The following is a 121,896-nucleotide window of genomic DNA, read 5'->3' as shown; positions in this document are numbered from 1 at the left end:
AACAGTGCTCCTCTTACCTGGGTAAAGAAAGATCTTATGAAAAAAAAATCCAATTAAAACTGTTTATGATTCTTGATGATATGTATAGAAAGTTAGTTTGGCGTTCGTTGACCCCACATGATGACGTCGTCATGTTCCATGTTATCACCACAAGTTTAATTTAGAGCAATTATATCGAGGATCATGTGAAAATCGTTACTTTAGAGTTAGGATTTATGCCCTCCTGCCCCACCCCTCCCGGTCCTCTCCATGTCCTGCGTTGGATCAAATGCTGCTTCCTAGGCAACTTCTGTCAGGATGCTTTTGACACAAATGCTGCTTTCTAGGTAGCTTCCATCGGGATGCTTTTAGTTATTTTATTTTATTATCTGCATATAACGTGACATTGGAAACCGCCTTTAAAGCCCCATTTTTTAATAGTATAAAGTTAACTAAACGTTTTATTATGGTGTTCAGTATTCAGAGAGAGAGAGAGAGATAGATAGATGGAGTACATAACAAGGGAAACTGCAAACGTATTGTGCATTGGTGTGGCAATCTCGCCATATATTTAATGTGAATAGATACCGTTATAATTTAACTTGTAAATTTACTGGTAGGTGGTTCAACAACTTGTAGAGTTCGGTGTGAGACGTGTCAAAGGAATATACTGGTAAAACAACACATCCTAATAGCACATCCTAACACATTTCTGGCAGCAGAAAGATGTATTGTAATGCTTCCATGGGAGATCTATTATAGTAATTACAGGAGCCAGTGCTTACCACCAATTATGGAAAATAAGGAAATTTGTCTTTGTTGTTCTTTGCCAAGCGACATATTGAAATGTTTTATAATACAATATGCCTTCCTCCCCATCTTTCTTCCTCTATGGCTATCTTAAAATGTAACATCCTATAGATGCACAACCTTAACTTGGGCTGGATAATTTTTGTGCATACTGAAATCTCTGAAATACATCTTTGTGGACCTAAAATGATAATTGCACATAACTATGATGTTCTTGAAGTCTTGAAGTGGCGACAGGGCTATTTCCTGCGAAGTCGTGACAGAGCTCTTTTGCATGTGAAAAGTAAAGCCACGGTGATGATGCAGCGACTTCACCGTCAAGTCGAAGTAATTGGTCACAGCAGGCAAGACTTTTAGGAAAGGAACTGCAGCCACCAATTTTTATGACAATAGAAACAAGGTTTTGGTTTCATTGTTCACATTTTTCCCAGCAGGATCCGGTTGACAAAGCATATACTTAAGTACTGCAATTACTACAAGTTATCACTATAAATATCATTTATGATTACAGCATAGGCTACTGTATCATATGCAATACACAGGTTTCCTAGTCTTGTATAGATATTTAGAATGTGATCACGCAATGTAGCACGTTTAAGTAGACAGCTGTGGGCCTATCACATGCAACATATACACTCTGATATCTGCATCAGGTGAAAACTACAGTAAATCTCAATAGTGTATATTTGTATCATTCATTGTACTGTAAAATCAAACCTTGTGCAAACTTTATGCTGGTTTGTTATTGTGATGTAGTACCATAATTTATTGAGATATTGGTGTCAGCCTAAAAATAAATGGCTTTTAAAATTCAAATATTGTATTCATTCTGTTAAGCATTTGAAATATAGATCCAAATATGTCTAAATCATACTGAACATTGTTTCATCTTTTAAATATTTTAACTTTCTAGAAGGAAACTAGGAATAACAGCTTGGGTGAAGATGAGGAGGAGTGGGGGGGGGGGGCAGTTTAAGAGTAACATACTTTTCAATTCTACTTATGTTTAATGATTCAAATCATTATATTACTTTCAGGTTCCAACTAGGAACCTGTGTCCTGGGACAGTTCCATGACAGGTTATTTTCAACTGAGGCGAGAGGGATATGCAAATTTTGTATTTTTACTATATTGCTTTTAGTCTAAAGAATGTTTTAAAAGTGCCTTCAAGAACTGTAAATCACAAATAAATGTGGTTTGAGTTTTTTTAGAGCGACTTGTTGTGTTGCGTTTCTATATAGCTATATCATTTGAAGTTTTAGGTTAGCATTTCAGTAAACTGTATGGTGTAGGTCACTGCTGGTGTAGTTCATTGCTGGATTCAGAACCAGAAAGCTGTTTTTATTCAGGAGATAAATAAATAAAAAGCTTTTTTGGTTATGTTGCCATAAGCAAGCAATGAAATCTTAACTATAGGGCCTTTATATGTGTGTATGTGTGTAAGTGTGTCAGCAAGTAGTTTAATTGGACACTATATATCCAGAAGAACACATCATATTTAAGTCTTAATTGGTATATTCGTTATTAGTCATGGGTATAGTAGATGATAATAACTGCTTCTGGTGAAGGTTTTATTGTAAAACATTTGTAGCTGTTAGGTTTGTCTCATTTGGTATTAAATTAATGGTGATATTGTGCAAGTACATTTTACCCCAGCATTATCACATTGATTATTCAGGAGTGGTTTCACCATATAGAAATTAGTGAAGTAAAACTTGGGATATAGATATTAATAGGCTAGAAGCTAATGTAGCTAATTTTTAAAATGAAGAATGGAATGGATGGAATATATGTCATCCAACTTAATTATTATGTATCAATATTATGCATGCAATTATTAATATCATGCATCACTGTTGCACCAAGTGTTGTTAGAGGGTTACAGTATATTCATCACTTAGTGCAAAATTGAATGTCGCCATAATTTTCATATTTTTAATTATTTAAAAAAAATCTTTGGTATATGTAATTTGCACGGAGAACACCTCAAATTGTACCTGACTGTAGTCTTAACAATAGCCTATAGTTTGATAAAGTTACAACAAATTTTAATGTCAACTTTGAAAGTGCTGTTTTCATATTTTATATCCTATCCTATTCTGTAAATAACACCCCCACCTCCCCACTGTGTTAACTTATCAAATATATGTAACATTATTCTGATTCGCCAGGCAATGTGAAACGGTAATCAGTGCTCCCAAAGGGTCACACAAGTGTCACACTATATATATATATATATATATATATATATATATATATATATATATATATATATATATATATATATATATATATATATATATATATATATACCTTTAATTAAACAATAGAAACGCATTAAGTCTCGCGAAATGGATCTTAGGTGACTAGTTTGTCATAGACTGAGGACTAACCATACAAATTGAATTTGAAAGAATGTTAACACAGTGTATCGCCGTGTGTTTAAGCAGGAAAGCCTTGAACTATGTGAGAGCGCTTTGCATTGTACGGCAAAAATCCTGATCATTTGTTCTTCTTCATACATGCATTGTGCATTCAACTTTGAATTTGATTTTACAAGTATTTTTTTATCTCGAAAGAGTAGGTGTACTTTTCACCACAAAGAGACATGTTGCAAAAACTTTTCTTCCGCCTCTAATGACTCGAGCAAGTGGAGTGTTACATGCAACTTTTAATGTCTGGAAAGTGCCATTTCCGGCATCAGAGAGGCACATGGCATATTTCTTGCTTGTATTATTTAAATGCTACACTCAGATAGTGACTTAGTTGTCACTATAGCAGCTGAGCAGACGACACTAGTAAATAATTACATTCCTATGTAATTGCTTTCACAATCGCTTCCTGAGAATTACCTGTGAAACTGCAGTCCACTGCAACATTTTGACGATTTTGGCACTCAATTGCGGCACACGATATCATCATTTCGAGTGATTTATGTCAACTTTATCACTTAAATTGTCAAAGACGTATTGTTTGTATTATGCGCCGGTACTTTCTTGCCTTACAAGCAAAGCGCCACCAGTTGGATGAGTGCCTTCATTATATGCCGCATGACGTCATTCTCCATACTTCAACTTATATGGGCCTAACTCAGCTGGTGGTGACAGCATTAGCTTCTCGTTTCAGTTTAAGTCCAAGTGGAATGCATTTTTCCTAATTTCCCATATTCACATGAGTATGATACTATATTTTGTAAGTAAGCATCCCCTGCCCCGATTTGGTGCGTGTTACTCCATATTCATTCTCTAGTTACCTTATGATACCTGATCGTGAGTTCAATTTTGTGATTCAAATCACCAACGTACCAGTATGATCGCGGTCGTTCCATCCTATTGATTTAAATATACTTAATTTTGTATCGTATTTTTATAGTTAAGCTTCCGTAGGACGATGATAACCACCACCAACACACAACTAACAGCATTGATGAGAGCATCTACTTCAAACATTACTGCGAACGATCCGAAGACGTCGTATGATTTACCTATATAGGGTAAGACAAAACAGTTACGGAAAGTTTAAAATAAAGTCACAGTTAAAGCACCATTTTGAATTCAATAATGCACAATCTGACACTAGCTGGCTCCACTGCTAATACAAGAATGATAATGTACCAAAAGACACGAAATATTACTATAGCCCCCAATTTTGTTTTATGTAAGGTTACAAGACTAGCATGACCCCATAATGGTTAAAGTACCACACACTATAAGTTAAACACATTAGTATACCAATAAAGGCTAAGACACGACAGTTAAGCAATAAACAAAGTCGTCAAATTAATAAAAAGCCGTACTTAACCAAGTTTATTTAAATACACACAATGTATTTGCTATTTTTCTAGCACAGAACTGAATTCAGCGTTCAGAAAACGTTTGGAGTAACTTCGATTGTTTTTTTTTCAGAAAACGAAATCGACCAAACACTGAAAATCACATTAAATCATATTTAAATAATTAAAAATTGACAAACTATACACACAGATCTATCACAAACACGACTTTGAAAGAATTGTCTTACTATGAGTTAAGAAAAACGACGGAAGTTCTCCCTAAAACTAAGAAAAAAGGAAAGAGAAAGGTGATATTAAATACGTACCAGAGAGGATGCCCGCAAAAATAGAAAATATGCCACAACCAAAATGCAATAAACTGTATGCTCTCTGGAATGTTTTAGGTGAACTGAATTGAAGCACAAGTCCAGACGTTGTACCAGCTATGAGAGATATCAGGAGGCCACTCGAAAATCCGCAAAATATCAAAAATTTAAAGTTACTCCACAGCGAGAAGGACGCAAATACGAGCGCATTGAAACAATAATATAACGCAAATAAGGTCAAAGGTGAAATTATGTTCGTGACTTTAAACGAAGCAGCTGCAACGAATCTACCAAAAATACCGCCAATTCCTCCAAATGCTGAAATAATTACAGCATTAGTCTTGGTCATTCCGAGTTCTTGGTTGTACGGTATTAAAAATAAAGTCCAATTATCGCTTGGGAATCTTCTTGTATTAGCTGTGATGAAGAATAATGTGAAGGTAAGATCCAAGAACAATGACAAATGTTCCTTGAGAACAATGGCGAACAATCGGAAGTATTTCATCAAAGGTAGCATTCCATATTTTAAATTTGTGAAGTTATGAAGTTCCTCATCGAACGACTCGACCTCTTGACTTGGTTCTGATTTACCAACGGAATTGCTATGGTTTTCATACTGTTTTCCTTTTCCACCGATAAGAAGAAGACCACATGGTATCGTATTGCAAGTTAATGCACCATAAAGACAAAAGGCTCCATGAAGACCATAATTCTCTAGAAAAACCTCGACAATACCTGGTAGTAACACAATGCCAACATATCCCCCTAATGTTGCTAAAGGCATCAAGCTGGCGAAGTGATCTGGTGCCTGCTCACGTAAACAGAGAACAGCTGGTAGGAATAAGAAACCAAAGCCTACACCTTGATAGAAAGAAGACAGGATCGATCATCAATTATTCTTCGAAATTGAACGTTTTCTTGTGCGTGCCTTTTCTACATTAAGTATGATAGGAATGTTCAATGAATATCTGAATGTTTTATTAACAGGCTTGATAAATACATACTTCAAATAGTTATTGCACTGTTTCTTTAAAAAAAAAATTACCTGCTATAACAGAATAGCCCAGGAAATGAGAATTGTGATTTGCAAACAACCCTGAACAGATGAAACCGCCTCCGACAAGGCATCCTCCAAATATTCCCAATTGTCGGTATGAGAAATGCCTAGTAAAGGAGCTGATGATAGGAGCTAAATGAAAGCAAAAGTGAATAGCGTATTTGCACAATCTACATGAAGGTCTTGGTTAATTTAATAATAATGATACACTCGAATGTGTTAAATCTAAAGGAGCGCCCACACACCGAAAACAATATGTAAAATAATGTTATGTAAATCACGGGTTGTAAAAAAGAACATGGAATTATGTAAATATTACACATCATTCTGTAAAAGTTTTCATATGCATGCGATTGAGGGTTACACAAACTTTCTGTAAACATCTACTAAGTCATTTTACATGATAGCAAGTAACTTTTACCAAAGCGTCTCCTAACGTCATTTTCCAAGCCATATACCGTTTCGTACTCAGTGTGCGATTACGAGCTACAATGGCATGGAAAATGACGTTAGGAGACTGGGGTCTGGAAGAATTGATTGAAAAATTCGAAGGTACGTCTTGATATTATGTTAGTGAACGTGACCCAACTAAAATTTAGCTATATTATGGAAGTGATCTAGCTGTTATAATTCATAGCAATCTACACAATTGCATACAGTGGAAGTGAGCATTGCTTTAAGCATGTTTAACATGATGCATTGGTTGTAAAAGTAACCTACATTGTCTGATGAATGTTTAATGCAAGTTGCTGTTTTGACAAGGAATCACTATATGCAATCAGGCTTTCTAGTTTCGAACGTACTTGAAAAAGTTAGAATCACAACTGATTAAATTGCGGGCATTTTCTTTAGGAATGTCAATGTTTTGTGAGGGGTTCATATAAATAACTGCTTATGCTCCAAGGAGGTCTTAACACAACTTCATTATGATGGGATTTTCTTTTTTCTCTGTTGTTACTGAGGAAGCATCAACTTGGAATTCTATTTGCAAAAAAATTCAGAAAGACCTCAGCCATATGTGTTACTTCTTGGAGGAAGCAAAATACATCCCAAGCAGTCATTTGTGATCAACGAGAGACATGCCATACCCCAGAGGACATTTATAAAGCCATTAATGTTTGCTTCAAATCATTCTACGTGTTTAATTTGAATTATACCAAAGTTCATGTCTTAGTGCCTGGGAATTTGTCCAAAAAGTTGTCTACCAGTTGCCTGGTGGTGTGAAGTGCAACCAGATTCGAGATTTTCATGCTTACCGTGCAAAAAAACAAAAACAATAAAGTAACTGCAGTTTAGCAGTTGTCATATGTGAGGTAGTGCCCATTAGGCTACCAATTATTTACGTAATGTGCATGTACTCTCCAACATACTTTTGTTCTACTTGGCGTCCCATGTTCAGCGCTTGCGGTTTCGCTATGTTAGCCCTGTTCGTTCTCTCCTTATTCTGTTCATCACTAAATCACCTTGCTCTACGCCTCAGTGCTCGAGTCACCAGAGGGTTTCACTCTAATATCAGCCACCTGCCGAGAAGTATTAGCAGTGTGACAAATAGTACCTTGTATGATAATAAGTTATCAGATTTGTGTCGGCAAACCCAAAATTTGCTTGAGCGTGTCAAACGTTGTTAGACAACCTTGATTGTAGATAAACAGTTTTTTTGCTAGCAATAGTTTGCCAGAGTACTTTTAGTTGGTAGTGCGGATACGCATGTATATTTTTTTTGTAAAAGTTTTCTTTCGTATTAATCCATTTTATCGTATTTCAGATATCTCGTATACATTGGTCGTTTGAGGACAAACCTCCTTTAGCAGGGGAGAGTGTGAGGTAGTGCCCATTAGGCTACCGATTATTTACGTAATGTGCATGTACTCTCCAACATACTTTTGTTCTACTTGGCGTCCCATGTTCAGCGCTTGCGGTTTCGCTAAGTTAGCCCTGTTCGTTCTCTATTTATGCTGTTCATTACGAAATCACCTTGCTTTACGTTCAACGGCAGCTATATTGTATCTTACTATTTTGTTCTCATTACCGTCATTTATTGAGAGATGTAGTTCATCAGTCAACATGTTAGAGGTAAATACTATCTTAACTGTATTTGATACTTTTCGTCTCTAATTAAGTAGTTTTGAAAGCGAGATTAGGCAAACTTTTCGTAGACCCACAGTCGGGCCTCGTAAACACTCGCTGTTCAAAGTGTGCATATACTGTGCAACTTGTATTGTTCACCATATAGCATCATTGTGTAAGTTACTGCGTGGTATTTCGTATAAACCCCGCAGATAGGCTGGTCGTTTTCAACTTAAATACATTTATCATCGGGCTTGTATCATGTAGATTTTATGTTCATTTTGTGGAGCAGATCCTTAAGATTATTATTGAATAACGTTGTATGAGCATTATTGTTTTATTAACGGCAAAGGATAAGTTAAGTAAAAGTATTTAAGACTGGGCCCTTTGTTTCGTTACTGGCCCAATATTATGTAAATATTGTATATATCGCTGACACGATTTCAGGTTAGCGCCCTCTTTTAGTAATTAAGATGGCGGGGCCCATGTGCGTTACACCAATGTACCGTATGGAGTTGTTTAGGCCTGAAGTTGTTAACTGGTCTATTTGTGCTAGAAGTTTGACTTGTATTTTAGCTTGGATTGAGATTACTCTCGTGATTATTTTATATTCTTTTATCTTATGTTATTGTTTTCTTAACCTATTTGCCTGGTCTATATGCCAATAGCCTAGGGCTTAATTACTTACCTCCATGGGTTATATTATTATCTCATAAGGAAATGTGCTGGTTTAATTGTATGTTGGTTAAAGCCCACCTGTTTTCTGTAATTATCAAAGACTGTTTCACGATTACGACGAAGGTTACACTTGATGTGGTATAGAGATTGTTGGGCAGACGTGTCCTTGGATTTAAATATCCCTCTCTCATTGGTTAGTTGAGCGAAGCTATGTTAACCTGACGCAAAATGGTAGCAGTCTAATATATTGGTATTAGGTTTAACATAGGGTGTAGGCTTAAATGTCAGCCCTATTCAGTATAATTCTCTGCTATTTTTAGAGTTGCCTAATGGATATGTAAGAGTTCAGGTCATACAGTTACCATGCAGTTATTTTCATAAGATGTCTTGCCCATATATTTTCTTATTTTATATTTATTAGTTTTGTTCTTCCTTTTTATTTTGCAGTAGTTTACTCTTCTCCGGGAGTAGATATTATCCACCGCCCTCTTACCATGCTTAAACATAACCCCCAATAAAGTTGCCACCACGTACAGAGAAGTACGGAATCTATTTGATTTGTTTTGTTTGTTTTTCCTTACTCTCTGTCATTACACATAGACAGCACTCCACGTATTCTCATCTCACGAATCAGAATGTGTCTAAAGTTGTTGCCTATTTGGAATTGACTTTGGGAAGAGTTGTTTCTCTGTGTTTAATTTGGAATACCAAAGGCATGAGTCAACGACAAAGACAAAGTAACTGCAGTGTAGCAGTCATCATAGACAGCACTCCACGTTTTCTCATCCCACGGATCAGCATATATATAAAGTTGTTGCCTATTTGATATTGACTTTGGGAAGAGTTATTTCTTTGTGTTTTGCAGGCGCAAACAACACAGACCAAGTAATGGCACTGTAGCAATTGGAAATGTTGGTACTTTTTAGTTGACTTACTTCCACAAGAAAATACTTTCATAGTCTAAATTGTTCATTTTACATTTAATGGGATATAATATATGGAACTCTGGAATAAAAAGGTAGTAGGGTGTTTAATTGCTGAAAATCGCACATTCTGAATTGTTTGTGTTGTCATTGCTTTTTGCTCTCTCTTAAATGAACCTTTCTGCTGTGAGCGATTCAAACATGCATCCATAAATGTTTACCTATGTAATAATTAAGCTAAAACCTGTGTAAAATATTTACTGAACAGGTGCTATGTAATCTTTTCTGGCAAAATTTTACATACAGTATTGTATTTGCGTTACAACTTTACAAATCAGCAGTTAAGTAATTTTATTAATTTTATTTATTTTGAATGTTATAGTGTTCTTATTTGACATGAAAATTAAGTAAAATTTTACTTAATCTGTGTAAAACGTTTTCTGAGTGCATTTCGAAACAATCTTGGAGCGACTGTATATGGTATCTTTTTTTACCCGGTTTGAAAACTATACCGGAATGTTTTTGGTGTTGTCATTTCCAGTAAGTTGGCAAAGTTTTCCTATACAGTTACTTGTGAAACAAATTTCATTAGTGTAACAAGTTTATTAGAATACTAATTGCGCTGCTTGATGTTCTGTTTCACTACTGTGCATTTAATGTTTAATTAATGTTTTCGTAAATGCATCTGTTAAAAACAAATTGAGTGACTGCTTCACTCTCAACTGACATTCTTGGCTATAATCGAATGTATGTATGCGGGTGTATGTATGTATGTATGCGGAGTGTACGTATGTCTTGCCAATACAATAAATAAACGAACCTTCCAGCTTCCACCGGATTCGAACTCGGGCATATCGCTTGAAGTGTGGATACCTTAACCAACTAGGCTATGGACACGGATTGTCTGTCAAGATATTCGAAACTAGGCAGGTCGTTATTCCACCGCAGGCTCTTGCCTCCTCTTTCGAACAATGCTATTGTTGTGTGTGTGTGTTTATTTTTCTTTATGTGCGTATATTTTAACTCGCTTCACAGACGTTCTCAGCATAACCAGCAAAATGTTCTGAAATGGTTGGATTTAGAGACGCCATGAAGTCAATTTAGTTTGCAAGGAAAATTAATGTATAACGAATCAATTTACCCACCGTTTAAGTATACATACACTATAGCTCATTTTGAATCTTATCAAACACGAATGTGCGATATTACCTACATTAATAATGATTCAGTCTCATTAACGGCAACATAAATATATAGAGCCTACCACATCCTTTTTGTCTTGAAAACCAACCGACAGACATACGACAACAGTTATAGTAATGAAATGAAATCACCAATGAAATGGATAACAAAACTTGATGAAATCACAAATAAAAAACTGCTAGATAATCTATGTACACTGCACTGATTGAGTTAATTAGATCAAACAAGGTAGACTTAATTCAATATATTAATGCGACAGTTACTTACCTATCAAATGTGATACTGCGTTGGGAACAACAAATATCAGTCCTGCCATGGTCCCGCTTAATCCGTTTATTGTTTTCATACTTTCGAAAAAGATCCCACATACCTTCATACTGCCATTGGTCATCATATTAATAAATAACAAAGCACAGAAAGCTGCAGTCCAGCTTGGAAGCTTAGGTAATTTCATTATACAGAGGACTTAGTGCAGTGTCTTCATATGTAGACTGAAATGTTGTAATCAATGTACATCCCTATGTAGTCCTTAAATGCATAGCCAGCTCTTGACTCTATATCACAGAAAACAGAAGAATAAAATACATATTAAACACAAGAAGAAAAAACAAAATCCATTGTACGACCGGTTTTATTTTCCCCAGACTCTTTCTATCGGACGAAAGTAATTTATGAGACCGCATGTATACACATGTAGCCGACTGATATGGACACGCGTGCGACTGGTTTTTTTCTCCCCTGACTAGTTCTATCAGGCAAAGGTAAATTATGAGACTGCATGTATACAGATGTACCCGAATGGTAATGGACACTCGTATGACTCGCATATATGCCTTTTACGTCCAATTCCTACCCAGTTTGATGAGTCATAACAGCATGACAACAGTAGTGGAGTGGGTTGTTATATTAGTGTAAAAGTCACTAATATATTGTTATGTACAGTACACTTGTAAACTTCAAAAATACCGAAAACAACCGTGAGGAATTGATAAAATTGATATGAATGGCTAAGCATTGGAAATGGATTATAGTTCAAAACTAGGGTTCAATTAAAATTGTTATACGATAATACTTGCTTATATAATGCATACTGGTATAACGAAAACTGTTATATGAATACTGTTAAATAATGTTTATACTGTTATAAAATGATGATATATTGTTATATAACAATGTTATATCTGAGATCAGAGAAGGAACAGCGATACGACTTTATCTACATGGTGGCAACAGTTAACTGTTTAAAATAATGTAATAATAATAACATCACGCAAAATTTTCAACCTACCCGTGCTTCAACAGAATAGTAAATTATTTTGAATTTTCCTTGCTGGTATTAAATTGTCTGCAAGCGAACGTTTCATTCAAGTGTTTCCATAGATTCGTTACTGTCCAATAATTCTAACAATTTATACACATGCCTAAGTATTCTAACGGTCTTAAGACTACCACAAAAGTCCCACAATTTACTTTCAATCTAAGATGATTATCCACTTTTAATCACTTAAGTTACTGGTTCAGTATGGGGCAAATATGCTCTTACACCAAACTGCTATAATCTAGTTATAAGAGCAACGTTTCTTTCTGCAAATTAAATTTTGCGACGAATTTATTCGATAAAAATAACTACTTTGGATGATAATAACAAAATTGGAGCGAATTGCATACATTTCCAACCATTTGCACGATGGGGAGGGGTGCCCATTACAATCGATCCGGCCTAGTTGAACGTTAAAACCACGTCAAAACGTTCGCAATTTGCTCGTTCTGGGTACACTTCCACCTGTCCGAAAGAAACAAGAAACTTTAGCTGGTCAGATAATTACATTTTTTTACAAGAGCACAAGTTTAGTTGAAGCCCTGTGTGCCTTATTTAACCACACTGAAATTGGCATGTTAAATTAGGCTTGACTATGTATGAAAATTTCAAGCAGAAAAGGAAAAGCATTACGACTGGAATCATAATCGGTACAATAACAGCATCTAGTTATTAATGAATCATTTGTACCTAAAAATAACTTAATTGATTTATCATCAGTGTCTTAAATTGAGATTCTTCTAAGATCTGCTAATCTGATCATTTTCATACTTTACTGTGGACTGCATTGCAATAAACTTGAAGTTAATAAAAATGTTACCTAGTAAACGTATTGGCTGATAACTCTTAATCTTCAGGCACTGATTAACCAACAGGGCATTACATACTTCTACCCCAAACATGGACACAAACAAATAACAAACTAACAAATATCCTTAGCCAAAGCTTAAATGTATATTTGTACTGTTGTATGTAGGCCTATAGTAAGACATAGCATAGCATAGCACCTAAAAATAACTTAATTGATTTATCATCAGTGTCTTAAATTGAGATTCTTCTAAGATCTGCTAATCTGATCATTTTCATACTTCACTGTGGACTGCATTGCAATAAACTTGAAGTTAATAAAAATGTTACCTAGTAAACGTATTGGCTGATAACTCTTAATCTTCAGGCACTGATTAACCAACAGGGCATTACATACTTCTACCCCAAACATGGACACAAACAAATAACAAACTAACAAATATCCTTAGCCAAAGCTTAAATGTATATTTGTACTGTTGTATGTAGGCCTATAGTAAGACATAGCATAAACACATCACACAGTCTACTGTATATCAACACAATGCAGATATGTCCTACGATGAAGAATAAACTTAATCTTAGGAATGGATTGGAAGAGGTTGATAGAGATCTATAGGGTGTTCCGAAAGTTTGTTCCGCCCTAGAGCCCATCTTCCCTTCAGCATCTCAGTCATACTACAAAAGCCCCCTCAATTTCAAACCATCTGTGATACTTGGTACGAATTACCTACGGAACACACACTGTAACGAACTCAGTGAGTAATTAACTTTTCTTGTACGGACACATAATGCACACGTAGTGAATTGAATAGGTACACAAACCTCAATACATAACAATATTGCGCCTAAGGAAAACAACAGTGGCTTGGAAAAGGAGAGGGAACTTGCTAGGGAATAGCGGAAGAAAGGGAAAACAAATAGAGAAACTGACTCTACTACATCTTTACATATATATGTAGCCTATATAAAACAATAACAATTACCATATGCATGGTGCTTAGTGTCGGTTTAAACATCTTTTTAAAAAGAAATGGGGAGAGGGCGGAACGAACAGTACTGTTTAATTAAGAGGCTCGAAACTATTAGGGATGAAGAAAAGATGAAGAAATAGAAGTTAAAGAGCTAGAGCCTAATAAATGGCAGACAGGGATGGGAAACTTATAGGGAGAAAATTAAGAGAAGATATCGCATATGATAGATGAGCAATTAAGGGCCTTTATAAAAGTATGATAGTGTGTGAAATAGTTTGAAATAATGAGAAATTTTTGACAAGAAAGTAGGGATTGAAAGTGTGGGAAAGGTGAATTGGGAGAATTAAAGTGGAAGAGATTACAATAGTTGAGGGGCTTTAAATGAAAAATCCGTCTTCACTTATGATTTTCACGTACGTGTGATCATGATTCTACTTATAATGGAATGAATCATTAATTTACATGGTATGAATGTATACTAATATTAACGTTTTATTTGTGCATATGAACTCAAATATAACCTGAAAGACAAGTCTCAATCTGTCCGTGATCAATACAAAATGCTGTGAATGTTTTAAGAACTGTTGATACCAACACGAGCTCGTGGGACTTACGTTCATTGAAGTTCAATGTTGAACCACAGAGACGCCGAAAACGAGACCGCAAAGAGATGGGGACAATAAGCTGTAAATATAAACAGGTAACGACCCAGAGGATTGAGGAAACCGAATGCCAATGGTTCAGAGCTTTGGTCATCGAAGAAAGTAAACCAAATTGCTATTGCGTGTGCGCAACAATATTTGGTGGTAGGTATCATTTAGTGATTCAACATTAGTGAAGCATACCAGGTTTTTTTTGCAATGAAAATGTTCTTTTTCACAGCTGTGAAAACTATCATGATGAAAGCATGCCCACATAAAAACAGGCTAAATCACTAATATATACTACCCACATGGAGAGACCAAAAAATTGAATTTCTCGTAAAGTAATAATCAGCAGTTGTGGGACTTGATTGCTTAAAATGAGTCTTGTAAATTATAGTTCAATAAAACATACCTTTGCTTTTTTTTATATTATGAAAGATCCTAAAGTAAAAAGAAAAAAAAAGTTAGCACTTTACGGATTTGCATATCTCCAAAATATGGTTACAACACTATGTTAGTCACTCCGTAGTATTCCTACTTGAGTTAAAGGTTTCGGCCATATTGATATTTATTGTAACATATTTTATACTTATGTATTTTAATAATTGGAAACTGATTGGGGTTTTTTTCAATGAAAATGTTCTTTTTCACAGCTGTGAAAACTATCATGATGAAAGCATGCCCACATTAAAACAGGCTCAATCACTAATAAATACTACCCACATGGAGAGACCAAAAATTTGAATTTCTCGTAAAGTAACAATCAGCAGTTGTGGGACTTGATTGCTTAAAATGAGTCTTGTAAATTATAGTTCAATAAAACATACCTTTGCTTTTTGTTGGTATTATGAAATATCCTAAATGCTTAAAATGAGTCTTGTAAATTATAGTTCAATAAAACATACCTTTGCTTTTTGTTGGTATTATGAAATATCCTAAAGTAAAAAGAAAAAAAAAGTAAGCACTTCACGGATTTGCATATCTCCAAAAATGTGGGTACAACACTCTTTTAGTCTTTCCGTAGTATTCCTACTTGAGTGTAAAGTTTTCGGCCATATTGATATTTATTGTTACATATGTTATACTTATGTATCTTAATAATTGGAAACTGATTGGGAAATTTTAGACAATGGAAAATACAAGAAATCTTATGGTTAGACAGGGATTCGGACCAGTGACCATCAGATTACGACCCCAGCTCTTTACCAACTGGACTATCCAGCACTTAGTTGGTGGCAATCCTTGTATAGCAATTCCTTTGCTGCAAAAAAAAACTATTTTATAATGTACTAACACTATAACCCGCCAAAAGTTAGTAGCAATGTTTACAGGGGAGTTTTGGTATTCGTTAATTAATTTAAAATGAAATCGTTGCCAAAAGTGGGTATTAATAAATATACTGTTTTAGTAATTAAGCATGTTTTATGCTCTATTTGGTATAGTGCGCTTACGCATATAACATTATATACGTTGCTTTCAGCTTTATTTCATTGCAATGTAACTAATATTATGATTATATAATGGGACATCCAGTAAGGAATATCGTATGATGGATGTCACAAGTTTTATAGCAAATACTGGACATTTCATAACTTCATTACTAAAAGCGGAACTAATCAATTTGTATCACAAATATCGAATGTGAATTTTAAACTTTTTTGAAGCTTTCCAAGGAATAGTCTTCTCCTTTCCATATATTTTTTTGCCTGGAGACATGAGGATTAAGAATTTAATACTAATAAAATATTTTGACAATACTTATGTTAGGCATTGCAGAATATTCTGAACTGTGGAAATACAAAAAGTCTTCTTTTTCCCCCTTTTTTCCCCTTTTTTTTCCCCTTATTTCCCCCTTTTTCTTACAATTGTTTACAAATATACCAAAACGACGTAGCAGGCTTGTTAATGATGTGAATTAAGATAAAAAGTTTAATGTATTAACAAATGAAGTTTAATGAGTAAGTAAATGCATGTAATATAAGCTTTACATTGTTTAAGCAAAAATCACACGTGAAAATAACTAATTGCTTGACAAACATTTCAATACTTGGAAATGGAAGTCTGCTAGTCAAACTAATGTCTGTTGTGAGATTTAGTTCAAAAACACATAAAAAAGTCACGTGATAAACATTTTGCATAAGGTTTAATTGTTCGAAAGCGAGATTAATGTCGTTGGGAGGAGTTTACTTTGTTACTAAGTTGCTCAATTACTTTGTCTCAACAGGAGTTTTTTTCTTCTTATTTAATCTGCCATAACAGATTATTTAATATATCTTAACAGATCATCTAATCTATCGTACGGTTACATATCATTAATCTATCGAAACATAGTATTGATTCTGTCGTAATTATTATGTATATTTATATAGATACACACACACACTCACACACACACATTTATATATATATATATATATATATATGTATATATATATATACATAAATATATATATATATTATATGTATATATATATATATATAAATATATATATATATATTATATGTATATATATATATATATATATAAATATATATATATATTATATGTATATATATATATATGTATATAAATATATATATATATATAAATATATATATATATATTATATGTTTATATATATATATATATATATATATATAGATATATATACATATATATATACATATATATATATATATATATATATATATATATATATAAATATATATATATATATATATATATATATATATATATATATATATATATATATATATATATATATATATATAAATATATATATATATATATATCGTTGTTTTAAATCAACGGCTCTTTGTTAGGACCATCAACAATTCCGAAGTGAATTTGAAGGAGCCGTTGAAATCGTTGCTTTAATTCAACGGTTCAAATCTCCTTCTGCACCAGCTATCGCAACTGGCACTGGCTCCAATTGGTATGGTTGCAAACCAAATGCTTCTTGTTCATCTTCGTAAATTTTGCTTTCACTGCCATCAGAACTCGACGAAGAGCAAGACAGGCGCAAATCTATATCCTCCAAATTTTTGTCGGAACCTTGAGACATTTCAGACCAATTTTGTGCTTAATTATCCAATTGATTACAACATGATGAAAACGCATTAACACAGAGTGCAACAGATCGTGCACAATGATATCAGCGTAGCGTCGTTCATGCAATGACGTCATGAGGCTTATCGCTGCAAACTTTGTTTTTCTCAATTTCGGGTTCAGATTGCGGCACAGTTCGTTATTTCATTTGCTACTTACTACACGAAACTAACGATTTTACCAGAAAAAAAGTTATTAATTTGTCTATCAAATTGTCCGAATATTTCATTACAATGATATCTTTAGGATCTGTAGGAGGAAAGTAATTTGTCTCGTTAGGTAATTATATATTTGATCGTGATCAGATCACGGTTTCGAAAAGAGGAATCTAAAATCGTTCGAAGAATCTCCTGTTTTCTCAACGCAAGATGGAGAACGGATCTATTAGTAATAACGGTTCACTTCCCCGACTGCATAGAGTAGTTACTCATAAATTACCAATGATCTTTACCAAATAAAGAGCGGTATTTCACTAAGCCATAATCATGCAACTGTTATTTAAATCAAACCATGGAAAGAAATATTTAGTAGGAACAAACTGCCATCAAGATCGAAGAAAGATCAAATGTATCTTTTTGTGAGCTAGTTTGAATCTACGAATTTTAACAAGTTAATATATAACTGTTTTCATATAGATCTGTTATAAACTGGATTAATATATTCAGATAGTCAGAAAGCCAAACAATTTACTGAAGACGATAAATACCTATTTTGCCAATAACGTTTATTTTCCTTTGGGAGCCGTGATTATACTTACGTACTGTGACATGGATATCCTACTTCGGTGCTAGGTATTCACACACACACACATGTCCTCACCCACATACCGCTATGAAACCTGTTTCGTAATTCTGATTACTTGTTTACAGGATCGGTGTTATTTACCTCAGCAGATCTAGCCGTGTCTCTTTAACAGCATGTGGTCAGTACGTTCACACGTACTTTGCATATCCCGATTATATCGTTCCACTTTGCTATTTGTTTGAGGTGATCAAGTGAGCTCTTTCAATTATGTTCAATTCAATAGCTCTGTAAGTAGTTCAAACATTCATTTGAAGTAAATTGTTCACTGTTGTTACTGCCCCTCCCCACCCAGTGGACTCCCCCTACTGTCGCTAACGCCTCCCCGACCCCGTGTCTCAGTCATTACCTCCGACAGACGATTCCGGCAGTCTGTTGGACAGTAACCCTGCCACGGGAATGTCCTGGTTTGGAGAGGTCGGGACGTCTACTCCGAAAATGTCTGCTTCAAGTGATTCCGTGGAAGAATTCGGGAATAAAATCCGCATAAAATGGTTGGATTCATCGTTATAGTCAAATGTAAGGGTCTTCCTTCACTTTCATGGCTCAGTTTATGTCAATAGTCACCCTTAGTCAATGTGAACTGCATGAGAAAGTCTCAAAAACAAAAACAAACGCATTTTTCAATATTATAAGTGTTTATAATGTCGATTATGTTTGCCTTCAGGAAGCCCACGTCACTGAAGAAGAGATACGAATTTAGTGGTAGTAGCATACGTGCTTCCTTTGGCACAGTATCATCTTGTGGTACGGTCATACCGATTTCTCAACGTCTAAGCGGCCGTGTCATAATGGTTGAGACTGATCATTAGGATCGCTTGGTCTGCGTACTGTTAAAATACCCTCGTTTACGCATCTAATCGACTTTCTGCGAAGAAGGACTTTTCGAGACTCTGTCATCCATTGTGCCTGCACTTTGTGTCCTGGGACGGATATTTTAATTGTGTAGCTGACACTATATTTGATAGGCTTAGTTTCTCTCATTTTTCAAGTTGCCATACTGGTTATCCTCAATTGAATAATTTGATATCAACGTTTGGTAGACCTGTGGGTCATCAACTCACTTCAGTAAGACCAAATGCCCTGTGGAAAGGGGTCTGTAGAACCTTAATTGACAAGTCCTAGGAGAAACAGAGTTTCGCCGGGATTTGAGGTAAAAAAATTTCAGGTTAAAAGGGATGGTGTACACTTAAGCGGATTGAAGGGGGAATGTCTAGTTGCGCATCAAACGCTATGCTGCGGAGTACTGTGTAGCCAGAGCTCGTCGTGGGAGAGAGTTTTCAAAACCCGGCGCAAATGTCAAACGTGGGGTTCCCTCCGCTAATGCCGCTACAAAGACATACATTAATAAAAAGTACCACGGCGCTCGCACGCACAAGAGCCCGCACGGAAACGGTAGAGGCAGAGGAACAACCATCACTTTCTTTTTGCAAACAGCTCAGAGGTCAGCTCCTGACAGACATGTTTCGGCTGTCTGTAACACAAATGGGGACACAGAACGTGGTTAGGTAGGCATTGTCTCTATATACAGAGATTTCTTCGTTTCACGGGATAAATTTGACATTAGTGTCCAAGAAAGACTATTGAATTACATATCTACATCTGTTCCCTCGGATATCAAAGCTCAACTCGAAGCTAACTTTACAACATCCGAAATTTGGAGGGCGTTGACAATAAATGGAGAACGGCAAATCTCCCGGATCGGATGGATTACCGAGGGACTTTTACCGTCCTTTAGTAGACAATCGGACCGAACGTTAATATCGTCTTTGACAGCAACTTTGAAAGCCAAGTTCTCTCCGACAGTCAAATGCTGGATACGATCACTCTTCTGCTAAAGTCTGAGATCGCTTTGATCCATGTAACAAACGGCATATAACCATATTGAATGTGGATTACAAGTTGCTGCAATCGTTTAGCACTCGCAATGTTACATTGTGTAAGTGATATCCAGATTTGTGCCGTCAGAGGGCAATGTATCCAGCAAAATTTGTGGTTGATGCGTGATTTGACTGTTTTTGTCATAGAACTCAATTTGCCATGTGCGTTGATCTCTCTTGACCAACAAAAGGCCTTAAACATAGTGAATCGTAACTATTGAATGTAATTTTTCGAAACGTTCGGATTACATCCAAATTTCGTACTTGGATTTCTATTCTGTATTCAAAAATGTCAAGATTCGTTATTGTCAACGGGCACTGATCGGCTTCCTTTCCTGAGGATAGGGGTCTCCTTCAAGGATGCCCTTTATTCCCACAGCGTTATGTTTTATTTAGTGAGACAATGTCATACATGTTTCATGAAGATGGGCGTTTCGTTCGTTTTGTTTTTGCCGGGTGGTAAGAGCTTCAAATACGTTCAATGCGCAGATAATGTGACATGTATAGTTTCAAGTCTGCCCTGTTTCAAGGTCTTGTGTGAAATCATGTTGGTGTTTCTTAAGCTACTGTGGAGAAGTTGAATCCTCTGAAGGCAAGGAGCCTTAGTCTTGGTAGCTGGAGATTCAATACTTAACCTTTTCATGCGTCATGGTCGGAACATAATATCAATGGTATTTGGTTTGGCTGTGATGCGATGTTCACATGGTGATGTCAAGTGGAAAGAAAATTTTTAGAGCGCAGATTTGAAACATTTTCCAAGCGTTGGTTGTTACTTTAATTCTTGGTAAGATGATGGTCATAACCCGTATCTTGGCACCTGTTCTGTGGTACGCGGGGACGTTGTAGCCATCCCTCGCATCGTTTTAACTCGACTTGATAGAGTAATGTATAATTGTTTTAGTCTGGTAAAACAGAACTTGTGGGTTTAACATCAGACTTTCGGTAATGGGGATTTGGTTTTGTTTATTTGCCTAGTAAACTTACTTTTTTGTTAGTTGTTACATGGTGGAGAGAGTTAATAAGCAAAGTAAATATCGAGAAGAACAACAACTTTGGCTTCCATCATTTATTTGTAGGGTCTGGCAAAGAACGCTGTGAATTGGAGCCAACGACTCAAAAATTTAGTATACATTTATATATTATTCATTAGGTCCTAATGCTTCAAGGCTTAGACAGATATGATTAAAAGTAGAACTTGAAAATGTATAGCTAATGTTATAGCAATAACGAACTGACATGAGAACAAACAGTTGTAAGGGTGAAGTTATAGCTATAGTTATAGAGCTATAGCTATAGAGTTTGAGTCACTCGAAGATTAATATATGTCGTCTATTTACAGAGTTGTTGACAATTGACAATTAATAATCACGGACGTTAAATATGAAATCTAAGAGACTGACTTCGGTCAGCTTGCGGCTTTGATAAGCCTATGATTGCTTCTTCGCGAGTTCCTGCTTGCAGGATGATCTAAAATGCATACATACATACTTACATACATACTCATATGAGCACAAAAAGTGAAATAATAGGGTGAAGTTACCTTACAGCAAATTTTCTTCATCTTTTTTTCTTTTCTTTTTTCATGTATGAAAAAACACTTTTGATACCAAACCCCTGCCATAACTGGTTCTGACTGGCAAATGCTTACTATGCCTCTATTACATGGATAGTATGTGAAAACTTAATATGACAAAAAGTAATCAACATTCATAGTAGTACGTTCATCTACTTGAATTTAAAAGCCACTAGAAGTTTAAATTTGGTAAAAATACATATTTTTCCCAAACGTAGGTAGGTCTACACTCTTAAAAAGTTGGATAAAAATATGGACCAACTTTTAAAAAACACTGGGTACATATGTAACCGCTCAAAAATTGGGCAAAATTTGCCCAACAGCAGTTGGGTAATGCATTTACCACGTAGTTGGGTAAATTATTTACCCATTATTGGTTAATCAATATAGTTAGTTGGGCAATTTGTGGCCCAAGATTAGTTAATGAATACAATTGTATTGGAGTGTTTTTACTCAGTGTTTGTTGATTGTTACAATTAGTTGGGCAATTTGATACCCAATATTGGTGAATGAATCTAATTATATTGGAGTGCTTTCACTTACGTACTCTACTTGAACTTAAAAGCCACTAGGAGTTTAAATTTTATAAAAATACATATTTTTTGCCAAAAGTACGTAGATCTAGAAGATACCAAAAGATACCAAAACTGTCAATTATAACTCATAACGCAAAGCATTCCACAGCGCGAAATGTGATAGAATTAAGTTTGGTGTCCAAGCAGCTTGCTTCGGTATTTAGAATAACCAATTTTATGAGTTATCACTCTTTCAAACAAGCTGAAATGGGATGGTACCTTTCCTTGTATTCTTCACATTTTAAGCCCTTAATGAGGTGGCGGTTGCCGGGTAAACTACAATCGTTATACTGTTAAATGTGAAACTTTCAATAATCTTTTGAAGCTACCCTCTTTGTTTCAACAAACACTAACAAACACTAATTAAAATATTCCCTATCTTCCCGTTTTCTTAATGTAATGCTTCAGGATTGTGTGTACACCTATGTTTCCACGTACAGTTTATTCTAAACAAAGTACGCTACAGACAGTAACAGCGAGCTCTCATATTATCATACCACTTAAAAGAAAACGGTTTGATCACAAATTTAAATACATAGTACCAGGTAAATATCGTGTTTTTTAATTGATGAGAATGGAATTTTGGCTAATATCCATGTTGATGAGAAGCACACTAATTGCAATTAATTTGATTGATATAAAAGTTAATGGCTTAACTGACTTAACTACTGACAGGTTTTTCATCGATCTGTACGAAGGATGTAGGTGAGAACAGCTCATCACAAATGAGCAAAAGGTCTTGAACTGGCAGTCGTGGTAAAAAAGTGTATGCGAAACATGCATTTATTACGTAAATGAATAATTATATCATAAACAGAAGAACCTCTTGTTTAGTCCTCATCAAAAACGTCGAAACTCGGTGAATTTTGAAGAAGAAATCGTGCAAGTCTATTCTGAAATACAGTTATTAATATGTATTGCATTTAGAATAGGAAAAGTTCGTTTGTAGACGTGGACCTATAAACATAGATAAGTAAGTAACCACTGGTGTATGCTTCCTTGATCCATTTTAGCAATTTTTTCTCTTTTTTCCCCCTGTTCGTGGTAACTTTCACGTTAAACTATATATCAGTGGTTTTATACCAATGATCCTATACATCAACAAACCTAAGCCATCATGCATATCTACAAATGGCGTTTCAATTGAATATACACGCATTTTAAGTAAACGAATCACATTGAAAGAATGTAATACCCTTAATAATATAATATATCTTCGCATAAGAGGTGCAATGTCGGGGAGGGGAGGGGGGGGGGCTTAGAGAAGGAGACCACCGGAGATGTAGAGTCACGAGCCCAAAGGAGGATACACACTGCACATTGCGTTCAAAATATCATGTTCGATATTATCAAGAAGATATTGGAACCGAATCTTATTGCAGTAATACGGTTATGCTAAGAAATAAAATGTACTATATAAAAACAAACTAGCCTAGTGAATGTTCCTTCCCTTCAAATTCATCGTTACGTCGCTAATTCAATGTAATTCGAATAACATATATACTCTCGAGACAAAATACAGGTTTGTAATCCCCCATACTGTAGTAAAATAAATGAAGGAATTTGAAGTATGATTCAGGTTAGGTAGAGGTTGTGGTGCTGAAAGTAGCAAGCGTCTTGGGGCACAGGGGATCATCGTGTTTTACAATTTTGTTTTCCCTCTAAACGTTTTACCGTTTAGATTTAAGTTTCCTTTTGATTCTAGATAAATGGATGAACGCCATTGTAATAGTTGTTAGTATGGACGCGGATCGGAAATATTACACATTTAACTCATAATGCCAATTGAGGAATTACAGAAATATAAGTTCACGGTTTTTCCCAATTCTAAAAGCGCATGTTCATCCCAAGTGGTGCAAATCGCTACGACAATTGGATGTATACATATAACAAATGTATAGAAAAATGTTAACAGCTAATCACTTCTGACCCTGACTATTTACACCAACGTTTATTTTCCAAGCCAATCAGAGAACAGTTTTGTAAAAATACACTGCTTACACTGCCACGTCTGACCGCCAACACTGAAAATTAAAGTAGCTTCAGATTTGATTAACATTTTTCAAACCTGGCTAACTTCGCAAATTCCCATTTCGTGGACAATTGTGACGTTTCAAATACTAAACAGCAAAAAATGACCTTCACCAATAAGGTTTACCTGGCTTTCATCGTCTCTACCGGAAACCGCTATAGGAACTATTTCGGTTGACACCCAATATGACTTCAAGAGAATAATCTGCAAGCTCTTTTAATTAAAAAAAGATACTATAAAAAATACAGTTTTTATGGAGCAGATAACAAGGTATCAGGATTTTAGATAATAAAGATTACCGTTCCAATGAACAAAATTGACATTTTCACAATTTATGAAACACATTACTATTGATTGTCAAAATATTCGATGTTTTTTGTTTGTTTTTGAGCGATGTTAGCTTTCTTCAATTCCTTTTCATGAGTATTATTAGTACAACAATGACACCACTGATAAACGAGAACAGAGCGCTGACACGGAACAATGCTTGAAAAGATCCAGTAAGATCATAGATGCCTCCTGTAATAATATAAATGAGAATAGTTATATCAGAAAGTAATACAGGTGATGCACAAACGTTTCATACATCTGCTGCCAATTCAACAGCGAATCATTTTCAATTTGCTTTATTCAACATAGCGAGGTACCGACTGATTTGAATAAATTGTTCACCCGCCGTTCATGTTGGCGCATTCTTCGATCAAAAGCCTTGGCCCTTCACCAACCATTGAGTAAATACAAGTTTTACGGACGTGATAAGGCGTTCCATGTATATGCACTATGTCTATGGAACGCCCCGCCCCCGGCACTTCGTCTTTTACTCACGTTTTTTTTTCAAATCCCAGCTTGAAACTCATGTTTTATAATGTACTTTAATGACTGATCTTGTGATTATTTGTCTTAACCGTGTTTAACTTAGTTTATTTAATTTATTGATTGACTTTGTTTGGCCGATGCTTTTGACTACTTTATTCATTTTTTACTCTTATATATCTTATATCTTTACTTCTTAAGGGATATATTTATACTGTTAATACTTACTATTATTATTCTTTGAATATATAATATTTGTGTAAAATTTGTAAAAGCATATTGTCTCTTTTTGTGGTGCATATTTTTTAGGATCATGAATTGGTTGTAATTGGAGTAACATGATAACATGAATTTTCCAAACTTGTTACAAAAAGTTGTTAACTAGTATGAAATCTTCCATTTAACTAACTAAAGCCTCTCGTATGATAAATGAATAATATATTTTCATTAATATTTCAATTTCAGATGGTTTTATCTCCCTATACTACAGAGTCCTCAACATACCTCGCAGAATAGATTTCTAAGCGATAGAGTGCATACACAATGTTTGCATAATGTTACGAACGTCATAAAAACATACCCAGAAACTACATCAGCAATCACATCTAACAACTTCGAATACTTTTTAATCTGTATACAGCTCTACACAGCGATATCACATCATATTTTGAAGATCTGACTCACCAGTTAAATACCCACTTAACAGAGAGAACACTCCACATCCGAAATCAATAACTGCAAACGCTCTAACGAAGTCCTTATGTCCAAATAGCTCCAGAAGAAGACCAGAGATCATGCCAGCGTGAGCTGAAATAAAAAAGACCGCTCAAGAATGCACATGCGCTGAGATATAATATGTTTCCGACTCGTTCGAATGCTGCAAATACTAAAGCGATCATAAAGTAATATAAAGCAAACATTGTTAATAGTGGTAGGGAACATTTTTCACTAAAGGAAACAGCTGCAACAAGCCTGCCAATGATGCCTCCCATACCGCCGACAGACCCTACTATCACCGCGCTCGTCTTGTCAAGACCTATCTCTTGGCTGTAGGGAATCAGAAATAATATCCAAGATTCCGAGATGAATTTGCGCATGTTTGATATAATGAAAAACAGTATCTCTTGAGTGCGTATAGCGTATCTGTAAAGATAGTGAATACCCGACCAGTATAACTCTGAACCTGAAGTAATGTCTGTTTCAATCCTCCTTTGTGTTCCAATCCTGGTTCTGTTGTAGTAGCCATAGTTAAAACAGATTGTTCTTTATGGATTACACTGTTAACTGTCGATTTATGTGGAACATGTTCATTCTCTACTTTGTCACTTAATAAAAGTCCGCTTGGAATAATGTTCCATAGCATTACACCAAACAAACAAAAGGCTGCGTGAAGTCCGTAATTTCTTAGAAATAGCTCTACTATGCCTGGACAGGTGACGATCCCTGCATATGTTCCAATGGCTGCAATTGGCATTAAACTGGCAAAGTTACTGGAATTACGTTTGAGATCGATAACAGTTGGCAAATAAATGAAACCAAATCAAACACCTAAAAAGGGAGACAAAAATAAATTAATATTGATAATTATCTTCATAAAAGTGTTTTTCTTTGTTATTATTTAATTGCTCTTCTTCTTCTTTCTTATCATGAGAAGGCAACTATTAGGGAGGGCGTTGTGGTCAAGTGGTTAAGGCAGTGGACTTGTGATCTAAGGATTACAGGTTCGATTATTATTATTATTATTATTATTATTATTATTATTATTATTATTATTATTATTATTATTATTATTATTATTATTATTATTATTATTATTATTATTATTATTATTATTATTATTATTATTATTATTATTATTATTATTATTATTATTATTATTATTATTATTATTATTATTATTATTATTATTATTATTATTATTATTATTATTATTATTATTATTATTATTATTATTATTATTATTATTATTATTATTATTATTATTATTATTATTATTATTATTATTATTATTATTATTATTATTATTACTATTTCTATTATTATTATTATTATTGTCTTGTTGTTGTTGTATTGTTGTTGTTGCTGTTTTTGTCTTTGATAGTTTGTCTGTGTGTTTTGCTTTAGTTTGTTTTGTGTTTGGTTTTTCTTTAGTCCTTAAAATGCATGACATCATCTCTGTTTGTACCTTTAATGCTCGTGGTTTAAATGATTTAAAAAATAGGCGTAAGGTGTTTACTTGGCTACATAACCAAAAGTTCTCTATTTCTTTAATTCAAGAAACACATTGCATTGACGCTTCTACAAGTTTTTGGAGTAATGAATGGGGTGGAAAGGCCTTTTTTTCTTGTGGATCTGTAAGAAGCGCTGGGTGTGCTATACTGTTTAATCCTTCCCTTAGCCTAGCAGTTGTTAAGCATTTGTCAGATTGCAACGGCCGCTACATTATTATTGATATTGTTATTAATGACACAGTTTATACTATTGTTAATGTTTATGCCCCCAATAGGGACGATCCGTCTTTTTTTAGCAACATATATAGGTGTCTAGCGTCCAATTTTACTTGCATAAACATTATATGGGGTGGTGATTTTAACTTAGTTCTGGACCTAGATCTCGACAAGACAGGGGGCACAAAAAGAACAAATTTTAGAGCGAGAGAGATAATCTTTGAATGCATACAGGGACTTAATTTAGTTGATGTATTTAGGGAGAGGAACCCAAAGAAGTACCTTTTCACATGGTTTTCCAATATTATTGATGGCCTTAGTTGTAGGTTAGATTTTTTTCTGGTGTCAACCAACTTGCTAGCTTTGTGTAACGACTGTTATACTTGATCGACCATTCAGTCTGATCATAATGCGGTAATTTTTAAGATGCGTGCTTCGACTTTTAAGAGAGGCGGGGGATTTTGGAAATTATACACTTCCCTATTGAAAGAAGCAGATTTCGTAGAAGGAATTCGTAAGTTAGTTTCTGGTGCCTTGGCAGAATGGGATTTAGATGCAACTAATCCACAGCATTTTTGGGAATATTTAAAGTTCCTCATTCGTTCCTGGTCCATGAAATATTCTAAAGAAAAGTCTCGTCTTGTGAGGGAGAGGGAAAAAACGTTACAAAAATGTATTGTTTCATTAGAAACTGAATACAATTTCAACCCCACTCCGTCCCTTAAACTACAAATTTCAAACGCTAAGCACAGCCTTGACGACATTTACGAGGGCAAAATTGATGGTATTATTATTCGCTCTAGAGCGAGATGGGTTGAACAAGGTGAACGGAATACTCAATACTTTCTAAATTTAGAGAAGCGAAACAGTGAGCGCAAGTCAATTAAAATTCTAGTTGATGACAATGGGACTGAGTTTACCGATCTCCACGCAATTCTAAACGTTGAGAGAATTTTTTACGAAAATTTATATGCTACTTGTAATGATGCTTGCTTGGATAATACTTTTACTGAGTCGCTTCATATTACGGGTTTGAACGACGATTCAAGAAATAATTGTGAAGGTGCCTTAACTGAAGAGGAATGTTGGAATGCACTTAAGAGTATGGCTTCTGGTAAGGTGCCTGGCAGCGATGGTCTGCCAGCTGAATTTTATAGATTTTTTTGGCCAGAAATTAAGTCTTTCGTTGTTATGTCGCTGAACTCGGGATATCTGATAAGTAAACTTTCTTCGGAGCAAGGCAGAGCTGTTATTACTTTACTTCCTAAAGATGGTAAAGACATTAAGAAAATTAGTAATTGGAGGCCAATCTCACTTTTAAATGTAGACTACAAAATTGCTGCTTCTTGTATTTCTGCAAGACTCAAAGAGGTCTTGCCGCATGTTATCCATCATGATCAAACCGGCTTCCTTAAAAACCGATATATAGGAGAAAATATTCGACTGATCCTAGATGTTATACAGTATGCACAGGATAAAAATGTGCCAGGTTACATTCTCTTCGTTGACTTTGAAAAAGCCTTCGACAGTGTTAATTGGAAGTTTTTGTACCATACACTTCAACTTTTCAATTTTGGGGATGGCATTATTCGTTGGGTTAAGACCTTTTATGCAAATTGTACGGCTTGCGTTTTGAATAACGGGGTTTCCTCTGGCTTTTTTCCTGTTAAAAGGGGGATGCGCCAAGGTTGCCCCTTAAGCCCATACCTTTTTGTGTTGTGTGCAGAAATTTTGGCTTTGAAATTACGAGCTGACCGTATGTATGTCGGTTTTCCAGTAGGCAATGTTAACATTAAAGTGTCTATGTATGCTGATGACACAACTATTTTTCTGGACAATATCGATCGTTCTTTACAGAGAGTTGTTGAGATACTAACAGAGTTTAAACAAGCTTCTGGTCTGAAGATCAACTTCGAAAAGTCTAACATTCTTCCTATCGGCGATAATAATGACAATGGTAATGGTCAGAGTGCTTATAATATTCCCTTTACAGATGGTCCTATTAAGGTTCTTGGTATTACACTTACGAATAATAGAAGTGACCTCTTTCCCTTAAACTATTTGCCAAAACTTTCACGTTTGAAAAGTGTCCTAAATATGTGGTCTCCTCGTGATCTGACTCCCTATGGTAAAATTGTTATCATAAAGAGTTTTGCTCTGTCACAACTTGTTTTCCCCTTCTCTGTTCTGCCTAACCCTCCAGAATCATTTCTAAAGGAACTAAATAGTTTACTGTTTAACTTTATTTGGAGAGGAAAGGGCGACAAAATAAAGAGGAAAATTTTAATGCAGCCACAGGAAGAAGGCGGCTTGAATATGATTAACGTGCATGATTTCATGAAAAGTATGAAAATTACTTGGATTAAAAGATATACAGATCATAATTTTGGCCATTGGAAAATCCTTTTCGACTATTTTTTGAAAAACGTTGGTAAGGATTTTCTTTTTAGCTGTAATTTCAAGGGAAATGATATTTTTAAGAAGGTTAAACACGAGTTTCTTCGCAACTGCTGTTGTGCTTGGAGCGATCTCACCTTTGAAACCCCGGTGGCGAATTACGGTGATCAGATTATCTGGAACAACAGTTTTATCAAGATTAATAATGAAGTAGTTTGGTACAGGAAGTGTTTTAATTCAAATGTGCTTTATGTCCGGGATTTTTATGACATGTCTGGCAGGCCTCTATCGTATACTGCGTTTATTGCTAAATTTAATTGTCCAAGCTTCCCCTTTACTAAGCTGAATGGGATTATACATTCTATCCCACGTACGTGGGTACCATCCAGATACTCATTACAGCTGCCGAAGCAACCATGTAGTCAGCAGGTTATGTTAGCGCAACTATATGGTACTACTAAGATTTGTCAATATGCTTATAATAAATTCAACAGCCGTTGTATTGAGCAACCACGTGGTTGTTTAAAATGGGACAATGATTTTAAAGGCACCACTTTAAACTGGAGTGAAATTTTTGGTTCTTGTAGCAAGATTAGAGATACTAAATTAAGAAGCTTCCAGTACAAGTTTATCCATCGTATCATTACTACAAATAGTTTTCTTAGTAAAATTAAAATTATTGACGACCCAAGTTGCAGTTTTTGTGGCGAGTCTACTGAAACTTTAGACCACCTTTACTGGCGCTGTAGCGCAGTTGGAGATATTTGGAACAAAATATATCTTGAAATCTTTAATTCAAAAGTTGAAGTTGAGTACGAACACGTGTGTTTTGGTTATGATTACGAGAACAAAATGAAATGGTATAGCCTGACAATGTTTTATGCCAAATATTATATTTACCTTTGCAGAATTAACAAAAGCGTTCCAAGTTATGATATTTTCAAGCATAAGCTTTCATTTTTCTTGAGTGTTGAAATGTATATACTTATCAATAACAAAAAGCACAAAGAAATTAAACTGCTAAGAGATTCTTTGCATTATTGATAAAGGAAATGTCCTTTTGGTGTCATGAAGCGAACTTTTTCTTTCTTTTCAACTTAATATGTTGTGCAGAAGAGATGGATGCAAATAAAAATTTCAAAAAAAAAAAAAAAATTATTATTATTATTATTATTATTATTATTATTATTATTATTATTATTATTATTATTATTATTATTATTATTATTATTATTATTATTATTATTATTATTATTATTATTATTATTATTATTATTATTATTATTATTATTATTATTATTATTATTATTATTATTATTATTATTATTATTATTATTATTATTATTATTATTATTATTATTATTATTATTATTATTATTATTATTATTATTGTTATTATTGTTATTGTTATTATTATTATTATTATTGTTATTATTATTATTATTATAATTATTATTATTATTATTATTATTATTAACTCAACATAAGGACAACGTCACTTTAATGAAGACGTGAATCATTCTTTTGCATAACACGTGTATGGTTTGTACTGATTAGGCAATCGGATACGTGCAGGCTGCCAAAATAGTTGTTCTTTCAGTTATTTTAGTATAATAGTATAGTACTGTGTTGATGGTGTTGTCCGTAAATATTAGTAGGGTATACGAAAGCACAAAATCTGTGAAATCTTATTAACTCGTCCCCAAAACTAAAACTACCTAATATAAACCTATAGTACGGACATATGTTATCATTCATAGTATTTAAGGACAATGAACACAAATAGCGTGCCTTCCTTAAACTGACCGTAGTCTCAACTTAGATTTCTGACTACGTTCCTGAATGATGTATCATGCTGGAATAAATATTACCATTTATATTGTAACGACTCCCCAAATAATTCTAACCAATATGGAACGGTAATAAGACGGAAAATTATTGTATGTTATTTGCATGCGATGTAAAAACCGATGCATGTCTATATATTATGCACATTAACATGTGGAACGTGCGCGTAGCGCGCGAAAAAATTGGGTTATATTTTTCGGGCAAGTCGTTACACCTCCCCCCCCCCCCCCCAATTAAATTGGGCTCCTACGCATATGACGGTAGTTCTATTAAGTATTTTTCTTTTTTAGTATTCAAAATCATACGAAGTTTTGTTTCTAAAAGTGGCAAGGAAAACATAGTAATTATGACAGATTAAAGGTCAATTTTGACCGAAATTTGCACAATCACAGGAATAAATGAATAGGCCTAGATAAACTAGAGTGCGACGGTCGGAAATTCCGACTGTTGCACTCCAATTTTCCAATTATCGTCAGTTTTACCAAGTTTGGGGGTAAGACACCCCCACACCCCCTCTAGCGAATTGCCTGCGTGTACCCAGTGTTCTCACTGTGGAGTAAACTCCGGTATCACTCAACAACAAGGTAACATGGGATGCGCTGCCACGAAATATGCTCCCTATTTCATTTCCCCAATATTAAGGAACGGGCACCGTCTTTGAAACACCATCTACAACTAAACAACAACTATGTACAAGCTTTGGCTCTATAGCTATGAAGTGCTTTCTCTTATGTTATTGACGGAGCGCACTAGTTTTCTACTGGAATCGCCTGAAGATGCGGCGTCTGTAATCCAAGGAACCAACGAACTTCTCTGCTAACTCCTCAGGCTTCAACTGGGCTAGCCGTTCGCGGTGAATATGGCACAACATCACAAGGTTCAGCCTCTGTTGAGTCATGGTGCTCCGCAGCCATGTCTTCAAACGCCTCAAAGCACTAAAAAAGTCTCTCTCTTCCGTCGAACAGGCGGAGGAGAAAAGGAGCAACCGCAAGAGAGCTTCGACTTCACCAAACATAGCCCGTACCGCTGGATTCATCGACTTGAATATTTGTCTACACCCTTCAACCACGACGACTGGAACTGGCCTCGAAAGAAAGACTAAACTTAAGATTGTCGGAGAGCTCAGGGTACCAACTCACGAGATCTCCTTTCAGCAACATTGAGTGATATTCGATAATATGAATCATGAGATGTGTAAGCCCTAACCAAATAGACACTACTCTTTTTCCAAATGAGTGGGGGGAACATTTGATATTGTTTTCCCCACCCATCGAAATGTGGGGGGACGTGTCCCCCGTCCCCCACCCCCTGGATTGACGCCCATACTAACTATGCTATTGGATGGTTTACCCTGTTCGCTAGCTTCAAGTAAGTTCAAGATATATATATATATATATATATATATATACATATATTGTCTCTATGGTAAACAATTAAAAAACTCAATACTAATCTACGGAAACTTAAAAGTGCCATCAACATAGGAAAAACTTAGCCCCATAAGTTGACATTTTGCAGTAAATTGTTTAGACAACAAGATAAAATCTTATCAAAAATCAGAGAAATGATTACTCAGTTGCTTTAACTGAGCAAATGAACAATTTTCTGCAAAATGTTTAATTGACAACTTATCATATCTCGTCCATTGGACATTTTTCTGCAAAATGTTTAATTGACAACCTATCTATCTCGTCAATTGGACATTTTGCTGCAAAATGTTCAATTGTTCACTTCATTCCATCAGAGCAATTGAACAAATTTCTGCAAAATGTTCAATTGACAACTTATCGTATCTCTTCAGTTCAACATTTTGCTGCAAAATGTTCAATTGTTCACTTCATTCCAACTGAGAAATTGAATTATTTTCTGCAAAATCTTTAATTGACAATTTATCGTATTTCGTCAACTCAACTTTTTTCTGCAATTTTTTTAATTGTTCACTTCATTTCCAATTGCTCAGTTGAAATAAAGTGAACAATTGAACATATTTTCATGTGAGTGATAAACAGCCCCCCCCCCCCCAAGAAAATAATATTAAGCGCGTAAGGAAAAAGCTGTGCATTGTTTTGGTAATTCACTCTGTCGTCGAATATAATTTCAGAGATTCAAGGCATCAGTCGGAATTTTCTGGCTTCAAAGCCCATCCAGTTGGAATTCCAGCCCCTACACCCCCCCTCCCCCACCCAATCATCAGGCCTTAGCTACGTCCCTGGATACAAGAATAGCCTCTTCACCCTGTAGATGACATCACGTGTTTGGTTCCTGATAGCTAGCGGATGGCTTTAACTGGAGCTGATGTGGCCGGTTTTCTGATGTTGACCTCTTAGTACTTAACTGATTTTTCTGCTGTGATACACCAGCCAAAAGAGCTGATAAAGAAATCTCTTAAATTTGGTTTGTTTCGCCGACTGCACTCTTAAAATTGTTGGGCAAATTATTGCCCAACCTGGGCAATTATTTACACAACCGTTTGGTCCGTATGCCTCCTGGTTGATATTGTGCAAAAAAGTGCCCAACTAAGTTGGTTAATGATTTTGCCCAGCAAACGGTTAAATAAATACCCAACACCTTTGCCCAACACCTTTGCCCAACGCCTTTACCCAACAATGTTGGTCAGCGATTTGCCCAATGGTTGTGTAAAACCGTTTACCAATGGATTTTTTTTTTACCCAATGGTTCTTGCCCTACAGCTAGTTAAAAATAATAGTGGTTGGTTAACTAATACAATACCAACATTGGATTGTAACGTTTTTCATACAACTGGGTTTATTTAATAGGTTATAAAGCTTAAACAGAGAATGATAAAGAACAAACAAGTATACATGTTTTTCATACTTTTATTTTTTCTGGTCTTAGTCGACTTCAGATTGTTCCTCCATTATGAATTCTCACAGCATTCAGTGCTTGACTTCTATTTACCTAGTTAAATGATCTGTGACTTCCATCCAAAGCAATAATTTCATAAACTCACAATGGGGATAAACACCTATCAACAATATTACAGCTGAAAATATTAGCTATCCATATTTTGCCATTGTTTACTATATTCAATTCTTGAAATGTGTTGACCACAGAAGACCTCCTGTATGTTGGCATCAACTACACAAGGTACAGGTGCAACACACAATCATGTACAGCTTAATGTTGGTCTCTTTAAAGCAACTCTGGTCTTAATAAGTGAATATAATATCACTGATAATTTCCAACATATAGTCAATTGAAGCTACCATTTTATGTTTTAAACAAGGACACACAAACCGAAAAATATTGATACACAATTGTATCTGCAATTGCTTTAACAAGGAGCCAAGGCATATTTAGCTAACGTTTTGATTGTGCTTAGATGATTGATGAACTGTAAAATTTAAACATCTTTTCAAACAAAAGCCAAATGGTTACACATCCCACATTGATTCTACATACTAGAAATAAAAGCAGCTTCAAGATCACAATTATAAGTGATCATAGGGCACTGCTGGCACCTGATCTGTTAAACACACAAAATTAAATGTTTGTTTGATATACCAACCCTGCCTCAACCTTTCACAACTGTATACAATAACAAATCTAAAAAAAAATTAAAGATTTTTTGTAAGTACAGTTTGCCAAGGCAAACAGTTACTATTTCCCTTTAATATGTAAATATATATGAAACTAAAGCAACCTTAAAATGTAAACATGTCAGGTACATGTCAGGTTAATACCGAGAAACCATTTGAAAAGTTTGTTGCAAGACACTTTGACCCTTAAACACTTCTGTTTGCTACGAAAGCTCCAAAGGCACTCAGTAACGACTTTTGATAAAACCAAGTTCATATACCTCAGCAGGGAAAAACTCCCAAACCCCCTTACATTGAGTTTGGAAGTTTATGTCCAACACATAATGACTTTAAAACAAATAGTCTACTGCCGTTAGGAGTGAGGACTGTATTATTGGATGTCTCTCAATTATCACAAAAAAATGCTGAGGGGAACCTTTGCTCTCTCCTAAGCACGGAATGAATGGCTGCGGTCGCTCATCCTTCGATATTGTCTTGCAGTAGTCCTCTAACACTTGTCACCGACTGCAAATTAAAGAAAATAAACTCCTCGAGTTGCAAATAAAATGTAACAAAAACAGGTGGATAGACAGAGTTTTAAGACTTCTGCACAATGCTATGATACTGTGGACCAGTATAATTAAAAGAAAAAAACAGGTCAGGAAAGTCAACATAGTTATCTTGACAAGGTTTTAAAAGTGTAACGTCCACCCCACTAATGTCAAATGACCTTTCCCTTGCACTATCAAGTACCGGATCACTTCATTATTATGACCAGGGTTTACATACCGACGATGAAATTTATTGAACCTTCCCCCATTTCATCACTAGTGTAATTAAAAAAAATTGCCCTGGTGGCTTCTAATGACCTCTGACCTCTACTATAATCAATGGGATTCATGGACTCATGTTGGCAAACCTATATGCATCACATATGAGATTCATCTAACTTTCACTCTTTAAGTTAACATGTTTACAAGGTTTTAAGTGTTTGGCCCTTGTTAACCTCAAATGACCTTTGACCACTAACACAATAAGTAGCATTCTTCTGCTCACTATAAACAACAACACACCAAGTTTATGAGGTTAAACAAACTTTCAGCTGAGCTGGTATGAACCAAAAGGTGTACCACCAAAAGAATACCAAAAAAAATATATAATTAATGATTTTGCTTACTGGCTGATCGTCTATGAATGCTTGAAGGCAACTAGTCACCGTAGTAGATCCGCTTTTCTTTGCCCGTCCTCGAAAAAGCAATGGCAACAGAAAGAAAGCTAAGTTCTTCTTTTCATCTGTAAAAGAGATTAAGGCAAGAAATGAGAATGCTTGCAGGTATAAACGACAAAAACATTGATAAGGCACACTATAGTCTGACCATATAAAACTTCAAGGACTGAGGATAAAATTCAAGGGATTTACACCGCCCTAAATGTGCTCCACAACTTTATGCTCATACACATTAATAACAGCAACATGAAAGTTAATATGGCATGTGTACTCATAGGGGACCTACACATTTGTATTAGAAGACTTAATTACCTACCCTACACACTAATTTCAAGCCAAATTTTATAAGATTTTGAAGGAAAAAAATGAAAAAGCCCATAGTATGTGCTAACCTTTCATTGACACAGTCGTACTAAAATCTGAATACAATTGTCCAAAGATTTTTGGAAAAATCAACTTCTAGACGTTTTAACATGTTTAATCTTCCTGCTCATAAAACACATTGAGAAGAGTACACAACACAACAAGCTAATTTCTTTCCCTCAGCATTGGAAAAGTATACACATAAGGAATCCATCTCATTGGCCATTTTCAAGTTTGTGCTTATCGACAGTAGAATTAATCAAAATATTATATTCAATTGAGCATTAATGAGTAAACAAGGCTAATAATGAGGTTTTCAGTCATTACTCCTGCTGACAAAAAAACATTTCACTTGTTGAGAAATCAACAGGAATTATTCAAACCCTATGTGGAACCTACAAACAACACCGATACATGTCCAAGTGGCTGTCATTGAGTTAATATTATAACAGGGCTGGGTCTCACTTCAACCACACACAAACCCGAACGCGACTACAAATAAAATAGTAGCCAATTAATCATATTGAGTGCAATGTTTGGAGAAAGTTTGCAGCAAGGTTCAGAAGTCACCATTTGACATTAACCAGCTGATTTGGTCCTTTCAGATCAGTTGATTTTGATAGATTTTTAAAAAGTAACAAACCACCAAAAACATATTTTGAAGGTTAATCCAAATATTGACCCATCTTTACAGACATACTGGAAAGAGAAACTATATTGTCATAGCATAAGCTTTGAATGAAGCTAGCTATGAATTCACAGGCCATGACTACACAATAAATTTGGCTTACCATCAGTCAGTGCATCCAACGTCTTCTCTAAATGCAAAAAGTTCGGCCAGTTTGGGATGATCGCCTGTATAGCACAAAATGTCCATTGTCAAATATCCCACTCTGTTGTATAATTTGTTGGCAGTTAGTTTTTGTAATAATTCGAAGTCCTGTTCTACCTGTAGGAAAGAGAAAAATATGCAAACAGCATTATAGGCCTATAACATTACTAGCGCTGATGTTCTATGCTATACTAATATTATTATAGCCTAGAACTCATTAAATGCCAGGCCTAACTTAGGCTATTTTGAAGTTTGAAAAACCCTCGAAGTTCGGACACCCCTAACGAATGCATAATTTCACCATGGCACATATACAATATGAACAATTTGACGAAACCTATGAAGCGACCTTTTTTTCTAACGAGAATGTTTCTTCTGCCATCGATAGTATCATTTTAAAAGAAGTGCGAACAGATACAATTCTGGAGCATTTTAGTGCTAAAGTGTTCGAACTTCGAAGGGTACATTATTATACTACTGTATGTACGTACTACTACTAGCATTAACAGCGTACGTGTAAGTCTAACATTAGGCCTAAGTTATGACAGGCTAGGTCTAACGTTAAGCTAATTAGGGTTCATGTGGTCATTTGCCGTGTAAAACTTAAAAGAAAAAAAGGGAGTACTATTTATGATTTACAACGAAAATGTGCTACAATGAAACCTTGTCTAGCCAAGATATACGCTAGAGAGACCTGGTGCATACGCATAGCTTACCGTAAGTTGACAAGGATCTGCATTACACAGGCGTTCGCAACGTTAACACAATGTGAGTAACTTAGGCCTAGTTACACACTTGCGGGCGCGCCTGTGGCGCCTGTCAATCGCTTCACTACAAGCTAGCCTAACGTAATACAACTATGCTGGAAATATAATTAGTATTATTAGCCTTTACGTATGCCTGGTATAGCCTACATGTAGCACAGAGAGAACGAACGATCATTCGATACCACTGATATATAGAGATCGCAGTGTTCGATGCACACACCAAGCAGAGGATTGTTTTTCTTTACGCTCACCTTCAAATGTAGCACATAACTCTAGCATTTCCCACCTCTTGAGTACTGCGCTAACAAATTCGCCAGCCATTGTGTAAGTTATAACACGTTCACAATATACGATCTACTCATGATGCATGCACATCGCGCAGAGATCCAGTATAGTAATGGCGCAAAAATGCTGGTTTTTGCACAACATTGGGCATATCAAGCTTGTTTGCCCAACAGAAAGTAACAATAAACTACATCTTAATTTTTTCACAACAAAGTTTACCCATATTAGTTGTGTAATTTCTTTTACTCAGTTGTTGGTTAATATTTACTCATATTGGGCAATGCTTTGTTTGCTCAACCAGTTTTGCCCAACAGTTTTTAGAGTGTGTGTGTGTGTTTGTTTGTTTTTGGTGTTGTTCTTAGCGAAAGGCTAACAGCTATTCCTTTAGGCCACTATCGGTGACCGTACTTTGTTTCATCTTTTTTTTTGGAAAATATATGGAACCACCAGCTTGATAAGAACTTGTGAACTTGCACCAGAATTACTGTAATGTTGTTTATGAAGTTGATGATATGCTAACCTTGGTCCCGCCGAAAACAGATGTAAGAGCAGATAGACACGACATCAATCACAGCCGGCGATTTTTTTGCAAGGACGAATAATAAAAGTAATGATAACGATAATAATTTATTCGATTTTGCTTCAGCGGCTCCCCTTCGTCACATGCTACGAATTAAAGTATAAAGGTGCGGGTGATGCAGTTTTTTGTTTATGCCAATCATAAACTAGAACGGACTGTTCTTGTATGCATGGAAGCCCTCTAAAGTACCGGGCACTGATCTGAAACGCAACGGAATTTGCTTGGACTGAAATCTGGTATCGTTGTAGTGCACATACGACATAAAATTGTGTCAGGTTAAAGTACTTCCATAAGAATCGAGCATCGTTTCCCAAAGCACTGCATATATAGCTTATTACAGTATTTTGCGGATCTATATCAGTTTGCTGATGCCAAATGTTTCTGAAAGACTAGCCAGAAAGTTGTCAGATTGAATCATATTTAACCTCTAAAAATAATATTAGACCACAATATTATTATTATTATTATTATTATTATTATTATTATTATTTATTATTTATTGAATTTCATATAGCGCAACCCCAACAAAGTTTTAGGTTGCGCTTTACAGCAAATACAAAGAAAGAATAAACCATTCATAAGAAAATAAGATCTCAAATGGCGTAGAAAAATATACTTTATGAATGTACAAAAATATAGTGCACATATCAGTCAATTGAAATGCAGACACCCGTCCGGATTTTAATTTTCCTCTTGTTAGTTAAAGGATTGAAATGTCTGTTAGATTCACTGCAAAAATGTTAAGTTCTTCTTCTACTTGAGCGTATAAAAGGCCGTCACTTTTACGACTAACATATAGTAAACGGTAGAAACTTAATCATACATTTTACATTTAGACCAATTTTGACAAAAAGTCAACTATCTTTAATTTTATGAGATGGACAACCCCCGCAAAGCTGTAAAAATCCGAGAACAAAATCACCGTTTGTACAGATCGAATCAATTTCAAATATGTCAAAGAGCTTAGTCAAAACTTCTGTTTGTACTTTGTTCGAAGCTTGTCTAAAGGAAAAGAAATACCGGCCGCGTAAGAAGCATTTTGCTATTAATTATTGTGGTGACGAAAATCAATCTGAAAATTGGTATTTGCACACTATTTTGCCAGAAAACATCAACATTTTAATCTTTTCAAAGGGAAAGGAACGTTTCACATTCATAATAAAGTTTTACTGTGGTTGTATATTTTTATTCAAGTTTTTCTTCGTTTCTCCCCCCCCCCCCACCCAGCATTGAACGGTTAAATCAGTCTCAGTGTTTGTTGGTGATGTGAATAATTAAAGTCAGTGAAACTTAGCAGCTGTATGTACTTGTACTACATTGAAATAATTATATATATATATATATATATATATATATATATATATATATATATATATATATATATATATATATATATATATATGTATATATATATATATATATATATATATATATATATATATATATATATATATATATACTTCTTTGCTAAGAGAGGACAGACTTTAGTTGCGTGCGCAACAGGAGGGATGGGCCCCATGCCACTCACCTCCGATCGTTGGTCGGGGAAAAATCTTCAATGTGCCATCCCACCCCTTCCCCACCTTTGAAACTGTACACATCACTGACGAAATTAGTGTTAAATTAAGGACTGGGGTGAATGTTGAGTGTTACAAGCTTCACAGAGAATGTTTAATATTGTATGCAGTAATGTTCCTCTACTAACTAGGTGGGTCATATTTCCATACACTGTAGTTTAGCCTACTCAATGTCCTGACAATCTTCTTTGTTTAACTTATTTGGTAAATTTTCTAAGCAAGTTGAAGTACTCAGTTTACAAAAAATTCAGTTACATACTTTTAAGAGGTGACGTATCAATGTATTCCAACGGTTTAATGAAATGACGCGAAGTAATTGAACTATTAAATGCCCTCTGCTCAACATATTTCGATTCCAAATTGTCATAGTTTTGTGTTTTAAACAAGTACAACATGTTTCACATTTCTTCACATTCACGGCAATAAGTAGTGAAATTTTAATGACTTTACTTAGCCTTCTTCTTAGACGTTCTAGTTAAAGTTTATATCAATTGTTAATATCATAAGTAAGGATATTAATGATACAAGAATTACTTAAGCCCGGGTATCCGTTGTTTTCCTATGTCCTGTGAAAGTTTACAGGGGGGATATATTGCTTTCTTCCCTGGGAGTAATGGGGGGAGGTGGAATAAGTAACATTTGTTACGATAATACTCTAACAAAGTAACGCTGTAACTTCTGATCAAGACTGGAACCAACTTTTATAGATAACTAGTTATAACAATCAGTGGCGTAGGAAGGTACTTTTGAGTGGGGCGCTGAAGACTGATGGCCGGCCTGGGGGAGGGGTCTAATGGGAGGGGGTGTCCCCCTCCCCTTTGGAATTTTTTTGCATTTCCAGGTGGCCTCAGATGCAATTTGGTGCAATATAGCACACTTCAACACCCAATCCATTTTGTAAATAATTTTGCATTTTCACCTGGCCTTATAGATGTAATTTGGTGCTCCAAATGAGATTTTTTTCTCATTTGGAAATGAAAAAGGGGTTTTCTGACTCGCGGAGCGGGGGGGGGGGGGCGGAATGATACTTCCGCCCCCCATATTTTTCACTGTGGGGGGGGGCTGGCGCCCCCAGCCCCCCGGTTCCTACGCCCTTGATAACAATCATCATCGGTCAATATTTTACCATGAGCGCTACATGACATTATGGTACATCATTATGTATTTCTAAACAGTGCTAATGCGTTTGGAAATTTTTTCACAGTGTACAAATGGCAAATATATGAGCAAATTATTGTACAGAATGGCTGTCATATGTTTAACTAAAAAGGGAACAAGTTGGTTTAACTAATCAGTGCATACGTACCATTCGTTCATCAATTTATTTTTATTAGTTACTTACAATGAAATAGTGCTTTCTGTAGGACGGAATAAATTACATAAAAGCAAAGTTCCTTTGAATTATTTTTTATTACAGTACACATTTGCCAGCATATTTCAAAGTCAGGATGTGGGCCTACTGTAACAGACACTGATTAATCATTCGTCCAATGGGTCAAATCACCGAACTGTTTTCAACGATTAATACTATATACAACTTGTATACCTTACTCAGACACTCATATCATTTTGGAGTATAACATGGCAGTTTATTCTGCTAATCTTGTTTTTATTTAGAACCCCGAACTGTTAAATATTAACAATGTCACCATAGTCCAGAAACGTGCGTTAATAGAAACCAAAGAATTTGACAATGCTCAATAAGCTTCCATAATCAGCACAAGCAATTGAACTATTATTAGCATTTGTTAAAATATTACGAATTTTAATACTTAACGAATAAACATCATTTTGCCTCGGATATCTTATTCCTTTTAATGCATCGTCCTAATCAGTTACACATTAGTACTTACTCATTGCAAAAATTATGTGCAGCACGTCCGTCTCCTAATTTTATTAAACATTACGTGAGTACATATAATAATAACTTACCTTAGAACAGCATGTTCTGTTCATATAGATATCCGGCCCATATTCAAATTCAATGATTCATGCCAATAGTGATCATGCTTTAGCTGATACACTCCATATAGAGTTTGTATCAATCCGCCCGCGTATTCTCCTTGCTCCGAAAAGCAACATGAGAACATTTGCATACACTGTGACGTCATAGTAAGTGCAGAATGGAACATTGCATTGTGAAATAGAAGGCCAAGATTGCATCATTAGCCATTAAGGTGTACATAATCTTGGTCTACACGATATGCCACCAGTTGTTTTCTGTTACAGATTTTTTTCAAAGATTACTTAACCTCTCCGTCAGCATGTGTGCCTATACTGTAGCAGAAACTTACTGGATTAATAATTCATCCAAGATATCAAAGCTCCGAACAGTTTTTAAGTCAACGCTTAACACTATACAACTTCATATACCTTACTCAGACACTGTTAATAACTATAAAGCATAAAATAACGTTTTATTTTATTGAAATGTTTTCGTAAGTTTGGCGCCGTTAGTATTTTCTCATTACATAAGGGAGCTGATTACATCCAGCTAAAATTAAAGCTTAACTATCCGTTGTAACTGCAGTTGTTCTGCCAGGTTCATCTATCCCTATGTAAGAAACGTCTCATTTACTTGAATCACAGTAGATCCATCATATTTCGATTCGTCATAAAGTACTCCTGAAAAAGAACAATTGTTTTTTTTATTTTTTTGAGAGGGTCTTATTTTCCTATTTTGAAAAGATTCTTGTTACAATCAATGCTGCTTTAGTCGTTACAAATATGATCCATTTTAAATATGAATTAATAACCCCCAAAAACCTAGCTGGTTGTGAAATGGACATGGTGATAATGTCGTCTCAGCCCTGGTAATATGGGCGAGACTGTCTTCGGTTTCTATCTTCAACTTGACTGTGTGAATATCAGATTGTGACACATTTGTGAATAACTCCATCTTCCTCGAATGAGAGCCAGGAGTTACTGACGAAGGTTTAATAACATAACATTAAAATATTTTACAAGTTTACAAGTGCAAGACTATTCAGCTTAAATTACTTGTAGAAAAATGATTGATGAAGGAGTTTTTCCTTCTACTTACCTGCAATACATGCAGTCATAAAACACGCTACGGAACCAGCAATTAAGGCCCTGATTGCAACAGATGCAAAGTCACTTGCTCTAGATGGCGCCATTGCTGAAAGGGCTCCAATTTGTACGCCGATGGCACTGATGTTTGAAAATCCACACAATGCATATGTTGCGATTATTTCTGACCGAATCTAAAAATAAGGAAAAAAAATAGAGCAAAGAGGCCAGGTAAACATCGTTTTCTCATTTGCCTTTTAGTCTTTTTCAATTGCACATGAAACAGTATAAGGTCTTCTTTGAGGGCAGGCCGTTTGTTACTGAGATGAGACATCCATAATGCCCATTCCAACACCAACCTTCATCCCTTCCCCTGCATTCGAAAGTGGTTATTTCTTGTCATGTCTGTCTCGAGGAATGTGCAGGAGAAGGTACCAATACATTTGTTTCTTTAACTTCCATTTCTTAAATTGGCAATTTGTTTATTATTTATTATGTGTTAAGGAAAGAGAGGCTATTGATCAGTACATAAGGGCATTGAGCAACCTTTAGGTTGGATTCTGCGCTATATAAGACTAATTATTATTATTATTTTTATTACCTTTGACTTTATTTTTGTTTTGTTTCTACATCTTTAATAGTGTAAGGTTAAAAAAACCCACATTTTGTATTAAATATTATGTCCATTAAACGATTTAATGTCCAACAATTCCAAATAATGATTTACTTTCAATTTAAACTGTTGTCCCCGTTTGTATAGTTTTGACTTTCCTGGTGCGAATTGTGTGAAGTATAGTAATAAATAATATTGAGATTTATTTTCTTTTTATGTATCAAGAAGTCATTGACAAAGAGTGGAACTTAGGATATTTTAAATTACTTGTTAAATTAGCCTTGAAACCAGATCCACGTACAAAATATAACAAAATTTGGAACATTCATATCTTCGAAGAAAATGCTACGATGATGTAGTTTTCGCCTAAAGATTCAGGAGGTTTCAGCATTTTTGCTAAGCAAGGAACTTCAGCGACCAGACAATCATTTAAGCAAGCGTAAAGTTATTGAATGTTATAACTTTGTGTGAAATACAGCTCTCCCATTAAGGTTTTTATCGAATTTTATCATAACTCCTATGCATACACTTTGTGTAACACACAACATTCTGAATCTACGTAAACAAAGTTTCATTTCAGCATTATTTCTCCCTTTATGGTTTACAAAGATACATAAGCAGAACATACCGTTAAGTACTCGCCAGTTTCTAACTCTCTGTTTTTTATATATTCCGATAGTTTTTGGTAGGCTACGAATTCGTTCAAGAAGGTCTTCAGCCCGACGAGCTCGGCAACAATTCGACAATCTTTAGGTTCGACACCCATCAGAAAGGCAACAGGAATGAAAATATAGGAACAGATGAGCTGAAAATCGAAATAAATCAACATTAATCATCGATATATAAAATATGTCAATCAATTTCGATAAGAAGAAAGAACTGTAACATTGAATGAATAAGTGTGGCAGAGTCAGTGACAAATGAGACCAACGACAACTTTTTCAATGTTTATAGTCTAGGTAGGCCTTCTCAACAATTCTTACATTAAATCATTGCTAACTCGTCACACCCGCATATTGAAGTGAGCACAATTCAAACAGTCGCCCTCCGTGTAATACAGTGCGCCACATGAACCTTTTCCCATGTGGAACTTCCCATCGGGTGCAGCCCTTTACGAGGAACTCTAAGCTCTTGGTCTCTAATCGATTGATTACAAATAAATAAGCACTGTTGGTACTGGTGATTAAGCGTGATTAATATACATATACATCTCCCCTTACCCTTCCCCTCTCCTTCACATCATCCACTCCTTCCCACCTTCCTCTCCCACGCCATCTATTTGTTATCGTTGAGGCTGTGTCATAGTTTTGTTTAAACACGAAACACAAAGAATAACGTTTCGCCAAGAGCTATTGTTTCATTACACTTTTTTGAACAAATATCTATAATTTGTAATGAACATAAGAATGCATGTTTGCGTAAGATTCCTAAGACCTCGTACGGCGTGGACGTTGTTTATTACTTATAATGTCTCAGGAGGTGATGTAATCTTACTTCAAATGAGAGCTCATCCGATCCAAGAAGGCCACCTATGTATCTGATAATGCCATTCAACAATGCCAGTAGTGAGAGGAAGGCAATTAAATTACCAGCAATGTTCAGAACCAGCGGGATTGATATTTTAGCTCCATGCGATGCCGCTTCGATCACATTTCGTTGTTCACTGTTTGAATAAAGAGTAAATTATGTTGAAAAGTGTGAACATTTGACTATTCACATGTATTTCAAAATACAATGGGTTTGAAAAGTTGCAGTATACTTGTTTTGGTGTCCTGTTAATTGCAAAGTAATTTGTACTACAAATTGCAATAAGGAATTAACTTTTCGGAAAGTTTTGATGACATTTTATCAGTCCTAAAGCCCAGTGCTGGTTACGTCAGAGGTTGAACATACCCTTTTGGAAGTTCGATTTTGTCGATATCAACGTGTTTCGAGATTTCCGTCTCTGGGTAGAATAATTTTGAGATTGCGAGAGCAGCTGGAGCGGACATGACGCAAGCTGATATAAGATGAGATGCACTTATTCCGAATGAGATGTAAACACCGACAATCGCTCCGGCTATGGTTGCAAACCCGCCTGTCATTACAGCGTGGATTTCAGACTTCGTCATATCTTTAAGCATTGGTCGAATTAATAGCGGCGCCTCTGTCTAAAGATAGAAAGAGATGAAAACGATATGACCACCGAGTCAGAGCTGAGGTGCGTACAATACTATACTATTAATGAAATTACTATGAACTTTTGGACACAAACATATCGAAAATTCAACGTAATATTTGTTTTCAAAATAATGAAAATATCTAATACTATTCTATAGGAGTTATTCAATCTTCAAATATAATTAGCAGATAACGAATTTTCATAATCAAATATTTGTTCTTAATTTGAGTAATAAATGGTCCATTTAAACCTTCGACTTTAAGGAAGAATAGGGATTAAAAGCAAAATTACTCAGAATTTAAGTAAGAGTATTAGAAATACAAAGCATGACAGTACGTATCAATTAATGCGTTTAAATATGTTAATTACCTGCCCAACAAATATGTTTCCTGCTGCGTTTAATGATTCTGAGGCTGACGTTTGCATTGTCTTCTGCATTAACCATGCTATTTTCTTGATAAATAATTGCATGATTCCCCAATGATATAGGATTGATATGAAGGAACTGAAATAAATCAGAATCGGTAGTACCTGCAGGTATAAAAGAAAGATAGGATCTCTGATTTTTTTACGTTAAATATGCGTAGTCGTCACGTAGGCTGGTTGCAGCGATCCGAACGGTTATTTTTTGACGCCACGAATGTGACGTCACTTGGCAATGTTATGGAGGAACACCGTGACGAGCATCTGCAACGTTCGACAGTATGCAGCCAGCAGCAGATTAACATGATTGTGTCGAAATAGTAATTTTGACATTCATGTAGTAATTTTAGCGTAAGCTGTTTTACAGGTGAAAGTTAGAGATCAAACATAATGGGTCATCTCTCTCAAAGGAATCAAGATAGCGAAATCTCAGGAAGGAACTCTTTGGCAGCTTATTTTTTAGACTAGACCTTTTTAATGACGCAGTTGATTCGACATAAAACAGCAAACAGTTAGACCGTAGAGCACAGGTAAATTCAAGAGTAGTCGAGAGTTCAGCGATAAGAACTTCGGCCTCACGGTATTCTCAACATCATACTTTACCAACCATCTTCTTGTTTGCCACCTTAATTCATGTCTGTCGTATATTCTGGTAAAAAGTTCATGTTTTAGCATACATAAATTGGAGAGTTCTAACCGACACTGCCTAAATCACAAGTTGGTTTTTCGGATCTTAACTAAGGCTAGGTCTAATTTGCCTTTGCTAGTCAATGTTTAGCTCATCTATAATACAGCCTGACCTTCTTAGATCACAGGGCTCCCTGGTGAGTCAATGTATTAATCACCATGTTTTAACTGCTATGCCTTTAACCTGACCTATAACATGCTCGGCTTTATACGTTTTGTTACATAATGGCTAATTCATAGGGTGTCATATCATATTTTATCCTTTTTGTTGTTTAATAGTACCTGAGTACAGTATAGATTTGTTTAGAGAGTACAATATTTGAATCTAACTTAAGCTACAGTAGGTCTGTCCCTCCCACAAACACACATACTTTCCAATAAGAATGTGAAAGGTTGCATAGTATTTCATAATTCTAATATCATCTATAAACCTGTTGCATGGTGTAGTAATCTTCCAACTTTTCGGTGTTTGGTATTTGCTATTATGTAGGCCAACTGCAGTGTATACTAGCCGGAAGATTTTGAAAGGACTTTCCTTCCTTTATTATAGCAACGTTTTTACTGAACTTAGTTGAAATGTTTTGCTCTTTTCCTAAAATATTTGCTGATAGGCTATAATCTCAGTGTACATTCGACTTTAAGTAATCTGATGTTATGTTATATAAATCAGAATCACAATCACCTGCAGGGTGTAGATAAGTGGTTCTCAAACTTTTTTTCAGACGACTGCCCCCTTCAACCATCTTGAACTATCCCAATGCCCCCTCCCCTACCCCCGCGCCCCTCGACCTACAGTTCATAGTCGGCCGCTGAAACGAGCAATCAGACTGTCCAAAGTTATGCATTTAGGAATTAAAAAAATAACCTACATTCCCTACAAGATGATGAATTTTCTCTCAACAATAAGTATTTTTTTTAAGGGGTTCCCAGTCCCTCTGGAAGCCTTATTGTGCCCTAAATCGCTGCAATGTTGTTTCGTAATCGTCGGGGACCCTAAAATCAGTGCCCCGTACCATTCAGCGCCCCCTGAGACTTCCCAACGCCCCAGGAGGGCGGCAGGGACCACTATGAGAACCAATGGTGTAGATGAATCATATGGTCCCTGAAAGTGTTATATTATTAATAATCTCTTAATATGTGATGTTAACTATACTACATTTTCTCTAAAGTGTGAGTGGGGTATTGTACATCCTTACCTTTCTGCATGTATTGAATGTCAGCTGCTTGTTTCTCTGTGTGATCTGAAGATGACTTTCTATAACTAAGGTGTTATAAAACAAAAAAATAAGGTGTCTTAAAATGTCTATGATTTTACTTCAAGGTCTCCTGGGAAATGGAAAGCAATGGCGCTCTGAAAGATTTTGAAATGTTTGATATGAAATTTCATAAGACAGTAGTAACGATCTGTACTTACTTTAAAGGCAAAGAAATGGTCCAAATACTGCGGATCTCCAAAAAGAAACTTGGCACCTGCTTCTGAGAAGTCTAGGAAGGTTTGTGTAAGATCTCCAAGCCAGCGGAAGATATTGTAGCCTATTTCAGTCCGTAGTATGATTAACCCAAATACAAACTGTAAGGCAACCCCCCAAAGGACTGGTCTCCATTTTACCTGTTTATAACATGAAAATGTATAATTTTATCTTGAAGCTCACGTATAACAGTTTTTTTGAAGAACAAAATATGTGTAAATTAAGTCGGCCTGACGTTTCGATCCTAGCAGGATCGTCTCCAGAGGCTGAAAAACAAGTCTAGAAGGTACAAAATAGAAGCACAGAATACAGATATGTTAATGAGCAGGGTGAACACAAAAGAGATTGAAGAAAGAGGATTATTAGACAAAAGGCGGAGAGAAATTATAAATCAACAGGGGGAATAGGAGAAAGGAAGAGGGACAAAGATGAGATTAAGGGAAGAGGGTAGGTAATAAACTGCAGAAGGACAAAAAAGAAAAGTGTGGAGAAAAATGGTTAAGGAGAAGAGGGGGTGATATAGAGGGAACAAGGAGAGATGGGGTGGGGGCAAAAGAAAGGTAAGTCATGTCCTTCTTATCGAGCCCATGAGGTTGAATGGTGCGAAGGCGTTGCATGCACATACTCTCTCTGCTGATTCGCACTAGGTAAGGACGGCTATAGATTCAGTCCCCTGTGAAGACATATCATTAATGCTATGGTTGGGAAGGTTAACGTGTTCTCCAACCGTAGATTCAGTCTTCATGGTGTTGAATGTTGATATGTAAATATACAACCGCTTCTTGGGGGTGGTTTTGGTTTCACCAACATACTGGATGCCGCAAACCTTACAAGAGATCAGACAGATCATGGAGGTAAAAACACTCCATGGACGGATGACATTAGACGCTGTGCAAGTAATGTGAACCTTAGTCTTGTGTGTGATTTGCATGCTGTGGCTGGTGATGGAATTGGATTCAACAATGTGGTAGCTGCAGACGATGCATCTCGAAGTACGATCACATTTGAAAGTACCATGCTGAATGGCTGTAGGGTTAGACGTTACAGGTAGAACAGCAGCACGCACAAGAATGTCCCGTTGGTTGATTGGACGTCTGTAGGCAATGATGAGGGGGGGGGGGGGGCATTTGCATCGATAAAAAATATGTCAGAGATAAATTTAAATTTGGTCACTGTGCAAAAGAATTTTATGTCGACATTTGTGTTTTAATGTGTATTTTAATTCATAATTTTTAACAAAACAAGTAAACATTTATCGAATTGTTAATAATTGAGCTTTGTAACACAAGCCGTCAGCATTGGTATCAACGTACATTTAGAATATCAAAACAAGATGGGATTCATGTAACAGCTACTTGGACAAATAAGAACCTATAATTGGATCTTGGGCAATTGAAAGGCTGCTGTAGGGAAAACTGTCTTATAAAATATAACACACTTTCTATAAGACGCTATGTTCATTCATAACAAATATACAATATGCATTTAAATATAATAATACAACAAAATGTAATGAACAAAATTTATTTCTAAGACCACAAGTGTAGGAAAAACCCGCAATTTACAAGTTGGATGACTTCGAATTCAACATTTTAACTCAAATTTTGGAATCTTAGCAATTTAGAAAGTCATTTCAGATGGGAAAACCGTAGATTGCTCTTGGATGAAAAACCCACCTTACCATGATCCGGCCAGGTATCGAACCCGGACCCTCCCGATTGCTTATGAACTACACGAGATTAGTGATTTTAATCTTGATTTTGAAATTTGGGAATGAGTTGTTCTTTTATCTCCCACTTATTTGTATGAACTACATAATATACGAACTACTTAACTCTGAACTTCTTCGTTATTGAATTTATATGACTCTCCAATCAGTAAATTGTAGCAATAACAACAATTTTGATTTCAACCACTATCGTTGAAAGAGGAAAACTGGCGTAACTCTCTTTTATTTTACATGGTCATTTTTATATATTACAGTTCGTTCGCATATCTAACTTTATTTGTAAGAATATTTCTGTACTCTGCTAATGTATTACTCACCTTTTTCGGATGCTTGGAAAAGATAAACATAATGAACATAAACCCAATGAGACCAGCTCCAGAACTGAGCTGATATAAGTTATGTCGACAGAGGTAGACTGCGATGCCAAAGACGATCGCAGCAAAGATGAGGAAAAGAAACCTGTATGACGAATGGTTTAGAAAATAGAAAAAAAATGTGTCTGCTACGAACAATCCTAAAAATTTATCTGTTTGTATTACTCACGCACCTTCCATAAACACAGCTCGATTATAATATCAAACGGGATTACAGGTGCAATACCACAAGAGCACATCTCGTACTCAGTTTTATAAGTTTTGTAGAAAATTTGATTACTGAATAGCTAAAAATAACGTGTTGAAATGCAAGTAATGAAAAGTGTACACTATCACTATTTTATCATTTGCGTTGAGATTTGCATAGCATTTGAGATAGCACTTTGCAAACATGACCGTTTTAAATTAGTGGCTGTGATGTACTGCGTGTGATAAAGAAACTTCATGAACCCGTGCCCGCTTCGTATGTTGGCACTAATACTTCTACCGATATATATTGCGTTGCCCTTTCGATAGTTCCGCTAATGTAATTGACTATACATTTACATATATCATAAATTGACATATTTGAATGCTAGAAAACGACGTATGTTAAAATTATTATGATAAAGATTACCATTTGAATTTGCTGTCGAGGTCATAGAAAATGTAAGATGGTTTTTCCAAGATATTTTTCCAGATAGCTTCACCGAATTTGTCTTTAAGGATGTAATATACTGCAACAGAGAAGACAAGTCCAGTTAACACTAACATCACCGATGCGTCTTCAAGGTTCCTTACAGCTGCGTACAATAGACCAATCAGATAAAGTAAAGCTAAAATTGCTAGCAGAAAAGAGAGGAGTAACTTTCTTCTTCGTTGAACTCGTGCACGATACACAGCTGTCCATTCGTCAAACATCTAGAAATGAACAGAAAGAGAAATATTTGATTATGAGTTTACATACTATGTGTAATATCATTAGATTAAATTGATCGAGACGCTTATTCTCGTAATGGTTTAGGAACCATATTTACCCACAAAACTGAAGTTTAGGATAAATAGTAAATATGTATGATTCTGGTTAATATATGTGATAGTAACTCATGACTAGATAATGTAGGCTTAAGAACGATATCTTTGCCGCTTTCAACCTTGTAACTCTTCGTCATTCCGTCCAAGAAATGATGTAATATTCAAACGTAAGTGGGTATACCCAATGACCTAGGATTAAGTACGATAACTCTTCACTTTCAGTTGAGGTGATCAGTCTGTGTGGATCTGGCCAATATTAGATACCCTTCCTTCCAAATAATACATTTGTGGTTGCTTTAATAATTATCGTTGCATTGAATGAGAACGTTAACAAATACATACAACTCCTATTTATCAGAGATGTTTAATGCATTCCATTCATATTGCTAAGTTTACAAAGCTTATATTTTGTTTCAAATATCTTAGTGCTACAGCTAAAGTAATTTGGTAAATTGTGCTTCCAGGTACCCGGTCATTCTATGTTAGTTCAGTGAACCAAATTGCCACAAGTTACCTTGAAAGATATATAGGCGATCCCATAGTCAGTGTTTTAAATGTAATTTAAATTTAACTGGTTAAGCTGATTAACCTACATATACAAAACGATCATCAGGTTTTGAAAAAGTAGCTGAATTTGGATGACTGGGTGTATTTATGTCCATAATTTCGAGAGAAAAGTCCACCTGACCTAACCATCTTTTGTAAATTCAAAAAGTTGCAAGGATACAACTAGGGCACACAAACAAATCACTTCCTGTCTGTTATTCCTGTTATTCCTGGTTCGTTCTTAATTGGTTAGCTCCCATGGCAACCTTAAAGAACTTTAAACAGTCAAGCGTGAAGTGAAGTAAGTAAATTATTTCTGGTACGATTGAAATGACTTCCAACTACAAACATTGGAATTAGTTGTAATAACTCCTAACAGCAAAACGACTTAACATCGCTGCCTCTGTTTGTTTTCCTTTATGGGAAGATCAATCATTTCAAATTCTTCTACCACACTGCCTGAAGAAAAGTAAGAAAATTGCCAATACAAGTTGACGGATTGCTGAGCTACATGAGAGCAGGGAGTTGTTATGGAAACAACTCCCTGATGAGAGAGCTTACTCACTGGGACGAGGGTTGTATCAGTCCACCTTTGGGACTCAGACATGGAGTACTCGGGTTATCTTGATTTTGTTCGCGTACTCGGATTGTTCATGTGAAGAACTTGGGGGGGGGGTGACCATGCTAGTCCATCAATATTTTGTTATATTCTCTCCAAGATGCAGATATTTATCTATTAGTAAAATAATGGATTAGGACCATGAATGCCCTATACTCGAGTTACAACTCGTGTAAATTAACTTCTTAGTACCGGGAACATTGTAAAAACGGAGTTTAGTATTGTTAGAACATGAATGTATTGTGAACAAGTAGCTAATTATAAGAACATGAATGTATTGTGACAAGTAGCTAATGTAAAAACATGAATGTATTGTGGACAAGTAGCTGATGTAAGAACATGAATCTATTGGGACAAGTACCTAATGTAAGAAAATGAATGTATTGTGGACAAGTAGCTAATGTAAGAACGTGAATCTATTTTGGACAAGTAACTAATGTAAAATTAATGTAATTGTAAAAATATTAATGTATTGTGGACAACTTACAAGTAGCTAATTGCAAGATAACCGTTTTGTGGACAAGTAGCAAATAGTCAGAACATGAATGTACTGTGGATAAGTCACTAATTGTAAGTAAATAAATGTATTGTGGACAAGTAGCTAATTGTAAGAAAATGAATGTACTGTGGACCAGTAGCTAATTGTAACTACATGAATGTATTGTGGACAAGTAGCTTATTCTAATTACATGAATGTACTGTGGATATGTAGCTAATTGTAAGTACATTGATGTATCGTGGACGAACAGCTAACTGTAAGAACATAAACGTATTGTGGACAAGTAGCAAATTGTCATAACATGAATGTGCTGTGAATAAGTAGCTGATTGCAAGTACATTAATGAACTGTGGACGAGTTGCTAATTGTAAGTACATGAATGCACTATGGACAAGTAGCTTATTGTAAGAACATGAATGTACTGTGCACAAGTAGCTAATTGTAATTACATGAATCTACTGTAGACAAGTAGCTAATTGTACTTACATGAATCTACTGTGGACAAGTAGCTAATTTTAATTACATGAATGTACTGTGGGCGAGTAGCTAATTGTAATTACATGAATGCATTGCGGACAAGTAACTAATTGTAAGAACATGAATGTATCGTGGACCAGTAGCTAATTGTAAGAACATGAATGTACTGTGCACAAGTGACTAATTGTAATTACATGAATGTACTGTGGACAAGTAACTAATTGTAAGAACATGAATGTATTGTGGACAAGGAGCTTATTGTAAGAACATTAATGTTTTGTGGACAACTAGCAAATTGTCAGAACATGAATGTACTGTGGATAAGTAACTGATTGTAAGTGCATAAATGTAATGTGGACAAGTCGCTTATTGTAATAACATGAATGAACTGTGGATCAGTAGCTAATTTTAATTACATGAATGTACTGTGGACCTGTATAGCTAATTGTAAGAACATGAATGTACTTTGGACCAGTATAGCTAATTGTAAGAACATGAATACATTGTGGACAAGTAGCTAATTGTAATTACATGAATGTATTGTGCACAAGTAGCTAATTGTAATTACATGAATGTACTGTGCACAAGTAGCTAATTGTAATTACATGAATGTACTGTGGACAATTCTAATTACATGAATTTACTTTGGACCAGTATAGCTAATTGTAAGAACATGAATGTATTGTGGACGAGTAGCTACTTTTAAGTACATGAATGTATTTTGGACAAGCAGCTAAATGTAATTACATGAATGTATTGTGGACAAGCATCTACTTGAGTGACTTGCCTGTTGATTATAGATTGATTTTGAAGCGGTACTTCGTTCACTATAATATGTGTTATGTAACACCTACACAAGGTATTAAACTTGTCTCCGGTATCCAAATCTTGAAAATTGAAATTCTGATTCAAAGTACCTGCACTACATAGTTTACATATTTATTGGCATTTAGACTCACATTCCAAATAATGGACACGATATCCTGAGATTCATCATCTTCGACAGGAAGCTCCTTCTCATTTTGAACGATGACATTCAAGTTTTGTAATTCCTCTTCGTCTTTGGCGTCATGTTTACTGGAGCAGCGCTTCTTACCGATATCGTCAGTAAATACTGCACCAAAGATATCCTCATTCGTGTCTTTGTATCCCGGTCGTTCCATCTATTAAAGGGAATAAAACATTGCAATAACAGCTGATCTTACGAGTATATAGTGAACAGTTCTCTATGGCGCAACCGGCGAAATTGGCTGCCAAATCGATGGGGGAAAAGCCAAATACGAATTTGCTGTTAGTTTATGACAATTGACTCTGTAGATCGATATGATCGAGTGTAGATCAATGTGAATTGTGTGGGTTCTCAATTCGTTGCAATTGGAGTCTCTTAGCTGAATATTTGAGAGTGAGACGTGTTAAGAACAAGAGCAGCAGCTATGTAGAAGCGCAGCTAAGATTCTTTTTGAGAAATTGTTTTGATTGATCTTATTTCTGAGCAGATTATTAATTTGTTTGTGCGAAAATATAAGACATAGAGGGTTAGCGGTGTGATTTCCGTCCCTACCGTCTTCTTTGTATTCCCTTGCCTACATGTTCCTTCTTAGCAGACATAATTTGTTACAATGTAAAAAGTTGTATTCCTTCAATGTGGAAACACTGTCATGAACGTACGTTATTAACAAGGTAAAACTATGCCTCATTGCAAAAACAATGAACCAACAGCATACGCACGTAAACGTTAAATAAAACAGTATTAATTAAAGGGGCTTAAGAAGCTTCCAAATGGTGGGTGGCACAACATCAGAGGGGTAGTTTCTCATTTCATAACCACCACTCGTTATGCTATAAATCGATACACGCCGGCCATATCACATGATGTGTTAGTATGCTATCAATACTATTATGGTGCACGTGAATAATTTAAATAAAATATCAAAATTAACAAAGGCTTAAGATATCTAAAAGACAGTTCTTCATCAAAGGGGCACATTTTATTTGCAAGTAGAGCACATTTGCTATTTTGGAACAAAGTGGGGGCGCGTGCCCCCACGCCCCGGCTCCTACCCCTGGCTAAATCTAATTAAATGTTGTGGATACCATGTTTGAATTGTGCTGACCCAGCATTGCTCACGAAAATTGCACCCATAAAATAGTAGAACGAGCTGCAACTTGGTTATACCATCGACATACCACAGAGAAACGTTAAAGAGCAGAAATCGGAATATTCAACAACTGTTTAACATTCTCACATGTCGTATTCCACACACAAACTGTGGAAAATTCAAATTGCAAATCTGCCAAGTATGGTGCTTTAGCAGATATTGATTGTTGATAATGATTGCCATGTCTTTGAAGTCATGTAGCGCGATAATGACATTACATTCATACGTGTACACTTCCCGAATTAAAGGCATTGAAGACTCGCCCCAAACCGCCTGCGGCCATCTGAAAAAGTTAACTTTCCGTTGCTTGCAAGTGACGTTTTGTTCGTGTCACATTAGACGTTTGTTTTTGCGCGAGTCTTCACACCCTTTAAATCAAGTATGGCCATCACTAAATCAAATTATAAGTCCGGCAGATATTTATTGGTTCGTTTTCATGTGACCATTGGTGGTCCTTACGCAGTTTGGTAATTTCATTTTTATCGTAAGTTCATTTCATTAGCAGGTATGCCGCCAGTAACATGTTCAGAGAGCGTTCTAGGGCAAGGAGGAGGAGGAGGGGGACTAAAAAAGTACCGACATTTTCTACACTGACAAAAGTTAGCATCATCAGATAATATTACAGAAGAAGAGTGAGAAATATTGGCTAAATTAAACAACGCAATATACTAAATGCTAATTAACAGGTACGATGGTTCATTTCTACAAATAGCAAATGTCAAATGTGTTGAACACATCGAAATTCGTCCACCGATTCACACAGAGATTATAGTAACTACTGTAAATCTTAGTTTTGTACCACAGTAAACAAAAACCTGGATCGTGCAGATAAATCTGATGAACTTATCAGTAGCATAGACTATTAGGATTGCAGTCAGAACTTAGGACATGTGTAATCCCAGCAAATCCTGTCTGAAAGTATATTTGGGATTACACATTTACTCAGCACGACCCAGTATTCACTGTGGTACAAAACTTTACGATTTACCAAATAGTTACTGTGTTCTCTTGGTGTATGAGGTGAATCCGTACAGTTCAGTAAACAAAACTAAAATTATTCTGGTGAAGACCCTAGACATCACACATTTTTCTACCCCTCCCCCAACCCACACTTTTAAGAATCTTCTTGTGTCACTGTTTACTCATTGAGAAGAGAGACTGTCTGCACATTAATTAAAGCTAATTAAAAATATAACAAAACATTTTCAAAAGTTTTAACTTAACTTCTCTGAAAGAACTAAGAAGGTCAATGTCTATGCATGGAACACTACCAAGCAATGGACTACCATTGTTTATACTGTATGGGAGCTAAGCGTTATGATATACTGCAATTACTTAAATATAAGAAAGTTTGAATCTTCGAATACCTGGTTTGATATATAAATTCTCTCCACAAGAAATAACTTTCAGAAACAACCGAAACGCAAAAGATACTTTATCGCCAAACTCCAAAACTTTCTGTTGAAAAGAGCCGCTTGTGACAACTGCAAAAGATTGATTGGAATAGGAGTTACTATATGGTGTGCCTCCTGGAATCGATTTGTGAAGAGCAGCTATTATGGTTCTCCGAACCATAAGTCAATTGCGCTGTTGCAATAGCAAATGTACCTTAATCCGTTGTAGGTTAAAACACCATCATTCTGACCCTGTAGTGTAGTCACTGAGTAGGACAGAAACGTCATACATCTGTTCTGCCAATCAATCTGAATGATTAGTATAGCTCTCAGATTTTTGTAATATTAACTGTAAAACGATTGATATACCGATATATACTGGCTGGTTCAAAGTTCAAAAAAAAAAAAAAACGTGTTCACGTTAAATTTGGTGCAATGAATCAAATGTTTCCGCTGTTCAAATCATAACCGTCGTTTCAAATGACGCATACATTTACATAATCCTCTTAGAGACCAGGCGGGTGACACTGATATACTTGCCAAATCAACAATGAATGTTTGTACTGGGTTCATGATTGAGGCTGAAAATTTGTGCATGGCATGTACTCACATAGTCTTCCATTTTGAGGAGTTTTAAGTATTTACAATCACTCGGAAGCAAATGAAGGAATTTAATTTCGACAAACCATGTTAACTTTCACGGTAGCCTACTTTGCACTGTACACTACATTTACTGGACAAGTCAAGCACGAAGTAGTAAAACTAACTGAATGATTCCTATATAGAGTCTCGCCATATAAAGCGGGAGGCCCGGGTCCGAATTCCGGTGGAGGGTGGATATTTCAACTCACTAAAATTTTATTATATATTTCTTTATTTGCCTTTGTTACCGGTTTCGAACCTCTGGATATATATTTAGCGTCCATAGATTAGTTGGTTAGGGTGTCCGCATATAACCCCTGTTGGAGATTGGAAATTTGTTCACCGTTATGTATTTGCCAACTCGATGAATATATATATATATATATATATATATATATATATATATATATATATATATATCTATATCTATATCTATATATATATATACATATATATATATATATGTATATATATATTTATATTTATATTTATATATTTATATCTATATATATAATTGAAAACGTATGAGTTGGAAAATCCAGAACAGTGAAAAGCTTCCAGCCTCCACCGGGATTTGAATTTATGTGTGAGTCCCACTCGTTTCTGAAGCTTCCTATTTCTTTCGTGCGAACCTACCAGGAAGAAAAACTTCTTCATACGTTAATGGGTATTACAAAACATTGTAAACGTAAGGCAAAATAAGGCGTTAAAAAATCCAGCCTTTTATTTCACTTCATTGTAGAGCTGCGGGATCGATTGATTTTAAGGAACAAGGTATAGGGGAGGTTACGCGTTGACAAGATCAATAATAAAAGTCAATTTTTATTGTCTGACTCCATGATATCCACTTTTCTAAGAATAATCGGTTTGATCGAGAGAAAGGCAGCATATTCATTGTACACATAAAGTAGTCAGCCAATACTATGACAAACAAGAATATGTGGTATCAAACTAACAGTATGGGCAAATGGATTTATATCGATAGTCCCTCCTGCCGTGGGCAGTACTTTGCCGTATACATGACGTAGTTGTTTACCTCCTCTTGCATGGTTGGCCGTGATGGACACAAATTCACTCGAGTTCATATCAGCTTATATTTTACTTTAACAATGTGCAAACAAAATAAATGCACAAAAAAAATGTAAATAAAGAGGTAAAATGTTGACGTAGTATTACTGTGGCACGTCGCTTGCATAATTTCTCAGTGTTTTATGGCTACAATAACAGGAAAGCGTTATATAGCTTTAGCATTCACCTTAAATTTTCTTTCACTGCTCGTTCTGTAAAATAACATTAGTTTATGGACGTAAAAATACTTCAATAGTTCAACCGTAAATTAATATACAGTCACCATTTGTCGCAGAATAACAGAGAAAATACAATTTTAATTTCAGAAATATAATTAAAAAATTAACTGTCCTTGAGGGTGGGTATAATAACTCGATAAGCATTATTAAACCTTGGTGTGAATATACAGTTACATTTTATTACCGTTTCGTATCAATTTGTGTACATCGAGACACTGATCAATTTGCATTTGCATAGTGAAGGTGTTATCCATTTTTTGTTTTTGCTGTATCTTGACTCTTTTATTGGTTGAATTAAACTGTTAACTAACGATGATGACAAAACCATATTAATTTTTTATTAAACAGGTCTGTCAGTTTTTTTTATTAATGATCCTAAGTGAAGGTAAACCAATACAATCCAAATATTAGTGTCCACTGCAAAGTCTCAATAAACGTTTATAATATGTCACCTGTACAAGCGGTCTATTGCAGCTGGAAGTAACCGAATGGAAGCAGATACACATATCAAAGTCTCAATGTAGTGATATACATTGTAATGGTGAATAACAAGCCAGTTTCAACCAAGCTGTGCTGCTGAAGAACGTAAATATCAAAATAACAGGTGGCCATTGGTTTGAGGTGAAAGGTTAGCAAGGATCAGATAGTTATTTTATATTTCGCCTTAATATTAAAAAAAAAGACTGAAAACGGGGGTAAAATTGTATCAGTTTGCAAATACTGGAGATAATGAGTGTAAGGTAGCAGCTTCCATACAGCGAAAGAAAGTTATATAGCGTGCAACATGGACAGTATCTCATACAGGGCAAATTGTGTATGGTTATAACTATGGTGTAAGAAGTAGGAGCTGTTGATGGTGGCGCTCGTCTCGTTTCTCTGGAGACAAGGAAACACAGCTCGGGAGGTCACTGATATACATCATGGACAAATGACAGTCTCTAAAGCTACTCAACAATAGCTAGACGTATTGTCCAGAAAATAGACTATAAAGTTAAATAAATATAAGCGCAGGGCAACATCAAGAATTTTGACGAAACGTAGATACTGTCAAAATTGAACAAGTCTTACAGTGTGCAATAAGTGCATGCGGGACGGAATGGTGTTTACTATAGAAACGTTCCGATGCCATCTAATAGTTACAATAAAATAAATAATATGTTTAACTACATTTTATTTTCTTCCCATTAAAGTAGCATAAGTAGTGGTTTATTGAACAACTTTGAGATCACTATTACATTTTAAAGAAGAAAAGTCCAACGTTGCTCTCCTGTTAATTAAAAAATAGCAACTGGGAAAGCAAACAAAACTTAATTTACCTATCCAGTAAATTATTCTTCTTTACCTCTGTGGATCAATGTAAAATTTTGTTTCAAAACCTGCAAACGACATACACTATAGGTCGAGATGTTTTTCATATTTCGCTTGCAAATTTTCGAAATGAATAGCTACCTTTTTAGCAAAAAAATGTTTCAAACACTAAAGTTATGTTAATTTAACATTTGATAACTTTCTGTCAAATGTTGAATTATTCAAATTACAATTTAGCAACTAAATAAAGGGGTTATCATGCCCAAAAATGTACGTAATTGATCAATTTGTCAAAATGTAAAGATATGAATTGAACAATTACATATACTTTTGAAAAGATATAGTAATGTCTTAATAGAGGGCAATATTCACAAGTTTGAGTAAGCTAAACGTCATTAGACGCCGCTAAGACTAGTTAATAAAATAATAATAGCGCCACAGAATTCGAAGAAGCAAGATCCATTCCGTGCAAACATCATCCCAGTCTCAGTGGCAGTACCGGAGAGTACAAGGAAACACCTTGGGGAGACTCTTTGGCGAAACCAACCGCAACTTTGAGAAGCGAGCATCACATGCAAATGTAGGGGATGGGAGACGCGTCCTCCACCCACCCACCACAACCCAACCCACCCAACCCCTACCCCACCCCCTACCTTAAACCATTCCACCATTTTTAATAGGTATGTTATTTGATTTTGAGTCCGACTTGACTTTTTGCGTCGAACTGAACATTCTGAGTTTGGCAAACAGTTACAAATCCAAGCTTCATCAGATTCAGGGTTCTGTTATAAGCACAATCTTCTTGTTTGTTTTTTTTAAGAAAGCAAACATTATTTAGAAGTACTCGTATGAGAAAAAAAGTCGTACTTGGTACTCGGCTTCTTAAATGTTGTACTCGGTCACTGGTACTCGGATTCTAGAAAGCAGCACTTGGAACATGGTACTTGTTACTTGTTACCAAAGTACTCGGAAGTATTTGGTACTGGGAAAAAGAATTTGACTTCAACACTGCTGGGAAGTACACTTGCATTGCTGGTTTCATGAAAAGTAACAGGAGTTTTGTATTTCATAAACTTCTAGTTTCTTCATAGAATGCTATACTAACACATGTTAAAATCAATATTTATGGTATGACAGTATTCATCAATTTTGCATTAAAACATTATGGTTGCTTTATGTTCTGATATCTTTGCCTTTCATTTACACATTTGACACTGCAGGTGGTTTTCATTTCAATTGCATTGAATAATAATGCTACTTCCGCATAAAACAAATGACCAGAATTTATCATATCAAAGATCACTGGAATACGGCAAATGCGACTTCAGATTTTAAGGTTGCGATCATTTTCACTTTGTGACCTGTAGGAGCCGGGGGCTCTGGGGGCACGTGCCCTTATCCCTTTTTCCAAAGTAGCAAATGCGTCCTACTGGCAAATAAAATGTGCCCCTTTGAGGAAGAACTGTCTTTTGGATATCTTTAGCCAGTTTATTCGGTTTAATATTTGATTTTAATTATTTAGTTTTAGTCTGTACAAGTTGTTTTAAAATGGTATACCATATGTTTTTGTAGAATGGTTAACAATACACTATTTCAATCAATAGTATTGATAGCATACTAACACATCATAAAAATGTAAGTGATATGGCCGGTGTGTATCGGCTTATGTCATAACGAGTGGTGGTTGTGGAATGAGAAAGTGCCCCTCTGATGCTGTGCCCCCCCCCGCCCCCACTTTTTGGAAGCCTCCTACCCCCTGCTGTCAGGTATCATACCAGAATGATTAACATGATGATGGGCAGCTGTTCGAAAGTGGTTACCGTAAAAAAAAAAAAATTAAATGACCTAGGTCAATGATTGGTTTGGCATATTTCCAGTCACTACGTCATGTTTTCTTTATGCCTTTATGTGAAAGAGCGTAATTTAAAGTGAAAATATGGAGGATTGAAGCTGACATAAAGCATTTCAGAAAATTCTCTAATTATGTATGTATATTACTTCGAGTGAGCAGACGGAAGGATCAGGTTCAGTATGCTAAACTTGCTCCTCTTCTAGTTACGAATCTAAACTTCATGACAGACCAGACCCTCAGCTATTATGTGATGGTTGAAAACTTCTATCTGTGCTTTATCGGGCGTTGAAAGAGACGAATTCAGTCTGCAAGCCCATGCATGAACTCGTAATTATGGTACGACACTTTCAGGTTGTCGGGTGAACCAATCAAATTGCTTATAGCATTCCCGGAAATCATATATCAAGTTTTTATTCAAAGTTGGGTTTATAGCTTGCCTGGTTTATGTTCCGAGATTCAGGAATTATTTACGCTTAGAGTTCCTACTGAAATGTATTCTCACTCATGTAACACTCTGTAGAGCAGCTGTTTACAGCTGCCCAAATTAAAACATTTAAAGCACAAAACATATTTAGATCACAATGTCTGTGAACAAATGCACTACCTGACTAATGACAACATGTGAAACGATACTAACTTATTACCAGCTTGTATTAACAGTATTACTAGGAATAAATTACGATTAATAGGTATAATTATTCCATATTTATTTTGTTGCTTAGTATAAATTGCGACAGGTGGTGTTAAAGTTGAAACAACGATTGAAATAATGTGTAACCATTGTAAGATATTTAAAACTGAAACCTAAATTTTTGAAAACTAAAAAAACAAAATTGAACGAGTTCCAAAGTTCTAGGTTAGATAGTTCTAGGTTCTAGGTTAGATAGAAAGTGAAGTTTACTTGTGAGATTCCATGGAAAACTGTGTTGCGTTAGTGTGGGTGGGGTGGGCTGCTTTCTTTCTGTCAATGTTATTGTATCTTGTAGATAATTGGATTGATTCAATCCTCCATGGCGGCAAGGCGGCAAGAACATATATCATATACATTCTCTTGACCTGCAAGGAATCCACAAGTTGGTCGTTTGCTTCTCAATGTTTGCCACATTCTTCCACAATTTGCAAAGACCATCAAATGTTACAGGTTTCATGTTCCTGCAATAATACTTTAGGTCATCAAAGACGTTCGTGTGATTTTCGAGTTACAGTTGCCAAATGAAAGTATGATGACAAATAGGAATAAGTAACAACGATTGACAATTGGATAATTAGTAGTTTTTTGTGTTTTTTTTAATCATGTCATTCATTGCTGTAATCAAACATCAAAAACATGCTTACATAAGAAGTGGTGATATTTATCAAACAAAAGTTAATAGAAAATGTTAGACACTTGACAAACAGAACGAATCGTCTCCTCACGTTCAGTAATTTAACAAATTAGTTATGGTATTTACCTATCAAAACTACTAGGCTGAACGTTAAAAATGTATAGTGTATAGAATATTGTGTTCATGGTGTACTGCGTTTTTCCGTTATTAATTCGACTGGAACATAAGAATTAATAACGGAAAAACAACCGGAAACTTGTAGAGCTCTTTGCGTATTTTTATTTTCATGTTATTTCGTTCGATGGATTAAAATGAATTTATCGAATAACTATTAGATCTCTCAGATCTGTACTATTAAATCAGCTCTTTGGCCACTCTTCTTTCAAACAGCGTCAAGGCCATTAGAACTTGGGCTTTCTCTTACTGGTAACAATTACTGTTGTTGTTATTGGATTGGTGTTGCGTTCTAGAGAGGGCTTACCAACATCCGAAGGACTTATTAATTCTAGTAATAATGTGAATCGACCCCTTCCATCGATACGAAGAACCATAAACATTGTAAACAAATCGGAATTTTTCAGCAGTAGTTACGACCCAACGCAATATACGACAACTATCACAGTGCATGAAGAATTTGCGTCTGCTGAGTACGATAAGAACTTAACACAGATTCCTGAATATTTAGAAATAAAATAATAGACACACACAAGTGGGTAGGGGTTTTAATTTGGATTCATGGTTGCTTGGTTTCAAGATTAACTCCACGAGTACAACTGTTACAGATATCTTGGGTTGATTTTTTTAAATTGATACTAATTATAATGATACTATTCAGAGGATACTAATTAACTTCAGATATCATATATATTTGTATATGCTGTAGTTAAAGGCGCAGAACAAATCACAAGAAAGCAAAAAACGTCACATATTAATATAAGCAATAATTAAAAGATGTTACAATTCCATTACTGGAAGGCTAATTAGAGCTGAACATAGCTGTTGTGTCAGTGGTCCCACTCTGTTTTATATCCTTGTTAGAATATCCACTTTAGAGTAAAAACGAATGTCACCTGTTTCCTAGGTGTTCAGAGAATTACAAAGCAATAACCTCAGTGGTCACCGGGAGGCGATTTTTTTTCCCAAACAGGTTTGCAATTACGGAGTTTTCCGCCAATCAGATTGCTCGTGACGTAAGCATCAATAATGGGCATCGCTTCGAAGTTCGAAGACATGCACTGAGTTACACACTGACACTTAATTAAGTCTAGTTACGGGGTTTCCTATCAAACGCCCTAATTTTACATTTAATGCTTGAATCACATGTTGACCTTACTTATGATACATACGCTACATTATATTGGGTTTGTGTTTACGTTATTCAAGATTTGTGAGCCGTTCTACTGCAATCGGAATTCGTTTCGTGGAATGGGTAGGCCTACACTAAAAACAACTTCACGAGTCTTGAATGAATATACGCAAACAGTTTAGTGTATAGTCAAGGCTTAACATTTGACGCACCTCCGTAATTGACGCACCTTCAATTATGACTAGCAACGATACAGCAGGCCACCTAAACTTTTTGCAGTCAAGCAGAATTACATTTTCATGAGTTTGAATCCATTACAGCTATTTGCCGACCAAATTGTGGTATTTTTTAAGCTTATAACACCCTCCCCCCAGTTTTGCACGTTTTTTGGGCATTTGGAAATCTTACATCCTAAAAATAACCAACATTACCTCAGAGGCGTATCCAGGGGGGGGGGGCGCAACAGGCGCGCCCCCCTATTGGCCGTCACCAAAAAAAAAAAGTTTAGCAAAAAAAAAAATTGATGGCGACCTTTATGTGAGATGTCGGTGATCGCTCAACCCCCCCCCCCCCCTTCCCGTATGCTTTATTTTTTGTTTGCCAAAAAAAAAGGTTCTGGCGAAGTTCGGCGGCATAATAGTTTTAGAAACACAGATGGTAATTGTGTTTGTATTATCGCGTAGCGCAGGGCGTGTATAAGGCCTCTGGGCTGCCTCAGGGAAGCCCATAATAGCTCCGTGCATAACACGTGAGGTTACTCTATCTAGGCAAAAATTTTGACTTGTCCATTCACGAAATTTATTTCTGCTGACCTTTTATGCCTCAAATTTTTTGTGTACAATTTTTCTTGACCTCGATTTTCAAATTACTAATCATACTTTGCTAACACGATAAGACGTATAGTATTATAGTATTTAATTTTTAGGCAACGACCGCTCGCGTCAAAACCCCTTTTTTTGCAAACAACACTGAACACAAGATTTTAAATATCTTGCAGATAAAAGCATTCATTATGCCTATGTTATAAATATTTAAGTCATACTTAAACAATTTTTGTACATTTTTTCCAGATAATAGTTAAATACGTTAAATTATTTTTTGATAATTGACATTAAAAGAATACCTATAATGTCACAGATTTTTTTTATCAGAATGTGGCTAAACCTTAACTGCAGCGGTTTATTACTCAATGCCCCCATCTTTGTAGGGAAAGAAATCAGTCAGTCACCTTTATGCACGATGCGCTGGTGAGTGTTTCCGTTCCGGTTCGAAGTTTCAACCGTTTATCAAGCCACGTTTATTCGACTGTTTAATTTTACGTTCAACAAAGATGATGGTGAACATTTGAAAAATGAGCAAGCAGAAGTCAAGACGAAGCTTCGCAGTACCATGTTAGAAGACCGCCTCAATGCCTTCAACTTCAACTTCATGTTGTAAATCATTGATAAACTAAAGTAAAATTCATAAATTTCTTAAAGGCTTTGATGGTGAAACTTGGCAATCACCAGATTTCCCAGTCGGTCACAAGTTTTACAAACACTAAGTGACATGCCAGCCATACTAAATTGTGCATTTTGTGTCCATTTTTACTGGAAATGTTGCTTATTATTAAGGTCGAAAAATGGATCATATATGGCACCATTTTGCATTTCAGCCCTTCTTCGAAAGCAAAAATTGTCCACCCCTCCCCTTAGACCCATCCCCCAGGACGGCGATCATTCATGCCTGACGCCCCCCTATTGGAAAATCCTGGATACGCCCCTGTTACCTCAATATGATAAGACTACTCTCTGGGACCTGACCTGTCTGCGCTTAGAGGCTCAGAACATAGCAAACAACATCTAAATCAATGGATGTATACTAAGGCCTGGAATACAGTTAGCTAATCCACGAATGTGTCAATTTAGGGGTATGAAAGAACTTGACACGGCAGACATTTTGTGGTCAAACTCTGCTCAATTGTACTTTGCATAAGCACAGAACCTTAAATATTTTGGGATCATAACATTTCTGAGGAACTACACATATGAAAAACACATAGAGTTGAATGATTTGGATTTTTCCTTGATATACATCTTTGATCAAATCCTTAATTAAATGCGTCAATTATGAGCCCACCATGCTACAGTATATTTTTCCGTCACTGCACTGTGTACACAGTCATAATACATATAGGCCACCAGCGCACGTGTGATGTACCCTGTACGAACATTTCACTGTGCATTGTTATCGACTAAATGCCTTCACAGAAAACTTCGATCAAAGAAGATGATCATAACACACTAGTGTGCTCAATGTGTCTAAACCAATTCCAAACACAACTACAACGAAACGCTTCGGGCAATTTTGAACGGGTATATCTTCGTTGCAACGAATGGATGCAGACATTTTGGTTATCTGGAAGTGAAAGTTTCTATCGTGATGACGTAACTTTTCCGACCAATCATGAGCGCCTATTTACACGCAATTGCAAACCTGTTTGGGAAAAAAATCGCCACCGGGAGTTATGTAATATATTACCTTGCTGACTAAGGTTAATCATTGTATGCGTGTGTGTAGACTTCAGTCTCAATGCAACGATACATGACTACTTGATAGGGAGTAAAAAGATAAACAAAGAATACAATAAAAAATTTCAAAGAAACTCCTTACCAACTAAAGAGAATGTATAAGAGCATGTGTAAAAGTAAGTGGGCCCGACGTTTTGATCCTAGCAGGATCTTCTTCAGAGGCATTATTCAGCCTCTGAAGAAGATCCTGCTAGGATCAAAACGTCTGGCCTACTTATTGTTTACACATCGGAGGAATCCAGTTAAAGGGGAACCAAACTCAATCATTACTTTACATTATAATGTGTAGATGCTTCAGTGGAACTCTTGAACTGTTTTGGGGAAATTCTGCTTCAAAAGTCATGACAGATGGTTGCCATGTCTTTTACCTATTTACTTGTTCATTTCACACTTTCATGGTAAAATTAAACAACAGCGTTACTGACATCAATGCTAGGCACTAGCTATAAGTAAACACTTCAGAATTGTAGTAGTAATGTATGCAGATACCACCCTTAACTGAAGAAATAACTTCATAAAGTCAGATGCTACAAATCGTAAGCATTTAAGCACCTGTGACTCTATAACGTCGTGTTTCAACTTTCAGTTTTCAGTCTAAGAAACGTAGAGATATTATACTTAGCTAATTGAGGCCAATTCTTCATCATATCTTCATAACATATACGCAGGTTGTGTCCTAACTTACAAAATGCAACGTTATTGAAAGATATGTATCTGTATTTATATATATATATGATTATTCATGCAGGGTAAAAGTAAGTGGGTCTGACGTTTGATCCTAGCAGGATCTAAGAAGATCCTGCTAGGATCAAAACGTCAGGCCCACTTACTTTCACACATTCTCTTACACAGACTCTTTAGTGGATAAGCAGTTTACTGACAGTTTTTGTTTGATTTTGATTTTTCATGCTGTTAGTAATATCGGGAACAAAATCGAATATTTGAAGACGGAAAATCACCATTACAATTCAAATCTTATAAGCAAAGAGGGATAATTTTCACAAATTGAAACTAACTTTAAACGTACTAACCATTATACTAACCGATAATAGATCACCATTATATGCACATTCAAGCTTTCAATGTCTCATTAAAATCAATCAGTTAACGAGTGTGTCTATTGATGTATTAATTAGTAATCCTTTCACAACTTTTTTGGTCATTTCCCTTCTATTGACGGAATCCGATAACATAACATAACACCCGTCCGTTGATTATCGCAAAACTATGTTTGTAATCCAAACTTTATTGCTTGCGAAAGCCGAACGTAATGTTCTCATGTGATTATATAAAAGACACCACAAGGTCACGCCGCTTGCTTGGATGTGTTAAGTAAATACAAGTTGTCGATTTTTTACAGTTAAAAGCTTTTAACAAGAGCTGGCATATGATCAGTTAAATGTTATGTGCTAATTTGATTTTTCATTGGTATAATTTCAGTGTTGTGCTGGAAGACAGTAATGTATAAACTGAACCAGTTCTATATCCTCTGATGTTAAAAAGATGCGAGGTGATTTGCGTTAATAATTGCAACTCCAGAATCATAGCGATCAAAAGAACAACATGCCAAGTATAATGAATTCATCTGTATAAATTAAGGACATCTTCACGACATAAAGATGCAAGTTATCAGCTACGGACAACTGTTTCGAATTACTATAAGGTCGTTTCCTTTTAGAGGGATGAACTATCGACAGGAAAAGTTAACGCTGAAAATAAAAAGATTTATTATTTACCATATCAATGTGATTTTATTTTAGACAATTTCACAAAGCAATTTTATCTAGCAACCTGATACACTCAGAAAACGTTTTACACAGTTTAAGTAAAATGTTACTTAATTTTCATGTGAATTAAGAACACTAAAACATTTAAGTAAAAATTACTTAACTGCTTGTTTTGTAAAGTTTTATATGATGAGTATGTAACGCAAGTACAACATTGTTATGTAAATTTTCCAGAATATTTTTCATAGCACCCATTCAGTGAATATTTTACACATGTTTTAAGTTAATTATGATCTAGTAATTAGGTAAAAAATATTTGGATGCAAGTTTGAATCCCTCACAGCAGAAAGGTACATTTAAAAGAGAGCAAAAAGCAATGACAACACAAATAATTTAGAATGTGCGATGAATTGAACCTTTTCTTTCAACATATTTCAACACAGAACAAAAAAACTTTCTACAATAACAAAAACATAAACAAAACGTAATATCTTTAAAAGATGCATGCCTATGAAAATTTAAGTGATTTACTTTTGTACTTTCTGAGAAAGTGCATGTTCAAAAAGCATTTGGTTAAGTTTAAGACTTTTGACCGCACTCCCTCAACATGTAGAGGTAGAAGATGTGTGAAAGCTCCAACGTAATCAACTGTCTGGTTGCAAAATTTGACAACAATACAACTTTACCTGCAGCATTAGCAGAAATTTCTTCACATAAAATGATCTGTTCATATTTAGTTAATTTCCAATTAACACAAAAATCAACCATATGATGTTGATAACGTTAAAATGTGATCTGACCTCCAGAAGCCAAACACGACCTTGCAAAATGATGCCATTTATCACACTTAAACATACATGACCATGAAACACTCATTGAATGGGAAATATCAGCAATCGTTCTTCTTTATCCTTTCAAACTACACAAATTCCCACCATACCTGACACGGAAAAGAGAAGTTACCCAAATAATGTTGACAATTCCACCAATAACGACAATGATTTGGTGACATAAATCCCCTTTTGAAATTCATCTATGTATATTAAACATTCTAGAAACTTCGTTCGCATCTACACGAAAGTACACAAGAATTTTGTTTTTAATTTTGTCACTCGTCACTTGTCTGTGCTGGGACAATATAAAACCAATAAAACGTGCCGTCGTTGCGTAAATGGTCCTTGGTTCAATAGTGTGTACATTGCATAACACGGGTAACGTTTTATGTACTCTTTTATAGCAATCAATATTGTTTGAGTTCTATTGTATCATATTGAATATCCACTTCTTGGAAGAAAGTTAATTACAAAGTCAACACTTAATTCTTTCTACATATAACCAAAAAAACGTCACGGCGTTCAGCTTGCAAAATACGTTTTCACTGTGTTGTGACATCGAATACTGTTTTACATACTAGGTTGAACTTACAAACGTCTTTAAGGTATCTCTAAGATTCGAGAATCATGGATGACTGTCGAGGTAAACGCAAGATTTGTGTTTAATGGTTTTTTGTTAAGTTATGTTAATGCAATTATTTATGATAATATCTTAATTAATTTGGTTTATCTGGTTTCCACCATCAAATGTAATCATTTACCGATGCTGGGGCCGGTGCTGGGGCCGATTGGATATAGGCGGCGGCAATCAGAAGGTTCCTGATTAGATCCCGGCCGGGTCATAGTAGGTTGGGTTTTTCATCCAAGTGCAATCTACGGTTTCCCATCTGAAATGACTTTCTTAATTGAAAATATTCCAAATTTGAGATCAAATGTTGAATTGGAAGCCACCGAACGTGTAAGTTGTAATCCATAAGTTCTTGCGGGTTTCTCCCACAAGTGTGGTCGTTTAAGCGTCGTAAAAATAACTGATACTGATTTACATAACTATGGGGGCGGGGGCGGCATCGTTTTAAGGCCTGCTCTATTCACGTGCATGGAAACAGTGACTAGTGTGAGGTAGACCATTCTCTTGGTCAAGCTCTTCGAATCTTCAAGTAAACCGCTTCCCCGAGCACAGACTATTTCTATGGACTTTCTGTAAAGTCTATTGTGTTTATTAATTATTCGACTATAGAGTATATACCTTCTCACAGCACTCTCCAATTCGTGTATATACTCTAACCCTGCACGGCATATTACTGTCATCATAGTAAAACCCAGCTTGTCATAATTATGAACGTCGTATTAACCAATCCATGCAAATGCATTAATCATACACAACAAGATCGAAGACGAAACTGCGGCTGCTTAGTATAAAACAGCTTTGGAGAGAGAGAGAGTTGGATGCATGTGTGTGTGTATGTGTGTGATTGGGGGGGGGGGGGGTGGGTGAGCATTTTCAATGATGTTTGCTGGCTTACAAGGTTATACTTACTCAAAAGTTCAAATATATTACATATTTCTTCTCGACAGTGGACAGCTGTTAATTACTCATGCCTTACTAGGCTCCAAACATTATATATAAATGTTAATGTTTTAGTTATACACAAAATGCTACCACGCCCCCCCCCCCCCGTGCACCTCCCCCGGAACACTACCGACAAATGAAAATACTGTAAGGAGTTGAAATACGTACACTTTTGTTATTAGGAACCTAAAGAGAGTTGAACATATCCGTAATACATTCGTCTATCTTGATTTTTGTTCAACTTTATTATATTCCTCGCAAAGATTATTACACTCTCGCAATAAAAGTATTTACAGTGTACAAGAGAGCAATCATTAAATAAATGATAAGACGATATCGGTTTGTAGCACCATACAATAGTCTCATCCTTCGGCTATCAGGGATTATTGTAATGTCCAGATCCAATTTATAACGGTTTATTAATTTAGTTGAGAAAAGAATGAAGCTTAGTCTCATGACGACTTTGGAAGGATGAAACCACCGCAGGCTGATTTTCTCCTAAAAACTTGATGAAATTGTTTGTTAATGGAATCAATAGGTCTTAAATCTGCACATCTCGCATTCCCACCCCAACAGAAAATGCAATCCAACCACACATCCCAAACCTAACCTCGTAAGACTCACAGGTTTAGTGAAACAGAAGCACGCGGGAAAATGGCAGAGGGGGAGATATCTCAGGGCAGTGTTGTGCAACACATAGTCATGAATCGAGTAACTCAAGCTTAAAAGTGAAATGGCTCAAAACAGTGTGTGAATTGTTTCCCTACAGAGATAAGGCGGTGACGCGAGACAATGGCTGCACTCGAGTCAGGGATGTCGTGACTAAATATAGAAAAAGTGACGTGTTTTCAACTCTGGTGTTTGGAAATGGGGATGGGGTGGGACTTGGCGGCACAACGTCATTTTGCGCAACAACAAAGCATAGGATCCCACTCACTATCTTACAAAGGTGAGACTTGTGTGGCAGGGACTTTCTCGTGATTATACGGATATTTCTGTTATATTCCTAATGAATGTCTTCCAAGTTAAAAGTTAGAGACTGAGCGTTACATTAGCTAGTAGTGTGATGATATGGTGAATGTTCAGAATAACTTCAACAATATTTAAAACTATGTAATGTGGTTATCATGTGTCTTGGTGTTCTCATTGTTTGTCTCCTAGTTCCACCAAGTCATGAATTATTTAGAGTTAACTTCCAAAATCAACAGCAATAGAGTTGTCATGAAATGATCATATGCTCTTGGTAGTTTTAAGTCTGTGTGTCCTTTGCTTCTTGCATCAGTTTAACTATGCCTAACGAAAATATCATCAATTTAAAGCAAACATATTTACATTTACTTTTTATTAATATTTGCATAATAAAAGGCAGATGAAGCCAAAAAACATTCCATATGATTACAGACCTTCCTTGTTAATCGTCGCCAAACTTTCCTAGCTTGTTGATCAGGTCCAGCTACAATATGAAACATTATTTCTCTAACGCATTATAAAGGGAGTTTCACTGGATAACTTGTTTAAACATGTCAAAGTAACAAATAGATTAACTTTTATCGAACTTGAGAAAAGGTATATATATATATATATATATATATATATATATATATATATATATATATATATATATATATAAACTTATCGACCATACCGGTCTCGAATCTTCTCATGCCAGACCAAGTTCGCTTTTAGAATCGCTTCCATGGTATATGGTTAGACCCTTGAGCCACACAGCACCTTACCATCCAGCCCATGCACTCTACATTAAACCTCTATTTGAATTGAGTGAACCGGGGAAATGGATGCCATCCGCCGCATTAAGAATGGTGTATGATATGTTATGACGTCATAGCTTACGTAGCAGATACGAAGGGCAATTCTGGCCAATAATAATGGGCGATTCTTCTCCACTGATGGTAGGCTTCCAATTACGTCTCATATTTGAGTAAGACATTGTCCTTCATAAATAATAGTTACTACATTAAAACGCAAACTATGGCAGAATCGTTTATCTCTTGAGTACAATCATGCAAAGGATTCACAATCGTCATCAAGAACGCCTTTGTTTTTTTGGAATTCCAGAATGACAAGAATAGCAATGAGCAAGAAAACAACAGTGAACAAAATCAATATAAGCCTGTCCATCACCAAAGCCACCGTACGAGCCTGCATGTTTTTCTGTGAAGAGATAAAGATGAAATAGACAAGCTTATATCCTAAATCGTTTTTAATTTGTTTGGTTACTTTCAATTAAACGATGTAAGGTTGTGGCAAATGTTACGTTACCATTCTTTACAACAGACGCAATATTTCAAACAGTTGAAGGAATTATTATGAACTTTGATAGATAATTGCTTTTTGCTTCGCAACTTGTCCGTGTGACGAGTAAAACTTCCTAGATATTCAATGTGAATTGTGCTAACATTAATATTTCAGTATTTTGGGAAATTTACTTTTACGATAACAATTAAAATGAATAAATTTTCGAGTTTGCAGCAGGAATTGTCAGGATCTGGTTTATCGACAATACTGATTTTGATTAAGTTATCATAAATAGCTAACAACAGCAGTCAATCCTTGCAAGGCCTTTCTCATTCCCTACTTAACAGTGTGAGAAGTCACGTCAAACAAATATGACTAAACCCAAGATATTGCAACCTTCACTTACAACTGGGTATGCTTAGAGGTCATAAGTATCGCCCTCAAGTATGCGAGAAAGCCGGATGATGGCCACCTATGTGTAAATTACATTGCAAGCATGATCATGACACTCTAAAAACAGTTATGCACACAACGACACAGTAAACCGTCTATTTTTAACATTCTAGGAATGTCTCGGTATACAATTAGAGGTTCAGAACCTTAATGAAAGTATGATGTTAACTCTTTGCAATTTCAACAGAGTAAAAATCTGGTGTCATTACTATTGACTTTTAATTTTACACTTCGACTCTCCTGTAGAGATTTAGTGTCCATAGAAACTCCGTGGAACCTGGTACAATACGACGGAACCATAGAGACACCACAGAAGTCGACAAATTGAATAGAAGAATCCAAATTACTTTTGGAACTTCTGCAAATAATGTACAAAGTAAGAACCTTCAAACATTGAGTGTTTCTATAATTTCAAAGTACCTAATAGGTTCAATTCATGTTAATGAGAATTGCATAAGAAGGTAATCATGTGGACACCGTATACTTTCAGATCCACACTTGGTCTGTTATCATTGGCATTGATCCGCGTAATAAATCGATTCCCTTTTTCACTATTAAACGAGGACTAAATGCAATCACAGAAGTTTAGGACACCTTCTCACGTCTATATGGCAACACATATTAGCACATTCACTATAAGAAATTTAAATCATTGCACATTTCTTAGAATTGTGGGAGGGGCGGATGTATTCTATCCTAAAAACCAGTTTGGTTTGCTTCTCCTTCGTCAACTACATACCTTATCCACGCTCTTTAATTCCTTCTGTGGTATATTATCCAGCATCTGTTCAATCTGATTTCTTTTAACTTTCGTTACTTTCTTTACATCTGAATCACCAACATTCGACTCTTCATCGGAATTTGTCTCCGTAGATGGTTGAACTTCAATTTCATTTACAGTCTCCTCTCTAAGTCTGTCTCCGTAAGGCGTGACAAAGAGCATCACAGGCAAAGTCTCTAAGAATGCTTTTCTAAGCCAATGCCTCTTCATCGACGAGAATGGGCTATCGCCGTATGCGATGTTGATATTGAACAACGAGAATGGCACCGCCAAACAGGCCATGATGAAATTTGCTACCAATTGGTCACTCAGAAGGGGGGTATTCTTGCTAGCAGCTGGCAGTGTCTCAGAAACGAGAAGTTGGAAAACCGTTAAACCTAGGACCATTGATACTCCCAGCGATATGCGTTCCCCGCTATCAGGTGGCGCCAAGAAGGTCGCAAACGCCAGGGCGCACAATAGGGTTGACGGTATGATAAGCGTTTGGATGTAATAAGATGGATCTCTTTTCAGAAAAATACAGAAAGATACCTTCGTGTGGTTACTCACAAGTCTGTTTTCTACATAATCAGGTACATCATAATATGTTGCATTGGTGGCGGTTACTTTAAGCAAATCCCATTGGTTGCTTTCCAGGTGTGAAACAAACAGATTACTATCAGCGTATAAAGTTATGTGCTCCTCGATTTGATTCTCGGGCATAAAAGAGAATCGGCACACTTGAGAGTCGAAAGGGAAATAGACAACACTGGCAAAAAGAAAGCAAAACGGTTAAAATGTACATGGATCTTGAAGCAAAACCAGATTGATGATAGACACTGCAAAATATTAAAGGGTCAACCTTGACTTAGGTCAAAATTGTGTTCGTGTGATATCTTGTAGCACTTTGTCATGTTTTCACTTGGATATTGTTATTTAACATTTTTTTATTTTTGATAGTGACTTATTCATTGTATAAACCAATAATATGACCAAGTGTTACATGTAACGCACTGTTACTAGCTAAAGGCTATTGGTTTGGAAATATTTTTTGAGGACAGCAATGGTTGACGGTTACTTTCACGAGAGTATATATGAGTCAATTTGCAATATTAGTTTGTTATGTGAAAATCGTTGCAGTGCTTTTGCACAGTTCATGGCTGACTTTCACATCGCGTTTTACTCAATATTACCTATTTCGAGAAGACAGCAATTCCCACGTGGCTGTAACAGCTTAACACACTGGTCTTACTCTAGCATGATATAAATTCATTAATTATATCATAGGGGGTCTTTAAAGTAACAAATATTCAGGAAATCTTGTCGGATTTCCTAATTCTATCACAAGGAAAATCAACTTACTTAACGGGACATTTCGTCGATTGGATAAGTGCACCTCCGAGCTGCATTGTCCCTGAAGATGTCACCAAGATCTTGGACCGAGGTGATGATAGGATACCTTGATTATTTGTTTCCAACCTATACGAAATCACAAGAAACATGCAAGCTAACTGTGACTGTTCCTCAAAAGTAACGAAAATAACAAAAGTCTCACATCATTAAATTAAAGATAAATGTATGGATTAACCACACGTTTAGTTAATACATTAGTGAACATATATGTTTCTTAATCTTTAGATATCCTTACGTAATCCCATGAGGTAAAAAGGCGCAAAAGAATTTAACAAGCGTATACTCACGAGTTGGTTAGGTATAAAATTGGCGTCCAAACGTCGTCACCACTTACAAGAATAAGGTCAGTTCCACCAAAATCTTCAGGGTCCCAGGTAAACCGCTCGTCTCTCCATCTCTATAAGACAGATGTAGTAAATTCAACCCCGGCAAAGATGAGTTATATTACAAAAATCCAGAGAGAAACAATAGAATATTGTTCTCAAAATTAGTTGGTCCTTTAAAAACATGAAGAACTATAAACTGAATAAATATCATGACATAGGCTACTGGGAATAAAAACAACACCTCATTTTAATGGTCATGAATATTCTTGGAGTTGTTATCTAAGGCATATCTAGTGAGCTGTATAGTTCCGGGCAAAACCAAATGTGCAAAAGTGAGCCATAAATGTAAGAAACATTATAAATTATCACAACGCTTATAACGAAATATTTGAGAAAAAATGAGTAATATATAAGTAAGTACTGAAATAGACGGGAATGATAAATATGTCTCAAAAACAATTAAAAAATAAGGAAAGAAATACACCGAAACACTATTCTTGACACCGTATGAAAATACTCACCAGGGAAAGCCACGAGGTTGTTGATATTGATTCTTCTCGCTCGTTCTGTAACGTAAAATATTCAACAAACCGTAATTTCCATAAACCAGAAAGTTTTATATTTGCTATAAATCTTAGTCGTACTCCCCATCCGTACATCACTATACATTAAATTTACATTTCAGTGCATCTCCCGTTACATTTTCATTGTATACGCGTCTCGATACATTAAATTTACATTGTATTGCAACTCAATACATTAAATTTACATTGCAAAGCATCTCTATACATTCAATTTACATTGCAGTGCAGTCCATCTCCATAATATATTTTGATGTAGTGTTAACTCTTTTGTAAATCTCACAATCGCCAGAACCAACGAAGCTTCTCCCAAGACAATAAACGATTCCAACGCTGTAAAAGTTAAAATCATTATACGCAAACATTTACCTGTTTCTATGTTACGAAGTCTACCCTAAGTTATAACAATTCTTTCTTCCGTCATTATTTTAACATTAAAGTCGAATTAACCGATTATTTAGCTGTTTCTAACCTTTTTTGTGAAATGTTACTTATTATAGGATGGTGTAATTAGATTTCTTAGGATTGTTTAATCTCTCCTTTGTTCATTAAGGACAAAATACCTGTCTGATACTTTTTCCTTGAAACGCACATACACAATCGAAAATGAAGATAAATGATTTGTGAGTATACTCACAAGCTCCAGCAAAGCGTAAAACTGCATCGACATCCCAACTTCAACTGACCTCGATGAGTCTAATACCGGACGGTCTCTTGACGAATAATTCGCTTGGTTGAATAGAAAGTTCCGAATTTGACCTTCTGAACTCAGTGGAAATCTTCCGTTTGTCGCTAAATGAATAATGCGTCGAATTTATTAATTATCTTTTAAACAATAACATGAAAGCTTAAGCAAGATGGACTTAAGGAATGAGAGCAAAACATTGTGTGTTTTTTCTCTTTCTTCAGAAGTCACTTCTACCGTGTAAGGGTTCTAGATGAAAGTAATTACTTGTTACCATAACATTATTCAGTGAACACATCAAACGCGTTTTCCCACAAATCACATCCCAATCATAGCTGTATTTATTGAAATGGTGCGCATATTGGTGGACAAATATCCATTTGACGCTGTTGAAGCAATTGGTTATTTACGACTTAAGTTTAAAGAACTAAAATTAGCTGCCTGCATGCGTTTTCAAGGTAAAACATTTCGTCACGATAAACCTCTTAATATAAACTATGCTGTTAATCCGTCTTTATTTTCTTAACAGATATTAAATTAATGATTAATACTGACTACTTTTCAATTATTTCTGAATAAAAAACAAAAAAAAATGTAGATTAGAGTTAGTAAATATTCTTGATATTTAGCAGATAATTCTTTGAAAAGTCGGAACAAACCCTTCTGCGTACAGTCTATCGTTCCTAACTTGGTTCGATCTTTTGGCAAGAGAAAAAGGGTCCCAAAAACCTGTTGTTTTGCACTGTACATTAAACAGGTGATTTCAATTAGTGAGTGCACACTATGGCTATCATACGCTACAGTTAATCATGTAAAAAGTTCAGCATTCACATTTTTGATACTATTATTGCACCATAAAATAGTAGATTATTAATTCAGTTTCTAATGTAACATTTGGTTTTCCTTAAATAAATTATATGGATGTGCATCACGTATATTATCCATTTAGGTTGCTTACATATTTAAATTGTGACAAGATTTACCTTCGTTAACACTGATGATAGGCTACATGACATTCGAAATAGATCTGTTCTGTGGTTTTCTAGAAATTATGATTAAACATTAATTTCAAAATGTAAAAGGAAAATATAACTATTACTAATATTATCTGACAGTCTAACCAGTTTCACAGAATAGTATGTGATCACGTAATAAATTTAGATATGCTATTAAAAATACCGAACTGAGATACATGTCAGTAAAATTAGTTTTGTTTTTATCTTGCAAGTTCATTCAAAAAGTATAAGGATTAAGATCATTTCAGCCATGATAGCTTCTAAATCCTAGGAATGATATATTCAACACATAAACGTTTATTATAAAATGAAAAATTACCTGATACCACAGACACAAGTATGCAGATAGTTAGAATGTCCATTTTAAGGTAAAAGTTATGTCTCCTTATCCTACAGTATTCAGAGAATGACAAAGCAATGTCCATTTGGCTGTTACCGAGAGTGATGTAAGTAAAACCTTGTTCACAGAATCAATCGATAAGGAAATGTTTGCAGACTTTCAGTATCAAAGCAACGACGTCATGACTAATTGCAAGAGATCAAATTAAATGAAGATTTACTACCTGGAAACCAGTTCAAGGGTGAAGAAGAAACCGGATCATTAATTAACTTGTGATATTATTTGCCATTAGATGCTGAAGATGAACACCTCTTGCACTGTTTTGGGACCGAAACATGCTGTTTCAAATTTCATTAAAGAAAGTTTCATTTTTTTTTCTTTTCTTAAACCTTCCTTTCTTCGTTTCAGACTTTGACAGTACAATTAAAGACACCAATGGTATGCACTAGCTAATGTTACAAACTTCAATATTGAGGCGGTACCGTACTAAAAATTAGTTATCATATGTGGTTAAAACGTCCAGAAATACCTTGCTGCTTCTTATATGGATCAATATGTACATATTTCAACAACTTTAATGTGAGATTTTAATGTATTCTACTGTGCGTGCCATTGTCATATTATTTCAGCTTAAAAATGCCAATTGTAGAATGTTATTGGTGCACAGAAATTTTTCGTTGAGTAAATTGTTCTGTGCTCCTCGTATGTACATTGTTTATTACAGGTAAACGTTTTATTTACTCCTTTGTTGGTTATCAATACTTTTTTATGCTACTGTATCCGATCGAGCACTTTCTCAAACATCCACTACTTGAAGATGGGATGGAGTTAATTGCAAAGTCAACACTCAATTCTTTCTTCGTGTAACCATGGAGTTATTACCGGTAATAGCTCCATGGTGTAACCAAATGAAACGTTTAAGGCAATGAGCTTTGGTGTGGCATCGAACAAAGATTAGAACACTGTGTTCTTGGGGGGTTCTTCCCCAAACATGTTCAGAAGGGATCATGAATATTAAATAATCTGAAGACATCAATGAATATAATGGTAAACGTAAACTTGGAGTTTAGGGTTCTTGTTCTAAGTTATTGTAATTATTTATGACAGCATTTTGATCGATTTGAATTAATTTTGTTTCTGAAATTCGATCAATTACCAATGGAATGAAAGTCGTGGTAATTCCTGGTCTTTATCAAAGGTTTACCTCAGTCATTCCTGCGTATGTAAAGAAATTGGGTTTTCTTGATGGTGGACCCTCCTCTGCAATGGAACATCCCTCGTTTCACTGACATTCCCAATTGACCTTTGCCCTGAACACAGAATATTATTGACCGACGATTCGTTATGCTAAGTAAATGTGTTTGATGTAGATTTCTAGGTACAGATACTGGTGGTGAAGTAAATAAACGAACATTAGTTCCCAAATTTACAAAATCCATCCGATATCCTTCACTCACATCCTCTTAATGAACCAGTTGGGTAAAATCCTATTTTATTTGTTTGTTCATTTCGAGCCCCAATATTCATAGCATTATGTAACAATGCTGATTTTGTAATTACATGTAGTAATTGAATACCTTCAACGGATAACTAGTATACAAATTCTATTTATGGTTATCATAACTTTAGAAAATAACATCAATTGACCGGAATGTGTTTATTAGAGGACGCTATCTTTATGAAAAATTCGTTTGGTTCAATAGAAAAGTCACGATTTTGTCTCTCGGAATTCCAAGGAAATCCAAAGGTCCAAACTTGTTTTGGGAAGTATGTAAAGAAACTTTTTTTCTTCACAATTTCTATATTTCGTTTGATTCCTACAGTTAACACTTTCCAACTGAAAATGTATTATTGGATAAATGTTTCATCGTGCCATATCTCTTTTCTGATATTCCTTTCGTATTCTTCGACTTAAATAGAAACCATGAATCACTAAACTGTCATTGCACCACTGTTAGTTGGGATATGATACATTCCAATCTTCATAGTCTTTCTCTCAAAAATTTCAAATGTATTTTAATTGCCTCGAACTTCAAATCCGCCACTGAAAGTAAACGTAAAGACATCGATTGGATCTTTCGTATTAAGTCTCACATCACCGGCCTCAATAAAGACTTGGGACCCCTTAACAACTATCGGTTCTCCAAACATGTGTAATCCGTTCTTTGCTCCTTTATCCGCTTCCTGAATAGTCATGGTTCATTTGGTATTAATTCTATCAATGCAACTTACACTTATCTAGCGTCATACTTTCATTGTGTTACATTTTGTACTTTTCATTCGACTGCCAAGTATTGCTGACGAAGGTCCCAGGGAGGCCGAAAATTCCAATATATTTTCTAAAACTTACTCCTTATTTGGCAATGATGAGTCACATCTTATTTCTCTGGTTTTCTCTATTAATATTTTCTTTTGGAGTAAACACGTCGATTTTCTTTATAAAATATATATATATATATATATATATATATATATATATATATATATATATATATTTATGCGTGTGTGTTTTTCGTTCTGATCAAATTCTCTTAACAAATTATGTAGAAGAGACCTTATTCCAGTGAACTATTCTATGATTGCTTTGTTACTGATAGATATGGACATCTTTGTTTGTACAGCTGTAATGTCTGTTTCCAAAGACACTCTATGTATTATTGTTTCGAAATGAAGTGTACACGATTTTCATAGAAGACGAATTTAATAAATGGAGGGAAAACGTCAGTTTACCTTTTCCTAACATTTAGCACGCTTTTTGAGATCATAATAACACATCTCCCTATTTACACTGTCAACATATCATGAACTTAAATATCCTGAGGGTTGTACCTTTCTTTACTGTTAAAATAATGTCAGATGCTGGTTACGTGGTAGATTAAAGGTACATGTCGAAAGCACAAGTTAGTTACGTTGCTTTTATATTCACAAACAGATACGTTACGTTTCTTGAACTTTGCAGCTAACGAAATTTTCAGTTAGTTTTATTTTATATGGAGTACCTTTGTTTTGTTTCGTAACAAAGTAATGATGAATCATATATGCCCAATTCAGTTTATAATTTGAATAAAAACCTGATACTTAGTAGGTGCTGCAGCAATATGCACTACTTTGTTAGATAAATTTTAAATAACAATGTTAACAACTGATGGAATATGCCTCAAACTTGAACATTCGGCCGTCAACCTGACAACAGCATTTAGCTGGTAAGGGCTAAAAGTTAACCTAAATAGCCTTATTAAGTGCTCCCTTGTTATATATTGCTGAACAAATAATGGACAAGTTTACCAGGAAGAAAACGTTAAAGTGATTTGAACGATCGATACACATGAGAATGGTTCCAATTTTTTGCTAAATGGAGGGGGTCGTCCGAAACGGAAAAAAAAAAACGTTTGTACAAGCAATCCTCAAATTAACGTAGATACGGTTCCCAGAATTCTTCGGCAAAGCTTTAACCTTTGCAGGTTCAGTGCGTTAGTAATTTTCGCAGATTTATGCAAGAAACCACGCCTATTATTAAAGTTCAAGCTCATGTATCAGTTCACGTTGAAAGTGTACATTCCTAAGAACAACTGCTATTCCGGTTAGCTTAATTCCCCGTGTTAATTTAGGGGAGGAAAGTTATATCCACACACATTATAGTAGCTACATACTCCAAGGTAAGGCCCGAATTATCGCAACAACACTTGTTGCTATGTATTTCGAAGCATACTGCAGTGGCTTGGTAGGCCCGTACATGGAAATCAAAGTAAGGTCATACATATGCAGAGACTATTCAGTAACCCCATGAATATGCAATCGGGTAAACGTATTGTAACAGCCACAGCCACAAGAAAGGTACAGAAGATACAAAAAGACAACATAGTTTCAGTCATAACTACAAAAGGAATCATTCTAATCTTTAATATGATTCTTCCTACAAGAAAATGATTTTCTTCATATGAGGATTTTCACAATACCAAGATATGAAACTTATCACATTAACACATAATATACTCTTTAAGCTATAATCACTCTGCACGGGTCTTATTGTTTTCATATGTGTATCGAAGGGTAAAGCTGTCACCCGCTGTAATAAATATGTTATACTTTTAGTCCTGTGCTGATCATGTATATTGTTTGCTTGCTTTGTACACTCAGGGTATTGTGACGAACCGGGCATTATTGGCTTAAAGGCATGCTACGTAACTGTGGTTTAGTTGAGATTACTCATGTAATAGTAACTACCATTGGTAAAAAAAAGAACAATTTTAGACATCGCGGGTGCACACAAATGGCAGCTATGCATGTGGACTCCTGACTCTGCTAGTTAAGAGGTTATTATTTAGTCTAATTTAATCGTCAAAGGGAAATATCGCTGAAAGGTCAAACTGGCCAAAATGTGGGCCAAAAACTTTATCGCGAACTTCCCCTTAAATGAAGATGAATATAGCAGTGGATTATAACACCTTTGATTTTCCCTCTATTTTCAATTCAAACGGAAAACTTGATTTTGACGAGCAAGAGAAAGAAGGCGAACGTTTGGAACTATTTTTTTGGCTATTGTTGATATTTCAGCTTTGCATTCTTGAGATAACTATGATAGTTCATAAATAACTACTGCGTCCAACTCCCTTAGAAACATGTTGACGCATATGTTAGAAAGTCGTGATCTAGTCCAAAGTTTGGCACACATAGCGGTACGCATTGGAACATACCTTAGCCCACCACTGTCCAGCTGTGTTTGTTATCGCACAGTCGACTGATCCTGGAACATCTTTCGGTTCTCCTCTCTCCCACGAAGTGGTTTTATCTTCAATTGGGGCTCCATTAACATCAACATACTTGCCAGCTGGTCCTTCTTTGAAGCCGAGCCATAACTGTGAAACAAACAGATTGTTACAACAGATGTTACGACATTAATGTTAAAGTATAAATAGAACATTAGGGGGGCCGACATTACATGTGAAATTAGACAATCTGGAACAGATTTATGTTGGTTAGAATATGATTTGCACCGGTGATCCCAGCGATTACAAGTCCTTTCTCCAAAACCTGAGCTGTCCCACTCAAACTTTGTGCTGATGCTATATTTTCAAACATATATTGCTAGAGGTACCACTACCTTGCATAAACCGTGTCACCATTTAGAAAAGACCCTATAAGTTGTATTCGGTCAAAGCCAGAAATGAGTTCAAGATAAAGTGTTTCTTTTACCGCTTTCAATTAATCGGCTGATTTTTAATTGATCAACAATGATCATTTAAAATCTAAGCTAAACAAAGGAACATTGGAAATGCTCTGTTATATTATGTTCAAGTTGAGACTTAAGCGAAGGATATTAAACTACAGTTTTCCTCTGTTAAAACTGCTTTAAAATAGAAACACTTACTTCGGCATCATCTGGTATATTCAGCGTATTCCACAAATTACTCTTAAAGTCGTCTCTCTCAGATGCTGTGTATAAGGTGAGCAGATGAGAGTTCGAGGTCATACAATTGGTTTCGGCCTGATCCCATGTGGTAAGCTTATCCATGAATCTGCACATGGTAGCAAAATATGAATTGTCTTTAATAAAACGTAGAACGTAAAACGTAGAACATATAGTGCACAACTATTTGCATGTCGGGATGCATGTAATGATACCCTATATAACAGGAGTAAATCTGAAATTACATATATTGCTCACCTATTTGAATGTCGGGATGCATGTAATAATGCCATATCTAACATGAGTAAATCTGAAATACATATAGTGCACAACTATTTGCATGTCGGGATGCATGTGATGATGCGTTGTCTAATGGAGTAAATCGACAATACATATATTGCTCACCTATCGGGATATTTCATACCAATATTGTTTACGTGTTAATGTATTTGCATCTCGGGAACATTTATTATGAATGTAGACAATCCAGCTGGTAAATAAAATGTCTATGGTATGGTCGGGTATGGTCGGGTATGATCGGGTATGGTCGGGTATGGTCGGGAATAGTCATGGATATTCCATGTAGCACAGACCAAGACATAAAATTCGATTTTTGTCCCCTTACAATTTGTAATATTTTTAATTTTTAGTTATGTCAACTTTTTGAAGTAACATCCAATACGGGCTTGAATTTTACCACATTTAGTAATACTACAGCCAATCACAATCACATCAGGAATGTTAACATTGTGGTAGAAACTTCACATGAACAAACGCAATTACATTACTTCAACGATGTAGATCCTATCATATCGTGAAGTTTCTTTTTATACGTTAACACACTGATTACATATAAATGTATACACCCAAACGTCTCATTTGAATTAAGGAGCGCCAGATATGCGTCCAAATAGAACTGTATCAACATGATCCTTAAATGCACAAAATAATAATGATTTAAAGTATTGTAATTAATGTACGTTCACATGTTCTTTTATGAGCAATGAAATGTGAATATTTACATGTTTGTTCCATACCGCATCCATATAATGTTAATTCACACTTGGATACCGTCCAATCGATGCAACCCAGAGAGCGGCAGGGAAGGATTTCAAGAAAATTCTCTTTTTTAAGAATAATTACTTATGTACACGTGTCCCTAGGATACCGTTGGGTGATACGTGAGACATTGATTGATAACATATCAAAGTAACAACAATTCAGAACATATTTATAATAAATGTATTATAAATTTACTGGAAGATTACATAACGAAGATAATGGAAGATAAAAGCTTTGAACATCAATCACAATTTAAACTTAATATTTATACACTTCTTAACTGAAATGTTTTTATAAGCCCTAAGGCTTATATTGTCGACTTAACATTACTATTATTACTAATATTGTTGTAAATTGAATAATGTAAATATGTTACTGTTTAATGATAGAAATAAAACTGAGTAGTATATAAAAACCTTCCTACTTGTAGTATTTTCCATTTCTGTATGTCCATCTATAGCGGCATGCGGCCTGTGCATGTGACATCGCCAATAGCAGTAGAATGGCTACAGTGAACTGCATCTTGGTAGGAACAATTCCTTCTGTGTTGCAATGTTCGCTGATGAAATAAAATGATCATCTCACAAATCTGCTCCAGAGTTTTATAGCAATGGAATGCAAAATAAAATAAGAGAAAATTATTGGAAGGCAACATGTACTTATCTGATCCGATCACAGCAGCTGTTGGTTAATACATTAAACGGAGTTTCTTGTAATTAAGTAATTAGCTCACTTCTCTGACTGCTAATTATGATAAATGACTCTGAGTTTATTTCGTTTATGACATCAGCTGCTATACAGGTTTGGATATTTGAAAATCGTTAAACTTTATTAAGTGTTAGTTGTACACTCTTCTTGATTCTGATTTTACACTCTTCTTGATTTTACACTCTTCTTGATTCTGATCCCACAGATATTTTCTCCCAGCAGATAAAACAGACCATCACTGATATGTACCAGCGGAACCAGATCTCTAAGAAGGCTGTTTCTTTCCTTTCTCCCACAGACTGTAAGGCAGCCAGGTTTTATCTCCTGCCCAAAATTCACAAGCCTGGTAACCCTGGTAGGCCTATCATCTCGGGCAATGGGTCCCCCACCGAGAAGATATCCTTGTTTGTGGACCACTTCATCAAACCTCTTGTTCCTCAGATTAATTCTTATATCCATGACACTCCAGATTTCCTCAGGAAACTTGAAGATATCAAAACCAAATCCCCAGTACAGCCATCATCGGTACTTTCGACGTCACTTCTCTGTACACTAACATCCCTCATGCTGAAGGTATCGCAGCCACGTGTGCAGCCCTGTCTAAGAAGGTCCACCCTTGTCCACCCATCTCTGACATCAAAGCTCTCATGCAACAGGTTCTCACCAAAAACAACTTCACGTTCATGGACAAGCATTACCTTTAAAGACACGGGACTGCCATGGGTACCAGGATGGCTCCTTCCTTTGCATGTCTGTTTATGTCTAGCCTTGAAGAACGCATGCTCAGTACGGCTCCCTGCCGTCCCCTAATCTGGTGGCGCTACATTGATGACATCTTCTTCATTTGGACCAGTGATGAGGATAGCCTGCTCACCTTCATCAATCACATCAATTCTTTCCACAGCACCATCAAATTCACCTCTGATTACTCTCACCAACAGGTTAACTTTCTCGATGTGACTGTTCGCAAGGAACACGGTTCTCTCTCTACAGACTTATACACCAAGCCCACAGACACACACCAGTATCTCCATTCTTCAAGCTGCCATCCCCGTCACTGCAAGTCTGGAATTGCCTACAGTCAAGCACTTCGTCTTCGTCGCATTTGCTCTAACAATTCCTCTTTCATTCGCCATACAGATGCTTTGGAATAACACCTTATTGCCAGGGGCCATAGTGCCAGAAGGGTGCGTGAAGCCATTCAGAGAGTCCGCTCCCTTTCCAGATCATCTACTTTGGCAGTGAAGGACAAAAAGGGACGAGATTGCGACAACAAGCTGCCCCTGGTTGTTACTTTCCACCCAAATCTTCCTCCCCTTCAGAAAATCACCTCTAACAACCACAACATTCTCCTCACTTCAGATAGACTCCAACGAGCCGTCCCTGAAAAACCCATCATCGCCTACAGACGACCACGCAACCTACGAGACCTTCTTGTACGCGCTGCTGTTCCACCTCTAACTTCTAACCCCACACCCATTCAGCATGGTACCTTTAAATGTGATCGTACTTCGAGATGCATCGTCTGCAGCCTCACATTGTTGAATCCAACTCCATCACCAGCCACAGCATGCAACTCACACACAAGACTAAGGGTCACATCACTTGCACTACCACCAATGTCATCTATCTGATCTCTTGTAGAGTTTGCGGCATCCAGTATGTTGGCGAAACCAAAACCACCCTCAAGAAGTGATTATATGGTCACAGATCCACAGTCAACACCATGAAGACTGAGACCCCAGTTGGAGAACATTTTAACCTTCCCAACCATACCATTAACGACATGTCCCTACAGGGGATTGAATCCTTAGGTAGCCGTCCTGACCTAGTACGAATCAGCAGAGAGAGGCTCTGGATGCAACGCCTTCGTACCATTCAACCTCATGGGCTGAACATTCAGGAAGGACATGACTAACTTTCCTCTGTTCCCTACTAATTCTCCCCTTTCTCCCCCCCCCCCCCCCCCACCTTTCACTCTTCTTCTCACAGCTCTCTTCCCCTCCATTTTTCTTCACACCTTTCTGTCTTTGTCCCTCTCTAGTTTATTCCCTACCCTGTGCCTTTAATCCTCTCTTTGTCCCTCCACAGTTTATCTCCTTCCTCTCCTCTTCTCCTGTTGCTTTCTACTTATAATCCCCTTTCATCCATCTCATTGTGTTCACCGTGCTCATTAACCTGTCTGTATTCTGTGCGTGTTTTTGTCCCCTCTGTTACTGTAACTTGTCATTTAGCCTCTGAAGAAGATCCTGCTAGGATCGAAACGTCAGGCCAACTTACTTTTACACAAGTGTTAGTTGTACTAGTTTAAAAGTCACCGGTGTGTATTTACACATCGGCAGTAGTGCACGGTTTAACATTTTACTGATACGCACGCCATCTATAATTGACATCAATGTTTCCTCGGTCAGCGTGTAACATGCTCACATCTGTTACCCAGATTGTGAGAGAGGTAGTTTTCTGAGCGTAGTCTGTATTCTAAGACTACAATCTTTCCATAATTTGTCCTTCCCTCTGCTTCATTATAGGATATCGTCTGACCATAATTTCCAACCTACTCATCTTGGAAGGGCAGAAACATTCTCTACTCGAGACCTACAGTAATAACTTGGTTAGTATCTGTCTATCTCCTCCATGGATATACTGTTGTCAATAGGACCCTAGAACTCATGTTATTGTCCCACCAATTTTAGAACAAGATCAAATATGCGTCAGGTAAGGTCGGTATGGCGAACCGATCTAATTAGTAGGTCATCGGTCTCAATGGCCACACAATTTTCTTCGGGCAGTGGCGTAACCAGCGGAGTCAGGGTTTGGACACGCCGCCGTCAAATCCTCCCTCGCGCTCGCCCCCCCCCCCCCTCCCGCCCCTCCCCCATGACATTGGTGAGCAAACAATATTGAACGAAATGTACATACATAATGGCTCAGTTTAACCAGTTTGCGGTTGACGTTAGTCTGTATTTGACGATAATTCGCAAATTTATACCAGCCAATTGCGTCTCAAGTTAAATATTATCCAATTAATATTGCTTTCTGTCATCGCTACGAGGCCCCCATCCCACCCTCCCCTTGCCACACACGGTACCCAACAAGATAACTTGCTACCATTCTTTTTATATAATTTGTATGTTTATAACTTTAGACCATCATCGGACTATCCCCTTTATATTTTAGCGGATGGAACTGAGGAATAAAACTGTTCAGTTTGGGAAAAGATACATTCATTAAGTACCGTTACCATGGTTGGGAATGGACATATTGCAAAAGTACCTAAAATGACCAAACTGGCCGCGCGCGAATATCCCGCCCACCACCTTCCCCACCCCATCCCTTCACTCACTAACTTCTACTTGGCTGACTAATAATATATAATAAATAACTATCCAATACCCATTCCAATAGCTCCCCGGAATGCGAATAACCCTTTGAACTTGAAGTAGGGAGAATGACGTTAAGCGACATATACTGAAGCAACCCATCCAACTGGTGGCGCTATGCTTGTACGGCAATATTGCACCGGCTGTCACAACTTCACTGGAATAAAACAAAATGGCACCCTCTACACCCCCTCTGTTGCGACCCCGGGTTTTCCCTTGGTCTTCAAAGCCGATAAAATACAATATTAGATAGATTCAGGAAATAAACTCAAGGGACCAAAAGACTACTGAGAGGTTTCTGAAAGTTAACAAAAACGATATATTAACAATGATACGATCTCCACTGATTTGTACAAGGATTCTTGGTACTAGAAATTTTGAATCTCAATACAGATTTTACAACATTATACGGCCGTTAAATTCTTAAAAGATTACTTATCTTACGCGGCGCGTGCCGGCTCTCGGTTCCTTTCGTAACTGTACTGACCTCCTTGCGTCACCAACAACGATGTCGGGAGTATCCCTCGTAGGCTGGTATCCCGTGACTTGGTCAGGAGCAAAACCGTTTCCCGCTGGTCCAATTCGACTCAACGTTTGTATCCCAAGGATGGCTTCCTCCTGGGTGAACTCCGAAAGTCTGCCGAAGTCACGCCTGTCCCGGTTAAACGACGCACCAATCTGATAAACAAACAGTCCACCGGTTCCTCCGTCCGTCCCCTCGTAGTCTGGGAGCCTGTCACATATGATTTCACCCCATTTAGCCCAGAAGGTTTGACCCCTTAAAGTTACTTAGACCATCTAGGTCATTCACAAAAAAAATTGTCAGCTCAACCCCAGTGGTCGGGTTTGGACCCCAGACCCCCTGAAAAAGACCCCCCGGACGGGTTAATTTTACCCCATCTAGCCCATGGACCAAACTTTGTTAGAAGGAAGTAGTATGGATGTACATTACAAAAAAGGTAAAACTGACAAAATTCCTGGTCGGGAAGGGGTTGTCAGACCCCCCACTAAGTCACCCCCAGTCGGGTTGATTTCATCCCATCTAGCACATGGACCAAACTTTGTCAAAAGGAAGTAGTATAGATGTACATTACAAAAAGTGTAAAACTGACAAAATTCCCAGTCGGGAGGGTGTTGTCAGACTCCCACAAAGGTCACCCTCACCCACCCCCCAAAAGACGGGTTGATTTCACCCAATCTAGCCCACAGACTAAACTTTGTCAAAAGGAAGTAGTATGTCCGTACATTAAAATAAAGGGAAATCTTACAAAATTGCTGGTCGGGAGGGTGTTGTCAGACTCCCACAAAGGTCACCCTCACCCACCCCCCCCCCAAAAAAAGGCGGGTTGATTTCACCCCATCTAGCCTATGGACCAAACTTTGGCAAAAGGAAGTAGCATGGCAGTATGCTACAAAATTGGAAAAACTGACAAATTTGTCGGTCTGGAAGGCGTTGTCAGACCCCCACAAAGATTACCCTGACCCACCCCAAAAAGGCGGGTTGATTTCACCCCATCTAGCACATGGACCAAACTTTGTCAAAAGGAAGTAGTATGGATGTACATTACAAAAAGTGTAAAACTGACAAAATTCCCTGTCGGGACGGTGTTGTCAGACCCCCATAAAGGTCACCCTCACCCAACCCCCAAAAAGCGGGTTGATTTCACCCCATCTAGCACATAGACCAAATTTTGTCAAAAGAAGGTAGTATGTCTGTACATTAAAAAAAAAGGAAATCTGACAAAATTGCTGGTCGGGAAGGGGTTGTCAGACCCATACAAAGAGCCCCTACCCAGTGTCTTTAACCCATGAACTGAGATGATAAAAATATAAACATAATTATTTACAAAAATAAATAATTAATGATCATATTTATGAGAGAAGATATTCTATGTAATATAAAGGAGCCTTTAATGTCCATTATGGTTTGCCTTTCTAAATTGCTTCATCTCTTTGGGTGACAAGCGTGTCAAAAGTTGCTAGGCAAGGAAGTGACTGTAACACAATTTGATTTTTTTTTTGCTATAGCATCTAAGTAAAAAATATGGGTAGGCATCCCTGGCCTAATAAATAAACTGATATAGATGAGAATCTTGTGGGAGGAGTTTCTCCTGCCTTTTCCCACATTCTCTTTTGGTTCTGTTCTTGTGAAGTGAAGGTTGTATATGATTAAGTCAGATTTAAGCAGTTAAATGGAAGGGCATATCCCAAAAATATTGTGAGTAATACTTAAAGGCAGCAGATTGTATTTGTTTCCCCGCCCATTCTTTTATATATAATACTCATAATTCCTTCTCAAAATTCATGTTAAATTTTGATAGTATTTTTTTTTTGGGGGGGGGGGCAGAAAATTGTTTGTTGTATTCATGTAAAACATAAGACCTGCTTTAGTTAATGGCCTGCAACCCAGATATCTGCTTGGTCCCATAATATATGGTGTTACAGCAGAGGTTGAACAAAAAAATATTGGGGACCCTTTGGCATATAAGATATCGGTAGGAACAATCTTCTAATTTCTGAAGCCTTTTCAAATAGTTATAGATATGCCAGGTATATAATTGGTTAATCAAAGAAGTTATTTGGGGGGGGGCTTGGCCACTCAATTATATTATTAAAGCTGCCCCCCCTCCCCTGTTTCAGCTGTTTTTGCGTTACGAATGCATAATTTCCTTGTACAATTGTTTTCATTTCATTTTTGGCGTTTCCTTAAATATATCTCTATATATATATATATATATATATATATATATATATATATATATATATCTATATATATCTATATATATATATATATCTATCTATATATATATATATATATATATATATCTCTCTCTCTCTCTCTCTCTCTATATATATATATATATATATATATATATATATATATATACATACACTGTTAAAAAAAATTGTAAATTTACAGTAAATTCCTGTCGAATTTTACAGAAATAGCCGGTTTTCTACATTTACATGTAAAAGTCTGTTTTTTTAACAGACGTTTTCTGTACAGCAAGTGGTTTACACAAAATTGTAGTATTATTCCCTCCGAAGAAAATTTACAGGAAAATCCTGTAAAATTTTCAAGAATATGTCAGTTTTTAATATTTACAGGTAAAATTCTGTGATTTTTACAGACGTTTTATGTTACAGCAAGTGGTTTACAAAAAATTGTAGTATTTTTCCCTCCAATGAAAATTTACAGGATAATCCTGTAAAATTTTCCAGAATATGTCAGTTTTTTTATATTTACATGTAAAATTCTGTGATTTTTACAGACGTTATGTGTGTCATGTACTTTACAGAATAAGTTTGTTTTGCAATCTAATGCATGTAAAATGGGAATTTGAAGAGCGTTATACGGAAATATTCTTGAAGGTGGAAACACGTTACCAATATACAATGGTATACAACAAAATCCATCGTGCATTAACATTACCGTTTGGCAAAGAAAAGAATGAAATCCAACCATGAAGCTATTACCGATAGCTCCATGATCCAACCAACAATTACCAGTTTACTTTGTCCCTACAGTCGTTTTCTGCCTTAGTGTTACATTTGAGCAACAACCCCCACCCCCGTGAGGCTTATCAATGACCCTTAATTGTCCAGTGAACGAAAACAATGTGAAAGATAACCTTGAAGGGTCTGTAGGTCAAATATGTGAAATCTAACCATTTCAAGAGTTTTAGTAACGAATTACTTGTAAATGCCTAACGTGTTAACTAATGAAAACGACATAGATGGTACTGTTCCAATTGGTTTACCGTTTGTTTAAGGAGTATACAACTTCCGAGATCCTTTCAAAACAATTACTGATGTGAGCTGCCAAGAATACAATGCCCAGCCTTCAAGATGTAGTCTAATTCATTGTTTTAATGTTAACTTGTATTGTCAGTACAACATGAACCGATGACAATTCCGTGTGCTCAATGTACGGTCACACATACAGCTATTTATAGCTCAATGGGTCACCGAACGTATCAAAATGTTGTTAAATATGTCTTGTACAGCAAATGTCATTTCATTCATCTGAACCACCCCCCCCCCCTCAACCCCTCCTCCAATTCGACCCAGCCGGTCTAGCTCGATGATTGGCGTCAACGTGTCTGTAACAGCTATGACGTCTCGCGCACAGGCGGGAATTATTTTGATACATTCTGGGCGGCTGACGTTGGCTCTCCCGGAAAACTTGGCTACAGTCCAACATGCAGTCACATGACCCAAGTTGGCGCGCGATGAACGTCCAGTACATGCTGCGCTGTTCTGTACATTATGATTGATCGCATCTCGCACGTACGTATGAAGTGTATAGATTGCACAATACAATACTACAGCGCTTCAAAGTACGTCGACACGAGAGGAAAACAACTGCCGTTGCCGTCCAGTAGGCTACGCACATTTCCACACCAGAACAAGACTTCATTGAGTACTTCGTTAGACGTGAGTGGTAAATTATTTGAACCATATGCCACATTTGCATTATTATAATCAACAAAACAACTTTGAAAGTCTGGTCATAACAAAAAGTTAGTTTATATTTTAGTTATAAACGTAGGGCCCAGTGCCTATAACGTAGACTAGACGAACGATAATTAAGAGTTAGACTATCACTATAGTAACACTGGCGCTGTATTAGACCACCTATCGTCGCCCTACCGTGCATTTTGATATGTGCTTGTGAAGCTTAGCCTTGCTTCATGTTGTTTAGGTTAATATGATATAAGGGTGGGTACATTGTAACTTGTAAGTTAATTGGTGCTGATAGCCTACATACATGGATGATATTGGCTCTCATGTGGCATGTAATATGCAGTCTTTAGATTAGCATAGGTTAAGCCTTTTAGAACATGACTGAATTTGAAAAGGCATAATTCATGTTTCTTTCATATTATCAGTTTTGATAAGCTCCAATCAATAGTGAAGCAGGGCAGAAATGTACACCTGTAAAATATGCAATGCACAAACAGCTACTATCCGTAGCTATGTTGATCACGTGAGTTCCCATAGGAATATACCTCGAGTGAGATTTCCATGTTGTTTTGTTAATTGTGGCTATACCCTATCAACTTTTGCTGCAATGAAGATTCATGTGACTAGGTATCACCGCCATCTTCAAAAGCAAACAGCAGTTGCAGCCAATCTTCAGTCAGTTAACCTGTCATTGATTTGTACGTATGAAATCTGTCAAAAAGAACTCACAGATTTGTCCTCATATTTGGCACACTTAAAAGCACATATAAGAAAAGGACAAATTGTATCTTGTCCATATAAGAAGTGCAAAAGAGATTTTTCAAAAACCAGTTCATTTACAGCACATTTATCACGTTGTCACAGAAACTGGGGAGCTGTAAACATTTTGGATAAATACAAACTTTCTACTCGTGATCATTGCTCTTTGGATCAAGATATACCTCTAGACACTAACTGCTTTGATGTGTCTACAGAGACTGATAGATTTGTCAGTGAAAATGACATAAGCTGTGATTTCGAAAACAGTAACAATTGCCAAGGTAGGGCGCAAGAAACAGGTCAGTCTAGGCTTCAATTTCAACAAAATTTTGCCTTGTTTCTTCTGAAACTTCAGGCAAAACAACTTGTTCCATCACAAACGATTCAAATGATTGTTGAGGAGCTTCAAACTATTCACAGTTTATGTCAACAAGATCAGGTTTTGAAAATTACTCAAAAATTGAGAGATGAGGGTTTAGCAGAAGAACGTATCAAATGTGTAGCCGATTATATGAATGAGATAGATGCATGGATTGCTATTGATAGTTGTAAAGGAAAACTCAGATCGCAGCACTGTAGAAAAGAGTACTATAAATCAGCATTCAAGTTTGTTGCTCCAATTGCAATATCACTAGGGAGAGATTCAGCACAAAAAATGCATTACTATCATTACATTCCAATCAAGGAGAGCATTGAATTGCTCCTTTCAGATGATTTTGTGTTGGGACAATGTCAAAGTAGGCATCAAAGTGAAGACTCATCTGTTCTTACTGACATAGTGGATGGTACAGTTTTTAAAAAAAATAGTTTGTTTCAAAGTTGTGAAAGATCTTTGTCCATCATTCTCTATCAAGACTCATTTGAAATTGTAAACCCACTTGGGTCGGCAAGAAAAAAACACAAAATACTAGCAATGTACTTTACACTTGGAAACATCCAACCTGAGTACAGATCTGTTGTTGATGCAATGCAGCTTGTGTTTTTGTGTAAAGAAGTTGATTTTAAGGTCTTTGGGCAGCAGAAGGTTTTTGAGAGAGTGATAAATGATTTAAAAACATTAGAGGAAGGTGGAATAGAAACAAATGACGGGGTGGTCTGGAAAGGTGCGCTGTCTTGTATATTAGGGGATAATTTAGGTTCCCATTGTATTGGGGGTTTCATTGAGAGTTTTTCAGGAAATAACATGTGCCGCTACTGTTTAATAACTTCACATGACTTCAAATGTAACGCACCATATGCTGTTGGGAAGCCTAGAACCAAGGAGGAGTATGATTCTTGCATTGCACACCTTGAAGATCATGAAGAAAATCATCATCAAGGAATTAAATTTAATTCATGTTTTAATTCTTTGAGGTAATTCCATGTGTGTGCACCTGGTTTGCCACCATGCCTGGGGCACGACTTGTTTGAAGGAGTTGTTGATTACGATGTAGCCATGTTTATTCAATACTGGATTTAACAAAAACATTGGTTCACATATGCAGATTTGAATATAATGTTGGTACAGTTTAAATTTCAAGGACGCGATGCAAACAATAAACCTGCATTTGTAAATTTATCAGGTAACCGCTTAGGTGGTCAAGCCGTTGAAAACTGGAACCTTTTGAGACTTCTTCCAATTATTTTGAGTGCATATGTTAAAGATCATAATGACCTTGTATGGAGACTCTTTCTTCTTTTACGAGAAGTTGTTGAGTATGTGTGTTCTCCAAAGATTTCACATGAGCAACTTGCATATTTAAGGGTGATAATGGAGGAATACTTGACTGAGAGAAAACGACTCTTTGCTGATACTCCCCTCAGACCAAAACATCATTTCCTGAGCCACTATCCAGATTTAATTATTAAGTTTGGACCATTAATGAGAGTGTGGACTTTACGCTTCGAAAGTAAGCACTCCTATTTCAAACGTTGTGCCAGATCTGCACAAAATTTCATCAATGTTACACAGTCTTTAGCAAATCAACACCAGTACTTTCAAGCTTATAACAGCTCAGGGAAAATATATCCAGATAGATTGGTTATTGAAAATGCCACATCCCTCAACATAGAATGTTTCATGCCTGAAATAAAGCATGCTTTGCAGGCAGCAAATGTAAAGTTTGATGATTCTGTTATCAGTGACAGAGTTCAGATGTTTGGCACTTCTTACCAGAAGGGTTTCTTTGTAATATGTCAGTGTTCTGATACATGCTTTTCAAGTCTTAAATTGGGTTGCATTTTGTTTGCAGTTGTTGAAAGCCAAAATATTGTGTACCTTGTCGTAAAGATGCACAGTGGATCATTCAATCACACCACTGGAGTTTACTGTTTGCAGCCTTTGAATATAGTGTCTTGTGTGCAGATTTCTAAGCTTGCTGATTATTTTCCATTGTCGGCATATTTTGTGAGAGGAAGGCTTTTGCTTTCACTAAAGCATAAGCCATTAGCTGCAGTGCTTTTATAGGCCTGTAAGTGGCAAATGCTGTACAACTGGGGCGTATTTTCATTGACTTAAGATGGTGCAATGTATCATCTTCTCTTAGAACCATGCTAATGAACTTGAAGCATTACATACAAGTACTTGTTAAATAGCTTATGCATTTGTTGATATTACTGCAGAAAAACTGTTGTAAAGTTATGAAATAATTATCAATTAATATCTAATTAAGGCTTTGTGTTTACATGTAAAGTGCCTTCCATTTAAAGAACTATGTTTTAGTGCAAGCTCAATTATGGAACAACTAGGAGTATATAATGGGCCTTACAAAGAAACTTATAGTAAGCAAATGTCGCATATGAATTATTCTGAATTGAGAAGGAACTAAAACCTTCACTTCCATTACTCAGGTCTGAGGTTCTCTTTTTAAAATGAGCGTGTCAGAACAATCAGATGATACAATTTGTCTTGAAGATGTTGCTTCATCCATAATGCAGCATCTTCCTTCACTGCCACTTGAAATGGTGGACAAAGTAGTTGAACAGCTCCTGGCTGCTGGTGTGGAAAGTGTGTGCGATCTCAAGCTGATCACTGATGATGACCTTTCCAGTGTACTGAAGCCAATACAGAGGAGAAAGCTGTTACTAGCATGGGCAAACAAGGCAGGTAAGCAGAAATATAATTGCACTTTCTAAATATGATTATCCTCCTTTTTTTGAGGAATGGAGAGGTGAAAGGGGAGGTTAAGAAGTAAGTTACAAGAGGAGATGGAAAAATGTCTAAATAGTAAGTACATGTGATACACAGAAGTTTCTCTTATTGTCTAAGACAGTTGCTGGTACCACAAATTGAAAAAGGAAACTGGTCTCATAGTACATCATTAGCATTTTTGTAATTCTCTAAAGAAAATTTCTGGTTAATTATTAGTATTATACATTAGATTTGAATATTTTTAAGTAGTTTTCAAGTAGTGAGCAAATAGAACACACAGAAATCACCAGGTCAAACTAATGAAATGATACACCACATACCCAAACTAAAATATTTATCATCAAGAAAAGAGGAAACCCTTCTTTTTAATTCAAATTAAACATAGAACGTACGTTCTATGTTGTTTGTAGAGTATGTTGAGGTTCATATGAGAGTATGACAAGGCTAGAGGTCACCTTGAAAAACAACCACTATGGGGTAGTATGGGGTACCTCAAATCTGGGATCATACTTGGCCCCCACTTTGGGGTCCAAATAAGCGGGCACTACGCAAACGTCTGCAGTGACCAAATAATGCCATTGACGCAACAATTTGATATGAATGAGTGTTACTTTGCCCCAAAACACTTGTATCCAATAATCAACAAAAATTGCCCCAATAATTTCACACTTTGGTTATACTGATTGAAAGATGCAGAGAACTGTGGCAATGGCTTGCTTTCCATACAGTATAAGAATACACCTTGACAACTTAAACTATAAAGCACGCCTTGTCCGATGCTTATGCACAAGGTCCATATGGCATACGGTACGGTGTGTACATGTGTACAAAGCCATTGCCTACGTCAACAAACAAGCAGCGACTTAACCTATAATATAATAATAATAATAATAATATATAATAATATTAATAATAATAATATTAATAATAATATAGTAATAATAATAATATGATATAGTAATAATATAATAATAATAATCAGCAGTTATTTTTACGACGCTTAAGCGACCACAAATGTGGGAGAAGACCGCAAGGGCTTATGAATTACAACTTACACGTCGGGTGGCTTCCAATTCAACATTTTAACTCAAATTTGGAATCTTTTCAATTTAGAAAGTCATTTCAGATGGGAAAACCGTAGATTGCTCTTGGTTGAAAAACCCACCTTACTATGACCCGGCCGGGAATCGAACCCCGAACCTCCCAATTGCTAAGCCTCATTGCTTAAAATGCCACCGCCTTTATCTACTCGGCCACAGCAACCTAAACAGACGTGTCAGAGAATGCCCCTGTTGCCAATTGAAGATATGCTTGATTCGATAGATTGCGAGCTTGAGTGCTGCCCCTGTTTGTTGTGTAAATGCTGATGTTCTGTGAGTGTCCAAAAACTAGTACCTTAATGCAATAAATGTCTGTTATCAGGAAATAATTTATCAAGGTTGTTTATTCATTTCATATCATCTACTTTCATTGATGTGACATATTTTCATTCTTAAAGAAAAGTTGCTTGGATCAGAATCTTCACAATCATCTGAACCCGACTCTGTGGCCAGTTCACCAGGCTGCAGCTGGGTGCCCAGTTCAGCAGGATCAAGTCCAGCAGAAGAAACAGAGACCCACTCCCAAAGATCGGCGTGAAATGATCAGAATATTTTGCAATGACATAATGAAAGTTGAGTCAAGTCCAGGACGAAAGCACCTTTCTATTATTGCACAGAAGATCGTTCGTGAGTTTCCAGAACCCTTTAAAGATGACATTGAAGGACTTGTTGTTGGTAGTGGATATGCATCCCTTCTTACACAGTTGGAAAACCGTATGAGCAATATCAATAGAGGCAAATTTCACCTAAATGTTGGTTACCCCCTGTTTGTAGAGGGTGAACAGAATGGAGCACTAACAAAGAAGGGTAAACTCAGCACCTCATATGGCTGCAAAAACTGGCAACCAGAGGACCTACCTGAAGGGGAGGATCGAGACACGCAGAGAAAAAAGATAGATGACTTAAAGGTGATGCATGAACTTAACATATGGGATGACAATGAGGTTGTTTTCCTCATGAAAACTGTATTTCCAACCATCCGTGCCAAGATAAACAGTCAGCAAGTTCCTGTATGTGCTCTCCTTGATGAATATCCTTTCTTGTTTGAGGAGGTTGGGATGATGGGACATTTTGAAGATTTAGTGGGCAGCAAACTGAAATCAGTTCTCACTACAGCTTTTATAGATAAAAGTCCACGAATTCAGAAGTTTCTGCAAGTGTCAGCAAAGAAGAAGAAGGAGGTGCAAAATATAATAGCTGATGTGGAGAGTACTAAGAAGGAAAGTGGTGATCATTCCTCTGATGTTCCAGGACTTATTCTCCTCCTCTGCAATCACCTTGGAGATAAATGGGACGATCTTTTCTACCTTGCAAAGGTAAGAAGTTGCTACCTTTATAAATCATTAAGCTTGTGAACAGTCTCAGAATAGCACTATTTGTCTGTGTTTTTGTGTTTTGCTCTGGTTTGTCGTTCTTAAACTTACAGTTATGTAGATGTATTGGTCAAGTTGATTGACTTTATAACGATTTTCCTCAGCGATGTTCACTGTTTGTAGGTCAGCTGTAATTGTTGTGTATTGGGACTCTGAAGTCCAAAGTTCAGTACATCATATGCCATCAGTTAATTAAGATCTTCCCCATTATCATCATTTTGATTTCAGGGATACATATTGTCCCTCAGTTTCATTGTTTTATGTTATGCTTTGGAAGAAACTCCTGTTTTCCCAGATGGCATCTTGAATGTTTTGTCCCACTATATAATAAGATAAGTATTCCAAACAATTTTATTGTTCCTACATTTACATTATGTTCAGGAAACCAGTACTGTGCAGAATATCACTAAGGATCTGAAGTCAACATCCCCATGCATCATTATTCAAGGTGAGAAGCATTTGGAGGATTTTGCTCTAAGATGCATTTCCTCCAGTACATATACACTGCTCTTTTTCCCTTTTTGGTTGTAACGTTTGAAATTTGTGATGGTGAGTATGTGTGCGTGTGTATGTATGTATTTTAGTGATACCTACCTTGTAAACACAATTTCTCATGAAAGGAAGCTTAGACAGATCTCATAGTTGTCATGTGGGTGTACCCGATAGAGTACAAGAAGCCTGTTGTTTTTGGCAAAGGTCAAAGATCATTTGGGGTCAACAGAGGTGAAACTGAATACTTTGTAAACATGATATCTCAAGAAGGGAATCTTGGAAAGATCTCATGTGGTATGTAGGTGTGGTCACTTGAATCAACAGGGGTCAAAATTTGGGAATCTTTGATTAGAGAAACCTAGGAAGTTATATGATGACAAGTGTGTCAATGACACCCCATAGTGCACTATCACCTGTGGAAGACAAAGTCATGAGTCCATCTGAGATTTAACTGGGAAAACTCTGTTACTGCATCAATTCAGCATGTATGTGTGCATTTGATGCTCAGCATGTAACATGAAACTCAAGAACTATAGCCCATTTTTGACTTCATATGTGGTAAAAACATTTTGGTTGACCATTGCAACATTTTCAATGTCATTTTTGTGTTGCTGAGGGTGCCTCAGTAAATCAATATATCATATAAACTGTTTTTTCTTTCATATCCACACTGACAATATTGAAATCTGCCATCAACAAATATATCAAAATACCAAGTGCATCCGAAACAAACCTTGAATACCGGTAAATATTGAATAAAAAATAATGACCCATTAGTGCACGCGAGTTGGAGTATATTCACGCTGCAACTGTAAAGTAGTGGTAGTCATAGCAGTGGCATTAACTTTAACTGGACATTCTCTTAATAGTTCTAATTGATATTTATTTTTTGCAGGTCCAAACATGTACACTGGAAGAAAGTTTATGTTGGCAGTAGATATGGTTATTGTTAATGACCACATTCAAACTTTTGAAAGTGCAATGACCATGCTGTTTGCAATGTTTTTTTTATCTTAAACATTGAGTATCCATCTGAAGGTGCAACTTTAATGGAGTTTATCCAGCGGTGAGTAGGCTGAAAGTACCCTAGTAATAGTTAACCATTGTTATTTTGTGTGGACATTCCCTTGACATGGAATGTAAGAGTGTATGCATATTATTAGCCACCTTCAAAAGATCAGCCGATCATAAACGTACCAATAAAGAAAAAAAAATCAACAAATTGCAGTTAACTCTACTCCTAGGCAGATCATTGAAATAAATCATACTCTGTTCTCAGTTACAGCTGATTTACTTATTTTGTACTATTTGTTGTGGTCCAAGAATAACAGCAGCTTTGGTAACCTTTTGTAAACATTGATGACCTTTACATTATTTTCACCAATGGAAAGTTAGTGTAAATAGTTGAATGGCATGTTTTATTATTTTGGAAAAGGGTGGGAATGTATGAGTTTGGTTACTTACTGAGAACACCTTCACAATTTGTTGCAACTATAGGGTATCAGCTTAAACTGAACAAAATTAAAATTAAAAGAGAATTCACAAATTAGCTCTTCTTTTCAGATCATGATTTCCTAGAAAACTGTTGAATTCCAAAGGCTTGTAAATTAAGACAGGTATCCAGCTCAATTGCTTCTATCAACACCAGTGAGCACACATACAATTGGAAACTGAGTTGTGTCACATCTTACTATCATGTATGACATACTGTAGTGTAAATTTGAGACCAAGGGAAATTAATTGTTAAATGGTTTAATAATTGCAAACTTATTTGAACTTTATGACTTCACAATTCTAATTTTGCTCCTCTTTGCAGCTGCTTTGTTGGATTGAATCCAGAAAAGGGAAGAAAGACCCCCAAATCCAAGAAGAGCTATCCTGTCAACCCAAAAATTTTGGCTTTGGTTGGAAACCTGAAGGAGTTTGAGTCAGATTGGACAGTCTAAATGCTTTTCAGGCACTTCCCGTGATTGGTCACATTAGTCTGACAATTTGGTAACTTTGGATTATAAATCTAGGTCACTTGGTTGATTTAAAGTGTTCCTAGTTGAGAAAATGTTAGCGAGCCTCTTGAGCCTCCTTAACTGGAACCATAGACTCTCCAGCTACAGAGAAGTCTCATTTACAAATGAACAGTTAAACATTTATACAGAGTTCAAACTATTGTGTTTAACTTTGTTGGTGGATATTTACAAGGTTTTACTTGTTGACAAAATTGTTAAAGACTATTATTTGGTGCTATCATGACACCTTTCCAATAACTCCACAAACTCTGAAACTCTTCCAAGCAGGTTCACAAATGTTAGAAAAGTTTTGAATCCATAAAAGTTTCAGATGTCAAGTTATTCTGTTCACTTTGTTAATGCTATAAGCTTGATATCTAAACTATATTTTGTTGTCAAAATATAAAATCTCTCTGCTAAATGTTGACATGAAATCTTTTCATAAAACTGCTCCTTCCACTCAACAGCAGAAGCACAGGAATATAAGGACAACTTTTTTAATCATTTACAGGTACAAAGGTCAAATCATTGTTTATATATCTTTTGATCAGATGATTTACAATATCTTTGGTTAACAGATTAGTTAATCTTTATTCTTACGTATTGTAACATATCCTTGTCTTTAACTTCCACTTTGAACTTAAAGGGCTAAAGAAGGTCATGAAAATTAGAAAAAGTATACAATCCTTATCAGCGATAGAGGAGTTACCACAGTTAAAGGTATTAATTTTCTGTGAACATTGATATGCCCATTAAAGTGAATATGTTATATGAGCGATATATTTAATAATGCTAGAACATTTAGAAATACATGAAATGAACAGAGTTGTAATAAAGTTAAGTGAAGAATAGTGAAGATACCTAAGTTTCTGTGGTCACATAATACAGTGACCTTTGCATACTTCAAGTGCATCTGTAAATAAGAGGGAAAGGAACTTTGTTGTAGAGCAATAGAAAGGGCGAGGAACTAGCAGGTGTCAAAGCTTAGTGTTTTATGATCAGTTAATTGTGAAAACTTTCAGTGGCTGATCCAGGATTTCCTGAAGTGGCCGAAGAGACAAATATGGCCACATACAGACTTATCAGTATATTTCCAAACAATGAAAGTATCGTCTGTATAACAAAACCTTTTCCAAAAGAAAGGCTGGGGCACCCAGCAAATTCCCAGTCATCAATAAGAGATTGCCTTCTGATGTTCAGTCTTATATATTACTTTTCAACAAGTTTTGAAGTTGTAAATAAAAGTTTAAGAGAACAATAAGTTGTTTTTATTTTATAATCTCACTGATAATAGTAATGCCATCTGACAGCCAATTTTACAGACAAAGACCCATTTATTGCAAGGAAATAAACTATAGATAACATTGAAGACTAGACTTTACCTAAAAGATACAGTAAATTAAAAGTCACAATACAGTTATTTTACAGAGAAAATTACATATTGCAAGAAAAAACTGTGTAAATAACGGTTTCAGACTGTTTATTTTACATAGAATGTAGTGTAAAATAACGGCCGTCATATAGTAATTTTACGGATAAAAACTTTTATAATGCAAAGAAAAACTGTATGAATTACGCTTTCATACTGTGTATTTAACATAGAATTCAGTGTAAAATTAAGGTCGTCGTACAGTAATTTTACGGACAAAGACTTTTATAATGCAAAGAAAAACTGTATAATAACATTTTTAGACTGTTTATTTTACATAGAATATGGTATAAAATAACGGTTGACATACAGTAATTTTACGGACATAAACTGTTATAATTGGGGGGAAAACTGTATAAATAACAGTTTCAGACTGTTTATTTTACATAGAATATGATGTAAAATAACGGTCGTCGTTCAGTAATTTTACGAATAGAGTCTGTTATAATGGGTGAAAAACTGTATAAATAACAGTTTCAGACTGTTTATATTACATGGAATATGGTGTAAAATAACGGTCGTCGTACAGTAAGTTTTCCGGACAAAAACTGTTATAATGAAAGATATAAACTGTATAAATAACAGTTTTAGACTGTTTATTTTACATAGATTATCTGCAGTTGGAAATAACAGACATTTTCTGGAAACTCTGCTGCCAGAGAAATTCTGTTTTTTAACAGAATTTTTTTTAACAGTGTACATACATATATGTATATATATAGTATGTAACAGCAAAATATTGTTAATAGTCCTAAGTAACCAGTACCATGTTATTTGTCAAAATACAATAACAAAGCAATTTAGCAATTAGAGATGATCTATATATATTACAATGTTTTCCTTTTAAATTATGAATCTTATTAATGGAATGTTGTTAAGGATTAGTGTAGAAAAATAAAGTTATTTACTAATACTTACTACACATTGTAGTAGTTTTTAGTCAAATCTACCTTGCTCTACATCTTTTCTTTCATTACACATCAGCATTTTATTTATCAGTATTATTATGTCTTTGACGCCAAGATGCACCATACTTTTTTGTTATTGTCTATCATGGTTCTAAGTGTTTATGTTCCCATTGAAAACGTCTCAAACGCCAAAGATTTCTAGCCTGACATCATCCTTACCTTACAATTTTAAAGTTGTTTGTACAACTTAGCAAAGACAAACCCCACAAACAAACAAACAAACAAACAACCACCTCTACCCCCACTCCACAACAAAAATCGTCTGAAATCTGCTTCAATTTTTTTTTTTTTAATTGTATATTTCAGTTTGGTTTAAATGTGTAATTTGGTTTATTCAGCTTACTTTGTAATTTCGAATGACTTCTTAAAAGCAGTGATACTTCCTATAAGTATAGAGCCAAGTTTGTAGGCTAACATTAGGCAAAATATTAACTGTCCACAACAGAATCGTCGCCTTAGTTTGAGTAATTATTATCCTATAATAATTATTTTACAAGTTACATTGAACAGCTTTTTATCTATATTAAATTTCGTCTAGGCTACAGTTCGAAATGATGATATCAGTATAAAGACTGTATAACCTTAATAATTCAACCATGTCTTGCGTGAAAGGCTGTAACCGTAATATTCAATGCCGTATAACCAAAGCTTCGTTAAAGTACCCACTGTCACAATGTCGTACAAACGTCAGGCTGATTAGTTAAAAAGAGACCCATTAAAAAAAGCTTGATAAGAGTTATATGTCATAACCAAGTCTAGTATGTTACACCCTCTTGAATGCCGATCGCTACACAACATGTAAGGGTAAGATACCTGACCACCACACAATGCAATGTCCTCCGATTTCCGGGGAGAGTCGCCGAATGATATGTATCGTCCCGAATAAATTAAGGATATCTCGTGATGTATGTACATTCCCTGCAAGATCCTCAAACATTCGAAAAAGCCTCCAAATAATTGCAATATTACCTGTCTGAACTTCCGTTTACAGACACAGCTTGAACGTAAATTGTAATTGATCGCAAAGGCAAGCCAGATCCTGCAAGAACTAATTTGCCTGTAATTCACAACGTAAACATATTTTTAACACTTAGTTGCTTATTAGTGATAATTAAGAAAACTTTGTTTACACTGGGACTTGTATCTTGGACAAGACATTTGTTCTGGATGAGGTGTTTTAAACGTGAGCCTGCATGTAATCACTATCCTCATAAAAAGGAAGAATACCACCAAAATAGTGAGAGGCCAGGATTCCATCCTTCCCTCTAAACGTAAACATTACAGATAACTACCCATTGACATCAATATTATCAGGTCAACAATATTATTTAGGTATGTCCTCAGATTTCCTAAAATAGAAAAAAAATATGGTAATCTGAACTTTGCATGAAAAAAAAATGGAATGGAACTTTAAGCTTATGTGAATGGTCAAAACATTATGAGTAATGAGAAAAATATAAACTATAACTTCCAATTTAGTTTACTCTTTAAATGACAACGATGTCCGACATTCACTATAGCTGTAATTTACAAAAGTTGTTATAAGCATATCTCCGTTAATATACAGGGAAGAATATTCTTTCAGAGGTGTCATAATGCAAAATATTATGTGGTGATATATATTAATAACATTGTTAGGGTAGCATCCTGCCAATTAAAGTTGAACGTATCGATTCAAGTGAAATTCAAAACTGGTAAAACTGCTACTACACTATATTATCTTCCAGTGTAGGACGGATACCCTAATTATAATTAAGAAATCATCTTAAAACAGTTACAGCTGATAGTTTTGCATCCAGTTGGGACATTTTTTATTTCTCTACAGTAATGTCATGTCCCACGTTTTTAGGGCACTCGTAGTGTCAGTATGATCAGTATGAATATCATATTTCTATCAGATGAAGGCGAGAACTGTTTGTACTGTCAATACGAGTGCTTTGAAGCAGAGGACAGTTTAGAGATGTAACTACGTCATCTTACGTGCTCATTACGTCATCTTACTCACACTTGAAATTGGATGTCCCCGTCCTCATATAAGATTGACACAACTATTGATTACGTTTGGATGAACGCAAAGACTTGAACGATTTGTAGTTTATATATCTTTGGGGCACTTTGTCAGAACTTGCCAAAGATTCACCATCAACCGGTTACATCGCATAGATATTGAAACGAAGTGGTTGTTTGTTTGTGTTGTTTTCGCTGCTTTGACTTGGAAATCCAGTGTCCATGGTAACTCACGATGTCCTGGATCATGTTCACTGGGATGGACCCACTGGAGAGACAGCTGCTACAGGTAACTCCTACCATTGAGAAATGGAAATGTGTATGGAAGGAAAACCGACAATGTTTTTGTCCTTTAGTTTGTCGTGATATAGATAAACACACCGTAACAGAAAAGGACAAAAGGAGTCCTCGTACACGATTTAGTTGTTACTTTGAATTTAATGCCTGCAGCTATATGATATTTGTAAATATATATGTGGCAGTATGAAAGAATGGATTGAGAATACAAAATTTAGCGCTTTCGGAGCAATGTCCTTGTCGATGTTTATGGCAATATATCAACCTAAGTAATGGTCATCGTGATAACAAACACAAATAAGTATTTGTAACGCAGACAACGGCCGGATATATAATATTATTGGCTCCTATATTGACAACATCTCTACGTGATAATGACAGAGATTCAAGTTAAAAGCTTTAATCATGTATGTTCTACACTCGAAACAGTTTACCCATACTTAATGTCACCTAGGTAATACATTTTCATTAGTTGCACAAAGAGTTTTATGATACTTGCAAGCCATGTGCCTTCTCTATTGCAGCGCAACCCTCGCTCTCATTATTCATGAATCAGATTTTGAGCGAGACGATTAAGATTACAACAGAAATCATCGCCTGACAAGGAATCGATAATCTTCGTTGTAAAGCAAAGCGTGTAGCCATTACTTTTCATGATAACTACGGTTCTGGTAAAATTAATCACTTTAGTTCGTCAGGAGCTTTCTGAGCGGGCAGAATAATTTCGTACCTCCACTAGCCTCGAATCGCAACTATACAACATGAAACGAAAAAAGTCAGCATTTCCTAGAATGGAAATTTATGCCTTTCTTCCTTTTCTAATATATTCAGGTGAGTTATAATTATGTATTTTTCTTATGGTAATACCTTTGGCCAAAACTAAAGGTTTAATGAGAAACAAAACACTTTGAAGTAACTTTTTAAGCGTATAATTGCAACTGATCATTACTAAATTCACCATTAGATATGTTTTCTCTGTTAATACACCTGAAACAAAACAAAACAAAGCTAAAAACACAATGCAAATAATTGATAAATGATTCCATTGTTAATCGCCATAACATATTTATATTAAACTTTAATATCATATAATATCGGTAATTTAATATTTTGTCAATCGACCTTCATCGGTTTATGTATTAAGAGCCGTGTTAGTTCATTACCAATAATTTATCCTAGGGAAATGCTTATACTGCAACTACGTTACTCGTTAAGAAGTTAAATATAGATCATAATATATAGTCTCAATTTATTCATTTTGTTCTTGCGAATCGCTGAATTGTTTACTTATAAATATGCATAAACACACGATACTCATAGCTGTAGTACAACAACTATACTGGTGCCAATTGTAACACATGTTACCGTGTTACGAACACAAAGTAGTAATTACTGATGCACGGTTGTGGGACATGAGCAGTAGTTGCTGTACCAACCATTAAGTGAGAGTTCTTTAACACGCGATTCTAACATTGAAATCGTTTCTAGAAGTAACTATAAATAGACCTTTGGAAATACACGAACATGTTCTTTCTTCGTGCTCGGCATGAAGAATTGGCGTTATTTAAAGAGAGGTGTCAACTGGAATCAAGTGGTACCGTACCTACTTTGCTTCGTTCTGTAGAAATTCTCATCTTCATAGACTTCTTGTCCAGTCCCGCAGTTCTTTGTCTTACATGGGAACAAGTTAACAGCTTTGCAGTTGTTACAGTGTCACATGTAACACATGTAACCGTGTTACGTACACAAAGTACAGTAATTACTGATGCACGGATGTGGGACACGAACAGTAGTTGCTATACCAGCTATGAGTATCGGCTGACATAAACAAGAATGAAGTTGATTCGGATAAGAAAACATTATTACAATAAACCATAATACGCAACGATTAATAAAAATCACTCTGAAAAGATTTTTGGGCAAATATTTCATCCAACACTTTTACGTATTTATCCAACTAAAACTTGAGTAACGTTTTGCTCCAATATAGTCAAAGAGCTACAGTTTAACCAATTTTATTGCCAAAACAGTCATAGATTTGTCAGTATTGTTAGCAATGTAAATGGTGTTGGGTAAAATATTTGTCCAACTTTTTTGGAAAAGAAATATTCTCTTCTATAGTCATGAAGAATATAATTATAAAATATACATTAAAAAATAAAATAAAATTCGTTATTAACCGATATAGCAGCATTTTCAAATTTCAAAATTCTTTTTAATTCTAATAGGGCAAGACAAATGTCAAAATTTAGATTTCTCTCCCTATTTCTATCCCTCTCTGAACACAAAAGGAAAGACGCATGTGTTATATGTTTAAAAATAAAAGGTTTATGACGGATACAAAAGAAATTGCTATGTCGATGTAAATTTGAAAAGAAATATGGAAAACTAACTGTTATAATATTTTCCATACACTCTTAATATCAAAGAGTGAAAAAATCACTCGTAGAGGGTTTTCGAGATGATCGATCGACTTAGGAGTGAAAGTCACTCTTATCAAAGAATGACTTTATATCAATTTAGCTCGAATGATGGATTCTTCACTCTATAAGAATTTGATTTGTTCGTCGTATTCACTCTGGGAAAGAAAGTGAAGTAACAAATGAAAAAAAAAAGTGATATTTTTAGGTCACTTTTGAAGTGTGCATTCTCACTTTATGGATTTAAAGAATGTTTATAAGAAAAGGAGTTCACTCCGTTATCGTTTACAAGAGCAATCTACGGTTTTCCCATCTGAAATGACATTCTAAATAGAAAATATTCCAAATTTGAGTTAAAATGTTGAACTGGAAAGCCACCCTACGTGTACGTTGTAATCTATCAGCCCTTGCGGGTTTCTACCAAAGTTTTGGTCTCTTAAGCGTCCGTTAAAATAACTGCTGATTTTTATTATTATTACTATTATTATATTGAGTTTCAGTTTGAGTTTGAATCTGACTCTATATATTGGGCAGAATCTGTCAAAATTTGAAAATCCATTATTAATATAGATTAGGCATTACCTGGTAGAAGTCTTGTCTGTGCAAACATAAAATGATCTGGATACGCCGATCAATATCGCAAAGTGCAAATAACAATGAATGAATGCAGCGATACTGTATAACCCGAATAGGCTGGTTTCGATCCACTATAATTGCTACTTTTCACTTGATCCAATAATAATCATATATATAAAATGAACACGTGGATTGGTTTTATGGTTCACTGCTCATAATTTTCCGATGCGGCGAAACATTAAGCTGAGAGAGTAATAGTACATGATTGATTCATTTGGAGTTCAATTGCTCACATAGACTTACGGCTCACAGGCAAGCTAGTATACGGCCAATATATTTATTAGGTTCCATGTTAGTGTTTGGTATCTACCTAACAACCTTAGATTATTGTGTAGATTATCGTGATTAGGGTTCCAATAATGACCAAATATGAAACCAAAGAAGGAGAAAGAGAGCGAGAAAGAGAGATAGAGAAAATAAAAAAAACAGGACACATCATGGTTAAATATAATTCATAGTTCGTTGAACCCGGATGACAACCAGCTTCAATTGTCGGATTTTCTTCTCTTTTCCGCTACTGCTACTTGCACAATATAGAGCTCCAATATTTCGTTCTGAGCATTACTGTTTCAATCTCCACGAGAAACGGTTTCGTTTGATCTGTGACTTATGTACCTTTAATACATCTTTTCCTGATGCCTTTATTGTAGTTTATCTTATTGAAGATTTGTCAAATTAGTACGAAGTGTTAGAAACGGTAATTTTCAGATTTTTCACCGCGCTTTGTACAGATAGCGCGTCTCGTCAAACCATCATTTAAAAGGAGCTACCTACACTAGAATGGGTAAAAAGGGTATTTTTCAGATATTTGCTCTTTTGCATACGGACATAAAAAATTGAAGTCTTAAAACAATACATTTGAGTTTTAGAGCATGCAGGATAACATCAAGTTCAATATCTTTTTTCTGGATAAAGCCTATATATGCGAAAATTATTAATAAAGTCTCCAGTGTTACAAAACGTTTGCACACATGTGTGACTTGGATGGCCTTTACACGCTTACATATAAAAACGTCTAGCTGTATATTATATTTATATTTATATGATATTTATATAAGGTATGATTGTGGAAAGAGGAACGTGATATTTATTGAAACATTTTATTTCAATTCATGTCAAAATACTTTACTAGGCATAATATGAGATACATCGAGGAAATGCTATATCAAATATATTTATATAATGCCGATCACGTGGGACTTTAAAGTGAGTTTGCAAATGTTTTTGCAGTTAAAATCGTTAATCTAGTTACTGACTAAAGTATGCAAAATGCCTAAAGTTATTGAAATGGCAACATTTTAAGCAATAATGTTCCATTTTCAGCTATTTCTTTAGGATTGTTTGTTGATGGTAGCCGGGATGTTCGATGCGCTGGCCAGGCTACACCAAAGGGCTATAAGGTTCGTCTACCGAAAGGACTTACTCCTTGTGATTTCCGCTCTGGTGTGTTTCACACTACCAATTGTGACTTTGAAGGTGAGGATAGTTAATACTTTTCCTTTACCGTCATGATGAAATAAATATTGCTGTCTTTAAAAAAAGTATAACTTGAATTAAAAGTATTTAAAATGAATCTAATACGTGTCTCTTGGTAACAAAAATATATAACTTAGCATAAATACATTACATACCTTAATACTTAAAGTTAACTTAGCGCGCACGCAAGGTAGGTTGGTGCCACTGGGAGAAGAGACCGAGCCACTCCTTGAAAACTAATGTATATGACATTCGGTGAGGTTACTCGACCGTAGCTTAGAACTTCACTGATTGTGTTCTACGTTTACAAATTAGCATAATAGTTACACCTTTTAAGAATTGTATAACATCAATTAGCGTAGTTAACCTTTAAAGTAACATGCTGCATCATAACAATATACATTTTAATGACAAAAACGTTACGTTAAATAGTAACATCTAATTTCTTAAGGCCTTTCTGTGATACTTGTTTCTCATTGTTTCTCATAAATGTGAGCCTGGAATTGTTGTAATAAGTAGTGGTTTGCTAATGTGACATCCTTCATATTACCAACAATATCGTTGTTTTCATGATCTTATGGACTATGTTCTCTCTAGAGGTTGGTTTACTTTTATTTACTAAATTAATGTCCTAATCCTAGATCCTAATTACACAATGCCTAGAAGACATGACAGTGAAACGATTAGCTTCTACATATACTTTTACAATCAATTCCTCAGACGAACAAAAGGAAAACTGACTTGCTTTCAGTCAGTTTCAAAAAACATTGACGTCCGTAAGACCTAACTCTCCTTTGCCTTGCAGGGCCGTTTCGCCGTTTCTTTGAATAACAGGTTAACTTAGACACAAAAGATATACATTGTTTAAAACCTTCAGCTTTAGAGGTCTCAGGGACAACCTGAGACAAAAACAAAACCCAATGCTTGCAATCAGAGCATACTAGTGGGGTCTGTATAGTGGTACTAGTATTCTAGCAAGGTGGCATGTAGTACTCATTTCTCGTGGATATTATAGGGATATCTTTGTATTAGTATCTAAACTCCAGCAAAATTAAGTCCTCTTTGACTTTGTGCTCGTTACCCATACCAAGGGGTATTCTACTTGTACTCGTATTCATAATGTTGTAGACTTCCTCGTGTGTTCGCACTCGTACTGGGAACATTTGAGGATTGAGTATAGATACTACAGCAAATTTAGGCACTCTTATTCAAAACTAAGAGCTGTTTACTCGTTACTCATACCTAGGGGTATTCTATTTGTACTCGTATTCATAATGTTGTAGACTTCCTCGTGTGTTCGCACTCGTACTGGGGACATTTGAGGATCTAGTATAGATTATATAGCAAATATAAGCACTCTAACTCACACTAAGAGCTTTTTACTTGTTGCTCGTACCAAGAGGTATTCTATTTGTCCTCGTATTCATAATGTTGTAGACTTCCTTGTGTGTTCGCACTGGTACTGGGGACATTTGAGGATCTAATATAGATTATATAGCAAATATAAGCACTCTAACTCACACTAAGAGCTTTTTACTTATTACTCGTACCAAGAGAGATTCTATTTGTACTCGTACTCATAATGTTGTAGACTTCCTCGTATGTTCGCACTCGTACTGGGGACATTTGAGGATCTAGTATAGATTATATAGCAAATATAAGCACTCTAACTCACACTAAGAGCTTTTTACTTGTTACTCGTACCAAGAGAGATTCTATTTGTACTCGTACTCATAATGTTGTAGACTTCCTCGTGTGTTCGCACTCGTACTGGGGACATTGGAGGATAGAGTAAAGATGGTAGAGCAAATGTTAGCACTCTAACTCACCCTAAGAGCTTTTTTACTCGTTACTCATACCAAGGGGTATTCTATTTGTCCTCGTATTCATAATATTGTAGACCTCCTCGTGTGTTCGCACTCGTACTGGGGACATTAGAGGATTGAGTAAAGATGGTAGAGCAAATGTTAGCACTCCAAGTTTTATTATAACTTAAAACGTTATCAAAGGACTTACGGTTTTCTGCAGCATAAGTAATGTATTACTTACTTAATTATTACAAATACACTTTACATGTATTAGATAGAACCACATCAAATTATTACCAATTTGAGTAAACAGTATAGTTTTCATTTTCTGTTTTTAACTTTCAGATATCGACGAATGTGATCTTAATCTACATAATTGTAGTCTGAATGTAAGCTACTGCGTAAATACCGAGGGTTCATATAGATGTGATTGTGGAGCTGGCTACAAAAAGGCAGAATCTGTATGCCAAGGTAGGTATTCGAGCGTACACATCTCTCTCTCTCAACCTCTCTCTCTCTCTATGTGTGATATGATGAAACAGCTATCTATAAAACTAACTTATGTCTCTTTTTTTCAATATATTCAAGGCAATGATAGAAAACTCAATCTGCTCGTGCAGCTCAGTGGTGGTGTCTAAGCAAAACACTAAGAACTACGCACAGTGGTGGCAGCTCAGTGGTGGTGTTTAAGAATATAATTATGAGGTCAGGTATAATGACCAATGTTGAAATTTCGATAGTTGCAACATTTTGGGGCAGCAACAGCAACAGCAACAGCGATGCCTCGTATAGTATGTCAAGTATGCTTCATGAAAAATAGCAAAGAATCATACTTACTGTATTCATCAGTCTCTTACCCTTCTTGCTCGTCCTTTCTCTTTGCTACAGATGTCGATGAGTGCCAGAATGGTAGTTATAATTGCAGTCTACCGAACACAATGTGCATCAACTCTATTGGCTCCTATATTTGCCAATGTATAGCAGGTTACGAATGGAATGAAGACCAATGTCATGGCAAGTATATTTGTCAGTTTTATGTTCAATAATTAATCATTAAGTAGATATAATTTATAACAATGTCGCCAAAATCACGTATTAGGCGACTTGCAAATGTGTGCGATAGTTGGTAGACGATGCAGGCTATACAATGGTATGTTTTATGTTTGCTAAAGACAACGTGTTGTTTCGTGTGGTAAATGTTAACGATATGCGACCCGAAACTGTCTTTTTCAGTGTCATACTTATACTGCAATGGTTTGGGAACAAACTATTCTTTCCCTCAATTATATACCAGGAACAAATCAAGATTCAAAACTGTATTTAATTGCCATTAATCTCATGAGCATACGACTTTGTAAGGTAACCGTGAAGGAATGATTCGTTCTAATGTTCTTGTAACCCCATGCGTAGAGGCATGCAGTGTTACGTAAACAGCAACAATAATACGCAGTAGCGTTGTTAGAAAAGTCGGAAGCGAAATTTGATAAACAACTTTATTCCTGAATTTCAAGTATCACGTGTAGCATTATGTTTCCCTGATGATTATCACAAAGTCACAGTATCGATGCAAGGGGACTGGGGTTGAGAGCTGATCGGTCGTTCGGTTGTTTGATTGTTCGTGCCCAGGTTCTTTCTTGGGTGACTTGAAAGTAATTACATTATGTCATAAAGGCGTTTCGTAACATTTGTATCGAATGTTTTAAATTTACGCTCACCTAGACTTTCAACTATCACGTTTGTTGATAGTGAATGTCATATTTTACTTTCTTTTTACCAACTTTCAGATTTGGACGAATGTGACCTTAACCTACATAATTGCAGTCTGAATGGAAGCTACTGCGTAAATACCATGGGTTCGTACAGATGCCAATGTGTATCTGGCTATAACAGAACTGCAGGAACCGTATGCCAAGGTTAGTTGGAACATGGAGAGTGTATGTGATACATTCACTAGTGATGTGACTATCTTCCATTTTACTTTCTTCATCCATACCCTGATATTTATATGAAAGAACTTGAGATGTTTAGGCTGGTTAACCGTAGAATTGTTATCTATTGCTAAATGTTTATCACTGTTGCTAATTATATTTTTAGCTTTTAGAAACCAAAGGTTTAAGTTTTCGAATATATTAATAATTTTCAGATATTGACGAATGTGGGTTTAACCAGCACGACTGTACTCAGGTTGAGAACTACTGCGTGAATACAGCGGGATCGTACACATGTGAATGCTCCTCGGGTTACTATAATACAGGGTCAATATGCGAAGGTAACTGAATAGCATAATTATATCCATTTTTGTTTTTTGTAGTTATATTTATCCGTATAATATGAAACTACTGAAAAATGTTTGTCACTGTTGCTTATTATGTTTTTAGCTTTTATAAACCAAAGGTTCAAGTTATTAATTACTGCTAATTGTTTGTCACTTTTGCTAATTATGTTTAAGGCTTTCATATACCTAAGGTTCCCTTTTTTCGAATGTAATTACTAACTTTCAGACATTGACGAATGTGAGCTAAACCAGCACGACTGTAATCAGGTTGAGAACTACTGCGTGAATACAGCGGGATCGTACGCATGTGAATGCTTTTCGGGTTATTACAATACAGGGTCATTATGCGAAGGTAACTGAATGGCATAATTATATCCATGTTCGTTGTCTGTAGTTAGTCGGTAGAATTGTTATCTATTGCTAAATGTTTATCACTGTTGCTAATTATGTTTTTAGCTTTTATAAACCAAAGGCTTAAGTTTTCGAATATCTTAATAATTTTCAGATATTGACGATTGTGAGCTAAACCAGCACGACTGTAATCAGGTTGCGAACTACTGCGTGAATACAGCGGGATCGTACATATGTGAATGCTCTTCGGGTTACTACAATTCAGGGTCGTTATGCCAAGGTAAGTGAATTTGTAAGTTGTCTGTAGTTAGTTTTTATCCTAGCATTATTAATTACTGCTAATTGTTTGTCACTTTTGCTCATTATGTTTAAGGCATTCATATACCTAAGGTTCCCTTTTTTCGAATACATTAATAACTTTCAGATATTGACGAATGTGAGCTAAGCCAGCACGACTGTAATCAGGTTGAGAACTACTGCGTGAATACAGCGGGATCGTACACATGTGAATGCTCTTCCGGTTATTACATTACAGGGTCATTATGCGAAGGTAACTGAATAGCATAATTATATCCATTTCGTTGTCTGTAGTTAGTTAACCGTAGAATTGTTATATATTCTCTTGTTATATATGCTCTTCCGGTTATTACATTACAGGGTCATTATGCGAAGGTAACTGAATAGCATAATTATATCCATTTTCGTTGTCTGTAGTTAGTTAACCGTAGAATTGTTATATATTGCTAATTATTGATCACTTGGGCTAGTTATGTTTTTAGTTTCTATAAACCAAAGGTTTGAGTTTTCGAATATATTAATAACTTTCAGATATTGACGAATGTGAGCTAAACCGGCACGACTGTAATCAGGTTGAGAACTACTGCGTGAATACAGCGGGATCGTACATATGTGAATGCTCTTCCGGTTATTACAATACAGGGTCGTTATGTCAAGGTAAGTTATTATCATAAATGTTTATATTTGTAAGTTGTATGTAGTTAGTGAACTCTTTTATTATGATATGCTGCCAAGTTTTTGTTCCTTTTGGTAATTTTTTTTTTCATTTGTGATAGCTCTGACGACTTATTAGTGAAACTAAGTGTCCTTAAGAGGCAACAACCTAACCTCAAAGTGAATCTTTCTCGTTGGATGCTTATGTCATAACCACATTCCGTATTGCATATACTTGACCGATGTAATAATTGTAATAATTTTGAAAATTGTGAAAACTTGTACCCAGGACGATGTAATGTTAAACCTCGAATTGCCTCTCTGATAACTTGCTTGCTCAATAATCTTGCTTTGTTTAACAATGTTGGGGGTTGTCTCATTATAAAGGAAAGGTTTGGTTAAATTGCCTACGAAATTAATAATATTTGTTTTAAGAGTTTTCATAGCAATATGTTACAATTATGTTTATGAGATGTGTATCCTGTTGTAAATATTGCTAACCAAACTCCAAACTTCATCACCCCAGCCAGTGGAGAAATCTGGTATGCGATCTTGTTTTGCAACAGAACGTCAAACCATTAGTCATTATCACAACTTTGCGTGTAGACGTAACAGTATATACCTCAGAGTGCACCATTACCCTTGGCAATCCATCCATCCGTCCGTCCGTCCAACCCATCCCATCCCATCACATCCCATCCCATCCATCAATCCATCAATCTATCCATCCATCCGTCCATCCTCCCACCCACCCACGCATCCATCCACCCATGCATGCATCCATCCATACATCCATCCATCCATCTATATAGTAATATTTATCCCTTTGTATTAGACATTGATGAGTGCGAGAGTAACACTATCTGTGACATACCGAATACAGTTTGCGCCAACACTATTGGGTCCTATGATTGCTCATGCACAACAGATTACTCATGGGACGGAGAACAATGTACAGGTAAGATATTACTATAATTATAGTGCTTTCGACACCTTCATGAAAGATGGAAGCGGAGTGGATGGTAGTGGTAGTGGTGGGGTCGGGTGTTGGGAGTTGGAGAATGAAGGATGGATAAAGGGGAGACCAAACTGAGTATTGCTATCTTATTAATAGGAAAAATTTCGGTTTGCGGTTATAATGTTTGTTATAACCACACTCAGACGCACGCTCACATACGCACATCTCTAATGCGATGAAATCGTGTCAGAAAAGACTGTTTCCAGTTAAAGTCATTTGTATGACACTCCAGATACGCAAGTACTCTGTACACAGAAAGAGTAATTGTCGGATTAGTTAATCAGTGTTTTGGTTTCAGTCACGAATTGGAGCGAAATCAAGCCTTAAATGATTCACGGCTCTTAACGTTAAATATAAAATCATGATCAGATCCGTCAAAATTCGAATGATTTTTCCGAACGCAGCGAAACTTTGCGCAATTGACAAACGTTTGTGGGAAGCTACTTTGGAATATGAACTACTTTGGAATGGAATATACTGTATACGAAGTGTTGATTGGACGACTCACAACGCACCCACAAAGTATTAATATTCACAAATAGCTACGAAGAGCCAATCACAAAGGCGACCAATACATTTTCCAAGAAGAAACCGCCTTCATTCGTGCCTGTCGGTCTGCGTTCTACAATCTCATTGTATTAGAAAAGTTTATTGCTATTATATGGTACCAAATACAAATGTTAACTTAGTTATATTGCAGCGAGGGAACAGTCGAGTAGACATACTCACATGGATGAATTCAAACTGGGTATTTCTTCAGGGTTGCCATAAGGGAAATAAAGAAGCTCACAGAATATATTATATAATGATAAAAGACATAATGAAAGTAGTAGTGTTTCCAGCGTATTTTCGTTATGTAATTGCACTTCTTCCCAATGTGATTCATACAGTCATTTATATATCATTTATCCGTCTACAAATCAGGCTAAAGCCATATCTCAATGAGCTATTTTCATTAATATTCAATCCCCCTCCCCTTACCCATTTTCTCTGAGTTTAACCCAATGAGAAAACTTATTGCGTGTATTGATTTATATACACTTATGGCCTACACCACTCAGATTCAAGGCATTATTCATACCGTATATTTAGTAAGTGAATGTATATCTTTCATTAATAACTTAATTATTTCGTTAAAATTCTCGTTTTTCTTCTATTTCCTACTCAGCGAATCCATATAGACGTGACGGTAGGTGTCGCCATGATTTCATTGCGCCAAACGGCCAAGAAGCCATCTGTGATAAAACCGGACCCTATCCGTGTTGCTCGGATGCCGCCTGGTGTGGTAGTTCATACTTGCACTGTCTTTGCAGTGGTTGCGTTGATTATAGGACAAAATAACTCCAGATGCGTCCGCAATCTCTCCATGATGCATATACCCTAGAATAACACAAAAGGAGGATAACAAGATGTCTAATGAAGGCATAGACACCTACTACTTATTTTAATTATCTTTATTATTCATTTACTTACAGAATTAACGTAGTGTACGTAGGATGATCAACGAGATGTGTAGTAGAGACATATACACACCCTCTGCTTACCTTTAGTTTAGTTTAGTTTAGTTTAGTTTAGTTTAGTTTAGTAGAAAAAAGGATCAGGAGGGACACTTAAGTCCCCATCAAGGACCCTATAGAGAGAGAAAAAAAAGCTGAAGACACAGACACTCAGACCCGATTACAATGCTTAAAGTGCTTGTCCAAAGCATTCTTAA

At 35.9% G+C, this 121,896-nt stretch overlaps 6 protein-coding genes across 10 annotated transcripts; 2 read left to right on the top strand and 4 right to left on the bottom strand.

The window, feature by feature from the left end:
- Positions 1–3,091: 3,091 nt before the first annotated feature.
- Positions 3,092–14,680, bottom strand: LOC139968027 (uncharacterized). 3 transcript variants are annotated; one of them, XM_071972320.1, is made up of 6 exons: positions 14,526–14,680; positions 12,484–12,598; positions 11,083–11,369; positions 5,933–6,076; positions 4,888–5,748; positions 3,092–4,273 (listed from the first exon to the last, which is right to left on the bottom strand). In XM_071972320.1, exons 3-6 carry the CDS (start codon positions 11,267–11,269, stop codon positions 4,137–4,139), a joined length of 1,329 nt encoding a protein of 442 aa, XP_071828421.1. In that variant the 5' UTR covers positions 11,270–11,369; positions 12,484–12,598; positions 14,526–14,680; the 3' UTR covers positions 3,092–4,136. The 3 variants fall into 3 exon arrangements, with proteins under 3 accessions (XP_071828421.1, XP_071828430.1, XP_071828438.1); XM_071972329.1 differs by having other exon boundaries at positions 11,083–12,598; XM_071972337.1 differs by lacking the exon at positions 5,933–6,076.
- A 10,213-nt stretch (positions 14,681–24,893) lies between these two features.
- Positions 24,894–58,703, bottom strand: LOC139967971 (solute carrier family 28 member 3-like). Of its 2 annotated transcripts, XM_071972224.1 has the most exons (14): positions 58,369–58,703; positions 55,802–56,005; positions 52,304–52,587; positions 51,631–51,772; positions 49,530–49,724; positions 47,375–47,536; positions 46,738–46,994; positions 46,339–46,507; positions 45,473–45,649; positions 44,245–44,425; positions 43,134–43,826; positions 37,952–38,109; positions 36,747–36,862; positions 35,839–36,094 (listed from the first exon to the last, which is right to left on the bottom strand). In XM_071972224.1, exons 2-11 carry the CDS (start codon positions 56,003–56,005, stop codon positions 43,756–43,758), a joined length of 1,842 nt encoding a protein of 613 aa, XP_071828325.1. In that variant the 5' UTR covers positions 58,369–58,703; the 3' UTR covers positions 35,839–36,094; positions 36,747–36,862; positions 37,952–38,109; positions 43,134–43,755. The 2 variants fall into 2 exon arrangements, with proteins under 2 accessions (XP_071828334.1, XP_071828325.1); XM_071972233.1 differs by lacking the exons at positions 35,839–36,094; positions 36,747–36,862; positions 37,952–38,109 and adding exons at positions 24,894–25,044; positions 26,023–26,145.
- A 14,277-nt stretch (positions 58,704–72,980) lies between these two features.
- LOC139961192 (acetylcholine receptor subunit beta-type acr-3-like) lies at positions 72,981–80,749 on the bottom strand. The gene is made up of 7 exons (XM_071960561.1): positions 80,645–80,749; positions 79,262–79,416; positions 78,565–78,609; positions 78,005–78,114; positions 77,667–77,783; positions 76,284–77,073; positions 72,981–75,007 (listed from the first exon to the last, which is right to left on the bottom strand). Exons 1-7 carry the CDS (start codon positions 80,685–80,687, stop codon positions 74,855–74,857), a joined length of 1,413 nt encoding a protein of 470 aa, XP_071816662.1. The 5' UTR covers positions 80,688–80,749; the 3' UTR covers positions 72,981–74,854.
- A 3,585-nt stretch (positions 80,750–84,334) lies between these two features.
- On the bottom strand, positions 84,335–87,733 carry LOC139960586 (alpha-N-acetylgalactosamine-specific lectin-like). Its single transcript, XM_071959398.1, has 3 exons — positions 87,559–87,733; positions 86,034–86,181; positions 84,335–85,521 (listed from the first exon to the last, which is right to left on the bottom strand). The coding sequence occupies exons 1-3, from the start codon at positions 87,654–87,656 to the stop codon at positions 85,315–85,317; spliced, it is 453 nt and encodes a 150-aa protein (XP_071815499.1). The 5' UTR covers positions 87,657–87,733; the 3' UTR covers positions 84,335–85,314.
- A 13,468-nt stretch (positions 87,734–101,201) lies between these two features.
- LOC139967957 (uncharacterized) lies at positions 101,202–104,542 on the top strand. Of its 2 annotated transcripts, XM_071972203.1 has the most exons (4): positions 101,202–101,994; positions 102,433–102,499; positions 103,439–103,609; positions 104,360–104,542. In XM_071972203.1, exons 1-3 carry the CDS (start codon positions 101,218–101,220, stop codon positions 103,558–103,560), a joined length of 966 nt encoding a protein of 321 aa, XP_071828304.1. In that variant the 5' UTR covers positions 101,202–101,217; the 3' UTR covers positions 103,561–103,609; positions 104,360–104,542. The 2 variants fall into 2 exon arrangements, with proteins under 2 accessions (XP_071828304.1, XP_071828313.1); XM_071972212.1 differs by lacking the exon at positions 103,439–103,609.
- A 5,345-nt stretch (positions 104,543–109,887) lies between these two features.
- Positions 109,888–118,771, top strand: LOC139972035 (uncharacterized). The gene is made up of 9 exons (XM_071978915.1): positions 109,888–110,078; positions 113,627–113,779; positions 115,933–116,058; positions 116,476–116,601; positions 117,372–117,500; positions 117,731–117,856; positions 118,089–118,214; positions 118,368–118,493; positions 118,638–118,771. Exons 1-9 carry the CDS (start codon positions 110,009–110,011, stop codon positions 118,769–118,771), a joined length of 1,116 nt encoding a protein of 371 aa, XP_071835016.1. The 5' UTR covers positions 109,888–110,008.
- The last annotated feature ends 3,125 nt before the right edge of the window (positions 118,772–121,896 follow it).

This window comes from Apostichopus japonicus, chromosome 1 (assembly GCF_037975245.1).
Source record: "Apostichopus japonicus isolate 1M-3 chromosome 1, ASM3797524v1, whole genome shotgun sequence".
Classification (NCBI taxonomy): Eukaryota; Metazoa; Echinodermata; class Holothuroidea; order Aspidochirotida; family Stichopodidae; genus Apostichopus; species Apostichopus japonicus.
Note: the sequence above shows the minus strand (reverse complement) of the source record. Positions and strands in the feature narration are given on the sequence as shown.

What these genes read in the sequence shown, in the direction of transcription:
- LOC139968027 (XM_071972329.1), bottom strand. Translation starts at nt 11,269, where the DNA reads ATGAAATTACCTAAGCTTCCAAGCTGGACTGCAGCTTTCTGTGCTTTG. An exon ending in GGGCTATTCTGTTATAGCAG is followed by an intron (nt 5,749 to 5,932) that starts GTAATTTTTTTT and finishes CTTTCTATCAAG; the next exon opens with GTGTAGGCTTTGGTTTCTTA. An exon ending in TTTTGCGGGCATCCTCTCTG is followed by an intron (nt 4,274 to 4,887) that starts GTACGTATTTAA and finishes TACCCTATATAG; the next exon opens with GTAAATCATACGACGTCTTC.
- LOC139967971 (XM_071972233.1), bottom strand. Translation starts at nt 56,005, where the DNA reads ATGGAACGACCGGGATACAAAGACACGAATGAGGATATCTTTGGTGCA. An exon ending in TCGTGTCCATTATTTGGAAT is followed by an intron (nt 52,588 to 55,801) that starts GTGAGTCTAAAT and finishes GTTCATTTCTAG; the next exon opens with ATGTTTGACGAATGGACAGC. An exon ending in AAACTGGCGAGTACTTAACG is followed by an intron (nt 44,426 to 45,472) that starts GTATGTTCTGCT and finishes CCTTATTTTTAG; the next exon opens with ATTCGGTCAGAAATAATCGC.
- LOC139961192 (XM_071960561.1), bottom strand. Translation starts at nt 80,687, where the DNA reads ATGGACATTCTAACTATCTGCATACTTGTGTCTGTGGTATCAG. An exon ending in TCGACGAAATGTCCCGTTAA is followed by an intron (nt 77,074 to 77,666) that starts GTAAGTTGATTT and finishes TCTTTTTGCCAG; the next exon opens with TGTTGTCTATTTCCCTTTCG. An exon ending in AATTAAAGAGCGTGGATAAG is followed by an intron (nt 75,008 to 76,283) that starts GTATGTAGTTGA and finishes ATCTCTTCACAG; the next exon opens with AAAAACATGCAGGCTCGTAC.
- LOC139960586 (XM_071959398.1), bottom strand. Translation starts at nt 87,656, where the DNA reads ATGCAGTTCACTGTAGCCATTCTACTGCTATTGGCGATGTCACATGCA. An exon ending in AGAAATGGAAAATACTACAA is followed by an intron (nt 86,182 to 87,558) that starts GTAGGAAGGTTT and finishes TACCATGTGCAG; the next exon opens with ATTCATGGATAAGCTTACCA. An exon ending in ATATACCAGATGATGCCGAA is followed by an intron (nt 85,522 to 86,033) that starts GTAAGTGTTTCT and finishes TTTGTTTCACAG; the next exon opens with TTATGGCTCGGCTTCAAAGA.
- LOC139967957 (XM_071972203.1), top strand. Translation starts at nt 101,218, where the DNA reads ATGATCAGAATATTTTGCAATGACATAATGAAAGTTGAGTCAAGTCCA. An exon ending in ATCTTTTCTACCTTGCAAAG is followed by an intron (nt 101,995 to 102,432) that starts GTAAGAAGTTGC and finishes CATTATGTTCAG; the next exon opens with GAAACCAGTACTGTGCAGAA. An exon ending in CCCATGCATCATTATTCAAG is followed by an intron (nt 102,500 to 103,438) that starts GTGAGAAGCATT and finishes TATTTTTTGCAG; the next exon opens with GTCCAAACATGTACACTGGA.
- LOC139972035 (XM_071978915.1), top strand. Translation starts at nt 110,009, where the DNA reads ATGAAACGAAAAAAGTCAGCATTTCCTAGAATGGAAATTTATGCCTTT. An exon ending in TGCAGGAACCGTATGCCAAG is followed by an intron (nt 117,501 to 117,730) that starts GTTAGTTGGAAC and finishes AATAATTTTCAG; the next exon opens with ATATTGACGAATGTGGGTTT. An exon ending in TTCAGGGTCGTTATGCCAAG is followed by an intron (nt 118,494 to 118,637) that starts GTAAGTGAATTT and finishes AATAACTTTCAG; the next exon opens with ATATTGACGAATGTGAGCTA.